We start from the raw sequence: 144179 nt of genomic DNA on the forward strand, positions 1-144179 counted from the left end.
GGACATTCGTAAAGATCCTCCTGTCTTAACACTGCTCCAAATTTTTATAAGAGTGGAAATGTTTTCAACACTACTAATTTTAAGCGCATTTCTCCCCCTCCACCCCCTTCATTTTGTCTTTAAAAAAGGTATGTTTCAAAATGACATAGAATTTTTAAAAATATCAAATTCTTACATGACACATACTATCTGGAATATCTCTTTTTACATATAATGGGTTGGATTTGCGGCTTCTCCGTTTTTGCGGCGAAAATGGAGGCGGGGCGGGAAAATTACCGCCCAATTAGCGTTAGCGATTAATTGCCGAACTTTCGTCATTTCTGCTCTGCACCAGCGGCCCAGCACAAAGGAAGGTGTTGAACTACTTTCGCAGCGCAAAAACGCGATCCTCGCCCACTTTAGTGCAGGGCTGGGAGCGCTCCGAGAGAGGCCTTGAGAGGGGTGAAAAAAAAATTTCAAAAAGCATCGCCAACACCCTTACCTCACAAATCACTGCAAAAATATAAAAAAATAAAAACTTTAACTGACCTTTCTTCCAGTTTATCCACCTCACCATCGCCGACAGAGCTAGGCCGCTGTGTTTTCCCTGGTGGTCAAAGCGGGGCGCATTTCGCAGCGTACGGGTTGGGTAATTCTCAAAACTCGCAGCAGTGTCGCAATGCGAGCCGTTGCACACCCGGCGCAGCTCTCCCTGGCGGTGCTTCTAAGCGCCGCTGCAAAAGCCGAGCTGAGGATCGCGATCCGGCAAAAAACAACTGAGCACCCCATTTTTTGCCGCAGAGGTTCAAAATGCGGAGAAAACCTGGTCGCAAATGACCCGATAATCCAGCCAATTGAATGCAATATCTTCAAGTTGTCTTGATATAAAAATTTAATTTTTCACAAACTAATTCAGCAAGATTCTCCCTAATTAAAATTAATGTTAATATAAAAAACGAATCTGTAGCAAAATAAATTTGAGACCGATTTTAAAATTCCTAAAATGTGTTAAATACAGTGCGAAGGCAAAGTATAGTGGGGTAATTACATAAGTTTTTAAATGTCCATTTATCCTTTCAGACCAATTTTATTGTCCTCCAAATAACCCATGCTCATCTATAAACCGTACTATTACCAACTTTACTGTCCTCCAAATAACCCATGCTCATCTATAAACCGTTCTATCACACTTTATTAATTTCTATCAAATATTGAAAATATCTCCTCTGCATGGATGTAAGAAAACCTATTGCATGGTGCATGATCCTTTTACACTGGACTACATTCTACTCATTCATGCTCCTGCTTGTACACATAAACTGGTTCACTTGTATTGCAGTCATCTCTTCTGTCACACAAACTAACTCACAATCACCTGTTCACAAATACCGATGCTGTCCCAACCATCACTGCTGTCAAAAAGACTTAACAGTTAACTGTAGAGATCAGTAAGTCTTTAACCTGCTTGCAGTTACAACTCACAGGTATGTAGGAAATAGCACATCATGTGCTGTTTTCATGAAGTGTCAACTTTTTAAAGTTTAATTTGTATACTTTTAAATGTTCACTCTTTAATAAAATTATTTACCATTTAAGAGCTAATTGTTTTGGGAAAAAATAGGTTAATCTTCTTAAGGTTCATCTCTTTCTATATACATTACACGCTATTGTCTTGGCAAAACTTTTTTTCTCTCCCTTAATGACGTTTTTCACTCCCACGGACATGTTTAGCACTTGACAGCTTTGTAAGTCTACAAATTAACTTGACACATCATTCCTCTAAATTGAGTTCCACTACTCTTTGTGGCTTTTTAGATTTCAGTGAGTTCTTTACATGGACAAGATCGCCTTCATTTCTGGAGGCAAGACACCTGGCTCAACTGGAGCAGTAATTAATTTTTAGTGTTTGGGGTGTGATCATCATTCAGATAGGACTCCATCTTTGGATGATGGATGGTGAGTAAACTGGAGGCTGATAGGACATAGCCCATGAATCTGTTCTACATCATCAGTTCCTTTGATCACTGGCAGAAGTTCAGAGATGCCTCTGTGCATCTGTCCAAATAAACAAAGTACCAGTTATATCCTCTGGAGCTGCATTCACTAACTCAGAACCCACCTCCGATTCACACTCACCTCCTTCCCTAAAATGCCTCCAGTATAAAATAAATTCCACAGTTCTTTTTTTGGATGAAACTATTTGAAAAGGCCTAAGATAATGACAGATTCTGTAGATAATAGATGACCCATGAAAGATGATAGCTGTGCTGACAGCAGGGGCTGGTTTCGGCATAGCTGCCATGCAACATTAAGGCCTACAGCTGTCATGACAAGAAACTCAAAAGTTACAGCAATGCTATAGCGATTACATCATTTATCTTTTGAAGGCTGTTCCCTGATTAGTGTCTTGCATTCATTCTACTCACTGTCGATGCTCAGCTTGAAGTAACTTGTCGGTTCACTTTCCAAGAATAAATCACAGGGTGTTTACTTCATAGTCAGGTTGGGTTTAGTGTATGTGGTAGTTGATCCTGCTTAGTTGGACTGTTTAACAAATATTGATCATGTTTTATAAAGAACTTCCTCTTTAAATGCCACCTTTTCCTTTGTTTAAAATCTTTGATCTTTCTTTGCTTCATTAAATTTACACATAGCCAAAAAAAAAGTGGAAAAGGTTGAAGAGTCTGTGCCCTTTATATATTACACAATGTACATGACTCTACCTGTCACCAAGCTCCAAATTCCTCTTATTGGGATAATGAGACAACTTTCAAACTTAATATATATCAGGTATTCAAGTGCCTTTTAAATTTAAGATGTACTTTTTTATGCTAATGAAGAACAATTTCCCCTTAGGCTTAAATTATAATTTTTTGCAGAAGTAATATAAAATCACTCAAAGCTATTCAGCAGTAATATAGGACCCCAGACCAATATCAGTCAATTATTAAGTTTATTTCAGAAGCTTAGAAGATGTACAGGTCCACGTAAATTATGAGTTCTTTCTCACAAATGCAATACATCAATTTCTACTGGTATGACATTCTGTTTTTATGGACATATCAATAAAGGTGATATAAAATGAGTATTTTTAAAATATACAAAAACCTTAAATTATGGTTGTGGGAGTGCTGACTCAGTAGTTCCTGGGGATAGTTTGACATTAAAATTTATGCCACTGTTGGCTGATGCTTTTTCTCGTTATGTCACTAGAGCACTGCATATAGTAGTTAGCATTTTCATATGCTTGTAATAATTTTACTTTCATTGGTGAAATATTAAACCAAAGTAGAATAATAACATAATTGGCCCTAAATTCCCTGGATTGCACTTAGCAGAAGTGATGGCAAAATTTACGGTTGTTTCTGTGCCAATTTTGCCAACAAGAATTTATGCTGAAATTTCCTGCGGTGCTCATTTTTCTGTGCCGAAATGTAAAATACATTGTAAAACAAGCGCGAATGCAACACCACCAACAAGGGTAATTGTGAATAGGCTACTGTCTTCTAACATGGTGCCTCACTCTCACAGCTTCTGGCCTCTGTTGCTCCTCTTCCTCCTCCATTATTATGCGGAACAGGGGCACGTCCATTGGCAGGCCATTCCAGCTACTTAATCCTTCTGGTCTTGTGGAGGAGGGGTGGGGTTGCACTGAGGCTGACACCAATTCGGGTAAGTATCGTGCAGGTCTCAGTAAGAAAAATTGTAAGTAAATGCTTAGAAAATCGGCATCAAACTCCAGAAATCTCAGGTATTCCGATATCAAGTGAATTCGGGTTGTGCTGCGTCTAAATTTTGGGGGTGGGTAAATCTACTAAGAATCATATATGCAGAGAGAAGCTGATGCCTGGTTAGTGTATCTCACTAAATCTTACTTTATTAAACAGATGTATCTCTATTTTCTAATATCTTTGTAAAGACCTTTTATTATTTCCCTGACCATTGACTGTAAACGTTTAAAATGTTTAAGAACATATATAATGGATCAGGTACAGACTAAAATTTATGCTGAAGCTATTTCTTTTCTCACAGATTATAAATAAGATAAAATAATAAAGTTACAGAATGTTGAAAAACTTCCTGTTACATTTTTTCAAAATCTATATTTGCATTTAGCCCACTTATGTCCAGGATTGTCTGGGGCGGGGTGGGGCGGGGTGGGGGCGGAATTTTTATTGTGAGAAATACTAACACAGATTAGTCACAATGTATTACCATACAAATTCAGAGTTTTCAGAACCTGAGTTCTGTTTCTCAAAACCAGTGGCAGCTCCTGCAAGTTGACATACTCCTAGAGCACCCATGATGGAGCGAGTGGTACCATACCCGTCTCTGGGTCAGAAGGTGCTAGGCTTGAACCGCGCTCCAGCAGTCCCGGCGAGGGAAGTTCAGAGCTCTGGCTCTGAATTCCGGGCTGACATCCAGTGGGATACTTGCATCCAGTGAGTGTGGTTCCCCCAACCCCCCCCCCCCCCCTCATCATATGGCTGTGGAACGCCATAAAAACCCTCTTGCTACATAGGACTGACCACCCTATAGGCCATGGTAGGAGCGTTCATGTCACGCCCTGTCAAACTGTTAATTAGTCTGCGAATCCTTCCACTACTTCACACTGTTCTCCAAGGGAAGTGTGTGAAGATACAAAAACAACAACCACCCATGATGTAGTACAGGGATTTGTTGGAATATGGCTGAATTTCGGTAAACCTATAACGTATTTGTCAAAAACTGTCATGCTTAGACAGGATTTCTGTGAACTCCACCGAAAACCATCTAATGTTTAAGTCTTTGTACCACAGCCCATTGAATCATTAATTCAGTAATTCAATTTAAACATAAACAATAAATTCTTGGGAAAAAAATGCATATTTTCACCAAAAAGTCATATGACTTTTAATTTGACAGTGAAGTGACTGGATTTGATGTGCTAAGCATTTGAGAAGAAGTTGATGCTTGCAGCAGGACTTTAGTATTGAAGATTTAGGCTTGAATTAGATATTCAATATATTTAGAGTGGATGTGACATGATTTAATACACTGGAATTCTGTGCATAAATTTGAATCATTCTTGGGTTGGGTATGCAGCTATCTGGAGTTGAAAAGGTAGTTGTCATTGATCTAATTGTTTACTGAGGGTTTTTGTCAGCATTTTCAAAAATTTTATTCATTAGAATTGCACATTAAATTAGAAACACGGCAGTGAGCATTGTGTAGATTTGTTCTTATGGTTGACCTTGATAGTATTTGTAATTGACATTTTTTCCTCGGCAACCATCCATATTTATTTTTTAGTCAACCTTGACCCATTCCCTTTGCAAATAGTCCTGATTGGCTCAATGTTACATCTTGATCGACTTAATATGATTTGAAACGTGCAAGTAGACAAAAACGTTAGTGGTCCTTCATTTGTTAAAAATCATTAAAAAAAACAATATTTTACCAAAGTGAAATTTAACCATGTTTTGTATAATTTTTAGTACATATTCTAAAATGTATACTGTCCCAATTGCAGCTTAAATAGTAACACGTGTAAGACTTTTGATACAATGCTTTTGTCTGGGCATATTACGATTCTACTTCTGTAGTCAACTAATTGTGCAATTTGCATTTGCTGCTTTACAATTTGTTGTCTTCTGTTCAAATCCTAGGGCTATACACCGTTGCATATAGCAGCCCTTCATGGCCACCGACGCATCATTCAGCTGCTGATCAACACATACAGTAAGTGACTGGCAACTCTTTTAATACCCTTGTTTCTTTATGAAACACTTTCCTCCCAGACCAGTGAGGTCTGCTATTTCCATAATCTCAATTTAACACATATTTGAAGTGCTAAACAGGGACTGTCTAGGCTTGAAAGTAGTAAAGTATAACAAAATTGCATTGACAGAAAAACAAAACATCTCAGCTGCCCTTATTAGCAGAGATGCTTAAAATGAAAGTGAGCGAGACCAAGGATTTGACGTGGAAGCAGGGGATAAATTGAAAACCAGTTAAAACTAGCTGAGAAACATCAACATGGCAAGCTAACAAAGACAGGGACCCCGAGGGGGAAGAAAGGGACAGAAAGAGCAAGGAGTCTGAGCATCATCAGATAATTGCTTATACTACAGCTAAATATTTGTGATCGAATGTTTTCCTAATTTGTTTCACAAATTTTAGTGGTGCACTTCAGATTGGCTGAGATAGGCGAATACAGCAGAGATGACTGTTCATTAAGATGTTGATTGGCCCAGTCTCTTGAAGCATAGCAGCTTTTCCGAGGATGTAGCCTCCCCTGTAAGCAGAACTAATTTTCCCTTAATTAGCCAGACCTTGCTATTGTTATTTACAGCTCTGCTGTGCATCAGACTAAAAGTTTTTTTCTGCCAAGTTTTCAATGCCCTGAAAGCTCAAGAGGGAGCAAGCAGGAAAGGTCATGCAGAATAAAGCGCGGTAGGCTAGTTGTATGAATGAAATGGCCACTATAAAAACACAGGTTCAAGGTCAACTGCGAGTCAGGAGTCTCACAGATGGTAAAATAAAAAAGAAGTGAAAGGGAAAAATAACAATCGTTGTCTTGTCACATAAAAATTCTGTGAAATATCTGGTGTGAACACCCATCGGCTTCCACCAATTTTGTACAGAGTCTGTTTGCCTTTGGGCGGAGATTACTAGGTTTTTCCTTATGCATCCTCCCATTGAGATTGCAGTAGCTCCCAAGGGAGGAGAAACCACCCAGATTTTTTTCACTGTTAGTGTTTTATTTACGTCATGGACACTGCATAGAAACCTGAAACTGATGTTAACACGACTAAGTTTATAAGGAAAATACAACTGAACTTTAACCTGTAAAGTATAATCAGCGTCAACCACTTTTCGGAACCACTGGGCTCAGCTAGTGCTGGCAAAATTTCAGGAAACAAATTTGCACATCTTTTTTTTTTTACAATGCAGGCGTCAAAGTGATCTTTATCCGCATTTTACATCCAGCATATTTCCCCAGGGATCATCACAAAGCCTGTTCACAAATTGTGTTACTGCTGTTAGTTATAATAATGATTGTGAAATCCATAATAATAAAATACAAGACATATGTAGCTGTGTGTTTTTTGAGAGAAAAAGACAAAATAGAACTGTCCTAACCAAAGACCAGTCATCTGAAATTGAAACAATCTGCATGTGGGCACGGATTTGCAAGGTTTCCATTCCTGTGTCTCCATGGTAGCCTGTTACTTTGGTCCACCCATACCAGGGATCACTCTGAATTCTCCAGCATTTACACCGCAACAGATAACAGTAACTTTATATCCACTTACATAAGTGTAGAAGACGAGTTAGAGGTCGGTGCCATGTGAGTGAGAACACCATTATACAGCAGATGTGATCAAAAGTGCAATCCAGTATTCAACTGGGGCCCAACTTACTCTGCACCATTGTGAACATACATAAACAGTGTATGGGATATAGAATGTATATTAATAAGTAGCTTGTTGTGTAATACTCATTGGGCCCGAACTTGGTAGGAACTAAGGCCCACCCATTTCTCTGCAGTTCCCGGGTGGAACTTCAGTTTTTTCCGCCGCCGCCACTAGGGCTAGTCGGGTGGGAGTTTCGCCACGGTTCTGTCGGTGGCAGGGCGAGCGGGAGTCGGCGGGCATGACCGGGCTGCAGCAGCAGTTGGCGGTAGGTGCAGGCCTCTTGACTTGGCAAACATCGAAGGCCGTGCACCGCGTATGCGCGAGATTTGTTTTGTTTGTCGTTTCTTGTGGGCAATGACATCACTTTTGCCGCGATTGGGAATGATTGCACAGCTGCGCATGCTCAGAAAAGCTGTGTACTCACTTGCACCTGCCAGTTGCAGAGAGGTCATATTTGGCATGGGAGAAACAAAATCATCATCAGCCATCCATCTCAAGAATTTATAATGAGGGCCAAAAAAGCTTCCAAGAAGTCTGATGGAGGGAAGCCCAGAGCTCCCTGGTTTAATGAGGAGGAGCTGGAGTAACTTATATGTGAGGTGGAGCGCCGTTTTTAAACCTCTCACCCAGGATGGTCGTGGCAAGCCTGCACCACCCCAATATTGATGCCTTTGGAGGGAGATTGGGGAGGCCGTGACCTCAGTGGGCAACATTGTGCGAGATAGAGACCAGTGTCGGAAACGATGGAACGATATGATGGCATCAGCAAGAGTGAGTAAACATTTATTGTTGCACTCTCGCACTACTCCAAAAGGTTCTGTGGCAATTGTGTGTGTGTATGTGTGTGTGTGTGTGTGTGAGTGTCTGTGTGTGTGTGTTGTGTGTGAGTGTCTGTGTGTGTGTGTGTGTGTGTGTGAGTGTGTGTGTGTGTGTGTCTGTGTGTGAGTGCCTGTGTGTGTGTGTGAGTGTCTGTGTGTTGTGTGTGTCTGTGTGTGAGTGTCTGTGTGTGTGTGTTGTGTGTGTCTGTGTGTTGTGTATGTGTGTGTGTGTGTGTGTGTGTGTGTGTGTATGTGTGTGCGTTGCACGAGCAAAACGGGTAAAGGCTGCAACTTTTCTTTCTGCAGAAGAAAAGATCAGGCAATGCATCAAACCTGAGTGGCATGGGAGGGGGCCCATCAGATGTCATCGAGTTGACGAGTCTAGAGGAGTGTGCCTTGGCGTTGGTTGGTGACCACACCGTGCCACCACAAAGGGTGTTGCAGATCCCATGCTAGAGCATGGTAAGCTTATACTAATCTCCAGTGAGCATTACGCTCATGTCATGCAAGGTCATGTAATGTCAAGTCAAATGCCTTCTAACGCACTGCATGTCGGCCTTTAATGGTGTGTTCATATAGCGATGGAAGTTCTTGAAGTGAGAATGTAATATGTGACGGATCACATGTCAACTTGAGCAACCCCACCCCCAGCTATACACCTAAATGTTGTCCTCTACCTGCAGATGTCGATTCGGACAGCAGCAAGCAATGCACCCCATCCACCTCTGACACATAAAGGCAGTGTGTGAAACCAACGCCTTCCACCTCTCCGTTGTCAGCAGCCCGACACACCAGCTCCTTCCTCCACTCCACGCCCCACCCACCCCAAAGGTCACCCATATCCACCGCATCCACCTCTGCCACCCAGAGACACAAAGACCAGGAGGAAGAGGAGGGAAAAGTCCCAGTCTTCGAACCACTTGAGTTCGAGGAACTGCAAGAGGAGGACTCCAGCCTCCTGACATGTGTGCCACCTGTTCGGCCAACATCGGTTTCAGGGTCCAACTTGTTAGGATTCGAGTCGGACGACGCAGAAACAAGTGCTGGGAGGCGCAGAGGCCGTGGCGGAAAATCTACCAAGCCGCAACCACCCAGGATGATGCAACAATCCGATGAGGATGCAGGACGGGTGGCAGCAATTCAGGAAATGGTCCCGCTGTCGAGTACGAACGTTGACCTAGCTCGAGAAATGCTGCAGACCATGGCTGGGATAGCTGCCAGCATCCACACCTTTGCTGAGCAGCATACTGTCAGTATGTCACGACTCATTAGTGCGGTAGAACGCAACACCGACTCTGTAGAGGCCATGTGGCAATCAATGTTTTCAGGACATGTCATGCAACCCCCCGAGCCCACACCATCGAGGCCGACAGATCCCGAGGAGCCGTTGATGCCAGCGGCTTCCATCTCACCCCCTACATTCTCTCCAAGACGAACATGGCAGCAGCGCTCTGGCTGCCCTCCTGCACAACACCATGGAGCAGAGGCGGTGAGGGGCTGGGGTGCGACTCGCCGTGATGAAGGCAGAGCCATGAAGAGGATGATGGGCCTCACATCGAGGGGGGGGCGGAAGAGAGGTGCTGGTAGTGGGTTGGGTATTGGTGGTGGGGATGTTGTTAACTCTTCATTAAGTTGTAGCTGTTGTTTCACATGGTTCATTGTCAATGTGACTTGAGTGGTTTCTGAGATAATGTACATATGTTGCATTCAATTGTTTGCATGTTCTGTCACTTAGGCATGCTGCACCTTTCAATACAGTCACATTGTTCACCTACTCTTGGTCAGTGTCTCACTTATATCATCTGAGGTACCTGCTGAGAAACAGACACATCTCCTTCAGGTGTACGGCTGTCTGAGGAATATCTTGCCATCCACATATGATGCAAATCTTTAATGGGTCCTATCATCAGGCGACCAATGCAGGAAGGCTGCCATTGAATGAGAGACAGTTGCACAACTTGGAGGCCACACATTAACGCTTGCACTTCAGTTCACATTTTCTTAGGTCTAACACCGTGGAATCCCACCCCTGATATGACATGTTCCTCAGTGACCTTGCGGTCCATTATGTATCTTTTTCTGTCATATACTTGAGCTCATGCTGTTCTCACTATTACATCCTGCCACCTCACAGAGCATTACATGATTTCATTATTGCCTATATAGTTTGACCATGTGTGCATTCACATTCTGTCAATAACTGTTCTGCCTGCAATGGTCTAAAAACCCTTATAGCACATCCCTATGGAGCCTTTACAGTGTCTCGGAACTCATGGTCACTTCCTATACCACACCTGCCCTTCAACGGAGTACTTTTCATTTACATTTGTGAAGTCTTTCTGTGCAGTTTAAGGTTGATCTGAGAACTCATTCTGAGCCTCTGATAATGGTGCAGCATATGGATGCTCACCGGGATGTGCAGCACTGGAGCACTCTGAGTGATTCTGCCTGACGATCAATTTATAGCCAGCTCAGACCAACATTTTGCCAGCGGTCGTTCTGGTGGGCGGCAACACGATCTTCGAGGATCGTGCACAAGGAAAATCCCATTTTTGGAGCCTCCGGGATGGGCGGGTGGCAGGAAGTTGTGCCGGCGGTACTTCAAGGAGGAAACTCCTGCCGGGCGGGACCTGGGCGACAGATGGGCGGTAAGTCAGGAATCTCTCAGAAAACATTTTTTTCAGGCGGGACCTGGGCGGCTGTGGGTAGTACTCGGACCAAGTTCGGGCCCATAGTATATAATTCAAAATTCTAAATGTACTTGGAGTTCACATTTTCTATGTTGAAATAGTAACAGAAAAATTAATCTTATTTGAGCAATAAGATTCATTTATTTAATATTACCATCTGATATTTTGATGTCCTATTATTTATTTAACCTGCTATTCATATTACATTTTCAGCCAGGCGTCCGACTGCTTATTGTTCCTTCATCCAGTTCTTGAATAAATAGTTAAGTGCAAATAATTACAGAAAATCTGCAAATGTTACACATTGCTTTTATTATAGCTACCATGCATCATACAGGAAAGACACTGAGAAGTTCAATGGGGCTAGAATTTCCAGTGGTTCACCGCCCGGTTTCTGGGCGGTATTGGCCGTTTTGGATGAGAACTGAGTTGGTGAGAAATTGCCCAGCTGAGTTACGCCGGCAGTTGCGAGGTACCACTGGGGAGCGGACCGCCGGCGTGCACCGTCCACAGATCGCCCTGGCGCGATATTTGGCTCAGCGGTGACCCGTAGGTAAGTTTAAAAAAAAACGCCATGAGAATCAGCAGAGCTGGGCGGTAGGTGAGTAGCCCTGCAAGAAAAAGGTAAGTAATTGGTTTTTTACTAGTTATTTAAAAATTCTTTTGTACTGATTTAAGTGAAAAGAGTCCTGAGAATGTTTCTATAATTTTTTATTTTATGTTTTTTGAAAAAATATTTTTTGTGTTTTTCTCCTCCTAGGCCCAACCCACAGCCTCAGTGTAAATTTTTAGTAAATTTATTAATTATCGCCCATTTTCTTTAAGAACTGCCCAATCGACCCAAGATTCCATTTTTTTGACAAAAATTGGGGTGCAACTTTTCGCTGGGAGGATTTTTTTCTTCCTCTGGGTGAATTTTTCGACGACGATAATCTTGGGAATCTTAGCAGTCTTTTGGGCGGCAATCAGGCGTTGGAGGGTTGTTTGGAAATTCTAGCCCATTTTTAAAATTTAAAATGCAAAACATTATCATTGGTAAAGCTATGGGTGCTGCTTCAGTTTTTGTAATATGCAGAAATGCTGATCTCAAGTGTATGGAATAAATCTGGGAATTCACAGCAGTAATGGAGATGTAACATGACTGTTCTTTCAAGAGTATGAAGGGCCATGGCCAATGAGAGCTACTGCTGGCCATTTACATGAGCAAAATCACAATTGAAGCACAATTGAAGAATTGTTCTTCTCGTACAATATATACATGACATAAAATAGTCTTGTGCTAAAGACATTTCTGCCTTTCCCTCTCTTCCTGCCATGTAGTGGTTTTCCATTGCAAGTATTTACAATAACCGCAGGCTATAGATAATCCAGATCCGAATGGTAAACTATGGTGGAAGCTGCAGACGTTCCAAATTTAAGCTACAAAACTTAGTGGCAGCAACAAAAGGAAATAAAATGACCAGCAAAATGGAAAACTGTATATATTAATAAAGGGTAATAGATGGCCGGAAGTAAGTTACATGCTCGTAATTGAATTGAGTGATTCCGATCATATTACAGATCGTCAGCTTGAATTAGTGCCTTAAAATCACTGCTGGTCTTTGTTTAACATTCATTTTTTCTTTCTTATCTCCAATTTTCGCCCCTTTTTTTTGAAAGGCGCCCAATCGTATTTTTGCCTCATCTGTTGGCTTCATTACTAAATGTACTATTTAGTGGGGGGTTGAGCTATACAGTCCAAGAAGTGTCCAGATTCAGACCCAGTGCATGCTGAATTACCCAATTGTAGACAGGCTGGCAATGGGGTCTCAATGTGTCCTTGGCTAGGGAGGAAAAAATAATCAACCAATATACCCACTCCTGATCTCCATTCAGTGGCCACTGCTGGAATGTGTGCAGATGTGCTTATTGGATGAGGAGAAGGTTAGGCATAGTTGTGATGCCCCTATAGTTGAGTAGTTTGCCCAAACTCACAGTCTTGGCTCATATTTGAAAAATGGCCATTTGAATGTGAATCCATACCCTAGAGCAGTAAGAACTTTCAGGATGTAGGGGGAAAAAATAGATGGTAGCCAGCAGAGTGTCTGGGGAAAAAGCAAAGTGCTGGGCATATTTTTACCCCACAGAAGAAAATTCAGAGGATAAGTCATGCTGTGTCACTCTTGAGCATCTCGTCGCAGAAGGCTCTAGAAATGGCATTGGCTGAGCTCCAGGAGCGATTCACCAGAGATTGATTGATTGTATCTGAGCCTGCAGTAAATAATAATAACTGCTGAATGTCAGGCAGTGTCACTGAGAGGTACAGGGTTCCACTCCATCTGCACCTATCCAAGCACACTGATTAAAAATTACTTTTTTCTTCCTTTAATTTTAATACCAAAACGTTTGACTTTTGTCAACACTTAAAGAAAGAAATCTAAGTGGCATTTAACAGAAAATTCTACACAGTGGAACTTAACTATCCAACTAGTAAGCCATTAAAGTAAGGCACAGGTTAAGCAGCCAAGTCATTATACAATACTTTTAATAATCAGCACTTTTATACTCCTGTTTATGTTACTTCTTACAAGACTTTATTCTATATTACATACAAAAATTAACTTTATAACCCCATAATAATTGCCACACTATACCATACAATCAGTCTGCTTTTATCAAAATGTTTGTTCACTTTTGGCTTTCATTATTCTAACATGCTGGTGAAAACTCATATTTAAAAAAATGTATACTTGTGCAATTCCACAAAGTGAAAGTTGCTGCAGTCAAATGGAGAATCTCAGAATTTGATTGTTCCTGAGTAACTTTGAACCATGAAAACAGAAATACAATTCCGAAAATGTGGGGAGACATGACATGCACAGTTACAACAGCACAGCTCCCACAGCACACTGATGTAGCTGAATTGTGCACCACTTATAGAACTCAGATAATAAGGATTATAATTGCATGCAGTAATTAAATCAAACGATCCCTGATAACGCATTACAAGATTGGAACAAAGTTTCAAGCTTCAAATATCTGTATTAATCACTCAAACTTAATTCTCACAATTTATGACATCATGTGAACCCCTCAATTATGTCGCAGCCTTGTAACACGGTGTCAGGTGGTTGTTATTCTACACTGTGAGTAGCACATTAAAGCAGGGCAGATCTTGCATTTCTGATACGCATTTAGTTAAATGAGTTTCCAAATCTTTCACTCGGTGATCTGGTGCCAACAATTTCAGTGACTGGATGTTTGGCATGCAGCTGGAGAGGTTTTTTTCTCCACAGTCTGTTTGCAAACACTGTGTATTAAAGCTAACAAACCAAAATGTACTATGCTTCCTGAGTGATAGGGGGTGGGGAAGATGAATGGTGCAAGGTTCTACTTGTGTTGTGACCACATAAAAAGCATTTCATGACAGGTGGTTATGTGCTATGGAGACCTGCTGTATGCACTTGCGGTTGGCACAGTGAAGCCAGCCATCGCCAGGGTGACATCGTGTTCAACTATTTGTAAACCAGACACTGGCTTTAAAAACTTTTTTTTTAAACTTGTGAAAAAAGGTTGATCTGAAGAGGCCGGGCTTCAGCATCAATGAACACCAGAGAACATTCTTAAACTGACAAAATAAATCAGCTCAGCAGCAGATGACGGCTCTCAGGATTTAACACCTCCTGACAAAGAGAGGCATTCTGGTCTCCTTCAAGGAAACATAGATAAAAATTTTGTTCTTCAACTCTAATGAGGCAAGCTCAGATATGAGTCAATAGAGCAATTCATTAACAAATCTAGTGAAATCCCCCAGGCACCAGGCAAGATGGCAGTGAAAGCGGATGTGTTGTGAAAAGCCCTCCTCCGGAATAGATGCCCATATGCTATGGGTCAGAGAGCCGGACTGCTTTGCTCTGTTTACTATTCACTGAACACATATGGCAGTTAAGGTCACTGTTATCAGACACTTTCTCTGTACACAAAACAAAATTTCCATATGGGCCATGAAAATGGATACGCTGTGCTCCCAAGCAGCTTCCCACGGCTTTCTTATTGTGCAGCAGCGGTTAGAAGTGAAGGGGTGTGAGGGGTTAGCTTGCCAGTCAATTGCACTCATTGCTTTGTGCATCAGGCCAATTTAGGGCAAATCTGCGTCAATTTTTTTCCCCCCTCTTTCAAACCCAAATGCCCATGTCAGTCTATTAGAACGTGATGGAAGTACTGATCACTGCCTCTTCATTTAAAGCCTTTTGAAAATACGATGACCTGCTGAAGAGGATTTTAAGAAGAGAGCCCTTCACCAGACTCTTTCAAATACACATAAATAAAGCCCTTTACTGGCTAGAAATGGCCTCTTAGATTTAGCACTACAGAGCGCTGAAAGCCACAACACGATTGTCATGGATATTACACGATGCTAACAACAACAGACCATGCAGACAAGTGTCGATACTGAACAAAACTAGACTAGACATTTTGAAAACTCGAGATGCGGAAACTTGACAGCCAAATAAATAGCCTGTTTAACCCTTTAAAAGTAAATGAAGAGGGGAGAAAATTGCATCATGATAGATATGCCTTTGAAAAATTCATGGCACAAGAAATACATCAGTTTGCTAAAGGGCGAGGAATGTGGAATTTTGGAATGAAGAATTTGAAGACGCAGCCTTAAGGAGTATATTTCAGTGATTTTTAAAAAGTCTTTCTGAAGGACCTTGATAAGTATAACAGATTGTTTCTGATTAAAAATGGTACTCTGTCACAAAAGCATTGGGATTTGCTGAATATTATTTGTGTGGCTATTAAAATGCCCATTTGGTGAATTCCACTTAGTTTTCTGATAGTCAAAAAATGAGCAAGCCTGACTGTCTCTGTTTAATCTTTATGCAGTATTTACAATTTATATTGCCGGCACTTTTCCAGTAGTAAATCTGTCATTGAAAGATGCAGAGGCACAGTAAGAAGTAAAAGGATTAGTAATGGTACAATAATTGTGACTAAAAGTTTGATCAGCATTGTCACGCTGCAGGCTACATTTCAGAAACAAACACGCACAATTGGTTTGGGCTAATTTTAACGTCATCTAACAAGCACAAATACATCTGGATGGTTTCCAAAAGGCATTGAAGATTTTCTTTTCCGTTATTCTGGTTTTGCAGGAGTTGTATAGTTTTTTTTTTAAAGTGACAGACTGAGATGTTTATGCATAAGCCATTTTTTTTTGGAAAGAAAATATTTTGCACATTGAACTGCAAATAGCAATCAATATACCATGGCTGTTCAATACAGTGTTTCCTGGTCAAACATTTAAGAGACAATTCAGTCTGAATAACAAATGTTGAACACCCTGACAAAAGGAAACATGTCACAGCTTTGAAGGAAAAGTTATGTCCGGTTTTATTATCATGCGCAATTGCCTTGAGTGTTGCGTCATGACATATTTTGCCAGCCACAAAATTGTTATAATTCTAAATACCAATGTTCTGAACCTCTGCCCATGTTTTAACCATGTAGAACTCTATTTAATTAATTTAATTGATTCTAATTGTCTTTCAGGGAAGAGAGCTTGTTTTTTGCCAACTCGACTGGCAGTGAAAGGCTGCCTGCTTCAGCACTCACTGTCATGCAGAGACACTCATGAAAATGCATGCTATTCCTCTAGGATATTTCAGTAATTGTGCTATTTCCTTAACCGTTTATGTCAGGCAGTTGTTACTGGAAAGCTGATACTTTTGACAGCACGGCACATTAAGTTATCCTCAGATAATTTTAGTTAAATATTGTGTTGTGACAGCAAATTTTGTGCAATTATCAGCTCTGCAAATGGTGATGTAAACAAGTCTATATTACTGCATGATTTTTTTTTATGGTCATGTACACCCAGTAAGAACAGCCAATAAGGCAAAAATCTTCCATTGTTAATGTCACAAGACAACTGATTATTGACTGTAATTGGCATGAGTTGCTCCCCTCTTTCACCGGTATCCAGGTACGTGCTAATCAAATTGTTGTTATGAGGGAATGATTCTGTCTATGGCAAGTGATAATGTATGGTCAGAAATTTTTCACTAATTGAACACTCCTTTTATAGAATACATTAAAAAAAATCATGCATTCGCTGAGCAGACATTTCTTGGGATGGAAACCATCCTGATTTACTTTCCGTGCCGGGTAGTAGTGGGAGGTAATGTCACACATTTAATATATTAAGTTGCCTTGATGGCTCATTTGTCAAGCGCACTGCCAGTGTGCAACTGAGCCATGCAGACAAATCCTTGATATGTGTATTGATCTCAGTCAGGACGATAGTTGTCCTCAATATCTCGGGCTAGGAAGGGAAAAATCAGGCAGGATCCCTACTTTTAATTGACATCCAACGAGCGATTATAACCTGGTAGAAACCAGGCAGAGGGACAGTTAACATTGCCCGAGAGACTTGCACACTGTTCTCCCGTTCCTTTCCCGCAGTCTTCCATTTTAACAGCCAGCAGAAACCAACGGGTTCCATCTCTAAATATGCAGATCTGGCTCCGATGACCTCATCAGGGTCCGACTGCTATTTTAACCAGTGACATGAACGGGGAACCGTTGTGGCTTTTCTTCTAGGTGAACTTAATGGGAATAAAAGTAAGGGCCGGAAGAAAATAGGTTATTTTTGAAATTTTTCTTTCCTTTGGGAAACCAGTAAGAGTAGGAATGTTCCTCTGGGAATCACTGGGATAGCTTAGGCCTCCCCTACCCTGGGCCCCAATCTGAGTACCAAGTTCCGTTCCATTGGTTGACCTCCTGCCGCCCAACATTCCACTTCCTGCCAATTTTAGCAGGGCAACTGTCCAGGGTCATGCATGGGCAGCACAGGAGTTAAAATTACCCAGGCCTCATGCTGCCAAGATTAGGACGGGATGCTGCCTGCCTCGGTCCCCTTGCTCGCTGTTACTCCAGTGAATTGTATTGGAAATTACCTATGGGCAAATTGGATGAGGGCTAGATAGTAGAGGTTGGCGTACAGCTGTGGGACTATAAAGCACCATAAATTAACACCTTCAGAGATGAACTGAAAGTTGGGGGGGGGAGGGGGGGGTGGCGGAGGAATACTTAATGCTTAAAGAATTATATGTATGTATTTTAGATTTTGCTCCATTCAGATTCCAAGACATAAGTATGGCTACATTAACTGAAAGACACTACTTTGGCAGTGGCAGTGGAGATGAGGCAGTCTTCTTCACCACTCACAATACAGATCAGAAAAGTGGAAAAGAGGTGGCAGAGTCAGCAGTGCCACCTTCTCAAAAACCACCGGCACTGACAAAACTCAGCAGTAGCTCTGTTCTGTTGCTGATTAGCAATTGAGGAAATTGCAGGTTTGGCAGTATTATCTATTTACCATTTGATAGGCAAATAATCAGATTAAACGCTCGCACTAGTATGATTGCCATCAGTAAGAAAAATGTATCACATATCAGCACTGAATGCCTTTTGGAGCAGATGAATTTTTCTGTTACAGTGTGCTATTATATTACTGATTCCTCACAGTTTTTTTAAAACACTTTAAGAAGTGTACTGAAAAACAAAACTGAATTTATATTGCTGGTTTCGGACTGGTTACAATAGGATATGTACACTGTCTAGACTAGAGGATAGATGAGCAATTAACAGATTAGCATTTGCAGTGGTGAGAAAGAGGATATGGACTGGAAAACGAAACACTTAACAGAAAATTACCCTTATCATGAAGAGGCAGTTGCTTCTCTATATTAAGGATGGTTGAGCAATACATACAAAATTGCTCACATTAACTGCTTATGGCTCGATTATGGAACAACCCCAGAAGATGAGGCTGAACAGTTGGGCCAAGATTTTGCATTGCATTTCACAATCCAGATGCTTTATTCTGTGGCTCAAATTAATGGATCTATTCTGTCTCTTTATAAAATCATCAATTTTGTTGTCTTTCAACAAAAACAGAAGACTCCCTTTCAAGGCCAATAATCTGCTTTATAATGAATCTTGTTCCCAGCACACTAGGTTTCCTTTCTCTACCCCCTCTTACTACTTAAAGGGATAGTTGTCCTATTAAGCCCAACAACACCGTCTGTCCCGATCTTAGCCCTCCTCTGCTGGCCAGCTGCCACTTTCTGCCGGAAACAGCTGATCGGCAGCATTTCAAATCTGCCGGGCCTCTGAGTCACACTCCCATGCGGTTTCCCCATGCAGGATGGCCGTCTGCCCACCACCCCCCCCCCCCCCCCCACCCGCACTTCCCTCCGGGAGTTAAAATCGGCCCAAGAGTGATCAGAGAACCATAGAATCTTACAGCACAGAAGGAAGCCATTCGGCCTGTCGTGCCTATGACAACTCTTTGAAAGAGCTGTCCAATTTAGTCCCATGCCCCAGCTTTTTCCCCATAACCCTGCAAATTAGTCCTCTTCAAATATTCGAGATATCAAGAAAATGAAAACTAGTGAAGATGATGTTGCATTTCTGTTACTAAATCTGCACCTCACTTGATATATGATTTAGACATAAAAATGTATTTGTATATTGCACATTACTAGACGTACTGTTGGTGGCCCAGCAATAAAGTGTAGTTGAAATTCTCCCATTGAAATTGACAAATGCCTTGTATTGGCAAAGCTACAGAGTGGAGAACTGTAGATATTTGCATTGATAAAAGTTCAACCAATATCAAGGGATTCAGTTCCCTTTAAGTACCAGCAGTTGCCTATACAAATTTTTATGAGGACACCAGTGATATCTAATAATAAGTCAGTACTGCTTAAATGTCTATATTACAGTAAAGCAACCTGAGAATGCCTATCAGTTAGTGATATCTGTGAATAATGGTCCTTCTTGTCAATTCTGCTACAAACAGAACCGCCATTGGCTTAACTGTCTTTCTCCCTGTTTTCTTTCCGGATGTTTTCTACTTTAAGCAATTCTTTTTCTCCCTCCACCGTCAACCAGTTATCTCCACTCTCCCCCTTCTCTCCTGATTGCATTAGTTAACCCTTTGCTGGAGGTAAGCTTTCTTCAACATGGAGACACATCATTACTGAGCCCAGACAGTTAGTTTTGCCAGCTATTTGGCCTCACTGGGAATCACAGCAAACCCAATCATGTTCTCACCTGACTTCCACAAACATGCTCTTCCAGCAGGGTTACCTGGACAGCAATCAGCAGCTGGAGGCCTGACTGAATTTTCTCTTCTCTCTAACCCAGGCATATTGTGGCCAATTATAGTGGCCCTACCATTGCCCTGGCTGAGATCATCATCGACTGAAGATCAAAACTGGAGTATCCTGGTCTGTTTGGCTCAGCTGTTCATTCTTAATCAGCTGAGTTCAGCAGTTTTTTTAAGTGTGTCTTAATTATAATGTGCATTCAATGATGCAACAGCCCCAATCTTGAAAGAAAGAACGGATGGTCCACTTAAAAATCGGCATATTAATAAATATGCATAGTCAGTAAAATCTAATCAAATCATTTCAGTGAAAATATTCACAACTTCTGACAATTCTGGTCATCTGCTTAACTGTTATCAAGAGCGACTCTACAAACACATACCTAGAATATACAGATGTGCACCTAACATCCATTTAAGGAGCCTCACTAAAACTGGACTTGTTATGGATCCTTGCCACTGAGCCACTGCCAGTAAATCTGGTGATATATGATATTACAAGCAAGTGAGGAAATCTATTGTTCCTCCACCTTCATTTAATCGTGCTTCAGGTTACATATTCATTTCACAACATGAATAGAACATTTTATAATAGTTTGCAATTCATTGCTTTCTTAAACACTTCTTTACTGTGGCAACTTATACAACTAAAACCACAAACTTAAATATCTCTTTTGCACTTTGCTTAAATTTAGGGTGTAGATTGCAGCTAGCATTGTCATATTCTATCATAGTATGTTTCACATTCTCTATCACCAAAACCTGTGAGCTCCAAAACTATGTTGCTTGATTGTATACTGTAGCACGTTATTTTCGAAGGGTAATTTTACTGCTAAAGGCTATGGATGATGTATTAGATTGTCTGTTTGTAGTGATATTCAAAGCACAAAAAAAAAGAAACCCCACATGGGTATTATTGCAATGCTGTTTATGCAGCCCTCAGTATTGGAACCTTTATTGTTTCTGTGTTTGAGAGAATTACTTTCTGATTTCCAGTAGCCAGTTCACATTGAACTTTAAAATCAGAAGTGATTACCTCCAGCAGCATGGAGCTACCCGCAGAAGTGGCAGCATCCAAAATGGCAAATACAAATGCAATTTATATTATCACAGTCATCTAACATGGCACCTCCTGTAAAAGTTCTCGGAGCTTTCCCTTGTATATTGCATTGAATTTAATAAGTTATTATGGTACATTTTTAGTCAAATAGAATATTTCTGCATGAATGGACTTCTGCAGCCTCCTTAATATAAAGGATACATAATGTTTAATGTGTAATTATTACAAAGTTAGTAATAGAAATTATTAATTAACATTTTTAATACTTTCTTTAAAACATCATGAGATAGAATGTCCACAGGAAATCTCCTGATCTCTCATTGTAACTTTGATGGAAGATTGGTAACACAGTCTGTAAACAGCCATTTACACCATTTCCTCAGCATTTCTACTGATCCTCCACCAAAGTTAGGGCGGGAGATTGGGAGAATCTCTGTGGAAATTTCCTGTGGGGGTCAGAAAGGGGGTCACCGCCGGTCGGTAAGGGGTTGGCGCGTGCCCAACGGGAATGGAGCAGAGAGGCCTTACTGACCGGGGGCAGACGGATGGGTCGACCCTTCCGAAATTGCCCCCGGGCCATTAGCGGCCGGAACGAGTTACCGCACCGCCCGTTTTCTCACCACGTCAGACACTCGCCGACCCCGTACCGACTGATGGTGTCCCCCTTTCCGATCCCCACGGGAAATTGCCCCGTGCGGAATTGTCTCGCGGGAGCGGCCCTGCCGCTGGTTGGTGCCACTGACAGCTTTCCCCTGCGGGAAGCTGTGTGTGGCTGGACGGCACGTCCGCCCTTAAAGGGGAGGTCGCACTGCCAGCGATTCCATATTATTTGTTAGTCAGCCAACTGGCAGATCGGGCCGACAATTATGTCCACGGGTTCGGCCGGGCCGCCAAAAGGCAGCCTGACACCCCCTCTTGGGTGACAGGCTGCTGGCTAGGCCGAAACCCTTCCTGGTGGCCCAATGGACCTAACTAAAAACTTTCTAGAAGTTCACAGCGACTCAAGGGGAGGGACGTTGTGACACGTCAGCGCAACACAGCACGTCTGCTGATGACACCACATCTGCCCCGCTCCAAAAAAAACTCAAAGTGCTGAATTTCCCCGGATTGTCTGCCCCATGCATTGGAGGTCTCCTGATCTACTGCCATAATGTTGATGGAAAAGGCTAAAAGCGGCTGTTTACACCGATTCTCCGAGGCTTCCACCAATCCTCTGATAAAGTTGCACAGGAGAACCCTGCAGAAGTTATCCCCCTACATATTTCATTCAATTTAATTTAATTGTAACAATTTAGAAGACTAATTGAAGAAACGCAAAAACCAGGAGCGTTAGTAAATTTACTCAGAGTTGCTAAGTTTATTCAGTAATTGCACATTATTTCGGTGCATTGTCAGAACAATATTCAATTGTTGAGTAAGCCCTGTTTTTGGGACATGGCACTCCAGTTTCTCCCAGGGTATTTACACATATATTAACACATGTGACCTTGTCACTCAGGAGAGAGGTTTATGAGGTCTTGTAAAACAAACAACACATTCTACTGTTTTCCATTTTGCATCATCTGCTACTTAGTCATATTTAGTCCATGCAGATATTATGTAATATTTGATAGAAGCTGTAAGCAGAAATCTGTTATCACTATTTATACCATAGTTATAACATTTCATGCTGCATTTTGGTCTGTGGCCGCAGCACTGTGAAGCAAAAAGGCTATTCTGTAAGAGTGCACTAATACATCCATCAATGGTGCGAGACATACATCTCACTAAAATGCTTACAAATGGCATGTGGGCATTATAAATCATCAAAGTAAAGACACAACTTCCAACTTCATAAATCATGAGTCTATCAACATATTGGATAATCAGATCCTTGCAAAGTACTAGATGAAGAACAGCTCAGTGTGTCCCACTCAGATATCAGATTCCTTTGAAAAGGAGTTTCTGGATCTGAAAAAGAGACATGTAGGAAGCTGCTATGAACAGTTAGAAGTATGAAAAAATCACGGGAGAGCATGCTGAGTCCATAGGCCCGATCCTCCTTCATCGAGCAGTCAAGTCGAACTTGCTGATGCAGGGAGTAAACCAGAGCTTCCTTCTTACCTCACTGGTAACCAGCGGAAGAGAAGTCTTCGAGTAATGCTAGGCTGTGGCGGTAGCGGGAAATCCTTTAAAAGTTTTTTAAAAATTGCACTGTGACATAATTTGAAGGAACATGAGCAGTTACTTCATTTTATGATTTTTCCATCGTGAGCGTGGGTAACTCTTATGCAACTTTAATTTTGTCTGTAAACATCCTGGATTTCAAGTGATGTTAATTGTTTTTGTAATGGTGCGTTTGTTTCTGCTCATGTTCCAAGTAACAAAACTTTTGTGTGAAAGTTTAGTCCAATGTCTCCTTCATTCATGGTTTCCAATGGGATGCCATTCCTTGCATTCAACAATTGTCCAGAAGTAGACCCACTTTATTTGCCAACACAGGACAACAAATAAATCAGCCTGAATGCAACAACAGTGCCAAATACAATGGCATAGAGAACTCTGTCAGGTCTTTCATAGGGTGTCAAAGAGACAGGAGAATTATATTCTTTCAGACCTACCAAGCAGACTCCCTATTTCTCATGAGCATACATCCTACTCTGTATAATGTGTCCCTTGTGCTGTGTGACCTATAAGAGTCAAATAGAATTCAGAACACAAACCATGATTCTGAATCAATTCCAATACCCAACTATTGCCCAATTCAAATCATGTAGAGCCCAATTTGATCTGCATCTTTAAAGTACCATCACATGTGCACACTATCATCATTGTATGCATTTTGTTATTAGTTTCCTGCCACTATGACCTGTGGTAGATGAATAATTATAATTTGTCAAAACAAAGTAGATTTATGATTTCAGCTGGATCACCTCAAGTTGTCCGGCTGTTCCTTCTCCTTGGCCAAAACTATTTACTACTTCAATATCATCCTGGACAGCAGAACAACTATAACCTCCTTTTTGCCACTGCTAACCAATTTCACAAAACTAGCATCCCCGCCCTGTCCCCGCCCCCCACCCTCCAATCATCACATTCAACTCAAAATGTGATGAATTTGTGGATTTTTTTCTTTTGTCCAAATTAAGATAATCCACATAGTGGCCTCTGCTATCTCTGGCTGCCCTTGAACATCCCCACTCCCTCATTTGTCCGCCACACAATCGTTCCCTCACCCTTCCCATTATTTGTAGTGTCGCCTCCATTTTCCTTATCAGTTAAATCTACTACTTACTCTCGCAATTCCTTCCCAGTCCTGCTCCTAACCAGCCAAATATCACCTCCTCATGCTAACATCATCAGCCTGTCTCTCTCGTCCAACCCCATCCGCACCTCTTTCAAAGCTGCCATTATCACTATCCTCAAGAAACCTACCCTAGATGCCACCACTCTTTCCATGTACTGCCCTATCTTGAACCTTCCCTTCCTCTCTCAAGTCCTGGAATGTGATGTTGCCATGCAACTTTGCTTCCACCTTTCTCTCTGATTTCCATCCGTCTGATTTGCTTCTGTTCAGCTTATATTACCAAGATTATACTGGTCAAATTCGCAAACAATATCCTGCGCATTTGTGACCATGGCTTCCTATCCTAATCCTCTGCTGCCATCGACACCATTGACCACTCAATTCTTCTCCAATGCCGCTCCTGTGCAGTACACCTTCAGGACATTAATTCCTCCTGGTTCCACTTTTATCTGACTCGGTGAAGGAACTGCATTACTGCCAATAGCTTCTCCTTTGCTTGTATTGTTATCTCTAATTTACCCCTTGGTCACCCCTCTTCACCATCAGCATATCTCCTCTTGGCAACATTATCTGGAAGCATAGGTTCAGCTTCCATATGTATGCTGCTGCCATCAAACTCAACTTTGCTGCCTCCTCCATTGTAATGTAGGAAAATGTGGCAAGCACCATTGTGCACAGCAAAATCCCACAAACAGTAATGAGAAAAATGACCAGTTAATCTGTTTTAGTAATGCTGATTGAGGGATAAATATTGACCATGACACCTCCGCTCCATCTCTTCAATGACCATCTCCAACAAGAGAGAGTCTAAACACCTCTCCTTGACATACAATGGCATTACCATCATCTAATCTCCCAGCAATGACCAGAAACTTAACTGGACCAGCTACATAAATACTGTGGATGCAAGAGCAGGTCAGTTCAGAGGCTAGGTATTCTGCGGTGAGTGACTCACTCCTTGGCTCCTCCAAACCTTTCCACCATCTACAATGCAACGGTTCAAGAAGGAGACTCACCACCCCCTTCTCAAGGGCAACTAGGGATGGGCAATAAATGCTGGCTTTGCCAGCATCATCCCACATCCCATGAATGAATAAAAAAATGTAAAGCTCCCTTCCCATCCCAAGCAAAAGATTTTTGTTAGGTAAGGGTATCAAAGAATATGGAGCTAAGACATGTAATTAGAATTGAGATACAGATCAGCCATGATCTTAATTGAATGGCAGAGCAGATTCGAGGGGCTGAATGGCCTCCTCCTGTTCCTATGTTCCTAAACATTACAAGGCATATATGGAAGGTCATTTTTTTTCCAAAATCAGATCCTGAAGCCAGATGGTAAGTATAAAAGTACCACATGATTTGATGCCTATGGTGCCACCAGTTTGACCAAGAAAAGTACCAATGTTATAGGCAAGAGCAGCAACCACTTTCACTAGCAGGGAGGGCATAATTTATAGGAGTCTAACACTACAGATTCTCTTTTAACTCCTCGCAGAGGTCATACAGCATCTGCTTATTGAATCTAAATCTATGGTAACAGCAAGTGTCAGATTAGTCAATAATACAAATTCACTCTCTGAAGATCCTTTGGGACTGTACTGCTCTCCTGAGTCTTCTCTGACTTGTTAGCAAAAAGCCTTCTGCCATTTTGGAACTTTTGCCAGTTAGAGGGATATTTGTTTTTGCACGTAATTCCATGGCACCAGGTTTTAAAACTCACAGAAAACATGGGCCCAGAAAATCATCTTATTCGCTGGCGTAAAACCGGCGATATCGGAACGGCCGCCCATTATACGCAGCACCCGATCTTTAGTTTACGCAGTGTCCGATCTTCAGTTTACGCAGTGCCCGATCTTCAGTTTACGCAGCCTCTGATCTTCAGTTTACATAGCACCTGATTTTCAGTTTACGCAGTCTCTGATATTCAGCTTATACAGCACCTGATCTTCAATTGCAGTCAATGGAACTGTGTAACGGGCAGCCGATCCGATACCACCCGTTTTGCGCCAGTAACTGAGACGAGTTTCTAGGCCATAGTCTTAATAATAAGATTCCAATACTTGGCAGGTTCATGGTGTAGCAGGTCAGTACATGAAGGTGCTGCAGATTGAGTGTAGTAGGTTCACCACTACCACTATCTCACATCACCAAGTTTCCTGATTTCAGACAGCTCATGTGCGGGAGGTGTCATGTTGAAACAATCCACTTCCCCAGAGGGAGAGAGAAAATCAGAATGAATCAAACTGGGATGCATTTTCACACCCTTTCGTAGTTAATTCTAGAGTGGTGTTGCCAAAACCCTGGGAGAAAGACACATTGCTTCTTGGTCACAGAATTATACATTACAAGACCAAATTAAACTCAGAGAGTGGAGAAACAATACAATGATTTTTAAAAATGGCACAAACATTTCACAGTTCCAAGGTAGTAGAATAGGTTGTGCACCTCACTGTCATTACTTAAGTACCAATAAAATATGGCACAACTTGGCACCAAACAAGGACAGCACCACACCATGGCAGTGGAGGGAATTAGCTCAATTGCTGAACATAATAGAAGATTTCCCTTTGTGTGAACTTTAAAATTAAATCAGTTATTAAAACACTGCAGAGATTATAGGTGATTCATTTGCATGAGTGCCTTTGAGGAATGAAAGCATCAGTCAGTGCGAGGTGCGTACTGTGGTTCCTCAAACAACTTAAACTTCTTTTGACATCTAGCTATGTCCAAATGAAACTGATAACCCTGGGGTTCAGTTCCCTGTGAGAAAAGTTCACTGACAGACAGCATACAAATCTGATCTTAAATGAGAATCAAGAGAAACCAGCATTCCAAAAACCTGACAGTCCACAGCTGCTACCTGGGTCAGCGTAACAAAGACAATCCTGCTCTGCTGAACAGTGATATTAGCATCTGCATGTCTCAGTCTCATTATCAGACATCTGCCCACCTTTATTCTAACCCATAACCCACAAAGCTCCTTCTGCATTGACAGCCCTGCTTTTGTCATTGAACTGATATTATTGAATTAGGGTCTGGATTGCTAGGAAGAAAGGTCTCATCACCCTTCGTGATCATTTTTTCTCCTCTAAAGGTGCTGAAGGTTTTTGACTTACATAAGTCTGAAATGTTACACAGACAGGACTTATCTGCCCATAATATATCAAGGTTTTTACTCCCTGTGTGTGTATTTTTTCCTCACTGATTATTGGAGAAAGCCCTGCTATTTTCCAACAGTGGCGATCAAAGTCATAACAGCATACTCTGACAGGTAAGAATAGCTTATTCAGATTGGTTTGGCAGGCACACACTTAGAATTGCAAAGTTGAATTCAAAATGAGATATTCATAAAACTGGTAACATTGTCTTTCATTCCAAAAAGACATTACAGACTGTCAACAGTGTGCTAAAAAATAAGAAATGTTGACCTTTTTACTATAGAATTTTTTTTCTCTACCATCACCTCCTTTCAAATGCACATTCCCCCCACTTCAGCTGTATGTTATCTCAAATAATTACCCTGCGCTTCTGACTGTCCCTTGCGACTTAGCCTGCAAAAAGCTACTCATTGTAGGATAGTGTAGAGGGATTTGAAACCTGCTTCTTGTGGCCCAGCAACAGCTCTTAATTAACCACTCAGGTATTGGGAAGCCTCCCAGCCCAGCTCCTATCCATATGGCAGGAACATGTCCGCAGTGATAATCACTGAAGGAAATGTTGTATCAAAAGAGCTTGCTGAACAGAAAGCTTGTGCAAATTATTTTTAATGATTCCCCTCTGGTGAGTCAGCTTATTTATTATTTCAAACAGAGGTAGCAGGATTTACTTGTCCTTGACCTTTCTTTCTCCAGCACTTGCCCCTGCACAGACCTGCTACTCTGCTTCACCTCCGTTCCTTAACTATAATATGAAGGGAATGCCCCAGGTAGAGAAAAGAAGCAGGCAGCTTACATTAGAACCATTTTGTTTTTTCAAACCATAATGGATATGCTTCATAGTTATTTTGTGTGACTCAATCTTCAGCTATTTCCTGTATTTAGAAAAAAACATTATTTAAAGAAAAAACAGCAATTTGATGTTGAAATGTAAATATAAGAGGTTTAAGGTGACAGACTTCATTTTGGGAGTACAGATATAGACCTTAACTCACAGATTTAACCTATAATAGGTTATTTAATGTGGTTCGTGACCATTTAGAAATGGATTTGCACCTTCAGTGTTGCACAAATATAATAGACGCTTCAGCACAGAGGAACATTTTGAGCCCATCAAACAGTGGCAGCAGAGAACAAGGAAAAAACTATATTTTGTACCAAACTAAATGACAGATTTAACACAAAATAAAATATACTAAGTTCAACATATAGACAAATCTGTTACAAGGAATTAAACATTTCCCCCTCCCGTCATTTCCTAGGTTATCTATTTTGTTTATATACATTATACAAATTTAGCATTATGCAAATAAACAGTCATTCAAGCGTAAGATTTCACAATGCTGAAAGGGTGTGAGACTCATTACTGTTTGCCCAGCTGTACCTGGAACAGTGTCAATCTCCACCTTCTCAAGCACTACCTTGTGTTATCTTGTTAAGCTGCATCTGGAGTGAGGTGCAGATCACTGCGACTTCTGCTTTTGTTGCCTTTCAAATAGAGAAGACATATGAAACCCTAACTAATTTACTTTTTATTCCTCTGTTCTATGCTACATGTACAGTATTGTAATACTGATGTGCTGGTTTAAAAAAGACAGAAGCAATCTTTATAGTGTATCTTGTGCAGAATTTATTTCCCACTGTTGTTTCATGTTGCAATCTGTTATTCTGCTATCTTGCACTCTGTAGTTTATGTAACACAGTAGTAGACTTTCCATACTAGTCAGTATTGATGCAGCCATTTCTTCTTTATTCAATGTTGCAAATAAGCAGCATTATGAGGATCCAGATCTATTCCACATGAAGGAATTTTACTTTTTTTAAATCGTAAATCCATTCCTTAGCCACCGACTCCATCCCTCTCCCTATCCACTGTCCGGGGCTATTTCTCATCTACATGCTGCCCCTCGGCGACATCATCTGAAAACATGGCGTCAGGTTCCACATGTACGCTGGCGACACCCAGCTCTACCTCACCATGACCTCTCTCGACCCCTCCATTGTCTCTAAATTTCAAACTATTTGTCTGATATCCAGTACTGGATGAGCAGAAATTTCCTTCAACTAAATATTGGGAAGACCAAAACCATTGTCTTCGTTCCCCGCCACAAACTCCCTAGCCACAGACTCCATCCCTCCCCCTGGCCACTGTCTGGGGCTGAACCAGACTGTTCACAACCTTTTGTCTTATTTAACCCCAAGATGAGTTTCCGACCACATAGCCACGCCATCACTAAGAACACCTACTTCCAACTCGTAACATGGCCTGACTCCGACCCTGCCTCAGCTCATCTGCTGCTGAAACTCTCAACCATACCTTTGTTACCTCTAGAGTTGACTATTCCAAAGCACTCCTGGCCAGCCTCCCATCTTCCACCCTCCATAAACTTAAGCTCATCCAAAACTCTGCTGTCCGTATGCTAACTCGCACCAAGTCCTGTTCACCCATCATCCTTCTGCTCGCTGACCTACATTGGCTTCCGGTTGAGCAACACCTCGATTTCAAAATTCTCATCCTTGTTTACAAATCCCTCCATATTCTCACCCCTCCCTATCTCAGAAACCTCCTCCATCCCTAAATCTGAGAAATCTGCACTCCTCCAATTCTGGCCTCTTGCGCATCCCTGATTTTAATCCAATTTTAATCGCTCCACAATTGGCAGGCAAGCTTCAGCTGCTGAGGCTGTAAGCTCTAGAATTCCCTCCCTATACCTCTCCACCTCTCTTCCTTTAAGACGCTCCTTAAAACCTACCTTTGGGTTATCTGCCCTAATATCTCCTTATGTGGCTTGGTATCAACTTTTATTTGCTAACTTTCCTGTGAAGTATCTTGGGACATTTTACCACATTAAAGGTGCTATATAAATGCAAGTTGTTGTGGAGGCTGAACAAGACCGTTATCGACCTTGGAACTGTATTTCACCCCAAAGTGAGCTTCCAAACCCATATCCGCTCCATCACCAAGATCGCTTACTTCCACCTCCATAACATCACCATCTCTGCCCCTGCCTCAGCTTATCTGCTGCTGAAACTTTCATCCATGCCTTTGTTACCTCTACACTAGCCTATACCAATGCTTTCCTAGCTGCCCATACCCTAACTCACACCGTCCCATTCACCCATCACCCCTGTACTTGTTGACCTACATTGGCTCCCGGTCTGGCAATGAAAGAAAGATTTGCATTTACAAAGAGCCTTTCACGACCACCAGACATCTCAAAGCACTTTACAGCCAATGAAGTACTTTTGGAGTGTAGTCACTGTTGTAATGTGGGAAACGCGGCAGCCAACTTGCGCACAGCAATCTCCCACAAACAGCAATGTGATAATGACCAGATAATCTATTTCTGTTATGTTGATTGAGGGATAAATATTGGCCAGGGCACCGGGAATAACTCCCCTGCTTTTCTTCGAAATAATATCATGGGATCTTTTACGTCCACCTGAGAGGGCAGATGAGGCCTCGGTTTAATGTCTCATCCAAAAGACACAGCACCTCCAACAGTGCAGCACTCCCTCAGCACTGCACTGGAGTGTCAGCCTAGATGTTTTTAATATGCTCAAGTTCCTTGATATTGAATGCCTTGATATTAAAATTCCCATCGTTGTTTTCAAATCACTCCGTGGTCTCGCCTCTCCCTATCACTGTAAACTCCTCCAGCCCTATAATCGTACAAGATCTCTGCGCTCCTCTAATTCTGACCTCTTGTGCATCCCTGATTTTAATCGCTCCACTATTGGCGGCCGAGCCTTCAGCTGCCTAGGCCCGAAGCTCTGGAATTACCTTCCTAAACCTCTCCGTGTCTCTACCTCTCTCTCCTCCATTAAGATGCACCTTAAAACTGACATGTCCTACGATCTGCTTATGTGGCTCGGTGTCAAATTTTGTTTGATACTGCTCCTGTGCAGTGCCTTGGGACATTTAACTACCTTAAAGGCACTCTATAAATGCAAGCCGTTGTTGTTGTAGATGGCAATAATTCAAAATCGAACCAATGGACCAAATTTTTTGCTAATATTTGACGATATTTGAAGCTGAAAAGCATTTTTTAAAGAATGAAGCAACATAGGGCTGGAATTTCCTTAATCCAACTACAGCCAAAATTATGACAAAATTTACGCTGGTCTCTGCATGGCTCTTGCCGACGGCAATGAAGCATAAGTCCGAATATAAAAACTGCCATTAAACAAGCGGAAATCATGGTAAACAATTAGGGCCTGAGGAAAGCATGGAACACACATCATCTTCCTTCTTCAAGTCCTTCCTTATCTTTATTATGAAAATTACATTTTGGGGCCAGCAAATCATGCACATTAAGCACAGCATATTTAAGCGAATACAATTGTGGCAGATTTTCTCTTTTTACTGTAAAGATTCTGATGCCATAAAAATATTCATCAGATATAGAAAGTACAGTGAAGGCCTCAGTAGGAGAAATAAAGAAGATTACTTTAAAAAGTCATTATTAAACACCAGAAATAGTGATAAAAAACAAAATATTGCAGGTGCTGGAAATCTGAAGCAAAAACAAAATGCTAGAAATACTCAGCAGGTCAGGCAGCATCTGTGGAGAGAGAAACAGAGTTAACATTTCAGGTCGATGACCCTTCGTCAGAACTGGAACAAGTTAGAGATGTAACAGATTTTAAGCAAGTGTAGGGGCAGGGAAAGGGGGGAGGGGAGGAGAGGAAAGAACAAAAGGGAAGGTCTGTGATAGGGTGGAAGGCACAAGAGATTAAGAGACAAAAGTGATGGTGCAAGGCAAAAGGAGAGGGTAATGGGGCAAGTGAAGAAACAAAAGATGAGTCTAGATAGGGTGTAAATGGAAATGGCAGAATCATCAACAGCTGCCATGGGAAAGAAAAAAACAGAAAAAAGAAAAAAAATAGGAACAGGGGTTAAGCTCTGAAATTGTTGAACTCCAGAAGGCTGTAAAGTGCCTAAACAAAAGATGAGGTGCTGTTCCTCGAGCTATATTGAGCTTCATTGGAACAGTGTAAGAGGCTGAGTATGGAGAGAACAGAGTTGTGTTGCAAGCGGTCATCCAATCTGCGTATGGTCTTCTCAGTGTGGAGGAGACCACATCGTGAGCAGCCAATACAGTATACTAATTTGAAAGAAGTACAAGTAAATCGCTGTTTCACCTGGAAGGAGTGTTTGGGGCCCTGGACAATGGGAAGGGAGGAGGTAAAAGGGAAGGTGTTGCATCTCCTGTGCTTGCACAGGAAGGGGGAGGAGGAAGGGGGTGTTGGGGTGATTGAGGAGTGGACCAGGGTGTTGCGGAGGGAGCGGTTCCTTCGGAATGGTGAAAGGGGAGGGGAGGGGAAGATGTGATTGGTGGTGGGATCACGCTGGAGGTGGCGGAAATGGTGGAGGATGATCCGTTGAGCGTGGAGGCTGGTGGGGTGAAAGGTGAGGACAAGGGGAACCCCATCGTGGTTCTGGGAGGGAGGGGAAAGGGTGAGAGCAGAAGTGTGGGAAATAGAATGGACACAGTCGAGAGCCATGTCAACTATGGTAGAGGGGAATCCTCAGTTGAGGAAAAGGGAAGACATATCGGAAGCACTAGTATGGAAGGTGGCATCATCAGAACAAATGCGATGGAGAAACTGGGAGAATGGAATGGCATCCTTACAGGAAGCGGGGTGGGAGAAAGTGTAGTACAGGTAACTGTGGAAGTCCGTAGGCTTATAGTGAATGTTTGTCAATAGCCTATCCCCAGAAATGGGGATGAAGAAGTTGAGGAAGGGAAGGGAAGAGTCAATGATGGACCATGTAAAGGTGAGGAAAGGGTGGAAATTGGACGCAAAGTGAATGAAATTTTCTAGTTCAGGGCGAGAGCAAGAAACTACACCAATGCATTCATCAATGTACCAGAAAAAGAGTCGAGGGAGGGGACCTGAGTAGGACTGGAACAAAGAACCTTTCACGCATAGCTAGGACTGATGCGGGTTCCCATAGTAACAACTTTAATTTGGAGGAAGTTAGTGGAGTCAAAGGAGAAGTTGTTCAATGTGAGAACAAGTTCAGCCAGGCGGAGGAGGGTGATGGTGGATGGGGATTGGTTGGGCCTCTGCTCGGGAAGAAGCGGAGCGCCCTCAGGCCATCCTGGTGGGGGATGGCAGTGTAGAGAGATTGGACATCCACATTGAAAAAGAGACAGTTGGGGCCAGGAAAATGGAAACATTAAAGTGGCGGAGGGCATCGGAAGAGTCGCGGATGTAGGTGGGAAGAGACAGAACAATGGGATAAAAAAATAGAGCCGAGATAGGAAAAAATCAGTTCTGTGGGACAAGAACAAGCTGAAATGATGGGTCTACCGGGGCAGTCCTGTTTGTGGATCTTGGGAAGGAGGTAGAAGCGGGCTGTGCAGGGTTGGGGAACTATGAGGTTGGTGGCTGTGGAGGGAAGATCTCCAGAGGAGATGAGGTCAGTGATGGTCTGGGAAATGATGGCTTGATGTTCAACAGTGGGATCATGGTCCAGGGGGAGGTAGGAGGAGGTGTCAAAGAGTTGGCGATCAGCCTCCGCAAGGTAGAGGTCAGTTCGTCAAACAACAACAGTGCCACCCTTGTCAGTAGGTTTAATGACAATATTGGGGTTGCATCTGAGAGAATTGAGTGCTGCAAGTTCAGAGGGAGGGAGGTAGGTTGAAGTGAGTGAGGGGAGCAGAGAAATTGAGATGGCCGATGTCACGCCAGCAGTTCGCAATGAAAGGATCCAGTAATAGCACTCCACTTAGCCCATTACCATCTCCTTTCACCTTGCACCATCATCCCTTTTGTCTCTTGGGGAGGCGAAATGACCCCTTTTTAAAGCCCCGTAGGTAACGGGGCAGAGGAGACTTTTCGTCGTGGGGAGGGGCCGTTACTGCCTCCCGGGAAATTGCCCGGGAGTTTGAGGAGGGGCTGCCATGGCAGCGCCACGCCCCGCAGTTAGCGCCCCGGGCCGCTGCACAACCGACGATGACGCGGGGCTGGCACGAGCGGATGTCAACGCCAGGTTCGTGGGTCACAAAGCTGGCCGACATCCGCTCTCGGGGCGCTAGTTAAAGGGGAGGGCGTCAGTGCCCCAGCCGACATCTTTTTTGTCTGCCGACTCTTGGGTCAGCTCCACGATGGCAGTCCTAGCGTGGTCCGGGCAGCCATCATACAGCCCGGCACTCTGTTATGGGTGCCGGTCTGCGGGCCTTGTCCAACACTGCCCTGGTAGCCTCTTGGAGGTCATCAGAGGCCTTGTAGCGTGCACAGCGACCCTCCCCTTTAATCGAAGGAGGGGGGTGTTGAAGCGCATCAGCGCTACATTGAGCATCCGCGTGGCACTCCCCTCATCACCCCAGTAGCGCCTCAGTAACCGCCCCCCCAGAGGAAGTGGAGCGGGCGAAATTGCTCTCCGCTTCCTTTGAGGGGCAGTAAGCCCAATTCAGCGCTGCTGGCAGGACTTCGCAGAAAGTCTAGGCCCCAGATGGTTACCGCTACCAATCGGGGCCTATGTGATAAAGGGATTTACTATGCAGTGAATGTTTGTGATATATTAGCAGATTTTTATGAACTTAGTAAGAATACTCTTTACGCAATGAGTAGTATTTGAGGTAGAACTTAAAGAAGGGTAACTTTGAAGGTATGAGGCGTGAATTGGCTAGGATAGATTGGCGAAAGGTACTTAAGGGGTTGACAGTGGATGGGCAATGGCAGACATTTAGAGACCGCATGGATGAACTACAACAACTGTACATCCCTGTCTGGCGTAAAAATAAAAAAGGGAAGGTGGCTCAACCGTGGCTATCAAGGGAAATCAGGGATAGTATTAAAGCCAAGGAAGTGGCATACAAATTGGCCAGAAATAGCAGCGAACCTGAGAACTGGGAGAAATTTAGAACTCAGCAGAGGAGGACAAAGGGTTTGATTAGGGCACGGGAAATAGAGTACGAGAGGAAGCTTGCAGGGAACATTAAGATGGACTGCAAAAGCTTCTATAGATATGTAAAGAGAAAAAGGTTAGTGAAGACAAACGTAGGTCCCCTGCAGTCAGAATCAGGGGAAGTCATAACGGGGCACAAAGAAATGGCGGACCAATTGAACAAGTACTTTGGTTCACTAAGGAGGACACAAACAACCTTCCCGATATAAAAGGGGTCAGAGGGTCTTGTAAGAAGGAAGAACTGAGGGAAATCCTTATTAGTCGGGAAATTGTGTTGGGGAAATTGATGGGATTGAAGGCCGATAAATCCCCAGGGCCTGGTGGACTGCATCCCAGAGTACTTAAGGAGGTGGCCTTGGAAATAGCGGATGCATTGACAATCATTTTCCAACATTCCATTGACTCTGGATCAGTTCCTATCGAGTGGAGGGTAGCCAATGTAACCCCACTTTTTAAAAAAGGAGGGAGAGAAAACAGGGAATTATAGACCAGTCAGCCTGACATCAGTAGTGGGTAAAATGATGGAATCAATTATTAAGGATGTCATAGCAGCGCATTTGGAAAGAGATGACATGATAGGTCCAAGTCAGCATGGATTTGTGAAAGGGAAATCATGCTTGACAAATCTTCTGGAATTTTTTGAGGATGTTTCCAGTCGAGTGAACAAGGGAGAACCAGTTGATGTGGTGTATTTGGACTTTCAGAAGGCTTTCGACAAGGTCCCACACAAGAGATTAATGTGCAAAGTTAAAGCACATGGGATTGGGGGTAGTGTGCTGACGTGGATTGAGAACTGGTTGGCAGACAGGAAGCAAAGAGTAGGAGTAAATGGGTACTTTTCAGAATGGCAGGCAGTGACTAGTGGGGTACCGCAAGGTTCTGTGCTGGGGCCCCAGCTGTTTACATTGTACATTAATGATTTAGACGAGGGGATTAAATGTAATATCTCCAAATTTGCGGATGACACTAAGTTAGGTGGCAGTGTGAGCTGTGAGGAGGATGCTATGAGGCTGCAGAGTGACTTGGATAGGTTAGATGAGTGGGCAAATGCATGGCAGATGAAGTATAATGTGGATAAATGTGAGGTTATCCACTTTGGTGGTAAAAACAGAGAGACAGACTATTATCTGAATGGTGACAGATTAGGGAAAGGGGAGGTGCAACGAGACCTGGGTGTCATGGTACATCAGTCATTGAAGGTTGGCATGCAGGTACAGCAGGCGGTTAAGAAAGCAAATGGCATGTTGGCCTTCATAGCGAGGGGATTTGAGTACAGGGGCAGGGAGGTGTTGCTACAGTTGTACAGCGCCTTGGTGAGGCCACACCTGGAGTATTGTGTACAGTTTTGGTCTCCTAACTTGAGGAAGGACATTCTTGCTATTGAGGGAGTGCAGCGAAGGTTCACCAGACTGATTCCCGGTATGGCGGGACTGACATATCAAGAACGACTGGATCAACTGAGCTTGTATTCACTGGAGTTCAGAAGAATGAGAGGGGATCTCATAGAAACGTTTAAAATTCTGACGGGTTTAGACAGGTTAGATGCAGGAAGAATGTTCCCAATGTTGGGGAAGTCCAGAACCAGGCGTCACAGTCTAAGGATAAGGGGTAAGCCATTTAGGACCGAGATGAGGAGAAACTTCTTCACCCAGAGAGTGGTGAACCTGTGGAATTCTCTACCACAGAAAGTTGTTGAGGCCAATTCACTAAATATATTCAAAAAGGAGTTAGATGTAGTCCTTACTACCAGGAGGATCAAGGGGTATGGCGAGAAAGCAGGAAGGGGATACTGAAGTTGCATGTTCAGCCATGAACTTATTGAATGGCGGTGCAGGCTCGAAGGACCAAATGACCTACTCCTGCACCTATTTTCTATGTTTCTATGGTTACCGCCACCAATCAGGGCCTATGTGATAAAGGGATTTACTACGCAGTGAATGTTGGTGATATTAGCAGATATATTATGAACTTAGTAAGAATACTCTTTACGTAACGAGTAGTATTTGAGGTAGAAATTCACCCCCACCGGAAACCTGGCCCACCCACCATTTTCAAAGTGTTTTTACCGTCGCGTCAGATGAGGTGGACACTTGATCGATTTTCAGCTCTTTGGCAATTTTTTTGGAGCAGACCGAAAGTCAGTCATAATGGGGCGGAAGTGCGGCGGCAAGTACTCTAGAGGGGCGGAAGTGGGAGCGGGATGGAGTCTCCGTCACTGTCAGTGGCGGAGCGGTGGTGATGTCAGTGTGCATGTGCGTTACCACGTTTCTCTCACTTAAAGGGGAGAGAACCAGCGATTATTTAGCTCCAGTTCACTGGGCCACCAGGGAGGGTTTCAGCCAGGCTTTCTATTGGCAGCCCGGCCGAACCCGAGGCCATAATTGCCTGGCCAATCGGGAAGCCGGCTGGCAAAAAAACATGGCGGCTGCGGCAGTGCACCCTCCCCTTGAAGGGCCGCCATGGCTCACACATTGAAGGAAGCTGCACCGACAGAAAAAGTTGTCGGGGGCATTGCGTGGCGGATCTATGATTATTCCAGCTAAATTTTGCGAGGGTTGCCATGAAGGTGCAGAAAATAGGCGGCGCGCCCTTTGATAACGCACTTGGTCAGCAGCAGCGGGGCGGAAGTGAGAACCGCCAGAAAAATCCCCGAGGTAAATTTCGCTGGCGGCAGCCATTGGACCGGAAGTTGGTGGCCGCTCGACTCTGCCACCTGGCCGGCGCTTTGACGGTAAGTGGCCTTTTTGGAGAGCTGAATTTTAGCCCCATTGTTTGTATTTTCATCTTTCTCTCCCCTTTAGTCTCTAATTCTTGTTCCTTTGGTCCCAGAAACTTACAGGTCAAGTAGGCTATAAGTTTATTATTTGCGCTCAGGATGCGGGTAACACTGACAAGGCCGCATGCATTGTCCATCCCTCGTTGTCCTGAGAAGGTAGCGCTGGGCCTTCTCAAACTTCTGGTGATAGTGCTTCTATGATATTATTAGGTAGGGAATTCCAGGATATTGACCCAGGAAAAGAGATATATGTCCAAGTCAGGGTGGTGTATGACTTGGAGGTGAACTCAGAGGTGAACAACATTGCCAATCGACAGCATTACAAGGCTCCATAACTATTCCTAATCTACATGCTGCCTCTTGGTGACATCATCTGCAGATATGGAGTTAGCTACCATATGTATGCTGGCAATCCAATTACTGGCTCAGTATTATCAGACTGTCCAACATCCAATCTTGGAAAAGCCACAGTTTCCTCCAATTAAACATTGGGAAAGACTAAAAGAAAAAAAACTTGCATTTATATGACACCTTTCACGACCTCAGGACCTCCCAAGGCGCTGTACCAACCAATGTATTACTTTTGAAGTGTAGTCACTGTTGTAGAATAGAATGGTGACTTGAGCCATCGTCTCCGGTTCTCACCACAAACTCTTTACCCTTGCCACTGATTCTGTCCCCCTCACCAGGCATTGTCTCAAGCTGAACAGAATTGTTCACAATCTCGGAGACCTATTCACCCCCAAGCTGAGCTTCCGAACCCATATGCTCGCCATCATAAAGACCGCCTATTTCTACCTCTGTTACATCGTCCGCCTTAGCCCTTACCTCAGCCCATCTTTTGCTGAAAATCTCATCCATGCCTTTGTCAATTCCAGACTCAACTATTCCAATACTCTTCTGGTGAACCTCATATCCTACCCCCTCCGTAAACTTCAGCACATCCAAAACTCTGCTGCCCCTATCCTATTGTGCAACAAGTCCAGTTCAGTTAACACCCCTGCCCTTGCTGAATAGGATTGAAACCCAGTCCCCCAATTTAAAATTCTCATCCTCGTATTCCCTCCATAGCCTCGCTCCTCACCATCTCTGTAATCTCCTCAAGTTCTACAACCTCTGCTCTCACCCCCAAACACTAAATTCCTCTGGCTCTGGTTTTACCTAAGGACATAAGAACTAAGAGCAGGAGTAGCCCATACAGCCCCTCGAGCCTGCTCCACCATTCAATAAGACCGTGACTGATCTTTGACCTCAACTCTACTTTCCCGTCCGATCGCCATATCTCTAGATTCCCCTAGAGTCCAAAAATCTATCTGTCACAGCTTTGAATATAAACGATTCAGCATCTACAACCCTTTGGAGTAGAGAATTCCAAAGATTCACAACCCTCTCAGCGCAGAAATTTTTCCTCATCTTAGTCTTAAATGGCCGACCACTTATCCTGAGACTCAGCCCCTTAGTTCTAGACTCCCCAGCCGGGGAAACAACATCCTCGCATCTACCCTGTCAATCGCCCTCAGAATCGCCTCTCATTCTTCTAAACTTCAGAGAGTATAGGCCCAAACTATTCAATCTCTACTCATAGGACACCTTATAGAAGGTGAAGAGGCTTTGAGTGGACAGGAGATGAGCCACTAATGACAGAACCCCAAGCCTCTGTCCTACTCTTATACACATGGTGCTGACACATGATCCAGCTAAGCTTCTGGTCATTGGTGCCCTGAACATGTTGATAACGATGGGGAGGAGGGGCTTGACAATGCTGATGCCACTAAAGGTCACAGAGAGATGGCTGGGCTTTTGTCATTAATGTCGGTTCACTGATTGCACCATCTGAAATTTCATGGCAGCAGTCTATGTATTAAATGCAGTTCACAGAAAGGAAGAGTTTGCTTTGTGTTTCAATTGTTTTCACATAAATATAAAGATAAGCCATTTAGAACTCCATCATACAATTGTATTAAGACATATTATGGATACAGTTCTAGTCTGACCTTATGCTATTGTTTCTGTAGATAAGATCAGTTTTTAAATGTAATAAAATAAAATGAGTTAAAATTACCATTTATAAGTATTAAAGTTTCAAATAATGAACATTAAACTGTGAATCTATATCCTTTTCTAGACGACTGCATGATGACTCATTTTTACGGCTGAGTAATATTTTATCCAAGTTCTTCCAATTAGTAAAAGGGGAAAGCACAATAATCTTTAACTAAAATGGTATTGATGGCCCAGCATTTTTATAAATCACTTCACGCAAGTTTAGTTACTTCAGTTTGCCAAGATTGACTCAATATATTGAAAGTTATTGTCAGAGAAATATAGATTATTTTATGAATTCCAGAGCCTGTGGCTGGAAGAGACAATCTGAATTGTGTGAGATGAAATGAGAGTGCTTGGCAGTGAAAGGCTCTATAAACTAATCCACCATCCATGACTGGGTCAGTACTGATCTCAACACAATAAGAACATTTGAGATTTTCATGTTTTTGGAACAAGGTACGAAAGTTGAGGTGTGAAAATGATGAGTTTCATCTGCAGGACCAAATATATGATACAAGTAGTCAAAAATATAACAACTGCTGCCAAAAATAGAACATTTTCAGATTTGTAGTCCAGTTGTAAATCTAAAGATAAAAATAAGCAGGGTGTTTCATTGCAAAAGGATTTTAGTACAGGAGCAAGGATGTCTTACTATAGTTATATAGGGCCTTGGTGAGACCACACCTGAAGTATTGTGTGCAGTTTTGATCTCCTTACCAAAGAAAGGATATACTTGCCATGGAGGGAGTGCAGCGAAGGTTTACCAGACTGATTCCTGGGATGGCAGGACTGTCATATGAGGAGATATTGGGTCAAGTAGGCCTGTATTCACTAGAGTTCAGAAGATTGAGAGGGGATCTCATTGAAATGTATAAAATTCTGACGGGGTTAGACAGACTGGATGTGGGGAGGATGTTTCCCCTGGCTGGGAAGTCTAGAACAAGGGGTCACAGTCTCAGGATATGGGGTAGGAAATTTAAGACTGAGATGAGGAGAAATGTTTTCATTCAGATGGTGGTGAAGCTGTGGAATTCTCTACCACAGAAGGCTGTGGAGGCCAAGTCACTGAATATATTTAAGAAGGAGATATAGATTTCTAGACTCAAAAGGCACCAATGGATATGGGGAAAAAGCGGGAATATGGTGTTGAGCTAGAGGATCAGCCATGATCATATTGAATGGCGATGCAGACTCGAAGGGCCGAACGGCCTACTACTGCTCCTATTTTCTATGTTTTGGAACTAAACTGATTTTATTCCACCATTTCATTTTTATAATTGCTTTACAGATACAGACGGATGAATTTTAACTAAGATCGGGTGGGTGGAGAGCAGGGTGAGTGCCAAATACCCCAACCTCAGCAGCACAAGGCCTGGGCGATTTTAACTTCCAGGTCTTGAGTGTATGCCACTGAAACGGATGAGAAGTGGCAGCTGGTTGCTGGGTGGGAGCGGTGGTTCGGGCAGCAAGAGGCCACTAGCCGGCACCAAAGGGAGACTCGCCAGCAATAAGGTAAGTCAGGGGAAGTGATTTCGGGGCGGTCTCTTGGGAGTGATGGTTGGGAAACCTTGGGCACACCTGCTCCTCCTGGCCCCACAAGGAAAGTATGGCCTCTTCCGATGCCAGTTCCACTTCGCGTTTCCTCACCTGATGGGAAAGCCACAATTATTTCCGCACTTAGGCCAGAGTTAAAATTGTAGTCGGGCCCTGATGATGTCATTGGACCCCAATCAGCATCTTTAAAGAAGGACTCAGCCGGTTTCAGGGGGTGTGGGTTGCCTCTACTGCCTGCTCAGAAGAGCAGGTTAAAATTGAAGGCAGCAGGGTTCAGGTGGGATGTCAGCAGGTAAGTCACCCAGTCGATCTCAATTGCCCATTTGCTGGTGGGCAAGGTTGAAATCGCCCTTTGTGTCACGATACAGTATTTGGATGAAATACATTATCCTAGTTTTTGATTTACATTGTATAATAAGTCTGACATGTGGAGTATGCTAACGGGTGGATGGTCCAAGCTTGTGCTGGTATTCGGTGTGTTGAGAGAGAGGGATTAGTTGATGATAAAGTTCATCAGCTCGAACTGTTGAATGTCTGCTGGTTTCTTTCAATTGGTTTATACATTGTGCTTTCCAGATTTCATGTTTGTAATTACGTAGGGAGCATAAGCATGGTTCTAATGCAATTATAATACTTGCATTTATACCTCACCTTATTATGTCAATAGTCTCAAAATGCTACAGACAATGAATTACAGTCGCCACTACTTATAGCGATTTACTCGCTTTATGCAGTGGATGGTAAAATTAAAAAGCAAATGAAAGAAAGAAAGACATGCATTTATATTGTGCCTTTCACAACCTCAGGATGTCCCAAAGTGCTTTACAGCTGCTGAAGTACATTTTGAAATGTAGTCACTATTATAATGCAGGGAAGCGTGGCAGCTAATTTTCACACAGCAAGGTCCTGCAAGCAGCAATGAAATAAATGACTAGATAATCTGTTTTGGTGATGTTGGTTGAGGGATAAATGTTAACCTGGACACCAGGGAGAACTCCCCTTCTCTTTTTTGCAATAGTGCCATGGAATCTTTTATGTCCACCTGAGGTTTAATGTTACATCCAAAAGACAGTAGGGGCAAAATTGTTCCTTTTTATAGCCCTGTTAACGCCTCCGGGGGGCACTCATGAGGCGGAGGAGACTTTTTGCCCAAGGAGAGGGGGGGCGCTACCGCCTCCCGGGAAATTGCCCGGGAGTTTGCGGAGGTCCTGCCATGACAGCGCCGTGCCCCAGGTCATCGCACAACCGGCGATGACATCATCATTGTACGCAGCGACCCCTCACCACCCCGAGATTGCGCTCCGCTTCCTTTGAGGGGCGTTAAGGGCAATTCTGTGGCGGGGGCAGGACGCCTGCACCAGGCGCAGAAAGACTCCGCCCCAGATGGTTACCGCGCTCAATTGGGGCGCAGGGCACTTTTGCGCTTGGTATTTCCCACATTACAAAAGTACTTCATTGTAAAGCGCTTTGAGAGGTCCGGTGGTCAAGAAAGGCGCTTGTTAAATGCATGCATGTCTGTCTGTCTGTCTTTCTCTGACAGTGCACCACTCCCTCACTATTGCACTAGAGTATTAGCCTCAAATATATACTCAAGTCTCTGTAGTGGAACTTGAACCCACAACCTTCTGACTCAGAGGCGAGAGTGCTACCACTCAGCCATGATTGACACCTAAGTAACCAAAATACCTTTATTTTAAAAACACAGGAAGTCTCCAGTTAACAACTGTCTCTCTCAATTGTTCCCAGTTGCATCCAGAATCTCATCACTGAAATAATCACACTTTAACAAGGTGCGAAGAGCTGATTGAAACTGCTTGAAGACCCAATTTTGCCAGAAATTAGCAGAGCCTTTTAAACCGGTAGGTACAGGGCAAGCATGTATTAAACTGCCTGAAATAGTTGCTACGCTTAATACGATCTAAGCGGCACCTTTGTAATTGACTCCTGTGGCAAAGGGTTCGTGTTATCTGCCCAATATAGGCGGCTGTTCATAATAAACATGGACGGTGGAGACTGTACTGTTAAATTTGCAGTAACTGTTCAATATATTGCCAAGTGTGGCAGCCATTCTGCACCAACAATGCCCAAAAGCAGCAATAAGATAAATATTGAAAATAAATACCTGTTTATCTGTTGTATTGTCGAGAGGAGAATTTTGGCCAGGATGTGAGGAGAACTCTGCTTTTCTTCAATTTAACAGCTCATCTGAAAGACATCATCATCATCATAGGCAGTCTGTTGGAATCGCGGAAGACTTGCTTCCACTCTTAGCATGAGTTCTTAGGTGGCTGTACAGTCCAATACGAGAACCACAGTCTCTGTCACAGGTGGGACAGATAGTCATTGAGGGAAAGGGTGGGCGTGGAGTCTGGTTTGCCGCATGCTCCTTCCGCTGCCTGCGCTTGATTTCTGCATGCTCTCGGCGACGAGACTCGACATCACCTCCAAGAATACAGCACTCGCTCAGCGCCGCATTGGAGTGTTAGCCCAGATTATGACCTTAAACCCTGACATGGGCTCAAATTTGCAATCTTTGTGACCCAGAGGCAAGAGTGCTACCAACTGAGCTTAGCTGACACACGGCATGTTCGGAGTGCATTGATGCAGAGATTCAACACCGCCTCCAGTGCACCAGTGCAGCCTTCGGCCGCCTGAGGAAAAGAGTTTTCGAAGACCAGTCCCTCAAATCTACCACCAAGCTCATGATCTACAGGGCTGTAGTAATACGCACCCTCCTGTATGGATCAGAGGCATGGATGATATATAGAAGACACCTCAAGTCGCTGGAGATATATCACCAATGATGTCTCTGCAAGATCCTGTAAATCCCCCGGGAGGACAGACGTATCAACATCAGTGTCCTTGCCCAGGCGAACATCCCCAGCATTGAAGCGCTGACCACACTCGATCAGCTTTGCTGGGCAGGCCACATAGTTCGCATGCCAGATACGAGACTCCCAAAGCAATTGCTCTATGCGGAGCTCCTTCATGGCAAATGAACCAAAGTTGGGTAGCGGAAACATTACAAGGACACCCTCAAAGCCTTCCTGATTAAATGCGACATCATCACTGACACCTGGGAGTCCCTGGCCAAAGATGGCCCCAAATGGAGAAAGTGCATCCGGGAGGGCAGCGAGCACTTCAAGTCTCAACGCCGAGAGCATGCAGAGGTCAAGTGCAGGCAGCAGAAGGAGCGTGTGGCAAACCAGTCCCACCCACCCCTTCCCTCAACAACTGTCTGTCCCACCTGTGACAAGGTCTGTGGTTCTCGTATTGGACTGTTCAGCCACCAAATAAGTCAATTCAGGAGTGGAAGCAAGTCTTCCTTGATTCCGACAGACTGCCTATGATGATGAGGGGCATATATGATTATTTCAGACTCTGCTCTGCAATCTTTTCTGACACTTGTTTTAAATTCTATTTGCTTTGTTCAAATTTGCCTGTTGTCAATATTAAGTCCAATTTCATTAGCTCCATTATTCTAATTGATAGAGGAACTGGAAGAAATTTCTTCCAATGGTTGGGTACTCTTGTTCACTAAATCCTGAAGTGAAATACACAAAAAATAAACCTTGTTTTGGCTTTTGTTAAATTGTTAGATGAGTATGTTTGAACTTGAATACCACTTTAATTTCAGGGATAGAAATGATTACTATTTTTTCGATGGTAACTGGGGGAAGCTGGTCACTCAGAAACAGCTCTTACATATTAATGACGATTATCATTGATTTAGAATAGGTTTATTGAAAGTTTGCTTCAACATTGGTGACACAATCAGTCATAGTGTCCACAATCCATAAAGACCACTGGAGGGACGAGGTTGAATGTGAACCATCGGACATTAAATGAAATCATTACTAATTGCATTTAGCCAGCACTGTGTCAGGGTTCATCCATTCTTTGTATGTGAAATTGGTAAATTTGATCAACTATCAAGGGGTACACCTAGATAATACATTTTCCTTTAAATCACCTTGTGCAAATTAATCAGCAAAATTCATTTCCTTTAGGCATATTAACAATTTCCTTGAACAAAAGGCAGCTCAGACTCCAGACAGCACTCAAACTCACATTGTTCCAACTATGCAGGCCTGGTCTGTAAGGAACATCAACTGTGAGACACGGGAGATTCCAAGCACAGCTAAATTTGACAGTTCCAGGTGGATCAGGATCTCGCCAGGTAGAATGTGTGTTTGGATAAATATGCAGGGTCTAATTTAGATGCTAATGATCTAAATCCTAATCTACAGTCCGTTTTTTAAGTTGCTTAGATGGGATTTATATCAGGATCAGGAAATATTTACCTGAAATTTGCTATATTACAGAATAAAATCAGTTGAAGAATAATGCAGCCTGTATAGGCCAACCATGCTCATTGCTTCATAGAAACATTGAAAATAGGTGCAGGAGCAGGCGATTCGGCCCTTCGAGCCTGCACCACCATTCGATAAGATCATGGCTGATCATTCCCTCAGTACCCCTTTCCTGCTTTCTCTCCATACCTCTTGATCCCTTTAGCTGTAAGGGCCATATCTAACTTCCTCTTGAATATATCCAATGAACTGGCATCAACAACTCTCTGCGGCAGGGAATTCCACAGGTTAACAACTCTCTGAGTGAAGAAGTTTCTCCTCATCTCAGTCTAAATGGCCTACCCTTTATCCTAAGACTGTGTCCCCTGGTTCTGGACTTCCCCAACATCGGGAACATTCTTCCCGCATCTAACCTGTCCAGTCCCGTCAGAATCTTGTATGTTTCTATGAGATCCCCTCTCATCCTTCTAAACTCCAATGTATAAAGACCCAGTTGATCCAGTCTCTCCTCATATGTCAGTCTGGCCATCCCGGGAATCAGTCTGGTGAACCTTCGTTGCACTCCGTCAATAGCAAGAATGTCCTTCCTCAGATTAGGAGGCCAAAATTGAACATAATATTCCAGGTGAGGCCTCACCAAGGCCCTGTACAACTGCAGTAAGACCTCCCTGCTCCTATACTCAAATCCCCTAGCTATGAAGGCCAACATACCATTTGCCTTCTTTACCGCCTGCTGTACCTGCATGCCAACTTTCAATGACTGATGAACCATGACACCCAGGTCTCGTTGCATCTCCTCTTTTCCTATTCTGCCACCATTCAGATAATATTCTGTCTTCACGTTTTTGCCCCCAAAGTGGATAACCTCACATTTATCCACATTATACTGCACCTGCCATGCATTTGCCTACTCAGCTAATCTGTCCAAGTCACCCTCACAGCTCACACTGCCACCCAGTTTAGTGTCATCTGCAAACTTGGAGATATTACACTCAAGTCCTTCATCTAAATCATTAATGTATATTGTAAAGAGCTGGGGTCCCAGCACTGAGCCCTGCGGCACTCCACTAGTCACTGCCTGCCATTCTGAAAAGGACCCGTTTATCCCGACTCTCTGCTTCCTGTCTGTCAACCAGTTCTCTATCCACATCAGTATATTACTCCCAATACCATGTGCTTTGATTTTGCACACCAATCTCTTGTGTGGCACCTTGTTAAAAGCCTTTTGAAAGTCCAAATACACCACATCCACTGGTTCTCCCTTGTCCACTAGTTACATCCTCAAAAAATTCCAGAAGATTAGTCAAGCATGATTTCCCCTTCATAAATCCATGCTGACTTGGACTGATCCTGTCACTGCTTCCCAAACCCTACTCTCTGACAGCCTGTCACTCAGTACTAAAGAGGCACCCTGGACACTTGGCTAGTGGTGACTTATGAGCTTGTTTCACCTCAAGTGAATTATTTGCGTGAAGTAAGCTAAGAGCACTGGTTTGGGTTCACTGTTTGAATACCTGAATTTGGACCAGTGTGGACATAAGAAGTTTGAATTAAAAATATATAGTGCACACCCATGGTGCAAAGGATGGAATGTCTTCACACGCACTGCATTTTCCATATCCTGCTGCAAGTATCCCCACAGCCATAGTGAGTGGCAGGCAATTATTCATTTTCCCATATACCTAGGTTATAAATGTAGAGCATTTCCTTTTCTAAATTTAGAAACCTTTTATCCTTTATACTTTATTGGGGGAAAAAAATACACGGCATTATGGTGGGTAAGCCATTGAATGATCCCTAGTACTTAAGTGTATACAGCCTTGTAATGAGTAGTTGTCCATCTGGTCTTTGGAAAGTGGGTGAAAATGGAGAGTTTGCATTTGGGATTTGTCCTAGTAGCTTTCTGGAAGGGAGGGGTTGTGCGGCCTCATGAGGGGTTTGACAGGGTGGATGCTGGGAGGATGTTTCCTTTGGCTTGGGGAGTCTAGAACCAGGGATCACAGTCTCAGAATATGGGGTCGGCCATTTAGGATTGAAATGAGGAGAAATGTCTTCATTCAAAGGGTTGTGAATCTTTGGAATTCTCTACCCCAGAGGGCTGTGGAAGCTCAGTCGTTGATTATATTCAAGATAGAGTTTGATAGATTTTTGGATACTAAGGGAATCAATGGATATTGGGATAGCGCGGGAAGGTGCAGTTGAGGTAGAAGATCAACCATGATCTTATTGAATGGAGGAGCAGGCTCTAAGGGGCGAATGGCCTACTCTTGCTCTTATTTCTTATGTTTTTATGATGTGCATCTATCCATGAAATCTGTAATAGTCTATCATGGAATAGGCTGTGTAACTCATGATATGTATATTTGTCATCATAGGCAGTCCCTCGGAATCGAGGAAGTCTTGTTTCTACTCCTAAAGTGAGTCCTTTGGTGGCTGAACAGTCCAATATGAGAGCCACAGACCCTGTCGCAGGTGGACAGACATCCGTTGGGAGAAGGGGGGGGGGGCTGCTGGTTTGCCGCACGCTCCTTCCGATGCCTAGGCCTGACCTCTTCACGCTCGCGGCATTGAGATTCAAAGAGCTCAACGCCCTCCCGGATGCACTTTCTCCACCTCGGGCGGTCTTTGACCAGGGACTCCCAGGTGTCAGTGGTGATGTCGCACTTTACCAGGGAGGTTTTGAGGGTGTCCTTGTAATGCTTCCGCTGCCCACCTTTGGCTCGTTTGCCAAGAAGGGGTTCTGCATAGAACAATTGCTTAGGGAGTTGCGTGTCTGGAATGCGAACTATGTGGCCTGCCCAGCGAAGCTGATCGACTGTGGTCAGTGCTTCAATGCTGGGGATATTAGCCTGGGCGAGGACACTGATGTTGGTGTGCCTGTACTGCCAGGGGATTTGCGGGATCTTGCGGAGACATCGTTGGTGATATATCTCCAGCGACTTGAGGTGTCTTCTGTACATCGCTCATGCCTCTGATCCATACAGGAGGGCGGGTATTACTACAGCCCTGTAGACCATGAGTTTAGTGGTAGATTTGAGGGCCTGATCTTCGAACACTCTTTTCCTCAGGCGGCCAAAGGCTGCACTGGCGCACTGGAGGCGATGTTGAATCTCCGCATCAATGTCTGCCTTTGTTGATAAAAGGCTCCCGAGATATGGGAAATGGTCCACGTTGTCGAGGGGCGCACCATGAATCTTAATGACTGTGCGGCGAGGACAGGCTGGTGGAGGACCTTTGTCTTGCGAATGTTAAGCGTGAGGGCCATGCTTTCATATGCCTTGATGAATACATCGACTATATCTTGGAGTTCAGCCTCAGAATGTGCGCAGACGCAGGCGTCGTCCGTGTACTGTAGCTCAACGACAGAGGTTGGAGTGATCTTGGACCTGGCGAAGGATGTTCACAAACTTTTGGGGGCATCCAAAACGGAAGAGGATGCTCCATAAGCTCTCACGGTTGACAGTGTCAAAGGCCTTTGTAAGATCGAAAAAGGCCATGTAAAAGGGCTGGCGCTTATATTATCTATTATACATTTACTCAGACATTGGATCCAAAATATATTTGATCTTTCTCAATTCCTTAGCATGGGTAAAACTATTTTGTTAGAACAGGTACTAAGAAGTTCATAGTGCAAAAATCAAATTAACTGCAGTTTTTCCTCATGCTCCTTGGCATAAATGAAACTATTCTAGAGCTGATAAGATAGTTTCATTCCCACCAATGAGAGGGTGACTATGGCCATTTTGATCTATGTGTGTGTTTTATAATTTGAACGTTAGACTTAGGGGACTTAAGACTTGAACTTTCGGAACACAAATACTCATCCATTTTAAGTCCTTTTGCTAGTAGAAATCCGCACTGTATTTTAACTATTGGCTTAATGGGTAAGTGAAGTTGCTGGTGCTGGTTGGTAACAAGCGATACCAATAAGAAAAGTCCCTGGTAAGTGCAAGGCTATCTGTAGCTGTGGTAGGATTCTGCATTTAGTCTCAAAATCAGCCAGGGTTGCCACTCTAGATCATATTCCAATGACTCCTGCTGCAATAACCATAACGCTGAAATGTTTTCACATTTCAAGCTCTACTTTCAAACTTAAAGTACAATAACATCAATAACGTGAAATTTTTAAAGCAGGCTCCAGAAAGAAAGAAATAATTTAATTTATTTAGTACTTTTCACACTTTTGAGGGCAAGAAGAGTAATGCACCATGGTCAAAGTCACAGAAGTTAACTAAGTGGTCTTGGTGAGGTGGGTGAGGCTGAAACAGGTTTGAAGGAATTTGAAGAGGGATGAGCATGAAGTTGGGTAGTGACAACAGGTACAAGGACCTTTTGAAAGGAAAATGAGGTTAGATATCAGGCACTCATTTGAGAGTCTGGAGGAATGATGGCCCAAGTTATCTTTGTATGGCAGGAGAAGCAGTCCTGCTCCTTCTGGCCCACAAGGAACCTTTAACATTTATTTTTTAAAGTCACTTCCCTGGGCCTGGATCCTCACTGCTTTTGCTGGCAGGCCAAAGATCACGCGGACCATAGTTGGGCCGGCAGTTAAAATGGCGTGCGAGTCACCAGTACATCATCGGTATGCGACACCACCATTTAACACAGGAACGTACCGGGAACACAGCATGAACAACTCTCTGCACCCCATCCCACCCCCCCCCCACCCCATCCCCATGTCCGATGATAAAATAGGCCCTCAACGTCCACCACACATATCGTGTAAACCAAATAAAAAACAGCAATTGCTCGTTACACAAAATAAATTGATCATGTTGGAGCCACTCTAAGTCACCGATACTGTGAATCTAAGAGCAACCCAGCCTCCATAGTATTCTCTTTTTTTTAACGAAGATTCACCAGCAAAAAGAGAGTTGGTAAGCCTGACTATAAGCTGGCTGGGACATTGACGTTGATCATCTTTCACAGATAATAAACTGGCATCTTAGTTATTAATTCTAAGCATATCAGATTAATAATTAATATATTTTCTATCAACAAAGGCACACCAGCAAGGAAGTTGCATTTGTAATTGTGTTGTGTAGGAAGTCACACATTCTTACTGATGCAACTTTCTTGATGGAAAGAAAGCAAGTAGGAATTCTCACAAAATTCTAAACACAAGATATTTTTTCTATCAGCAAGGACGTTCCATCGGACAGTTTTTAGTTCTACTGGGCTCAGTGGGATACCTGAAAGCAATCTCAGCAGACCTGCCAAGTGACATAAAATTTATCTTCGATTGAGGTTAATGAGCATGTTGGTGACCATTTTAAGGGTCCACTACTAAATGGTTTCCCAGGCCCTTGACCAGGGCCCTGCATGTTCCTAATTACTGGAGAATACTGTGACATAATTAACAAGGGTGTAAAAATAAGGGCTGTTGATAAAGGACTATTATGATACCTAAGTGCATTGTCCTTATGGATTTTAAAATTATATAATGCATAAATATTTCCATTATTATAGCTTTAATAGAGCAAGTTTCCATGGAAATGAATAGGGAGGAAGAAATGGCTGTTGAACAACAGAACACCTAAACAGAGTAAATATTTTGCCGGTGCACTCAGGGAAAGTGAATTTACTCATGATAAGATATGTTTTGCTCCTGGCACAAAGGAAAGCTTTGTTTACCCTATTTCTTTCATGTTTATACATAACACAGGATATAAACTTATTTTTTTTTCCATATTTACAAATTTAACTTTACCACTTGTTTTCTGTTTCGAAGAGGATACCTTCGCTCTCGAACAGAACCTTCCAAACATGGTGTCGATTTCACGCTCATTCGAAGCTCCTCCGGAGGAACATTTTCCTCCACGGAATTTCCTTGATTTTTATTTGAACTCACTCTAACTTCAGGCTCTTTGTTTTCCTGACTCGGACTCAGACTTTCATTCTGATTCTCTCCTGGATTTGTTTCCAGTACATTAGATTTAGGATTTGCTACTGGTGTATCAAAACTATCTGATGAGTCAGAAATAATTGAATCATTCCCACTTTCAACTCCTTCCATGTCTGTAGGTAAAATATGATCAATATGAACAAACCTAACCTGTCCATTATCAAACATCTTCACCAAATATGGGCGAGGACCACATATCTTCACCACTCTTCCTGGTAACCACTTTACCCATTTATGGTGATGGTTCTTCACTCTCACCTTCTGGTCTAATTTCACACTTCTCTCTTTTACTCACCTTTATCATGATTCTCTTTCTGTCTTAATTGTGTCTCTTCTACGGACTGTGCCAAATTTGGTTTTAACAATGAGAATCTGGTTCGTGGCTGTCGTTTGAGAAACATAAGGAAACGAATGTGTGGATTTATGGGAGGAGGCGATATAGCTAAACAGGTCAGGGAAGAATATAGAAATGCATAATAGGGCAGTTTTTTGCCACTCAATAGCAAATAGCTGTGTGCACATAAAATCACGTGACATTTGCATTATCCGTGTATTTGTCTTTTTTTGTTTTAAAAAGAGACTAATCTCCTTTAGGCAGGAGTCCATAGAATCAGTCATATTTTGCAAAATGGAGACTATTTGTCAAACAAGAGGAATGATGCATTACCTTAAGGGAGCTATTTGCATTAATTACTCCCACAGGCAAAAGTTAAAATAACTACTGCGGGTACAGGACTGCACACTCAATCCTGTTGACCTCATTTTATTGTTAAATTTGCCTCTTTTGGTGTGTAGCATAAGTAAGGAAAATCTCAAATTTCCCTGTAGTGGAAAATTGGGCGCCATTTGTACCTGCTTTTTGCAGCAATTTTTGCCCTTGCATGCTTTAAGGGAAAAACAGAACCTCTTTGTGTATACATTTAATGGAACAGGCTACAGTATTTTCCATACTGAGGTTACCCTGTTCCCTTGACTATGAGAATAAATCCTAAAACCTGCAACCTATTTTGTACTGCAAGCTATGACTGAACCTTGTGAAACATTTTCAGTACTTCTCGACTCTTTCCATTTTCAATGTAGTTGCTTGAGTGCTTGTCAATGGTGCATGTAGTTCACTAAAGTGGCTATTTCCTTATAATCCAGTGAGTCCAGTTACAATGTTTGTTCAGGTATTAAGGAAGAATTGTCATTTGTGCTAGAGCCCCTAATTACCCAATTTGTTATATAAATTGTAACTTTTCCCGTTTTGTGTCGATGACAGAATCATTTAGAGGGCGTTTGAAGTGCAGACGCTAAAAAAAATTGATTCCATACTTTTCCCCTTTGGTTGAGTTTCTTAATAGTCCCTAGAGTGAAAGCAAGACAAGTTCATTGCAGGTTTCCGCAAAAGTTATTTTTTACCATCTGCTTGTATGAGGATGTAGTTGTGTACGTTAAAACAGCACAGTCCAGCACCCTTCAGGGCTGACTCTGCCTTGCTGCTTCCCTCTGCTTGGAGCCAATCACAATATGTCAGGAACCTTGGACATTTCCTATTCCAACACCCCTAATAATTCTTTTGCTTAGCTGTCGAGGGCTGTTTTCTTTAGGAAGTCAACAATGAGTGGGTCGAGGCTGGCCTGGAATCTGTCCTGTTTATGAGAATAAAAAGCCCCTCCCCCATACACCTTTGTAACACTGATATGTGGAGGTCACATCCGCCAAATCACACACTTGTGACCCTACTCTGGAACACAATGATATAACCCTTTTTGTACAGCTCTGTTCTGTTTCGATTCCAATGCTCACCTTGTTGATTTATTCTAGCAGAAGCTATATGCCGTCACTACTTGTTTTGATTTCGGTAATTAACTGTGAACAAGGGAAAGTGTAAACCTGATCACAAAACAGCCTTTATCCTCTGTTGTGCAATAAGAGTTGTTTTGATTTTTCGAAGTGCAAGGCATTTGCTAAAGAACACACATCGCAGCACAGGCTGCTGACAGCTGTATGAAACTAGACCATAAAAGCTCGTTTATGTCTTTAATGACCCACATAATGATGGAGCAAGTAACTTATTCACAGTAACATACCATGGAATAATCTGAATACCCTAATGTATGGTGCCGGTAGATTAAGAAACATCTGTTCTTACCTTGAAAGTAATGTGTTCTTAGTAGCTCTTCAGTTACACTTACTGCAGTTGGGAAGTTTTAATCCAATCAGTAAGAACAATGCTTTGAACTGGTTTTACAAAACTGAATAGTGATGCATTTTAACTCCTAACAAACTGCACATGCAAAACAGCTCGTATTAAAATGTAACTTTAAGACACTGCACATATATTTCTTGCTAATTTAAAAAAAATAATTTCACAGCACTTTCTACACACTTGTTCGTTACTGAATAAAATGGTAGAAATTTTTGTTACTTTATAAGTTTGCTGTCGTGAAGACGTATTCATGAACTTATTGTGTGTGTACACTAGTTCTTCTTCATGATAGCATTTCGCAGATAGCAGGAGCGATTTCTAATTCTGGGATAGATTTTGGCAAAGATGCAATCAGTTTGAATTTTAAGGATTTGAGCTATGCTTTTTTATTTATGGATTTTCTTTGTTCTCATTTTGAAAAAAAACTAGGACTAGGCCATTGTATGACAGCTAACTTGTACCAATTAAGGAATCAGGTCAGGTGAGTGCTCTTGAAAGCGGGTAGAGGGAAGTCTGAGAGTAAAAATCTATAGAGAAGATTGAAAGTGGAAATGTGTAAGGGGAAGGTTTAGAATGGGCAATGTACAGGGGACAGTGGGCTATCTATAGAGAGAAGTGCAGGATATAGAGGGACAGCTAAAAATGAAGATTGAAAGTGGAAATCTAGAGAGAGAGAGAAAATGGAAATGTATCGCGGAATGCTTAAAGTGGGTAATGTATACAGGTTGAGAGCAGGAAATGTACAGAGGTAATTTGAGATTAAGAGCTGTAGAGGGAGGTTGAAAGTGAAAATGCTTAATGAAGTCTGAGGGAAAAATGTATGGAGAAAAGGCTGAGAGTGAGACATGTCTCATGGAAGGCTGAGAGAGGGGCATGTTGAGAGGGAAGCCTAAGAATGAATATATAGAGGAAATCTGAGTGTACATCATGCATAGAGGGAAAGGTGAGTTGAGAGTGGAAAATGTGCAGAAGAAATTTGAGTATGTGACACGTATAGAGGGAAGGCTGAGAGTTGACAATATATAGGCCCCAAGTTTCGTCCCCCGGCGAAAATGGCGGACCTCCGAGCTAGGCGCCTGTTTTTCGCGCCGAAAACTGCGCCTAAAAAAAAGTCCGATATTCTCGAGCTCCTTGGAGCTCGATGTCTGCTTGGCGCGGCGCGCTCTTCGCAGCAGGGGGCAGAGCCTAACACTCGCACCGATTTTCTAAGTAGCAGGGGGCGGGTACAATTTAAATTAGCCTTCGTGGTGCCGGCAACCCTGCGCGTGCGCGTTGGAGTGTGCGCGCATGCGCAGTTTCACAAACATTGGCACTCGGCCATTTTTAAAAATACTGCAGAAAAAGTGAAGATTTGTTTCTTGGACCCCTGCAAAGGCATGTAATTTAATTTTTTTTGATATTTCTGTGTGTGAGGGAGTGCTTTTAGCAGCACTGCTGAATAAATCACCTGCTGAAATCAGTGAGTTCAGCTTTTCACTGTTAAACTTGCAGAACCGGTGCTGCATGGATGCATGCAAATTAAGGACTGTGTGTTTGAAGAAATAAGAGTGCCAATTCAACTTTGCAATGGATCAACGTCCACCAAGAACAAAGAATTTCTTGCATGAGGAAGTGGAGATATTAGTCAACATAATTGAGCAGAGATGGCAGGAGCTAGATACCAGCAACAGAGGTCGCATAAAAGTGCCACCAAAAGAAATGAAGAAACGCTGGAACCAAGTTGCAGAAGATTACTGCGCAGTGGTGCATACCAGGAGATCTGGAAGTCAGTGTAAAAAGAAATGGCACGACCTTGGTCAAGTAGTTAGTGTAAGTAATATTTCCCATTTTTAATTTAATCGACGTGGGTAAGGTCTCCTACCCATCAACCTACGGGCTACGACGTTCCTGGTGCGGTGAGCTCTAATCAATTCTCTCCTATGCAGTGAATTGATGGCAAACCATTGCATAATACGTGGTGTTGACAATGCAGCACCCATTCTGCAAATTTAAATATAAAACTGTCGATGTGGCTGCCTCTCCCTGTCCAAATGGCCTCAGTCCCCCTCACAGCTCGAAGGCTGCTGCTGTATCTTCGGCTGCCGTCGAGCCACTGACGCCGCCCCTAAAGCGTGGCCGAATGGCCTCAAGCACCATAAAGAGCTGCGTGTGTCAGGTGTTAATTCTTCGGCTGCCAGCCAGCCACTGACGCCGCTGATATCTCATGGCTGAATGGCCTCGAGTCCGTCCGGTGCTGCTTCTTCGCGGCCAGCCACGAAGAGAATGAAGGCCTGCCTCAAGCACCGCAGCTCAGCTCGAAGCTTGCTGCCGCTGCCGTCGAGACACCGACGCCACACCCCTGCCTGTCTCCAACATGAAAGGCCTGCCTGAAGCACAGCAGCTCGAAGGCTGATGCTATTTCACACAGGTAGGAACATGGTTTATTTAATCTTATCTTTGCTTATAAATTTTTATTCAGGTTGGATTTATTTGTATAATATTTGTATAAGTATAACTAAGGATTGATTGTAGAATTTAATGACTTCCCTTCCCCCCCCCCCCCCCCCACCTCATTCCCTATGCCTAATTTGTAACCTACGCCTGATTTTCTAAAGTGTAGACAAGGTTTTTTCGAACGTACAAAAATCTTCACTTACTCCATTCTAAGTTAGTTTGGAGTAAGTTTTTACTCACGAAACTTTGAAATCAGGCGTAAGTGGCCGGACACGCCCCCTTTTGAAAAAAAAATTCTGTTCCAAAGTGAAACTGTTCTAACTAACTAGAACTGGAGCAAACTAAATGACGAGAATTCCGATTTCTAAGATACTCTGTTCTACACCAGTTGCTCCTAAAAATCAGGAGCAAATCATGTGGAAACTTGGGGCCATAGATAGTAGAAATGTGTGGCGTGAAGGCTGAAAATGGAAATGTGTAGAAACAAAGCCAAAAGTGGGAAATCTGTAGTGGTAAGTAATGCAGAGGGAAGGCTGAAAGTGGAAAAGGTAGAGAAGAGATGTTGAAAGTGGGCATGTGCAGAACAATGGATGAGAGTGGGAGAGGTATAGATTTAAGATCTTCACCCCTCCTCTCGCCCCCCACCCCCGAACATCAACGGGGTGTGTCTGGAGGAGTTCCTGGCCTTCACCAGAAAATTCAACATGTAAAAACTCTTGAAAGGCTTCAGTGCAACTCCCAAAATCTAAGAGTTGGTATGCATCCCTTTGAGCCCTTCAGAATGGTTGCAAAGCAATACTAATGTAATCAATGCACGAGGGATGGCTGCGAGCTGGGGATGGGGTGGTTCAGGGGACCTCGGGCACAGTGGCTGTGGGTTCCTGCCCCTTACAAAGGTAGATCAGGACAGACACCATTGATGCATCCTTGAAGGGGCTGATGGCCCACTCAGCATCTGTAAATGACCCTATCCCCATGTTTGGAATGGGGTCTATGACCTATGGCTAGGACAATCAGGGGTTTCGCTCCGCTGCATTTGTACCCGCGGAGCGCTGCCCCAGCAATTTTGGTGCCAATGTCTTTAACCTATGGTATGTGTTGGGACATTATCATGCCAATGCCACAAAAACAGAATTTAATTATGAAAGTGCTTTAGTGAAACACTTGTGACATTCTTCACCAAGTATTCATTGGTTACATAATTATCTCAACTAATTAGTTATCTGCAATAAAATGTTTTTTTTGTATGAACTGCTTGTGCTAACAGTCTTTGGCTTTGTTTATAATGTGTGAGTCATGTAATCTCATGCATGGCCTTGTTTAGTTAAATCATCTTTGACTTTTACAATGATAAAATATCATTCATATATAACTCTAAAATTTATCTACAAGCAGATTTTCAGATTTGATCTAATTGAAAAATGATTTGTGATGTGACAATTGCTTGAGAAATGAAGACATGTATCTATTTTTATATCCCATAGTTTATTATATCACATATATCCAAACACTGCAACATACATTGTAAATGCAGTTAATGCCACCTTGTTAATAAGACCTCACTATAACATTAAAATTATTGAAAAAAAATACATCCTAGAGAGATGCCTACATTTTCTTTTTCCATATGTGGATGTGAGTATAGTTTAGAAATGACTGTTTGCAATATTTGTGCAAAATTCTTAACACTTTCATATGACATTTCTCCAACTGCTGTTTTTAATGCAAGCAATAACAATTTTTTTAAACAAGTTAATGCCGCGGCTAAACTGGTAGACAATGGAATGTCATACAGTCGCATTAAGCATTTGTCTGCTAATATCTCCAACAATAATAATTAGGCTTTTACATCCAGTCTTCAACCATATAATGGGAAGAATGTGCCCAGGCAGTCATGATTGGAACTGGTTATCTAGCACTCAAACCTCAGTGACTGCAGAGAAGCAGAAATTCCCACATCCCATTCATTCGTTCACCAATTGTCTCTGGAGCCAATCATTAATTTGAAATGTTTTTCATTTAGAATTTTTAAAATTTCATTAGAGTGAGGGTTGACATTGCTGTCAAAGCACAAGATCCCAAGAGAATTAAAGATGAGGAAAGTCTCCTAAAGATGACCCCTAAAGTCTCCCCATTGCAGCATTTAATTGGTTCTTAAGTGAATTCAGGGTTTTTGCCTTCACTACTCTACCTGGAAACCCATTCCATGTATTGCTCACTCTAGGTTTGACAAACCTCCTGATAACAGTTCAACATTTGTCTTTTTCTAGTTGGAACTTATGTCAGACTCATGCAATTTAATTAAAAGTATTTTTCCAGACTTACCTTTTACATACTGTTTACTATCAGCTACCTCTATCAGGTTACCTCTCAGGCACCTTCTTTCTTGGCCTAAAAGCCTAAGTTTCTCCACTCTTTCCTGATAACTCATACCCCTGACACTAGGGACCAGCCTCATGGTTCTTCTCTGCATTGCTTCCAGTGCTTGATGTCTCCTTTGTGTCTCAGTGGCCATAATTGGATACGGTACTCAAGGTGTGTTGGACGGGAGTATAGTTTGATCATCTTGCTCTAACTTTGGCTATATAATTCAACGTTCTATTGGCTTTGTTGTTTGTTTCTCTCATTGGTTGAACATGATGAGCGTTGAGTTTACTAAGATGCATAGGTCTCATTTATCCTCATCCTTAGCTATTCCAGCATTTTTTAGTTTGTGTGTTGCCTAGTTTTCCTTCCTACGTAAAGTATTTTTCATTTGCCTGCATTAAACTTCACCTGCCTTTCTTCTGCCCACTTACTTATTCTGTAATTAAACTGCCACCGCTGAAATCACTTCCCCTTCTACTTGGTATGCTACAGGGTTATGCAAAATAAGGATTGACTCACTAGTCACAAGTCACAGTTGCTCCACAAAAGTATCTGCAAGGAAAGATCAATAAACCAGCACCATCTTCATTTGTTTGAATGCAAAGGGAAAAGACACTGCTAATGTTGTGGGGTGTAATAATGCTGCATTAAGAAATGAAAGTCATATATTCTGCGGGAGAAGCCAGACCATTGCTACTAAATGAGGATGTGCTGCAGTTCAGAAAGTCACCCCATTTGAGGAAAGAGTGATGGAAAACAACTTGAGAGATGTGGTAGGAGCTGTTGAAGTGGGTTGATATTTCCCCATTGTGGATTCATTGTTTTCTTTCTTTCCTCCCAGTCCTGAATAATGTGTCTTAACGTTTAGGTCCTTCCCATGCAGTGGTGATGAAGTTCATGAGTGCACGTTTACCTAACAAAGATTTGCTTTTATAGTTGTCATTCTTTATACCTTCACAAGGATAGCAGAGCAATCAGAGGCCAAACCATCTACAGAGCTTGCAAGAAGCAACTCATCTGGCACTGCATCACCATTCCGAGACTTGGCACACAGCTGCCCAGTTACATTCATTCAGGGGGTGGGGGAGGTAGAATCATTGAACACTGGAGATCAGGAACAGGAAGAGTAGGTGGAGGAAGAAGAAAAGGAGGACCTTCCTGTCCTCTAGCAGCTGGACAGGAAGTGGACCCAGATCTTTGTGACGGTGCATTAAAAAAAACTGCTTTCAGATAAACTTGCAGTCATCGGATGATGTGCTTAGCAACATCCACACCATGGCAACAAGTGAGGTGCTAATGCATGGTATTTAAAGCAGATAATCATCCCTGGTGCAAATAGCACCTCCTCTTTCTAACAGTAGCTGTCTTGTGCAGCTGAGTTGCAACTTGAAGCTGTTTGGTGTGCATGCGTTCTGCACCCTGACAGCGACACACAGTTACCATTTTCCTGCCCTGTTCCTTCTTCAGGGGAATCACTTAGATGAAGCATCAGACTACTTAGCCTAGCACAAAAGATAGCTACTGTTAGAAAGAGGAGGCACCATTTTGGAAAGAATTAGGTTGGCAATGAAAATTGGACGCGTGTGCAATAAATATGTTGGTTGCAGATCATGCTTTGTGCAAAGACCTTTTGTTGTTTCTGGGAGTTGAGGTATCTGTAGTAGAACAATGGAGATAAGAAATGTGGATGAATTTAGAGTAGATTTTTCACAGATGTCTTTATTCTAGTGGAAGATCAAGAGGAAGGGATGGAGCACGGGTCGTATTGGATGAGATGATTAGAAGACGAATGAGATTTCTCCCAATCTAGAAGCATCCTGATGTTGTCTGGAGTCTCCTCTTTGTCACCTGCAGAATCTTACTACTCTTCCTCTGCCTGTTTCACATCTTGCTTCTCTAGGTGGATGCCCCTATTAATGGCTAGGTGGTGGAGCACACAGAAGCCCACTATAATCCCAGATACCTTCTATTGAGGGAGTGGATCCAGAACTTTGTGACGTTGCATGATCCGGCATTAGAATGTCTGCTTCAGAAGTCCAATGGTGTTCTGAGTGGCCATTCTAGTGGAAGCATTAGTTTCATTATATTGCAGCTCTGCATTATTAGATGGAGTCCGCATTAACCACAGCAACAGAGAGTGTAGTCAAAGTCCCCAGGCAGCCAGCCCTTCTGTTATATATGCAGACTATAGTTATACTCTCTGTGTAGTCACTGTATAGTTGCATAAGATGGAGACTTGTTACCTAAATAAGGTTTACACTGTGTGTATACTATGGTGGCACCACTAGAGGGTGCAACTGGTGGAGACCGGGGTTTCCTGCCCCTGTGGCAGAGGCTGTCCACCAGAGGGCACTGCGGTGGGAGACCTGAGGGTCACCTGTATAGGTGTGCAGGGCCCAGTATAAAAGGCTGCCCAGCATGCTTGTGCCTCACTCTGGAGTTACAAATAAAGGACCAAGGTCACTACAGTTTGAGTACAACACATTGCCCAGTGGAGTCATTCATAAGTACATTACAGACATAACAACTGACAACGAGAATATGAACTTTCACGCGATCATGGCTACCTTTGGCACACTAAAAGACTTCGCAGAGGGTGATGATTAGGATGCCTTCACGAAAAAGCTCGAACAATATTTTGTGGCAAACGACCTGGCAGGGGAGACGGACACATTGGCGGAGAAGCGCAAGGCTATACTGCTGATCAGTTGTGGGCCCGAGGTCTACCACCTCATCAGGGACTTGCTGGCACCCACGAAGGCCAAGGATAAGACATATGATGAGCCTGACTAATTCGCGGCCAACTAAAACCAAAACAGAGCATCCTCACGGCCAGGCACAGATTGTACACTCACCGCAGACCTGAGGGTCAGGAGATTGCAAAATATGCTATCGACCTCAGGAGACTTGTGGCACCGTGTGATTTCGGCACGCTCCTCACTGAAGCATTGCACGACATCTTCGTTGTGGGAATTGGCCACGTGGGCATCCTTCACATGCTATTATCTGCCAACAGCACAGTCAACCTGCAGAAGGCCATCAGCATCAGTCAGGCGTTCATGACCTCGACCTGCAGCACCAAACAAATTATTCGTGTGGACTTAAACCCGGCATGGACTATACACAGAATGGTGCCTTTCACAGGCAAGACTATAGAACATGGCTCTGCCCAGGACAGAGAGCACAGACCACAGGGTTCCAGAACTCAGAGTCTGCCGAGGGGTGCTAATCGGGTAACATCATGCTGGCATTGCGGAGGAAACCATAGGGCTCACCAGTGTCGGTCTGCTGAGTATGTATGCAAAGCCTGTAACACAAAGGGCCACCTCCAGTGTATGTGTAAAAGAAATACGACTCACCACCTAGCTGAGGAGTCGGTACATGATTTTGACTCCAGCGGGGAGTATGATGATTTGGCCAGAGAGGCAGCTCAGCCCCAAGAAGTAGTGTATAGAGTGTATACCTGCACACCGATTGTCCTCCAGTGAAGATAGAAGTCGAGATAAACGATGTTCCAGTCTTCATGGAAGTGGACATGGGAGCGAGCCAGTCAGTGATGAGCCAGGATGCCTTTGAGAGGCTATGGAACAATAAACAACCCGAGCTGGTTCCAGCACGGGAAAAGTTCCGCACCTACACCAAGGAGCTGATCCCAGTCCTTGGTAGTGCGGATGTAATTGTAATCCATAATGGCGTGGTGCACAAGTTACCTCTGTGGATTGTTGCAGGTGATGGTCCAACGCTACTCGGAAGAAGGTGGATGGGAAGATCCAGTGAAAATGGGAAGACCTCTTCACTCCAGCAATCGATGTCCCCCATGCTCAGAGGCAGAGCAAAACCTCACCTTCGCTTGGGCCAGGCACCAGAGAACAGACCAGCGCAGCACCTGAGGCACAGACCATCCATCAAGACTGCGTGGCAATGATCCAACCGGAATGACCTAAAAGTACCTTCCCGGCTCCAGTGGCAGGACTCTTGGGGAGGAAGATCGAATTCACAGGCACTCTTCCAGCTTTTGTGGCAGAATCGCGGGAGAGAAGGATCAAAGCAGTCGACCTCGAGGATAGAGGCAAGATGGCATCCCTGCTGCAGCGAGGTGCAGCGTGGCTGAAAAAAAAGATGGCCGCGGCCATATCACGAGGTGCAACGCTGAGGGACCAACACGTGGTGTCTAACAAAGGATTTGATTGGGGTAAAGCCAACAGGGTTCTCTTAAAAGAGACCTGCAACCAACTGAACTTAAAGAGACATTGTATGCATAGCAATCAATGTAATGAACCGATTAAGATTGTGAACAAAATGTTGTTGCAAGATGTCATATCAGTCCTAATGTAAAGAACAAAATGTTGTTGCGAGATGTCGGGAATAGAGTGTCCCCAAAAGTAGCAATCGAGCGAATTCGGGAGGGTAAATGCGCTAATCCTGATGCCCTGCCCCAGGTGTCCCCACAAGTTATAGGCCAGCGACCTCAGGAGGGTAAAGGTACTGATCCTGATACCCTGCCCCAAGTCTATCCCACGCTGCAGGCACCCGATGGCACTATTTGCCATGGACCTGGAAACGAAAACGGCACCAATACGCGCAGTCGGCCGCCGTTGCCCACCACCCAGCGGAGACACCGCAGCCCCCAGACCCAGTCACTACCTCGGCCATGTCCAGGGGTGAAAGATCAGAACCAACGAGTTCCCCAAACGGGACCTGGAACAGCCAGGTTCCCAACACCATTAGAGAGCAGGCAGAAGATTCTGCAGCCCTCAAAGGAGGACAGGGAGGCCACACACATCTGTGGCTCTGCCCACCACTAGGCAACGACAAAGGCCCTGAGTCCTGGCTAGGTGAGCGAACCAAGCCCACCCCGCTAGCAGGGGACGCAGCGCCGCTATCAGACGACTAGGACACCATCCAGTTGCTCTGGGACCTGCGTTCTCGCATACCTGTACTGCTACCTCAGTATGTACCATGACTGAACCATGAATGCAATCCTGGCGCATGACCGCAAAACGGAATGTAAGTTACTGAACCAAGGTGTCACGATACAAACTGTAACTTCCTTTCTTTGCACTTGCACTGTGTCTGATCTTGTATGTTAATGTAACTGGCCTGCTGCATGATCTCACTGTGGGGGGGAAGGAAAATGGATGTATGTAGCCATGGACACACATAGGTATCACATCCAGAACCCACTGGAACCTCCACCGCATCATCGAACCATCCAAACTGGTAACCACTACGTTGTGGCAAAAGGACTTGGGAGTTAACAGGGAGAGAGCCAAGCCAAAGTACAGCCAAGGTGCAAGGGCTATTGACACTTAAGTCTGGGGAGAGCTAAGCCACAGCACATAGTGCAAAGGTAATCGGCACAAAGGACTTGGGGGAGAGTGATGTTATATATGCAGACTATAGATATACTCTCTGTGTAGTCACTGTATAGTTGCATAAGATGGAGACTTGTTTCCTGATGTACTATCAACAAGGTTTACACTGTATATATTATGCTGGCACCACGAGAGAATGCAACTGGTGGAGACTGGGGTTTCCTGCCCCTGAGGTAGAGGCTGTCCACCAGAGGGCACTGCGGTGGGAGACCTGAGGGTCACCTGCATAGGTGTGCAGGGCCCAGTGTAAAAGGCTGCCCACCATGCTTGTGCCTCACTCTGGAGTTACAAATAAAGGACTAAGGTCACTATTGTTTGAGTAGAACACATTGCTTCGTGGAGTCATTCATAAGTACATTACAGACATAACACCTTCAATACTTGCCCTTCTACAAACAAGGATGGAATGATAGATTGCCTGAGGATGAAGACATCATGCAAGCTACCAGGGAACCTAGTATTACCTTCATAATTCTGTGCTGGTGATCGCATGATAACTGCACATTAATTTAAATCATTTAGTGGCATTGCTTTCCATGGAAGCTTGCAGACTTTAGGTCCTGTCAATGACACCCTGCATGTGCTTGCTGCTCCCTGGCATCCATAGAAAACATGCTGGGGTAGATCTTTTACCTGTTGCCTAGTTATGCATCACCTAGGAACAATGCAGACTGAAAAATTGCATGTCTCCCCGGCACATTTTCCTTTCTGCATTCCGCCCAGGCAATGCTTAATGCCCAAATGTCAAAGATGAAAATTTTCCGATTTGCTCAGGCAACCAAGGCATCTGTGACCTGCTGGATGCACTGCTGACTGGCTAATGCAAGCCATGTCTCCAGTGGCCCTCTGAAACCTTCTAGTGGCATAGGAATTGAATTCCGTGATAAAGTTCACTGGCACAGATGGTGCGGTGGAGGCTGAGGTAAGTGACATAACTCTGTGACCACTACCCTACAAATCTGGACCTTTGAGTGGCAGTGCTCCTGTAAGGGGAAAATGGGAAGACTTCTCCTCCCACGAGCGGGCCCCCTGATATAGAGGGTCGACGCTCGCCCCAACCCGCGTAACAGCCCCCGGAGTTAGCAGAGACGAATGGCAAGGTATAACGATCTTTTATTACGAACGTCCGGGAGCACCTCTTATCACAGCTGCCTGTGAGTGGAGATGCTCCCCAAACAGCACAATCATACAACTTTTATACATTTCAAAAACCCTTCCGTTCCCTGGTAAGTCCTCCCTAGATTTCTAATTGGACTATCTTATTAGTGCTACTTTGGATTGACAGGCCAAGACCCTCGTGACCACCTTAGGCCATGACTAGAATGACTTCATTAGGTCAGAATTTGTTGATTCTCCTTGGTACCCGTGAGTCCGCCTCGAGCCTTTCGCAAGGTCTTATCAATGTCTGTTTAGGTTCTCACATCGTAGCCTGTCGGAATATTATTGAATTGATAACTTCTGGAGCCTTGGTACAAGGCCGAAGAGAGGCCTTTTACCTCCTTATAGGTCGGTGCAGGAACCAGCACTTTAACCCTTGTCCCGCTGGTACCCCTAATGCCAAATTTCTCTTACAGCTCCTCCCTAAAGTCTAGAAATGTCTAGTGGGACAATAAAAGTGCTCAGCGAGGTATCTCAGAGATGGTGCTCGCCTCCTCTGATACTACTTGTTGCAGTTGCATCCAAAAGAGCTTCCTGCTCATTCTGCTCACCCTCCTCCACTTCTCCTCCAGATAACATGTGTACAAATGGATTCCACATGCGACCGCTATTTTACAGCTTTGATGGTTGTCCAACTTGGCTGACCTACATTGGTTCCTGGTTAAGCAATGCTTTGATTTCAAAATTCTCATCCTTGCTTTCAAATCCCTCCATGGCCTTGCCCCTCCCTATCTCTGGAATCTCCTCCAGCCCCACAACCACCCCCCCCCCCCTCCCACCCCCCGAGATATCTGCGCTTCTATAATTCTCTCCTCCTGAGCATCCCTGATTATAATTGCTCAACCATTGGTGGACATTCCTTCTGTTGCCTAGGCCCTAAGCTCTGGAACTTCCTCCCTAAACCTCCCCGCCTCTCTCCCTCTCTTTCCTTCTTTAAGACACTCCTTAAGACCTACCTCTTTGGGTCGCCTGCCCTAATTTCTCCTATTGTGTCTCGGTGTCAAATTATTTTGTCTTGTAATACTCCTGTGAAGCGCCTTGGGACATTTTACTACATTAAAGGCGCTATATAAATACAAGTTGTTGTTGTTCTCACTGCAGCCAAAACTTTTGGAAGACACGATTCCTTTACGGTTTAGTATATCAACAAAACAAATTACATTTTCCAGTAACTAAAGTTCCTATACCTCAGAATTCTTGCGGACTCATGCCTCACAGTCCTCAAAAAGCTCTTTGATTTTTGCTAACCACCCTTCAGCCCTATTTTTATGTAGGCGGCTAGCAGATGACCTGTGGTCTGTGTTTGGATAGGAAATCAGACCACAGGTTGTTTTGATGTCTTAAATGCAACAAAACTGAATCAGTTGAATACCTGCGCTTCCTTGAGCCCAGTGGGAGCAGACCCAGCATTACAGGTCTCAGCCCATATTTCCAGTTGGCTGAACCTCCCGTTCAGATGTTTTAGGGATGCTGCAGCCAGGAAAATCAACCCTCTGGTTCTCTATCATAGTATCCAACTGTCTTTTAAACAATTTCAAGGTTTTAGTTCCCACTACCTACATGGAAGACCATTCGAATTGTTGTCACCCTTGACATGCAGAGGAACTTCCTAGCATCAGTCTTAAATTTGCCTTTTGCCCATTTACATCCATGCCCCCTTGATCTAGCCAAGTAATAGTCCAGAATTACCCTTTCTGTACCATTTTTAGCTTGTATATTTCTATCAGGTCTGTTCGCAGTCTTCTTCTGTCAAGGATGAAGTGGCCAATTTCTTCCAGTCTTTCCTGATTTCAACCTTGTCAACTCCAATTGCAGTGAGAAGGAAAGAAAGAGCTTACATTTTTGTGGCACCATATCAAGTCCTCAGAACTTCCCAAACTGCATTACAGTAAATGGATGACTTCTGAAGTGAATTTAATGATAGTATGTAGCAAATGCAGCTGTTCATTGGCAAACAACAAGGTCTCTCAAACAGCAATTAACGAATGACTAGATCATTTTTTAGCGGTGTTGGTCGCGAGAGGAATGTTGGCGAGGACACTGGAGAACTCCCTACTCATTGCAAATAGTAATGCCAATCTGGAGGGGGACTCAATGCATGATTCACCTCATGCTTTCCTTATTCACCTTCTATTGCAGGCCAGCTCCCCACCTCTCAGCCGAGGAATGGTTCATATTGGTGGTGGGGATCTGGTGAGGAGATAAATAAGTTACGTGTGTATATACCTAGCTGAGTTTGAATGAGGTGCCTCGGTCTGAGGCATTAACCTGTTTTCAGGTGTACCGTGTGATTTCCTATTTTGTGCAGCTTGCTCAATAAACCTGTGAATGAAAAATACATGGAACAAATTATTTCCATGAAGTACATATTAACACATTTTTAAATATGTGTTTCCAAATGCTGTGCGACATGGTTTACCTATGATTCATTAAACCAAATGTCTGAGGAGCCAAACAATTTTCTCTGATAACCACACAGTTTCCACTCTAAATGTAATCCAAAAAACTGTCCAGCAAATCCAACTGAAATCCAACAGATTCAACCTGATACTCAGCAAACCCCCATTGCTCATTACTCATTAAACTGAAACAGTTATCTAGAGTGTGTAAATGTATTTCAGCAAAATATAGGCCTTGACATTATAGTGTGCAAATATTAGAATACAAATATTTAGCACATTCATATTAAATTCTTTTCCTGGCTGTTTTACAGAAGGCACTAACCCAAAATGGGATAATACCTCTGCTAAAATATTGGACAAAGACATTTCATAAGTGTCATGTATGTACATGCTGTTTGTAGCCACCAGATGGTGTCATTGTTGGAGGCCACTGAGCAGCACGCACATGGTGCTGCTCTGGTATAAAAGGCCAGCCATTTTCTGAGTCAGGCACTTTAGGTCGGAATAAAGCAGAAGCAAGGTTATACCTTGCTTAGTTAAACAGTACTCAGTTTGTACCTTTATTGCATACATAACATTTGGCAACGAGAATACCAAAACCTTTGTTTGCAAAATGAGCACGATTGGATTTTTAGAGCGATTCGTGGAGGGAGAAGATTGGGAAGACTTTGTGAGCCGTTTGAACCAGTACGTCGTGGCCAACAAAATGAATGGGGTCGACGATGCAGATCAGCCCTGGGCCATGCTCCTCACTGTGTGCGGGTCAAAGATCTACGATCTGATAAAGAATCTACTCCTGCCTAGTGATCCAACAGAGAAAACGTACGAGGAGTTGTGTACATTGGTACGGGAGCACCTCAAGCCAGATGACGGCACCATCATCTCGAGATACAGGTTTTATACACATGTTCGATCAGAGGGCCAGAGCGCGTCGGAATTCATTGCCGATCTGAGACGTCTAGCAGGACCTTGCAAGTTCGGGACGGTGTTGGCAGACATGCTGCGGGACTTCTTTGTTATTGGTATCAACCATGAGGTGATCCTGCACAAACATCTGGCGGTGGAGGAGTTGGATTTAAAAAGGGCCATCCAGATCGCTCAATCATGTATGAAGACGGACAGGAGTTTAAAGCAAATATCGGTGCAGAACCGACCCTCGGCAAGTACTGTAAATACGATTGATTCGGCATTCGGCAGAGTAGCACATGGCAGGGCCTATCCAGCTCTGTTCGCAAAACCTGTGGCTGTCCAAAATCCGCCAGCGGGAATGTATCTGACTTCTCCGTGTTGGCGTTGTGGGGGAAATCATCGGCACCAGCAACGCCAACTTAAGCAACATAGTTGCAAAGGCTGTCTGAGAGTGGGGCATCTCCAGTGCAAGTGTCCGCAGATGAGCAAGCGAGCTGCGACCTAGCGCGGATCCGGATACGCAATCCGAGATGCCAGAGGAGGAAGTATATGGACTGTACTCTTTCATAACCAAGAGTAAACCAATTTTGATTAATGTGAAGTTTAACAGGATACCAGTATCGATGGAACTGGACACAGGGGTGAGTCAATCGATCATGAACGAGAGGGCATTTAATGAGCTGTGGTATACTAAGACTGTGAGGCCCAGGCTGAGCCCTGTTAATGCCAAGCTGCGCACGTACACCAAAGAACTGATAAAGGTGATTGGCAGTACACAAATGAGTGTGTCGTATAATGGTGCAGTTCACGAGTTACCGCTGTGGATTGTTCTAGGCAATGGCCCCAATGCTGCTCGGCAGGAGCTGGTTGGAGAAAATCAAATGCGACTGGAATGACATAAAGGTGTTGTCGGGAGGAAGATACATGTGCCCAAGTTCGACCTTCACGGGAGCAAAGGTGCAGATCCACGTGGACTCAGGTGCAAGAACCGTCCATCATAAAGCTTGGGCAGTGCCGTATATGATGAGGGAGAAGGTCGAAATTGAACTGGACAGACTCCAGCGTGAAGGGATCATATCACCGGTTGAATTTAATGAATGGGCCAGCCACATTGTGCCATCACTTTTCAGCACAGGAACATTCAGAATCTGTGGAGACTACAAAGCTACGATCAACAGGGTTTCGAAACAAGATCAGTACCCGTTACCGAAGGCTGATGGCTTGTTTGCGATGCTAGCCAGAGGGAAGTCGTTCACAAAACTGGACTTGATGTCGGCCTATATGACACAGAAGTTGGTCGAGACGTCGAAGAGACTTACATGTATTAACGCACACAAAGGACTGTTTATTTACCATAGGTGCCCGTTTGGAATTCGCTCAGCTGCAGCAATATTCCAGAGGAATATGGAAAGTCTACTGAAGTCCATTCCCAGAACCGTCATGTTCCAAGATGACATCCTGATCACCAGTCGTGACTCCAAGGAACATCTGAACAACCTGGAAGAGGTTCTACTGCATTTGGATAGAGTGGGACTCAGACTTAAATGCTTAAAGTGCGTCTTCATGGCACCGGAGGTCGAATTCCTCAGGAGGAAAATCGCCGCTGATGGCATCAGACCTACTGATGTGAAAACCAAAGCCATCAAGAATGCAGCCAAGTTGCAGAATGTGATGGAGCTGCGTTCGTTCCTGGGTCTACTCAACTACTTTGGTAACTCCCTACTTAAATTGAGCACCTTAATTGAACCACTGCACATGCTATTGAGAAAATGCAACAACTGGGTGTGGGACGCATCGCAAGACAGAGCTTTTGAGAAAGCCACCAATCTGCTTTGCTCGAACAAGCTGCTGGTACATTATGACCCATGTAAATGTTTAGTTTTGGCCTGTGACGCATCGTCATATGGAATTGGTTGCGTGTTACAAGCCAATGAGTTGGGGGAACTTCAACCTGTCGCGTATGCATCCAAATGTTTGTCTAAAGCAGAAACAGCCTACAGAAGCTTTAGCGTGTGTGTACGGTGTTAAAAAGAAGCATCAATATCTGTTCGGTCTGAGGTTTGAATTAGAGACCGATCACAAACTGCTAATTTTGTTGTTTTCCGAGAGCAAAGGTATCAATACCAATGCTTCATCCCGCATCCAAAGGTGGGCACTGACATTATCTGCCTATAATTATGTCATTTGCCACAGACCTGGCACAGAGAATTGTGCCGATGCTTTGAGCCGGTTGCCATTGCCCACACTGGAGGTGGAAACGCCACAACCGGCAGATTTAATGTTAATCATGGATGCTTTTGAGAGTGAAGGTACCCCTTTCACAGCTCAACAAGTTAAGACCTGGACCAGCCAGGACCCAATATTATCGGTGGTAAAGGGTTGCATTCTCAAAGGGGATTGGTCTGCCATACCTAAGCAAATGTGCGAGGAGGCCAAACCGTACATTCGTCGCAAGGATGAATTGTCTATTCAAGCAGATTGCATATTGTGAGGCAATCGAGTTGTAATGCCTAAGAAAGGGAGAGAGAAGTTCATGCGTGAGTTACACAGCACACATCCTGATATAGTGATGATGAAGGCCATCGCCAGGTCCCACGTATGGTGACCAGGAATTGATTCTGAGCTGGAAGCATACGTGCATCAGTGCAACACCTGCATGCAGCTCAGCAAAGCACCAGCGGAATCACCGCTGAGTCTGTGGTCATGGCCATCCAAACCTTGGTCCAGGATCCATGTAGATTTTGCAGGCCCCTTCCTGGGCAAGATGTTTTTAGTTGTGGTGGATGCTTATTCGAAATGGATAGAATGCATAATCATGTCATCCAGTACGTCCATGGCAACCACAGAGAATCTCAATGTGATGTACGCGACACATGGTCTGCCTGACACAGTGGTGAGCAACAATGGGTCGTGCTTCACCAGTCAGGAGTTTCAGGAGTTTATAAAACTTAACGGCATAAAACATGTCAAGGTCAGCACCGTTCAAGCTTGTGTCCAACGGGCAAGCAGAACGTGCCAGTACAAATTATCAAGCAAAGCATGAGGAGAGTAACCCAAGGGTTACTGCAGATCTGATTTCTTGCATACTGCTGAGTTACAGGACAAGACCCCACACACTCACAGGGGTCTCGCCTGTTGAACTCATGGTAAAATGAGGTTTTAAGACCAAGTTATCTCTTGTACACCCAGATTTAAGTAATCATGTTGAATACAGGAGACAGAGTCAACAAGGGTACCACGATCGCGCAACTGTGTCACGTGAGATTTTTGTTAATGATCCTGTATATATGTTGAAATATGGTCAGGGTCCCAAATGGATCGCTGGTACGGTCATGGCCAAGGAGGGCAACAGAGTATTTGTTATTAAACTCAAGAATGGGCAAACTTGCAGGAAGCACATGGACCTGACAAAGCTGAGGCACACAGGTGAGCCACAGCAATCGGACGAAGAAACCGTCGACGACCAACCAACCTACCAGCAGCCTTCAGTGGACTCGAGGGTCATCAGTGAACCCGGAATTTCCATCACGGACTTGTTCAATAAAAATGGACTTACAATTCCTGACATGGCCACTGCCACCCGCAACAAGTCAGCCATCCAGCCACCAGCCACAACAGACTCCGTACATTCATCCAAGGCTGGAATCGAACTGAGACAGTCAACCCGGGAGCATAAAGCACCGGACCGTCTCAACCTGTGAAAGACTGTGATAAGATCACATGTATGTACATGCTGTTTGTAGCCACCAGATGGTGTCATTGTTGGAGGCCACTGAGCAGCACGCACATGGTGCTGCTCTGGTATAAAAGACCAGCCATTTTGTGAGTCAGGCACTTTGGGCCGGAATAAACCAGAAGCAAGATTGTACCTTGCTTAGTTAAACAGTACTCAGTTTGTACCTTTATTGCATACATAACAATAAGGACATGTAAAGCATTTGTATGGCAGAATTTTGGGGCTATAGATTGATTGCTTAGCAAATGGCTGTTGAACGCATTGGACAGAAGTCTGCAGAGATGGGTCAGGGTCAGACAGTCGGTTGCAGAATCACATGCGAGGCTATAGAAGTGGGTCAGGATCTTGTAAGATGCTTCAGAGTCACATGTTTCAAATATTTTCTGGATTTCTTTTAAAGCATATGTGCATGCAGTGCTGAGAGAGAAAGCAAAGGAATTGCCAGATCCACTCATCCTATTAGAAGAAAACAATGAAACTACCATTTTATTACATTACTCTGTGACCCAGAGATCGAATGTATCCTCTCTGAGCTGTTCCCTTCCTCCTAAATAATAAAAAGGGCATAATGATCCACTGATGTAAAATTGAAAACAACATTATCCTTAATTATCACAATGTGATCATCCCAAATGGAGGCCTACACCTGGGCTGGTTCCAACAGCAGCTCTCATGGCCCAAAATAATCCTGGACACTAGGAGTTCACTTCCTGTGTTTCCCACCCCCTCCCCTTGCCTCCTCCTCTTCCTTCACTGACTCTTTTGCCGGGACACAGTTCCACATTTGGCTGTGTTTTTATGATTACAAAAATGATAATAAAATACTCTAAACGCATAATTATTCTGAGGCCAGATGAGTACTCTTATTTTAATCTATTAATTTTTATCATGAAAAAGGACAAAAAGTGATTGCAGATTTTACACTTTTTTTAACCTACAATAGATATTTAGGGCCTGAAATTGATGAACTCACCGCCGACTGCCGCCGACATTCCTCTGGAAGATCCGTCCAGTGGGCTGAAGCGGGCGGTAGGGGAGAACCGGCAGGAACCGCCCGCTGACGTCAACGGACGGCCGAGTGACACAACTGAGCTCCCGCCCGTCGAGCTGCCACATTCATGCGGGTGGGAGCCGGCGCCAGAACAGGGGAAGGACCGCTGACTGGAGGCTGGTCTGTCCCCGACAGTAAGTATGAAGATCCTGAAAAAAAGGTTAGTGAACATTTTTTTTTCCCACAGCGACTTACCTGGATGGTCTTCCAATGGTTTTTTTTTTTCCTGATGATTTTTTTTTGCAGGTCTTCAACTCCATCCTCAGCTTTGCCGCCAAGATTGGGAGCTCCTGCCGGCTGCCGCCCAGATTGGTGGCGTAAGTCCCTCATTTGCCACCCCGCTGACCTTCGAGGGATCGTGTTGATGAATATCCCGCCCAAAGAACCGTTGGGTACCTTGGCGGTCATCAGCAGTCTTTTGGGCGGCACTTGGGCGGGCGGAAGCCTTCACCAATTTCGGGCCCTTAGTGTTCAGACAGTTAAACCCACTAAATGCACAGTTACTCTGAGCCTCCCAGATCCATAATCACACCAAACGCTACTACCAATCTTAAAGGTACACACATACCTGTGAGCTCATTTAAACTGATACCTAGATGCTGTTTCAGGGTTTGCTCCACTTGCAAAGATGCCAGTGTCATGATATCATACTTTCTGTCACCAAGCAACAAGGTAACACACCAGGTAAAAATTTAAAGGAGCATCCTTACCTCATTGGGAGTTCTGCACAGCATCACTTCCCAGCTCTAAAGATGCTGTCACTGCTGCATCACTCTTTTAGTGCCTTTGAATTTTCACCGTAGATTTTCAAATTGAAACTCAGATAAACATGTAGTGGCCGAATTTGGTTAAGGCCTCCACCCGCCCAAGTGCCGCCCAAAGTGCTGCCGAGATACTGGATGGTACTTTGGGCAGGATATTCATTGCCAAGGTCCCTCGAAAGTTGGCGGGCGGCAAACCAATGACGTACACCGCCAATCTGGGCATCAGCAGGCGGGAGGTCTCAATCTCGGTGGCAGAGGCACTTGCTGCCCAAGTGGCACCGAGGATGGAGTCGAGCCCATAGAGGGTCGAACAGCTGAAAAAAAAAAAATCATCAGGAAAAAATAAAAAACCTATCGGAATACCTTCAGGGGACCTCTTCCAGGTAAGTCGCTGTGGAAAAAAAATACATAAAATGTTCACTCACCTTTTTTTCAGGATCTTCATACTTACTGTCGGGGACAGACCAGCCTCCAGCCAGCGGTCCACCCCCGATCTGCCGCTGACTTCTGTCCTCATGATATGGGAGCTCGGGAGGTCAGTTGCACCACTCAGCCGTCTGCTGACCTCAGCGGGTGGTTCCCAGCAGCTCTCCCCTCCCGCCCGCTCCAGGCCACCCCGATCTTGGGCAGATCTTGCAGAGGAATGTCAGCGGCAGGGGCGGTGAGGTGATCAATTTCGGCCCCGGAAATTGGTAACATCAGACATAATCAACAATATGATATTTTAATCTTCGTTTCCAAAATGTTCAGAAAGCCCAGGCTATAGAGGTCTTAGTTGATAATCTCATGGTGATGCTGTACTCAACTGAGAAATTAATGACTTTTATGACTGATAAATGACCTTCATCTCTTCTTATGGAAATGAAGGGCATATATGGTGATGAATGTAAGTGTTTTTTGTTAGATTTTTTTCAAAATTCAGTTTTATTTATTAGGTTTAAATAACATTTGAATTGCCAAAGTGTCATTTTAAATACATGAGTAGAGTATTAAAATATCAAAAATAAAACTGATAATGCTTTACCCATGATCGACTCTGATATCCATATATCACACTGTTGTTTATTCATCAGTGTTCATGTAATCCATGTCATTTTATCTAATTAACCAAATGAATTAAGATCCAATATCAAATTACTTTCTGTAACTGTGAGCCAGTGAACATTTCATGGTGAACAAATGCAACATTGCTGGTTTGATTTTAAAAGAAAACACGAGTAATGTAAAGTATCTGGTGTACTGATAACAAACATAAGGTGCAAATATTCCTTATTGACACTGTAGATTGCAATATAGTGCCTACCACGCACACAACCCCCTCCAATTGTCTCACTCCTTCTTCCGAAGATGCCAACCCATGCTGGGGCAGCACTCCAGACGCCCTCTGGCACCTCGTTTTGAAGAATACTCATGCTGAGAAATGAATGAATCAATTTCCATGAGCATGGAAAGATTCTCAGGGATGCCGACAGGAGATAGTTTAGGGCTGCCAGTAGGGAATAGGGCCGGGTCAGGCAGCTGCATCTCCCGCATGCCCTCTCTAAACCCGCCACGGACTATTTTCAATAGTAAGCACTAGCTGTGCTAATCTTGACACTGCTTTATAAAGCTAACCCAATTCAGGAAGCACCTTTAATTTCTGTTCTCCACAAGCAAAACGCTCTGGTTTTATCATGATTAACTTTTCCAGGTTTTTCACAGTCCTTAAGAAGTATGTCACATGTTGTTTGCTATTTCCCTTTTTGTCCATTTTAGGATGTGGCGAAGACTCTAAAAATCCCAGCAATAATAGACGAAAAATCCATCCCTACTGTCTTATCAATCTTCCTCATGTGTTGACTCACAACTACTTTTTTGTGAAAATTAACATCTATATAGCCCAACATGTACATGCAAAGCACACTCAAAATTTTTAACATTCCGAACTAAAACATAGGAAAAGCGCCATTAAATATTTATCTATGTTGGACTGGCTCTTCTTGAACCATATATTGTGCTATGAATGATCCACAGATTTTATATTGGAATAGAGGACATTGGGCTAATTAAAGATCTAAGCCTCCTCCTCATGCTTTAATTAGCTTTCCTGTCTCTTATTCTGGCATCAGCCCAACTGGATCATTCATTCTAGCCACAGTAAGCTTCAGTAACTGTTATGTATTAGCTGTATTATTGCCGTACTTTCAAAATGTAACTGCTACACTCACTGCTATTAAGTTCAGTGCTTATAGTTACTTAAAATTCCTGCAGAATTTCAGATCCTTGCTGAATGTGCAACATAGCGAGGACCTTTCATTGCACTAAAATGTATTGAATGGGATTTTCGAGTCAAATATTTTGGGCAAGAGTTGCCAATTGCTATTACCGTCCATTGGGCCCTTCACCTCAAATTAATGTGGCTTGGAAAGGATGATCCCAACATTCTGATTATTAATGTAGTGGAAAATGACTGGTGTGTCAGTGGAAAAGTTTTTTTTAAGCTCCCAATATGTATTGCTAATTGTAGCTTTTTCCCTCGCACTTTTTTTTCCAGATGCCAAAGCAAACATCAGGGATTACTATGGGAAGATGCCGGTGCACTACTGGAAAGGGAATGAAGATTTATTCGAGCCCACCTTCTCTCAGTCATGTAAGCCTCAAGTTTCTCACTGATTTTTTTTTCCACTCATTAGTTATAGCACGAGGATGGCAAAAAAGCAAAAGTGCAGCAGATCATTAAAAAAAAGGCAGATGGTGAAAATGATACACAATTGACCTTCATGTTACTGATAAGGAACAGGCTTCATAGTTAAGACATTTTTTTCAACTGTCATTTAAGAAACAAAGTATATTGGAAATCTACTGCTCACACTTAGACGGACAATGGGGGATATCTCCAGCGTTTGGTTTAATTAAGCACTTCACTGTTAAAGTAAAAAAAATCGTGGAGTTAATTATTTTTTCAAAAAAATGCCTCCATCTTCTTGACACATGCTTTCGGTCCAAAGTGTACAGTGCTATGCAGCATAACACACTGATGCAGATTAGTGGAATTTCAAATTCACGCTGATTTAATTTACAACGGTTCCATGCATGACTTAGTAATATATATCCCGACATCGTTATTAAATATTTTCTCTGCGTTTCATGATTTGTTCATCTAGAATATTGCATTACATTGCACAATATCATATATGCAGCATATTTAAAATGAGTGTCTTAATATGTGTATAATAAAATTATTATTAAGAAAATAGATTTTTAGCAGTTAAATGGTTAAACCGTACATGATCATTATTTCTTTTTAAATCTCCGTGTTAATTTATCTGCATGAAATGATGCCTGGAGCGTCTTTCCTTGTATATGAATTTGACAAAGAAATATAATGTTATGCAAAAGTAGTTTGTGTAATTTGAAATTAATCAGCATTAAAATTATATATGGTGTAATTTATCAAGATTTGTTAATAGCTTTCCAGATTTGACAGCTTTCATGATGGAGGGAGGGTGGGGAGGAGTCGGGGGAGGGTGAACCCTCCTAGCAGACGTCACCGTGTGACTTCTCATTAATGCACCTATGCCTTATCGACCAGTGCACCTGAGTGCTAATGAGATGGTACAGAATCATATCATACAAAGAATCCCGTAAACCTTTTACACTTACAATATGTTCTCCAGGAACATTAGAATAACCATGGCGCTTTCACTGAATTCCGGTCTTGCATCCAAGTTTTAGTTTTACCTGTCTTTGTGGCTTATTCGAATTTGTTAAATAGTGGGACTGCAGTATATTATAAATCTTAATTTCTTTGCCAGTAATAAATACATTTTCATTATTTAGAAAGCCATATTTCTCCTTCGCAGCATAGAAGGAGTCAGATGTTGAAAATTGCAGTTGATGACATTTCCCCTAAATCTTTCTGTTAATAAAGCATGGTTTCACCACATTATTGTAAAGAACATGTTTTAAAGCAATATTTAGCAGCTCAGCTATTATTCTTGTGTATCCTTCAGTTAATTAAAACTTTAAAAACAATGAAAAATTAGAACTTTTCTCTGCTTGCAGATTCAAATGATTTATTCCTATTTTGAAATTACAGTGCTATCGAATTCTGTGGGGAAAAGAACTCATTACAGATGGAGACTTTATTTCCTTAAAACAAAAGCATGTGTCTTGGCATACTTAATACAGGAACTATATTATGACTCGCTCATTGTAAAATCAATATGCTTCTCTATGCATAGCCCAATTCTCAAGTTAACACTTTAAACAGGCACAGTGAACATTATATTAAAAATAATTCATGGTTACATAAACTTAAATTATACTGCATGGAAATACAGAACTGAAGTATATACCATATCTCAGTGTAACCGAGCTACATGTGTAAGTTAAATCTGTGATGTACTATTTTTCTACAATTGGAACAAAATTAAAGCAGTTTGAATATAACAACACTTCGATGTGCTAGCAAAATAAATGGTTGCATGTGTAAAGTAGAGAAGTAAATAATCTCAGTCCTATTCCTACATTATATGTTATCTGCCACATATTCTTTTAGGCATTATTGTGTTGAATGACTTGTAGCAACCATAGAAATTACATTTTTCTTTGTTTTCTTTTGATATCGGAGGGCTTGGTTGAGAAACAAACATAAAGATGCACTGTTACAAATAAATTAGGAATCCAAATATTCGGCTTTAATGATTTTGGGGCGGTATGGCAGCGTAGCGGTAAAGTTTGTGCACGGGAACAGTGTGCACCCCAGTATGTAAAATTGGGTAGCTGGGCCCTGAGTCAGGGTGTGCAGCGCTAAGGGAGGCTTTGTACAGCTCTCTTGGGCGCTAGCATTGGGATATCCCAAGCTAAAGAATGCTCCTAGAGATGCCTGAGGAGAAAAGAAAACTAAAAAAAACACAAAAGGATTCCCAAAACATTGCCCACGCCATTACAACATAAATCGCAAAAAAAATTAAAAGAAAAAACAATCACATTTATCTTAGGAATCCATTACTTACCTCTCTGCAGTCGATATCGTTGGACCGTCTGATTTCCCAGGCGTTCACTGTGGAGCACGCTTTGGGGCATATGGGTCGGGCTGAAGTCAAAACTCACGGCGGTGTCACAACAAGGGGCGTTGCACACCGGCGAGCTCTTCCGGGTGGTGGCGCTCCACACCGCCACAAAACCGGACCCGAGGCGCTGGAGGCAGACTGCCTGTCCAGAAGACCTCAACACCGCCATTACCGCCACTCCAGGACGAAAAATGGAGTGCAGAAGACCCGAAAATCCGCCCCATATATAGGCTATTCTGAGTTTTATTATCAAGACTGATCACGTAGAAAGACTGCACCCAGACATTGAGTGCAATAAATGTATAGTATTTATAACCCATCCATTGAACATTTCATTATAGTCTTCCTGGCTTTACTTTGTTAATGTTAAAATTTTGCTTACTTCCACAGGGCTAGCTATATTATGTGCCTGCTGGATCAAACATGCAGTACAAGTCAACAAAATGTGTTCAAATCCAGTCATTGTGAAGATTTATGGACTGGTTCCAGGCTATTGATGTTTGGAATGGAAGTTAATACATAGGTGCATTAAAAAACTGCACATAAACTACTCGGAGTCCATTCTCAACCGCCTAGCAGTCATCTGCAATTGAGATTCTATGCTTAATATGTGAGCTTTCAGGTCTAGAGATATTCAAGGAATTATTGATATCTCAGCACAGAAGGAGGCCATTTGGTGATAACTCCACATTAGAACTATATTTAAATCCAGTTCCCTGTTCCTTCCCCATACACTGTAACTTTTCATCTTCAAGGGTTTATTTAATTCCCTCCTCAATTTCTTAATTGACTCACCGTCAATATCCACCTGTGGTGAACCCTTTGTTTGCAAAAACGTATTCTAATCTCTCATTTTATGTTTTTAAAACTAGTCTTTAGTTTATACCTCTTTGTTATCAATTCACTGACCAGTGGAAATAATCCTTCACTATTTACCATCACAAAATCCTATCATAATTTTGAATATTTGGATTTGATTCCATCTGCTCCAGTGAATACAGTTTTGGTTATTCAAGTCTCACGTAACTATATCCTCTCATCCCTGGTATCCTATAGTGAATCTATATTACATCTTTAACCACAGTTGTGATGCTTTGGATAATATTTTCCAATGTTTTATTTTTCTGATTGATTTTAATGAATACATTTTATAAAGTCTCCTTCCTTCCTGTTAGGTTTTTCACTTTCATGTTTAGTCATTCATTTCATTATATTATTCATGCTTCTCTCAATTTAAATACCCCGTATGTTTCTCAAAATATTTTGATTCCCTTTGTCAGAGCAATCTGTAATCATTTATCATCTACATTTCAGTGTCACATGTCATTCTGCTAATAATTATAGGTAACTTATTGTACCCTTTAATTGTAGTTCTGTGTAAATCCTGCATCTATTAAGATAAAACAAAATGATCGTCTTAGAGGATAGCAAGATTTACACAAGAACTAGGAAAACGATGCTATGATTGGCAACCTAAGGGGCCTCAAAAAGTGAGCATGGGATATTCTGACCAAAGGCATAAGCAATATTCACAGGGTGTGAGTAATGTAGTGAAACAAATTAGTTCACCACTGCGATTTAGTTCCAATTTAATTATATTGAATGTCGTTAGTATTATACGTTATGATAACAGGTGATATTGTAACATAATTCAAAATGAGGCACACTTTGACAAAGGTCACGTGACATAAAATTAGGGCATTTAAAGGAATTGATTGTGGTTGCTGAGTTCTGGACCAGCATGTTGCCATTTATCAGACTTGTGTAAAATGTCAGCCCTGACATCACAGAATGTATATAACTTGAACAGTTGACACTGTGCTGTGGACTACCAGATTGATCCAACTTATTTTATCTTCTTAGATCCAGTACGGAGAGCAGTTCAAATTCATCATTTTGAAAACCTAATTGCAAGCTTTGGCTGTCTCAAATGAATGAGTGTATTTCATATGAGTGAGTTACTCTGATTAAGTGCCTGTATGATAACAGAAACTGAATTCAGTCAAACTAACTGCAACTGAGCCTTTGGAAAAACAAAAGCCAAAATCAACCCATTGATTAAAAGTGTGAAAACTTCCCCCCCACTGATCAGAAATGGTACTGGGCTGCACTGAACCGTACGCCAGCCAGCAGAAAACGTGCAGACCTTGGTGTCCAGTACCACAGAATTGTAGACTCCCAGCATGTGTGCTCACTGTAACTAAAACTACTGGCTCATAATGTATCTCCCAGAACAGGGTGGAAACAAACCAGCCTGCGCAAGCCTAGCAACAGGAATTGTGCCAATACAAGTTGAACATCTGTACCATTTAATTGCTAGAAAAACAGAAAAATACACAAAGTGAGAGAGGTGAAAGTTGCCACCTCTAGATTAGAGCCGTTTGAACTTTTTATTCCATAAGCAACAATTTTTTACATCAGTAGTTTAACCGTGCAGATGTTTGTACTTCACATTCCGTGGTGTACTTAAGTTTACACTGAATGTGCTGACCTTGCAGAATCACCTTGTCTGTACTGAGAGATGACTCACATGAGCTGGCTTCCTGTTTCTCTACCAGCAGAACTCATTTTAACTCGGTATGAGTTTATAAAAATGGAACTGAGATTTTTTTTAATAGACTGACTATGTTATGTTAATATCCTAATAATAATCCAAAGGATAGAGATGCTTGGTAGCACTATAGACGCACATGGCAAGTTAGGGACAATCTGAGACATCTCATTTAATGACTAGATAGAAGAAGAAAAAACGTAAATGCTGGAAATCCGAATTAAAAATATAAAATGAAGAGTCCCACCTGAAACATTAGCCTATCTTTCTCTTTCAGGTATTGAGTGACCTGTTATATGCTTCCAGCATTGTCTGTTTTTAAAATTTAGTAACTACATCCTTTAGCCCTTTCTATATATAAATGACCAAACAGGAGGTAATAATTTCCATCATAAATTACAACAAATATCATCATCATAGGCAGTCCCTCAAAATCGAGGAAGACTTGCTTTCCACTCTATGGGGCCAAGTTTCAGCCTGAGTTGCTCCTGTTTTTTTGGAGCAACTGGTTTAGAATGGAGTATCTTAGAAATTTGAATTCTCGGCATTTAGTTTGCTCCAGTTCTAGTTAGTTAGAACAGTTTCAGTTTGGAACAGAATGTCTTTTTCAAAAGGGGGCGTGTCCGGCCACTTACGCCTGTTTTCAAAGTTTAGGCAATGAAAACTTATTCCAAACTAACTTAGAATGGAGTAAGTGAAGATTTTTGTACGTTCGAAAAAACCTTGTCTACACTTTAGAAATTCAGGCGTAGGTTACAAATTAGGCATATGGAATGGGGGGGGGTGTTTAAAGGGAAGTTTACAAACATTAAACACTTCAGTTTTACAAATAAAGAGCCATCATCAATAATAAATGATAAATATATCAATAAATCAACCAATAAATCAATCAAAAAAAATTAATAAAAAATAATTTAAAAAAAAAATCAATAAATAAAACATTTTCTACTTACCGACTGCAGCACCGGGAGTCCTCCAACAGCGTGCTGGGACAGTCCCCCCAGTGTGTCTCTGTCAGTGTCTCTATCTCTCTGTCTGTCTGTGTGTGTGTCTCTCACTCTCTGTCTGTCAGTGTCTGTGTTTCTGACAGCGAGGGGAGGGGGAGAAGGGGGGTGGGAGGGGGAGAAGGGGGTTGGGAGGGGGAGGGGGAGAAGGGGGGGTGGGGAGGGGGAGAAGGGGGGGTGGGGAGGGGGAGAAGGGGGGTTGGGAGGGGGAGGGGGAGAAGGGGAGGGGGAGAAGGTGGGGTGTGGAGGGGGACAAGGGGGTGGTGGGGGGGAGGGGGGGTGGGGAGGGGGAGAAGGGGGGAGGGGGAAAGGGTGGTGGGGAGGGGAGAAGGGGGGTGGGGTCGGGGATGGGCAGAAGGGGGGGTGGGGTCGGGGAGGAGGTGGGGGGGGAGAAGGAGGGTAGGGGGGTGGGGTGGGGGAGGAGCGGGTGGAGGGGGGGAAGGAGGAGAGGAGGGGCGAGGAGAAGGAGAGGGGGGAGAAGGGAGAGGGGGAGAGAAGGAGGGAGGGAAGGAGAGAGGGGGGAGGGAGGGAAGGAGAGAGGGGGAGGGAGGGAAGGAGAGAGGGGGGAGGGAGGGAAGGAGAGAGGAGGGAGGGAGGGAAGGAGAGTGGGGAGGGATGGAAGGAGTGAGGGGGAGGGAGGGAAGGAGAGAGGAGGGAGGGAAGGAGAGAGGAGGGAGGGAAGGAGAGGGGGGGGAAAGAGAGAGGGGGGCGAAGGAGAGGGGGGGGGAAGGAGAGAAGGGGGCTGAACGGCCGGGCCCAAGACTTCGGGCTGGATTTACAGGTAGGGTGGCGTCGGGTTTCGGGGGGGTCGCGGAGGTCCGGGGGGGGGGGGAGAGTCCCGGAGGTCGGCGGGGGGGAGGGGGGAGGAAGAGAGTCGCGGAGGTCCGGGGGGGGAGGGGGTGCGGGAGTCGGGTCGCCGGGGGGGGGGGGAAGCAGAGGTCGAGTCGCCGGGGTGGAGCAGGGGTCGTGTCGGGTCCGGTCGGGTGGGAGGAACCTTATTCACGCAGCCCCAGTGAGGCCATTCGGCCAGGGCTGGGGGCTGCGTGCTTCGGGCCCCTCCCACAGCTTTGGGCACCTGGAGCTACTGCACATGTGCGCCCACTGTAGCGCGCATGTGCAGAGGTCCCGGCACTGTTTTCAGTGCAGGGACCTGGCTCCGCCCCCCACAGCTCGTGCTGTGCCGCGCCCAGCTTCAGAGGACTTGCTGGGAGCCGGAGAATAGGTAAGTTTTTTTTCGGCGCACTTTCTGGCGCGAAAAACGGGTGTCCAGGTCCGGGCTGCGCCGTTTTAGGCGCGGCCCGAAACTTGGGCCCTAAAAGTGAGTTCTCAGGTGACTGTACAGTCCAATACGGGAATTACAGTCTCTGTCACAGATGGGATTGACAATTGTTGAAGGAAAGGGTGGGTGGGGAGTCTGGTTTGCCACACGCTCCTTCCGCTGCCTGCGTTTGTTTTCTGCATGTTCTCGGCGACGAGACTCAAGGTGCTCAGCGCCCTCCCGGATGCTCTTCCTCCACTTAGGGTGGTCTTTGGCCAGGGATTCCCAGGTGTTGGTGGGGATGTTGCACTTTATCAAGGAGGCTTTGAGGGTGTCCTTGAAATGTTTCCTCTGCCCACCTGAGGCTCGCTTGCCGTGTAGAAGTTCCGAGTAGAGCACTTGCTTTGGGAGTCTTGGGTCGGGCATGTGGAAAATGTGGCCTGCCGAATGGAGCTGGTCGAGTGTGGTCAGTGCTTCGAAAGCTGATCCATCTTCTTGTCATCGAACTACTACCAATATAATCGTAGTGGAACTCCAGTTCGAGCCCTGAAAATAGTATTACCTTAAGTATTAAAATAAAGCCTGTTTTAAGTTAAGTATTGCTACCACAGACCAAGAATTATTTTCCTTTGGAATTGCAGAATAAATAATGGGGCCGAAATTGCCCTGCGCCCCGATTGGGGGCGGTAACCTGCTGGGGTCGGGATGTTCTGTGCCTGGTGCAGAAGTCCCGTCCCCGCCGCTGAATTCAGCTTCCCGCCCCTCAAAGGAAGCAGAGCGTAATCTCTCCACTTCCCCTGGGGGTGGCTACTGGGGTGCTGAGGGAAGCACTAATGAGATGCTCCACGTAGCGCTGACGCGCTTCAACTCCCCTCCCCTTCGCTTCTGATGGCCTCCACTAGGCCACCAGGGTAGCCTGCGACCGGGCCTGCAGCCCAGCATCCAAAATGGAGTGCGGGGTTGCACAATGGCGGCCCGGATCACGCTAGGACTGCCATCGTAGAGCTGACCCGAGAGTTGGCAGACAAAATAACGATGGCGGTCCGGGGCGCTGGCGCCTTCCCCTTTAAGAGGGCACCCGAGAGCAGATGTCGACCAGTTTTGCGACCCGCGAAGCTGCGGTTGACATCCGCTTATGCCAGCCTCACGGCCCATAGGGCAAATTCACCCATGGGGCGTTAAGGGGTCGGCGCAGGGCGGGGAGGGGTCGGCGTGCACAGCGATGATGTCATCGCCGCTGGCACGGCAGCCGAGGGCGCTAACCGCAGGCCACTCCGCTGCCATGGCAGCTCCTCCGCAAAATCCCGGGCGATTTTCCGGGAGGCGGTAGCGGTCCCCCTCCCCTGGGTGAAAAGTCTCTTCCGCCCCGTTAACGCTCCCCCGGAGGCGGTAACGGGGCTATAAAAAGGGGCCATTATGCCCCCAATGTTTTTGGAGGATGTGCAGAGCTGCTTTGAGATCTATAGTCAGCTAAAGTCACTTACAAGAGAAAGTAGCTACTGGTATCAGATGACAGTTTAATTGCTGGTGCTTTGAATGGCTTAGCATGAGCCAGTCTAGTCCGCAGTCCTATTAAAACATTTATCGACCAGCTCAAATACCTATTGACGTGAATAGGAAATACTGCATAGGTTTAACTCACTTCAGATAGACGTGCTGATGTTTTAGGAATTTGTTACTTCATCATTTAATTATAGAAATGCCTTAATATCCTGCATGAGACATTATATACAGCCTTATTTACATCTTCTGTTTTCAATGAATCTTTTTCATGTCGGAATTCTGCTGTTCTGAAATAAATAATAAAATGAATTAAGCTTTTAAAATCAGGAAACAAGGCATTGCTAAGTAAAATATGTCACTAATTAAAATATAGGTGCCATCATATCATGGGTTTAAACTCGCTCTGCCATTAATTTGTATTTGTTTTGCAGGTCATTGTTTTTCTTTATTAAAATATACATCTAAATCATGTCCAATGTGGCTTTTCAGGTTTGTTCTTCGGATTGGAAATATTTTATCTAGCACGGAAGTGCTTTTGGTTCATTTTCTTCTGGAAAGAAAAAGTATAGGAAAGTAACTGGTCCAAAATGGTTAATGTAGGTTGTAAAGTTAGAAACATAGAAAATAGGTGCAGGAGTAGGCCATTCGGCCCTTCTAGCCTGCATCGCCATTCAATGAGTTCATGGCTGAACATGCAACTTCAGTACCCCATTCCTGCTTTCTCACCATACCCCTTGACCCCCTTAGTAGTAAGGACTACATCTAACTCCTTTTTGAATATATTTAGTGAATTGGCCTCAACAACTTTCTGTGGTAGAGAATTCCACAGGTTCACCACTCTCTGGGTGAAGAAGTTCCTCCTCATCTCCGTCTTAAATGGCTTACCCTTATCCTTAGACTGTGACCCCTGGTTCTGGACTTCCCCAACATTGGGAACATTCTTCCTGCATCTAACCTGTCTAAACCCATCAGAATTTTAAACGTTTCTATGAGGTCCCCTCTCATTCTTCTGAACTCCAGTGAATACAAGCCTAGTTGATCCAGTCTTTCTTGATAGGTCAGTCCCGCCATCCCGGGAATCAGTCTGGTGAACCTTCAATAGCAAGAATGTCCTTCCTTAGGTTAGGAGACCAAAACTGTACACAATACTCCAGGTGTGGCTTCACCAATGCCCTGTACAACTGTAGCAACACCTCCCTGCCCCTGTACTCAAATCCCCTCGCTATGAAGGCCAACATGCCATTTGCTTTCTTAACCGCCTGCTGTACTTGCATGCCAACCTTCAATGACTGATGTACCATAACACCCAGGTCTCGTTGCACCTCTCCTTTTCCTAATCTGTCACCATTCAGATAATAGTCTGTCTCTCTGTTTTTGCCACCAAAGTGGATAACCTCACATTTATCCACATTATACTTCATCTGCCATGCATTTGCCCACTCACCTAACCTATCCAAGTCGCTCTGTAGCCTCATAGCATCCTCCTCGCAGCTCACACTGCCACCTAACTTAGTGTCATCCGCAAATTTGGAGATACTACATTTAATCCCCTCGTCTAAATCATTAATGTACAGTGTAAACAGCTGGGGCCCCAGCACAGAACCTTGCGGTACCCCACTAGTCACCGCCTGCCATTCTGAAAAGTACCCATTTACTCCTACTCTTTGCTTCCTGTCTGACAACCAGTTCTCAATCCATGTCAGCACACTACCCCCAATTCCATGTGCTTTAACTTTGCACATTAATCTCTTGTGTGGGACCTTGTCGAAAGCCTTCTGAAAGTCCAAATATACCACATCAACTGGTTCTCCCTTGTCCACTCTACTGGAAACATCCTCAAAAAATTCTGGAAGATTTGTCAAGCATGATTTCCCTTTCACAAATCCATGCTGACTTGGACCTATCATGTCACCTCTTTCCAAATGCGCTGCTATGACATCCTTAATAATTGATTCCATCATTTTACCCACTACCGATGTCAGGCTGACCAGTCTATAATTCCCTGTTTTCTCTCTCCCTCCTTTTTTAAAAAGTGGGGTTACATTGGCTACCCTCCACTCGATAGGAACTGATCCAGAGTCAATGGTATGTTGGAAAATGACTGTCAATGCATCCGCTATTTCCAAGGCCACCTCCTTAAGTACTCTGGGATGCAGTCCGTCAGGCCCTGGGGATTTATCGGCCTTCAATCCCATTAATTTCCCCAACACAATTTCCCGACTAATAAGGATTTCCCTCAGTTCCTCCTCCTTACTAGACCCTCTGACCCCTCTTATATCCGGAAGGTTGTTAGTGTCCTCCTTAGTGAATGCCGAACCAAAGTACTTGTTCAATTGGTCCGCCATTTCTTTGTTCCCCGTTATCACTTCCCCTGATTCTGACTGCAGGGGACCTACGTTTGTCTTTACTAACCTTTTTCTCTTTACATATCTATAGAAACTTTTGCAATCCGTCTTAATGTTCCCTGCAAGCTTCTTCTCGGACTCCATTTTCCCTGCCCTAATCAAACCCTTTGTCCTCCTCTGCTGAGTTCTAAATTTCTCCCAGTCTCCAGGTTCACTGCTCTTTCTGGCCAATTTGTATGCCACTTCCTTGGCTTTAATACTATCCCTGATTTCCCTTGATAGCCACGGTTGAGCCACCTTCCCTTTTTTATTTTTACGACAGACAGGAATGTACAATTGTTGTAGTTCATCCATGCGGTCTCTAAATGTCTGCCATTGCCCATCCACAGTCAACCCCTTAAGTATCATTCGCCAATCAATCCTAGCCAATTCACGCCTCATACCTTCAAAATTACCCTTCTTTAAGTTCTGGACCATGGTCTCTGAATTAACTGTTTCATTCTCCATCCTAATGCAGAATTCCACCATATTATGGTCACTCTTCCCCAAGGGGCCTCGCACAACGGGATTGCTAATTAATCCTCTCTCATTACACAACACCCAGTCTAAGATGGCCTCCCCCCTGGTTGGTTCCTCGACATATTGGTCTAGAAAACCATCCTGGTACATATTCTGGAGTTGCATTCAATTATCTGAGAGAGCAGGGACAAACTTTGGAGAATCTTCCGTCTAGACAGCAAATAAGTTGGATAGAGTCCACCACAGGGCACGTTGTACATAAACTAATAGTAAGAACTGGTTGGGTGGGCTTGGCGGCCTTTTCTTGTTCCTAAATCAGGATAACACAATATGGAAAACTAGCTTAAAATACCCAACACACAGTGGGCTGAATTTTCACCTTCACCTTGGGCAGTAACCTAGCAGAGTGGATTATCCGGCAGTTGTAGAACCCGCCCGACTTTCATTCCTTCGCTCATTTAATCTCCAAGTGTTTTCTGGCTGCATTATCAGGGGCAAAACCTCCACCTGCCCCTCACAAAGCAAACAATGGTCGGGTGTGGCAACAGGGGCAAACTAAAAATAATTATTTTATAGGATGCTCCCCCCCCAGTTCAGGGGTTTCACAGAACCATGGTCAGGGTCAGAGGCAAGAGCATCATCGGCATTCTCCCCTTCTCTATGGGCAGGCATTGGAGATTCCAGTAGGCGGAGGCAGGTTCTAGAGATGTGCCCAAACCAACACTTGTGCCAGCCTTCCCCATGCAAATGAGATGCCCTCCCACAGACCTCACAAACTCTACCTGGGTCCGCCCTGGGAAGCACCATCAGACAGCAGCGTAATCTCCAGGGTCAGCAGTCTGAGAAGTGTTGTGACCACTCTTGCACTCGTCTCCGTTACTTGGTAATTGTATACTTTTATTAAGTGTCTACAATGCTGGGTATTCATGCTCAGTTTTATTTTTCAGTTCACAGGTATATTATATTTATACAGAAGTCAAAACAAATCCAATTGCATCAAGCGCCATTTGCCAGAGAGAAACGAACTCACACCAAGGGGGGAATTTTAACTCAAAAGAAAGTGCGGGTTGGGGTCGGGTGGTAGAAACCTGAATCCCAATCCCAACCCACCTCCAACCCGTCCACTTCCGGTTTTAACGGAGGGGGATCGAACCTCGGATGGCCAAACCGCTCCCAGAAGGCGGGTTGGCACTTTAAATATTAAAATTAGTCTGAGTGCCTCATTTTGAATATCAATTTTAAATTTAACTCTGGGTGGCCGGGTTTCCCGGGTCTCGGGGAACCCAACAACTAAAGGGAGGCGACTGCTAAATGCAGGATGTAAGTGTCTTTCATGCTGGACCTAGCTTCCCTGCCTCGCCAGCCCCTCACGATCAGACGTTCCACCACCCCCCCCCCCCCGCAACCCTTCTGATCACCCCTTGACCTCCCAGCCCACCCTCAAGGCCTCCAATCTCCCAACACCCACAGCTACCCCCCCCCCACCCAATCACCGACCCCCTCCGATCCCGGCCTTCCAAGGTCCCAGATTTCTGACCCCATCTTATCCTGGCCCTCCGACCTATTCCCCGCCCAATCTCCGACCTCTATGATCATGGCCTACCAACCTCCCCCTCCGATCCTGGCCTTCCAACATCCCCCCCCTCTCAACCTCAGCCTTCCGACCCTCCCCCCCAACAATCCCCTTTCCCTCTGATCCCAGCCATCCAATGCCCCCCCTCAGATCCCAGCCGCACAACCCCCCCCCCCCCAGGTCTCCAACACCCTCCCTGCACCCCCCCGAGCCCATCCTGCCAACCCCCTTCAACCTCAGCCTTCCTATCCCCACCCCCCCCACCCCGCCCATCCCGATCCTGCTTTCCAACTCCCCCAGATCTCTGACCCCCTACAATCCTGGACTTCCGACCCCCCCTGCCAAATCTGGCCTTCTACCTCCCCTCCAATCACAGCCTTCCAAACCCCCTCCCACCCCCCTATTTCCACATCCCCTCGCCCCATCCCGATCCAACCCCCACCCTCCAGCAGGTCTCAGACCCTCTCCTATCCAACCCTTCTGACCACCCCGTCCTGATCACACCCTTCGATCTCTCCCTCCCTCCTCTCTGCTCCCCGGCTGCGGCCTGGTGCTGCAGGCCTACCTACCTGACAGCCAGCCATCCTCTCAATCTGGACAGCTGTGTGGGGGGGCGGTGGTGGGGGGGGGGGAAACAGAAAAAAAATGTTTCTTAGGCCCTGCCGTTAAATTCCGCAGGGCTGGGTTTCCTGGCCGCAATCCAGTCCCCTGCTCTCTACATGCCTCCAAGTTAAAATCCTGCCCCAAAAGTGTAATAGATGCAATATGTTTGGAGTTTGCTAAATTGATAAGTTCAAACACACATATAATGTTGGCCAATTTGATTATCAACTCACGTTTACATGTAAGAAAATATAAAGAGGTCAAAAATGTAGATGGTGTCATAAAGGGTATTCAATGATCAGAATAACTTCCCTGTTGGAATGTGCTGCCCAGTATCTACCTCAGTGCATTGTAACTTTTTAACAAGCAAATAAGATCTCCTATTCCACACACACAAAACCTATGAAAACTGACTCTTTTTCAACAGTGAAATATTTCTTGTAAGATTTGTCAATCTCTTAGTGGTTTGGCTCAACACAATTGTGGACTGTTCACCAACTAATTATGCAGTAAAAGGGCTGATGTCCACAACAAAATGGCTGGAATGTGTGAAAACAGTGGAATTAAATTTACAGGTGGTTAGCTAGAAAAAAGTTAATTGTGCATCTAAATTAATATTGTTGCCTTCTTTAGGTGGCAAGGCAGCAGGTGAAGACAGGCATGCTCAGAAGCGTGTGCGATTCCGGAACCTTCTGTGCAGTGCTCGATCTTGCAGCCAGACTCGAACCCAGATGGAAATTTCGCCTTGTCCAGATGTGACTGTGCAGGATGAAAAACAAGCAGTGATGGGCAAGGGGTGCTCGCTGTCCTGTGCCAGGAATCGATGAGGCCCTACAGTAACATGGGTTCAGCAAGCATTTGAATACAGAATGTTCAAGGCAGCTTCTAGCAGTGACTGTTTGGGTCAGGCCAACTTGCACTTCTAAGTAATTTATAATGTGCAATACTCTGAGGTATTGCACAATCTCATTATCATTATTTTTTTGCATATTTAACTACAGTTTTTTAATTAGATGTATTTTATTATTCATGCACATAATTTGACTGTTGCTCATGCAGCTCTCCTGTATATTAAAAAAAAGCATTTACAACTTTCCTGCTTGTGGTCCTAAACTGGCAAGTGGTTCGACTCTCCACTACAGTAATGGCTCTCTTTTAATTTAGCTAATAGCTATCATGTTATGTACCTTTATAAATTTGCTAAATTCATAGCACTGGGAGTTGTCTCTCCATGCGGTAACTGTAAGTAGTTTGCTGTGTTTGGCTTTCGCATAGAACTGTTTGCTCAGGGTATGGCTCCTTGATGTATTATTAAAATTGGTAATGGACTCCTGGGACTCTTTCTGGTTATAAGCCTTCATTTTCAGTATAAACCATGCGTTGTTTTCATCTTTGCTCATGATTGTTAATGGCAGTGATGATGAGCAGGGTGTTTTTCCACTACCTTTATGAGAGCTGCTTTATTATGCAGTAGAAATAGCCAAGCTGCTGATTTTGTTTAAGGTTTTCAATTATTTATTTGACTGAACACATCTGTTACTGGCAAAAGCCCAAGCATGGACCAGAGCTATTACTAGTTTACACCTGCTGAACCACAGCCATAGTTGTGCACATGTAACACAAATCTGAATGGGTATTCTGGCTCTGTTCACACATTTCCTTTGTATTAACAGTAAAAGTTACACTAATACTTTTTCCAGCCATATACAGGTCATATTTTACTACTATTATAAGAGGATATACCCATATACCAGAATAGTATCATTTTCTGAAAATATTTATTGGTTTAGAGATTGTTTTCTCAATTTTAATATTTTGAACCCAGGGACATTATTAATCCCTTTTTGTATTAGATTATGTAAGGGAGAGATTGAAACATCAGTGCTGGACCCTTTCATTTATCTGCACAGCAGCCTTGAACGCAATCTTCCCCCCGCCCCCGCCCCCACCCCGCATTAAAAAATTCTACTAACCCTTATCAATGTGACATGTCAAGTTATAAATCTTCTCAGGTATCCTTAAAACTTATGTGGAAACTAGTGGCAATGTTACAGATTCCAGTTATACAGGCAAGTTCTGTGCTGTAGACTGATGCCCACCCGGAGCTGAAGTAAGAATCATCTCACGTACAAGTCCTCTGCTGAATTCCACTGTTGCCAGAATTATTTCAATCTACGTGCAGAGCCCATCAGAAGTTGCTATGACTGGGGTTTAAATATTGGCCCTGATGTTCTGCGGGAGTTCTCCCACTCTCCTGCTGAAACAATCATTGACGCCATTTCTTAGAGGTTCCGATCTCCCACTGGAATTGTAGCCGGACACCAGAAGTATCTCTGTGAAATTTCAGCACCAGTTATAATAATATTTAATTGATGTTAGACATGGATGAAAATAATGAATGGCCACTGCACTTACTGGCAAATGAAGAACAACAAACATCTTTTCATGTAGATAACCATGTCAAGCCGCTTCACAGAGGAGAAAATATGTGGGAGCTAAGCCTTTGTGGGAAGGTTGAAAGATGTGGTGGAGGAGATGTGTTTTGTGACTATGTTTAAAGGTGGTGAGAGTTCGAGGGACTTGGGGATGGTGATCCATTGAGTCAGGTTAAAGTGGCTGGAGGCTCTGCCACTAAATGGAGAGTGGAGATATATACAGCAAAGGCAGAAGAGGATGTGAGGCTAGTGAAGGTTGCAGAGGTCAGATGGGACAAGCCCGTGGTGGGATTTGTAGGCAAGGATGATTTTACAAGTCAATCCATTGGATGTTAACTAGATTGGGTACCATGGGTAACCAGGGAGTAGTGTGGGATAAGATATGGTCAGTGGAGTTAGGGACAGTTTGGAGTTTATGACTGAAGATTGGATGGTTGGGAGGCTGGCAAAGAGAGCCAAAGAAGAAAGGGGGCGGGAGCTCAAATTGCCGAGGAAGGCCTTTGTGCATAGATCAAGGGCAGGGTGTAACATCCACCTCCCCACCAGTTGTGCCTTTTTCCCCATCACACTTTCTGAGGCTGGGGTTTTCGGATGGAATTGGGCAGGCATCTGTACCATCAATTACACAAATAAAGCATCTGCCTCAGGAAACCCAATGTGGAGCCGAGCCACAGTGTAGCAACATTAGCCCAAAGGTACTTCAAGTAAAAATTGTCCTTGTGATTTTTGAGACTGGTTTCTATACAGCAATCGATTGCAGCAGGGAAACTCTGGCCTTTGAAATGCTCCGAGAAGCACTGGACATCTGGGATGTACAGGCGTCCCTTGTGCCCAGAATTACTATGGGTAGAAAGGCAGGAATTAGCGTTTGATGCATTTACCTGAACCTGGCCATTTACAGATGGACGCATTATACATCCAGCCCCAAGTGGGCTTGATATTTTGATGGGAGAGAAAAATATGCAGGGACCCTATGCAATCAGGTCCTTCCCTCAACATACACCAAAATTAAATGGAAATTCAACCCCATTGAATCTAGACTTGCTGAAAGTGTTGATAATGATTTCAGTGGCAATCTGAGTGAGCAGCCAGAGAGAGGGATGCAATAAATGGAAAGGAGTTCTTGGTACAAGCCAAAAATTCTGGTTTCAGTCTTTCTAAAGTCCAATTGTAGAAAATTCTGACTCTTCTACAACTTAATGTAAAAACATTCTGGAGATAGCTGTGCGGGGGCTGGAGGAAAGCCATTGCTGGAGATGGGTTGCTGTGTTGCGATAGGTAGGAATGGACCCCGCAAGGGCTGACCCACTGAGGTAGACCAAAGGTGACAGCTGGTGCAGGAGAATGGCATTGTTGACTGTGTCAAACACTTCAAGAAGGTTATGGAGGAGAGATAAAACATAATGGTCACAATTACAGAGCATATCATTGATAATTTTGACCAAGACAGCCTCTGTGCAGAGTGGAAATCAAATTGAAAGTATTCAAGCAGGGAGCTGTCGAAGAGATGATAACATGTTCGAGGACCTTGAAGACAAAGAGAAGGTTATAGATTAGGTAATAGTTGGAAGAGTCAATGGTAGGCCTTTTGAGGAAGGGCTAATGATGGGCTACTGAAAGCAAAAGGGACAGTGCCTGAACGGAAAGAGCCGCTAGCAATGACAACGAGCATTGAACCAGGAAAGGAAGGTGAGTAGTTCGGAGTTGGGTGGAGAAGCAATCAAGTGGAGAGAATGTTTGAGGTGAGGGGAAGGAGTGTGAAGAGGCAGTTTGTCATAAAAGAGAAGGGAGCTGCACTCCATTTTACTGGACTCAATTCAATGCAAGCTCTTCAAATGTGAAAGAACAGCATCATAATACACTGCAACAGCCAGTCCATGCTCTCAATTACTTAAGTAAATAATGGCAGCCAGGCCCCCACTGCAGTTTAAACTGCAAATACACATTTCATTACCAGTTGATGTTCTTTGGGGAAGGATTTTGTAACAAACTGGTGCTTCCTAGAAATGTTTTGCTGCAAACCTCCACGCTGTTAAGCTGGAAACAGTGTATTTTCCTATAACTGTGCAGTGTATGAATACACTCCTTCATGATTTGCATTTACAAATAGTTACGTTTATGTTTTTGTAAAGCCAAATCTCACAAAAGGAATTCAGAAAGTCCAACAGGTACACATTGTACACGTCGTAATATTGATTATCATACTGTAATTGGAAATGTAATACAGATTGAAACAGTAGCCCCTAAATTTAAAAAAAAGTCTCACAGACATCTGATAAAATGACATCAGTATTAAATGTTTGGCAAAGTTTCATTGGGGTGAGACAAGTGGTTGAGATTGGGGCGATAACAGCCAGGTCATAGCAATAGCAGCCAAGCTTTGCTTTGTCAGGGTCATGGAAGGGACACTTCCCCATGATCCAAAGATCCACTAGGGACAATGCTAAAAACATTTTTCATATTGTGGGAAAGCAGTGACCACCCTGGGAAAATTAAGACTGGACAAGGATGTTGACATGACCTGTGCAACTAAGGTGCTGCAACAGTTGGTCGCGTTAAATTATTCACTCTACATTCTCTACTGGATATTACGCTCTTAGGAAGACTGTTATATAGCTCAGTGATCGCCACTTGAATATTATTTATTATTTACAAAATTCAATGCCTCACTAGAGGCAATGTTTTTGGAAAATTGCAGATTCCAGAGCAAACATGTTGCAGTTTAGGTAAAATATTCATAAGTTCTTTATTTAACAGTACATTATTTAGATTTTTCATTTTAAACTTTATTTTCTGTTTTTTATTTTGTTGCAATTTAGGCAAGAAACCTTTAAACACATCACCATCTAAGTAAGATGTAAATATAATTTGTAAAGTTGAGAAGTCAGGATTTAGCAGTTGCTAAATTATTTTTTTTAATTTGTTTTCATGACGTGAGCAATGCTGGTTTTGCTCATCCTTAGTTACCCTGACAACTAAATGATCTGCATGGCCACTTCAGAGAGCATTAAAAGAGTCAAACACATTGCTTGGGACTGGAATGAAGTGTAGGCCAGACCAGGTTCCCTTCCCTGAAGGACATTAGTAGAAAAAACCTGCAGCTTTCATGGTCAATTTTCTGGTGCAAGCACACAAATTGCTGGATTTGTTGCATTAAATTTCATAACTTGCCCTGGTACAATTTGAACTCGTAACTTGTGAGTCGCTATCCAATACCATTACTGCTACCTTACCGTATTCATCTAGCTTAATTCATTTAAGCACATTTTGATCATCAACTGGAAAAAGCCTGAGTATCTGCCTAAGCATTCCTTCCTTGCTGATGGCATTTTCATAGAGTCACTTTATGTATTAATTCATTACTTGTATATAAGTGCTTTCAGATGTTGCAGCACAATGGAAGCTCCAGCAAACTATGAACCATACAATCCATTGCTCCTATATAGCTTCATGGTATGAATGACAATGTGTCATACATCAGGGCCTTATGGATCAGAAGCAGGTACTACATTGTAGCAGCAACTGATGTGGGTTTCAGAACATGTTCACATCCATATCATCCCATAAAACAAGAAAATGAACTGTCATCATTTCTTCATCTTTCACTTATATGATCATTTTTCTAAAACTCAAATGAAACCAGCATGCGTGCAGACATTTTTTCTGGCTAAATATGGAATGCCCAACAATAGACTAATTCTAAGCCCATCCACCGGTTTAATAGGCAATTTACTACTCAGAAATCCTTTGGACAAAACCTCAGTGCTTTAAAGTCAGAACAGTAGGCTTATTACTCCAGAGACCCATGAAATGATAAATTACCCATTTTAAACTATAATTAATACTTATGGCAGTGTTTCCTGTGATACATGGTGAATAGACTATTGTTCGTAGCTTTTGGAGTTGGTACCTTCCTATAACGTTGTTTGTCTAACTGTGATTTGTCCTGAAATACCCAAGTACTCTACTGGAGTGGATAGAGGCAGTAATTTGTTTGCTAAGCCTGTCTCAGGAACCATACATCATTTGAGAAAACAAAGCCCCTTTTGCAGCTGATGTTATCAGTTTCCTCTATCTGTGCTCCTTCTTTCCCCTCAGTACAAGTCCAGGCTCTCAAAATGTTTTCATTGTGATAATTTGTGATGCTCACGTTCCATAAGTCAGGGCAGAAAGCATCTATCTTAAGCTGAATATTGGACTCTTATTTTCCATAACATAGTGTGCTGTACCAGTTGAGGAAAGTTCTTTGCCAACTTTTTTCTCAGTATTCCTATGTTTGCTTTAATTTTTCATCTTGTCAAAATAAAACATAGTTTGGGAAATTAATCACCCTTGCCATAACTACCAAGGGAACAAGGACCACCACAGAGCCCTTTAGTACCAAAATGCACAAACTCTTCCACATATGGCAGCAAAAGAACACACGGTAATAGGAAAAATAGTAATCCATAACTGACATTGAAAACACGTGCAACCAAACTTCGAAAAGCAATCTGGACTTACGGCTAATAAAGGCATCACTTCAACCTTCACCACTTCACATTATGGATACTTGATATATTCCTCACACCCATACTAACTGTTTATAAATTGTATTGTGGGATTAGGTATAAATTTCTAAATAAAAAAACAAAGCATCTATGATAAAATGCAATAGCAGTAGAAATAATTAATTTTAATTTGTCTCTGATTGCATACATTATCAGCCGTGAAACATATTTTATTTAATGGTTTGGGAAAAATCAATCCAAATGTTTACAGAAAACATTTGACAAGCAAAGAAAAATGGGTCTTCAAAGTGGGGCCTGGAGACATAAGGCACTGAATATCATAGCTAACATATGTATGTTTCAGTCTAAATTCTCGTCTTCTTGATAATTTTGTTTGAAGGTACTATTCGAGATCTATTTTCATGCATGCATTTCATTAAACATTTGCTCTATAATCACTATTGAAACTGATCACTGTTAAGACTTTTTTTTGCAGAATTTAATTGATTTTGTAAATTTTGCAAAGAAAAATACTCCACATTAATAATGGTAGTTGCAGTCATAACATAATGGCATCTCTGCAATAGCTGCTTTTAGTTTTATAATTGATAACATTTTGGGGATTGAAATAGCTCCTGTTGTTATACTTAATTGACTGTAAAAGAAAATGGAGCAACATTTGGAGAAAGTTCTAACCGAGTGTTTCTCCAGATTACTTGGTTTTGGAAATAGTCTTTGCGAATGGTAACTGACAGGTTTTCAGAAAGTTGGTTGTTCTTTATTGTGACCATGTTAAAGAGCAGTTAAGCAGATCTTGCATAAAATTCCGCAGCCTTAGCTTTGTCATGGCAAAGATCTACCTCACCTGCTCAGAGTTGGTATTGAAATAGTGGAAGGGAGAGGAAGGTGTGGAAAGTGAGCTGAACCACACCAAAAGAATATGTGGTGGGTGGGGGGTGGGGTGCATTGGAGAAGCAGACACTAATGTATAGAATACAATGAAACTCATAGAAATTCCCAGGCTGCTGTGATGAGAAAGTGTTCCACATACTACAAAAATCATGCGTGTGCCTAGGGCAGTATTGCCAGGCGCATCAGGTATGTTTGCATAATTGTATATCTTCACATGAGAAGGCAAACTGAAGAGTAGTACAGTACTACATCCTTCAAAACACTTTAGCTTGTGAAAGATCATGTACACAGGATCAGAATATCATTAACAAAATTGCGATAATTTACTAAACAACTCTACCCGCTGTTGGCACAATTGTCTTTTATTCTCACAAAATTCAGGACACACAGAGGCTGAACTCCAGGACATAGTCGACTTATTTACTGAGGCGAATGAAAGCATAAGCCTTACGCTAAACATCAGTAAGACAAGGGCCCTCCACCAGCCTGTCCTTGCCGCACAGCACTGCCCCCAGTCATCAAGATCCATGACGCGACCCTGGACAACGTGGACCACTTCACTTATCTTCTATCAACAAGAGCAGGCATTGACGACGAGATCTAACCAGTGCGCCAGTGCAGCCTTCAGCCACCCGAGGAAAAGAGTGTTTGAAGACCAGGCCCTCAAAACTGTCACCAAGCTCATGGTCTACAGGGCTGTAGTAATACCAGCCCTCCTGTATGGCTCAGAAACAGGGACCATGTACAGCAGACACCTCAAGTCGCTGGAGAAATACCACCAACGATGTCTCCGCAAGATCCTACAAATCCCCTGGGAGGACAGAGCATCCTCGTTCAGGCCAACATCCCCAGCATTGAAGCACTGACCACACTTGATCAGCTCCATTGGGCAGGCCACATAGTTCACATGCCAGACATGAGAGTCCCAAAGCAAGCGCTCTACTTGGAACTCCTTCATGGCAAACGAGCCAAAGGTGGGCAGCAGAAGCACTACAAGGACACCCTCAAAGCCTCCCTGATAAAGTGCAACATCCCCACTGACACCTGGGAGTCCCTGGCCAAAGACCGCCCTAAGTGGAGGAAATGCATCCGGAAGGGCGCTGAGCTCCTCGAGTCTCGTCATCGAGAGCATGCAGAAATCGGAAAGAGCATGCGACAAAGCAGTCCCACCCATCCCTTTCCTCAGCAACTATCTGTCCTACCTGTGGCAGAGACTGTGGTTCTCGTATTGGACTGTACAGCCACCTAAAAACTCATGTTAAGAGTGGAAGTAAGTCTTCCTCGATTCCAAGGGACTGTCTATGATGATGATGATGATATATTTACAGGTTGGTTGCAATGTGTTGAAAAGACTGACATAAAGCACAGGAATTGGCCACTACCTTTGTAATTTACCAAAATTCCCTGGATTCTGGGGAGGTCCCAGCAGATTGGAAAAATGCAAATATAACGCCCCTATTTAAAAAAGGAGGCAGACAAAAAGCAGGAAACTATAGACCAGTTAGCCTAACATCTATGGTTGGTAAAGTTGGAGTCCATTATTAAAGAAGCAGTAACAGGACATTTGGAAAAGCAAAATTCGGTCAGGCAAAGTCAGCATGGATTTATGAAGGGGAAGTCATGTTTGACAAATTTGGTGGAGTTCTTTGAGGATGCAACGAACAGGGTGGATAAAGGGGAATCAGTGGATGTGGTGTATTTGGACTTCCAGAAGGCATTTGACAAGGTGCCACATAAAAGGTTACTGCACAAGATAAAAGTTCACTGGGTTGGGGTTAATATATTAGCATGGATAGAGGATTGGCTAACTAACAGAGAACAGAGAGTCAGGACAAATGGTTCATTCTCTGGTTGGCAACCAGTAACTAGTGGGGTGTCACAGGGATCAGTGCTGGGACCCCAACTATTTACAATCTATAGTAATGACTTGGAAGAAGGGACTGAATGTAACATAGCCAAGTTTGCTGACGATACAAAGATGGGAGGAAAAGTAATGTGTGAGGAGGACACAAAAAATCTGCAAAAAGGACATAGTGAGTGGGCAAAAATTTGGCAGATGGAGTATAATGTCGGAAAGTGTGAGGTCGTGCACTTTGGCAGAAAAAATCAAAGTGCAAGTTATTATTTAAATGGAGAAAGATTGCAAAGTGCCACAGTACAGCGGGACCTGGGGGTACTTGTGCATGAAACACAAAAGGAGAGTATGCAGGTACAGCAAGTGATCAGAAAGGCCAATGGTATCTTGGCCTTTATTGCAAAGGGGATGGAGTATAAAAGCAGAGAATCGTGCGATAGCTATATAAGGTATTGGTGAGGCCACACCTGGAATATTGTGTGCAGTTTTGGTTTCTATATTTACGAAAGGACATACTTGCTTTGGAGGCAGTTCAGAGAAGGTTCACTAGGTTGATTCCGGGGATGAGGGGATTGACTTATGAGGAAAGGTTGAGTAGGTTGGGCCTCTACTCATTGGAATTCAGAAGAATGAGAGGTGATCTTATCAAAATGTATAATATTATGAGGGTGTTTGACAAGGTGGATGCAGAGAGGATGTTTCCACTGATGGAGGAGACTAGAACTAGAGGGCATGATCTTAGAATAAGGGGTCGCCCATTTAAAACAGAGATGAGGGTTGTAAATCTGTGGAATTCGCTGCCTCAGAGAGCTGTGGAAGCTGGGACATTGAATAAATTTAAGACAGAAATAGACAGAAATAAATGATAAGGGGATAAGGGATTATGGGGAGCGGCCAGGAAAGTGGAGCTGAGTCTATGATCAGATCAGCCATGATCTTATTGAATGCCGGAGCAGGCTCGAGGGGCCGTATGGCCTATTCCTGTTCCTATTTCTTATGTTCTTATGTTCTTACTATTTATGGAGCAAAAGGATGAAAAGTTTACAATTACCAATGGATAAGCTTTCAAGACATTCCAAATCTCAGTGGCGCAGCTAAATTTCATTTACTGTCTATGACTGCGTGAAACAGCCCACTTTTACCAATTGACTGATGTTGAGGCATGTGACACGCTATCATCCTCACAGTTTACAAAATTGTAATAATTCTGCATCTTGGAGCTGGTGATAAACGGGATCAAATGGGCATCATGAACCATTGCTACAGCAAATTATTTTAACAGGCTGTTATTTTTGTTGACTAAAAACAGCACTGCCAATACAGGGTTGAGTGAATACAGGTGCCTTCTGGGTACACTAGATTTCCCACACTTTCAGCTCAGCCAATCAAAGAAAAAAAAGCAGAGCAGAGGCATGCACACTACACGGCAGCATTAGCAATGGTTTATAGATTTCAGCTCATTAAGTGCTCCATTAGCAGCTTAACAAATGGCTCAGCAGGATTATTCCTGGCATATTTTCATTGGCTGAGCTGCTATTTCTGATTGCTAATGAATTCAACCTTGTAGAAATCACACTGTTTGAAATAGTGTGTTCCTGTGACTTCATTATCAGGTCAGGGAGATTGTACGACACATTCTCGTCATTTATTTTTTTTAGGTGAACAATTTCACCCTTTGAAGTGAATCACAGAAAGCCAACAAGCCAGCAACACTGGATTCCACAGTGAGGTATGAGCAGCCCAGAGATGCTGTGGCATTATTGTTGAAATGTTATTTTATATAATGCTACATAAATGATGAAGCATACTGGAATGTTATGGGAAGTCAGTGTTAATCTGAGCAGTATCTGACTGAATTCTATATGATCAGACCAAGAAATGTAGATTTTATATTTTCATTAAAAAGATGAAAGACAAGAAAGTGAAAATGGCAGTTTAATTAAACAACATATTTCCATTCCAAGGCTGTGCTGAGTTGGTTGATCTCAGCCAGAGCAGGACATTATAATTGGCCTCAACGCACCTGGAGAATGAAAGTCAGCTAGGATCCCCTTTTCAAAAAATTATCCAGTGAGTCCCTGCTGGAAATGTCAATTAAAGAGAGGATTGGATTTGGCTGTGATTTCCCTCATAGTCGAAGAGCCTACCAACACTTGAGAGTAGATTTTCTGGCTCCTTGCCACTGGTGAGATGCATCACATGCCATGAGCATGAATTGGAAAATCATAAACCCACTGCTGGTGATTTTCCAATGCACACTCATGGCATGTGAGGTACCTGCTCATGGTGAGGACTCAGAACATCCACCATTAACTGTTTTACACATAAAGGATTGGCCATTTAGGTGAGGCTTGCTGATACCTTTGGACGTTTCCAGGATTCAGCATTTTCCAAGATACAAGGGAAGAAAAAAGAGCAAGGAAAAAAGTCACGGATATTTACTTCCACTAGATCCTGTAAAAAAACCTGAATATATATTTAACAATTGGATTGTACTGAGTAATATTGCCAAATTTACAAATTTAATTTGATGCAGTTTCTCAAGGCAACAAATATTAAGAATAAAATCAATGAAATGAAACACTTTGACACAATGATACTTTTGATAAGCAGGAACATCACTTGTCACTGATACTGTGCATCCCTAGGACTGCACGCTCCATTTCATGAGAAAGCAGGCAGTGGGTACTGAAGTTTCATGTTCAGCCATGAACTCATTGAATGGCGGTGCAGGCTAGAAGGGCTGAATGGCCTGCTCCTGCACCTATTTTCTATGTTTCTATGTTTCTATGAAATCCCATTTTGACAGTATCACTTTTGGAAGCATTCTGAGTTATTCAAATCTGGAAATTATATACAAAAGCAAAATACTGCGGATACTGGAATCTGAAATAAAAAACAGAAAATGCTGGAAAACTCAGCAGGCCAGGCAGCACCTGAAACGTTAACTCTGTTTCTCTCCACAGATGCTACTGGCCTGCTGAGATTTTCAGCATTTTCTGTTGGAAATTATATATCTGTCCAGAATGACAGAGGTGGAAAGCGCAGTGCCAATTTAGGCTAGAAACCTATTGCTTAAGTATTTGTTAAAGTTTTTTTTGATGTCAATATTGAAACAATTTAAATCTCATTTGTTAACACAATTTTATAATAAGTACAGCATTCAGTACATTTTCCAATTGCACGCTCTTGGTGCCTGCTGGGAACCCACAATTAGAAAATTTACCCTGTTGGAAATCATATTTTTTAGTTAATTTTCTTAAATCTTAGCCACATTAACAACACTTCACAGTTATAATGCACTGGACAGAGCTCAATTCACAGCCGCCAACAGGTGAATTATATGACGGGCTGCGAATCACACGCTAATGGACTGAAATACACAGACCTTGGCTCAGTTGGTAAATTTTAACTAGGAGCTCTCATTCCTCAATATATATTATAGAAGACAGCAGTTGATTTATAAAGTGCCCAGGAGGTCCTTTTTTGAAAACCTGGCATCACACTGTACTGGAGTTACACCCTACAACTGTGTTCAGCCCAAGTGGTGTGAAATGGCTCCCCTGATGGGGCTGTCATGTGGGAGCTGATTCCAGAGTTAAATTTATCACTCTTACATTGCTTTGCAGCAGAAACCACTTCACAGTAGGAGTATAAGTACATCCTTACTTTATCCAAAAATTGAGTGGTTTGTGTTTGTTAAGCTAATCTGAAAACTGCAGCAGCACATTTGTTTAAAGCATATACAATACTTTGAAAGCTGGCAATTGCATCCCAGTTTGGAAAACCAAGAGACACATCTGACATTGAAGTGAGATTACCGATCATTTTATGCTCACCTCTTAAGAGTAGGCCATCAATGCATTCCACACCTTTTGTTGTCTGAACATGGGTCACTCACTAATAGTGCTAAGGGGCAAAGAGTACAAGTTCACTTTGGATTACTGGGGTGCACTGCAGGTGGGGAGAAAAGTGTTTATTAAATGAAACAGCTTGCTACAGACAGGAATTTAATACCACTGAAATTAATAGGAAATGCCTGTGCAAACTATCAAGCCTGCACACCAGAACTAGTTCAACTAAACTGAGTTGCATAGAATAGGGCATAGTGTTCATTATATTAATAATTACCTTTAAATATGTATAAAGATAACGACAGAGAATGTGGTGGTAAAGTGGATTATTATGCTCTCCTTTCAAATCCAGATCAATGGTTTGAATCTAGCCTGATCTGATTGGGTGGAAAGGTTCTGAAATAAACTGAATTGAATTGTCTTTATTGACTTGCTATTGGGCACAGGTCCACAGCAGAATACTGTTCATAATTCAACTAGTTGGCACTAAATCGGTAATCTTAGAGAGGCTATAAGCATGGTTGCCATTGAGATGGTAATCTCGTCGTAGTGCTGTGTGAAGATGAGGGGCGGGTGGGGAGTGGAGTTGGTCTTCCAAGGTTAAGGTACATTTATTGGATCAGACTAGAATGAAATTAACCTGACGACTAACAAGTGATTCAAGCCAATAAATAGCAAAGTAACTTTAATACTGACAAATGTACAGTATTGCAGATTGGGTAAAAACACACGTGAAGCACGTAACCAATGGGCAGAGACAGATTTAGAAAGGCTCGGGATGTAATAGTAGATCTGTCATTTTCAATGTTTAGACAATGTGGCAAACCAATTGAAAAAGCATACAGAATGTTGGTGTATGTAGCCAGAACAATAGCGTACAAGTCTAAAGAGGTTATGCTAAGGTTTACGAACGTCAGACTACACTTGGAATACTGTGTTCAATTGTGGTAACCATGCTAAGAAAGGATGTATATGTATTGAGGGGACGCAGAGAATAGCGAAAAGAATGATTCCAAGTGGAAAGGGGTCAATCTATCAGGAAAGATTGTAGTGGTTCAATTTCTATATTCTAGAAAGAAGGTTAAGGAGAACATAAAAACATAAGAAATAGGAGGTACTTCATTGTGGCATATTATATATTAAATTATATAAAGTTGAGTCAGATTATTACTTGAAAGTATGTCAGGCTAGTAGAATCAGAGGACTCGCATTTAAATTAGTGAGAAGAAGAAATATTATAAAGAATGTCCTTGCTTAAAGGTTTGGTATGATCTCTGTATAAGGCAATAGAGACAAAGACATTCAAGAGATAGTTAGAAGCTAGGCTGGGGGGGGGGTGTGGGGAGGGTGTTGGAGGGAGAGGGCGGAATTCGGTAAGATACTAGTGGAATGAGCTTCAATGGGCTGAATTTCATTTTTGTATCCTTAACTGTTTTTATGCTAATACTTGGTGCGAATGGTCAAAAATGCTTTATCTCCCAGCATTGAGATGCTTACCTAAATAAACAATAAAAAATGAACTCCCTCAAAAATGGTTACATTTTTAATGATCATGCTGAATAAAATCAGCTGTAACTTTTGAGTTTTTTTAAAATTATGGTTTACAAAAATGGAATTCAATTACCATGTGCGTAATTATGATGCCATCTGATTATTATTAGTTCCATATGCCATCCCTAAGCATCATATAACACTGGAACAAACTGTTTCACAAAAATATTTTCCTCACACCCCTCAACATTCAGTACTTTTATCTTTAAGCAAATGAATATGATTCAACAGTCGATGATTTTCCGCCAACTTCTATTTCAGGCAAACTGTGAACACAATGGTGACAAGATGTCTCCTTAATATCATGTCCAATGTTTCCTTGCAATTTGCTTTGAATTGCCTGAGTAGTACAATATACTGCAGCACAACATGTAGCGTGCAATTGTGTTGGCCTAAGGGCACCCAAACTTAAAAACATATTTTCCTGCAGTTTATGAAACAGCACATAATTTCTCAGGTGTAAATTTGATCTGTATGATCGCGCCATTAAGAAATTAGAAGGAATTTAAAATAATGCATACTCTAGGCTTTTCTACTGCTGCTATCAATAAGCAGCACAGGCAGAGATGTTGGACCTGCACAAATAGAAAGCTATGTTCAGCTACAAGGTCAAACCCTGCTAATGTCATTTTCTACTTTTGCAACAAGAATTAAATGCACATATGTTTTCAATGACCCAAGCAAAGCTTCTTTGTCTTTCTTGTGAACTACGAAAGCAGGGTTCTCAAAGACTTTATAGTAAGGAATGTACATCTTTAATCACTGTTACTCCTTAAAACTGACTTCATGTTACTTTAAGAAGGAACAGGAATAATATAGATAGCTTTTCTTTGTTTTTCAAAGAGGTGGAAAATGAATATGTTATTGGAAAAGTTGTAGCACACAAGATACCAAATATTAGTGTTTATGTGGACTTTCCAAAAGAGTGATAGATATCTAAAATCAGTTGTGCTTATCTAGAAAACAAAACCTGCTTCAGAATTGTTTTTTTTTTTAAATCCTTCCCACCATTTGTCAACTGTCTTGTATGGAACAAAATGCCAGCACCATCTCCCATGGAATTATTCAGGGGTAGTCTGGGACCCGGAATGGTCTTTATATAGACAACTTAAGAAATAGGAGCAGGAGTAAGCCATTTTGGCCCTTGAGCCTGCTCCACCATTCAATAAGATCATGGCTGATCTTCGACCTCAATTCCATTTGCCTGCACTATCCTATAATCCCATGATTCCCTTAATCCAAAAATCTATCGCTATCATCAACAAGTCTATTGAAGCAACATGATTAACTCAAGGTAAAAACCATTTTGGCAAGTTGTTATTGTGAATGGGAATTAAAAATGTTTGGTGCAATTCCCATTTTTGAATTATTTGTCATATGCTAAATACAGAGTAGAACAGACTCAAAAATCAAAGATATAAGCCAAAATCAGATTACCAACTATGTTGCAATTGCAAAGTGTACCATAAAACTAAAGTTTAGGATGCAAGAACTCCCAAGATGTTCAGTGATCCAATACTCGATAGTTGGTGTAAGTAGTGCCACCATGCAGGAGGCTGGCACTTAGTGTTGTATATGAATAAAAGAATCTGACCAGATACTGTGAGCTCAAAATAAAGTGTGACAATCTTTTATTTCAGGTCTCCAGAGTACCTCTCCAACCTGTGAAGCCTCCTTAAGTACAGGTGCTCCCAAGGGATTGTGGGATCCCTTGGGACTCCAGGGGATGAGCCCTCTAGTGGTTACACAAGGTATTTACAATAACAATACTCCCACACGCCCCCCCCCCCCCCACAAAAGTCAGTAGTGTAACTATTTACAAGGTGAGTCGATCTGGGTCCTTTCTTTCCCTGGTTGATCGTCTTGGTGCAAATGCTGGTTTTGGTGAGTCGTTTGTTGGGCCCTCACTGGGCTGCTGTGCAGCTGGCCTTGGGCTGCCTGGTGTGGTGAGTCCTGCTGGGCTGCTGCGGGTGATGGGTTCTGCTTCGTGGTCAACAGCTGTGTCAGTTGCCACTGGTGTGTGTGTTGGGGGGTCAAAAAAGGTAGGGTCTAATGTGAGTTGCTCTGGATAGTCCGTGAATCTGAGTTTGGTTTGGTCCAAGTGTTTCCTGTAGATGAGTCCATTTGAAAGTTTGACCTGAAACACCCTACTCTCCTCTTTGGCCACAACAGTGCTGGGAAGCCATTTGGGACCTTGTCCAAAGTTCAACATAAATACAGGATCATTAATTTCAATTTCGCGTGACACATTTGCGCTATCATGATATGTATATTGTTAAAGCCGCCTGCTCGCTACCTGTTTGTGTAGATCAGGGTGGACTAACGAGAGCCTTGTCTTAAGTGCCCTTTTCATGAGCAGTTCAGCGGCTGGAATCCCAGTGAGCGAGTGGGGTCTCGTGCGGTAACTAAGCAGGACTTGGGATAGGTGAGCCTGCAGTGAGCCTTCAGTTACCCTCTTCAAGCTCTGCTTGATTGTTTGCACTGCTCTCTCTGCCTGACCATTGGATGCTGGTTTGAACGGGACAAATGCAACATGTTTGATCCCATTGTGGATCATGAACTCTTTGAACCTGGCACTGGTGAAACACGGCCCGTTGTCGCTCACAAGGACATCAGGCAGGCCATGAGTGGCAAACATGGCCCGCAGGCTTTCAGTGGTGGCAGCGGACGTGCTTACTGACATTATCTCACATTCAATCCATTTGGAGTACGCATCTACAACCACTAGGAACATTTTACCCAAGAACAGGCCTGCATAGTCGACATGGACCCTAGACCACGGTTTGGAGGGCCAAGACCATAAACCTAGTGGCGCCTCCCTGGGTGCATTGCTTAACTGTGAACATGAATTACATTTTTGCACGCAAGATTCTAAGTCCTCATCGATACCGGGCCACCACATGTGAGGATCTGGCTATCATCATTACAATGCCTGGGTGGGTAGTGTAGAGATCACTAATGAAAGTGTCCCTGCCCTTTTTGGGTACCAATACCCGATTACCCCACAGAAGGTAGTCTGCCCTTATCGACATTTCATCTTTGTGTCGCTGGTACGGCTTTATTTCTTCCTGCATCTCTAATGGGACATTGGACAGCTCCCGTGAAGCACACAGTTTTTTTACTAAGGACAGTAAGGGGTCCTGGCTCGTCCAGGTTCTAATCTGTCGGCGGTAACGGGTGATTATTCACTCTTGAATGCTTCCATTACCATGAGTAAATTTGCGGACTGTGCCATTTCCACCCCCGTGGCGGGCAGTGGCAGTCTACTGAGAGCATCGGCACAGTTTTCTATGCCTGGCCTGCGGCGAATGGCGTAGATGTATGTGGACAACGTGAGCGCCCATCTCTGGATGCGGGTCAATGCATTCGTATTCATCCCCTTACTTTCAGAAAAGAGGGATATCAGTGGCTTATGGTCAGTTTCCAATTCACATTTGAGCCCAAACAGATATTGATGCATTTTCTTTATCCATAAACACATGCTAACGCTTCTTTTTCAATCATGCTGTAGGCCCTCTCCGCCTTAGACAGACTTCTGAATGCATAAGCAACCGGTTGCAATTTCCCAGATTCATTAGCTTGTTACAATACACACCCGACACCATATGACGACGCCTAACATGCTAGTACCAAACGCTTACATGGATCATGCAACATAAGAAATTTGTTTGAGCATAACTGTTTTCTAGCTTTTACAAAGGCATTTTCTTGGCTTTTACCCCATACCCATTCATCTCCTTTATGCAGTAAGGCGTGCAGTGGTTCTAACAGTGTGCTAAGACCCGGTAAGAAGTTACCAAAGTAGTTCAGGAGTCCTAGAAACGACCGCAGCTCTATCACATTCTGTGGCCTCGGTGCGTTCTCGATTGGCTCCGTCTTTGAATCGGTGGGCCTAATGCCGTCTGCCGCAATTCTTCTCCCCAGGAACTCCACTTCAGGCGCCAGGAAATCGCACTTCGAGCGTTTTAACCTGAGCCCCACACGATTAAACCGACTAAGAACATCCTCCAGGTTCTGCAGATGCTCGACTGTGTCCCGACCTGTAACCAAGATGTTGTCTTGGAAGACCACGGTGCGTGGGACCGACTCCAGTAAGCTTTCCATGTTTCTCTGGAATATCGAATTCCAAACGGGCATCTGTTGTAAATGAAGAGACTTTTGTGCATGTTGATGCAGATGAGGCCCTTCGATGATTCCTCCAACTCCTGCGTCATGTAGGCCGAGGTCAAGTCCAGCTTCGTGAATGTCTTTCCTCCCGCTAGCGTCGCAAAAAGGTCATCTGCCTTTGGTAGTGGGTATTGATCCTGCAGGGAGAAACGATTGATAGTTACTTTGTAATCACCACAGATTCTGACGGTGCCGTCTCCCTTGAGGACTGGAACAATCGGACTGGCCCACTCATTGAATTCAATCGGCAAAATGATGCCCACTCGTTGCAGCCGGTCCAGCTCGATCTCCACCCTCTCGTTCATCATGTACGGTACTGCTCTCACCTTGTGATGGATGGGTCGCACCCCTGGAATTAGGTGGATCCGCACTTCTGCTCCTTGGAATGTCCCGATGCCTGGTTTGAACATCGAGGGGAACATGTTTAAGACCTGGGCACACAAAGTGTCATCGACAGATGAGAGCGCTCGGACGTCGTCCCAGTTCCAGCGTATCTTTCACAGCCAGCTCCTGCCGAACAGCATGGGACCATCGCCTGGTACCACCCAGAGTGGTAACTTGTGCACCGCTCCATCGTAGGAGACCTTTACAGTAGCACTGCCGATTACGGAAATCAGTTCCTTTGTGTAAGTTCTCAGTTTAGTGCGAATGGGAGTCAGGATTGGTCTTGAGGCCTTGCTGCACCACAATTTGTCAAAAATCTTTTTTTCGTAATGGACTGGCTCGTGCCTGTGTCCAGCTCCATTGACACCAGGAGTCCATTTAATTCAACCTTCAGCATTATCGGGGGACACTTTGTGGTAAATGTGTGCACCTCATATACCTCTGCCTCCTCGGTCTGAGGCTCTGGTTCATCGTGATCCACTGTGGATCTGTCCTCCTCTGCAATATGGTGGTTTGCAGGATTAACAGGGTTTGCAGCTCACCTGCACATACGTTGGAGATGTCCCATTGTTCCACAGCCCTTGCAAATGTATCCTTTGAAGCGGCATGAATGGAGACAATGATCACCCCGCAGCGCCAACAAGGTGTTAATGGCCTAGCATTCATCACCCTTGATGGTGGACTCTGAGACATCTGCGGACGTGCAGCTGCAGGCATGTGAAGCTTGCCCTGTACGTTGCGATTCGAAAACAACATTACTTTATTCACAGTACTTGCAGCAGCACTTGTGTGCTGAGAGATTTGTTTCGTATTGTCACTGGTGGCAATGAACGCCTGGGCTATCGCTATGGCTTTACTCGAGGTTGTGGTCTCTAAAGTCAAAAGTTTGCAAAGTATCACTTCATAGCCAATGCCAAGTACAAAGAAGTCCCTGAGCATGTGCTCCAAATGTCCTTCAAATTCACAATGTCCTGCAAGGCATCTTAACTCGGCGACATAGCTCGCCACTTCCAGGTCTTCAGACCTTCTGCATGTGTCGAACCGGTACCTCGCCATCAGAATGCTTTCCTTCAGGTTCAGATGCTCCCGGACCAGTGTGCACAAATCATCGTGCAATTTCTCTGTGGGTTTCGCTGGAGCAAGCAGATTTTCCTGAGGCCATACGTTGGTGCCCCGCAAATGGTGAGGAGAATTGCCCTTCATTTGGCAGTGTTCGCTTCTCCTTCCAGCTCATTGGCCACGAGGTATTGGTCGAGTTGCTCCACAAAGGTTTCCCAATCATCTCCCTCCGAAATTTCTCCAGGATGCCCACTGTACTCTGCATCATTGGGGCCGTCATCTGTATCTTGTTGCCAGTTGTTGTGTATGAATAAAAGAATCTGACCAGATACTGTGAGCTCAAAGTAAAGTGTGACCTTAGTCTTTTATTACAGGTCTCCAGAGTGCCTCTCCAGCCTGTGAGGCCTCCTTAAGTACAGGTGCTCCGAAGGGATTGTGGGATCTCTTGGGACTCCAGGGGATGAGCCCTCTGGTGGTTACACAAGGTATTTACAGATTTACATATATAACACTTAGTATGATGGGTATGCCTTGAACAAATCACAAGGGCTTGACTGTAAGGTCATTTAAATTAGTCTCAAGATCATAAACCAGACATCACTATAATTCTTGCACATCGCATTGATCATACCTTAGATGTATACAACACACTTTAGATATGTTCATAACATGAAAAGTTATCTGGTGTGTTCTTTTTACACAGGCTCAAATAATTACTTTCTGTTAAGTTAACCATGCTGAGTGGCTCAAATATACATAGGTAGGAAAAGCTACCAATTATGAACCAGAACCCAACATCAAACCAACCAATAAAATCACACAACAGATTTTTTTTTTTTTTAAAAGGCCACCAATCATGAAACTGCAACTACCAGAAAATCAACTAATCAAATTACAGAAGAAAATTCATCCAAACGCATTGAGGGACCATCTAAATATGTTGGGATGGAGGTGGACGGTAGAAAAAGTGTTTGGCCCTTCCCATTGGAAGTTGTATGCAACTGATGAAGGGACAGATCTTTGGCAGATATCGGTTTCAATGTGCTGTACCTCTTGTTCCCAGGATTGCCCCCCCAAAAAGTAATGGAACTTTCAGTCTAACATTTATAACATAATAACTACTTAAAAAAAAAAAAAAAAATCTGAACTGAAAACCCATAGACTTAGCCATAAAGTTGGCCATTGTTTACAGAGCCTTGCCAGAATAAAGAAGCTCAGTTAAATAATGGACTCCCAGAATTCACAAATCTCACCAATGCCAAATGGGTGGACGATAACTGCCAGAATGCACCTGAAATAAAGTATATGTCACTCTAGAGGTTGTAATTTTTAAACTGATTTATCTGACCAGGACAAGCAGAACCTACACACAGGAAATTATAGCTCACTCTGTATTTGGCCAACCTTGCTGTCAGCCATTAAAAAACTGCTGCTGCTTTAAAGACACATCCTGATTTTCTGTGTGGAAAAACAAAAATATTTTTTCCAAATATAGCCTTCCGATTGGGAATTAGATTCAGGGGAAAGAATTCTGTCAGAACAGCTGCCATCACATCCTTAGCACTTCTCCAATTTTTCTTGAGTGGTTTTAATTTAGAAATGTTGTTCCTTGCTTCTGGTGCCCTGCTCACTGTACTCCAACCCATGATGCTCCCATGCTGCTCTCCGCTTCTTGGACCTGCTGTGCTCCACATCCCTGTCCTTGATGCGCTCTGGAGTTAGATTGCAGATTGGCCATGATATCATTGAATAGCAGAACAGGCTCGGGGGGCTGAATGGCCTACTCCTGTTCCTATGTTCCTACTCTCCAGCCCCCAGTCGTGTTCTTTCTCTCAGTAATGCAATGTGCTCCACTCCCTGTCCGCCATGCCCCTCCCCCACTGTCCCCTAGTCCCTGGTACGGAATGAAACTGTACTAAACATCTCAACTGCACTCATGAGAAATGCCAATGAAGGGTGGGTAGTGGTACTAAAGTATTATTGACCAAAATCATAACCAGTGCATACTATCCAAATGGGCTAGAACCCCTAATCATTGTGTAAATGTAAACAATATACGGCTAGTTGAAATAGGTTTTGTATGACATTGATAGAGGGAAACCATAACATTCCTGCCACAACTTAAACACTAATATACTGACTAACACATGTGCTACTTCAAACCGTACTCTGCTTTTTATTTAAGCTTTCATGGAGAAATGCAGAAGCGCACGCAATAGAAGCATGTTTTAATGTTACAAAAGCTGTGTGTGGTTAAATTAAATTACATTGTGACATTAGGGGCCTACCTGATCATAAATAGAATTGGAAACACAATTTAGAAAAAACAAAGTTCGCACAGCCAAAATTGTGAGACACTTTTCTCCATTTTAATGTACGAGCTTTGCTATTTCAGTTCTCAGTAAAGAAAAACACAATTCAATGTTATTCAATTAATTTTGAATTTCCCTGCACATCTAACACAACATTCTGTATTCCTATGAGATCACCCTCTCTTAACATACAGTTTTTAGATCTCCCAGTCTGCTCACAAAACAATCCCTCCCTCCAATATGATCATGCTAAGATCAACCTTTCCTTTGCAAGCAGTGGACCAGATTTTATCGGATCATGTCTGAAATTAAACTCTCCCTTGATGGAAGAGTTCAAATGAGGGAATTCATCTCAAACTCTACTCTCATGTCTAAAGGAGCAGTATCCTTTTTGCTTGGCTTACTTGAGTTACTTTTCAAACATACAAAAATCTTCACTGGCCCATGAATTCTGCGCCTTTAAAATTCTCCATTGACCCAAAAAGGATGCATCTAACTGAATTTAAAAATATTTATCAGTCTTTAAATAATCTCTGAGCACTTTTCTCTGGCACTATTTTTTCTTTTGACTAATGTATCTAAGAGCGATTCATATAGATTTTTTGACAGCTCATAGTTTAAAAGCAAATTCTCCAGGCCAGTAAAAGGAATACTTCCTTTTCTTTAACTCTCTGATGTTTAGATTTTTCACTCCAGAATACATAATACATTAGCAGTTGGTTTTATGAATTTTGTAATCTTAACTTTCAATACTGGCCCTGAGCTTTTTCAAAGTTAAGCCTTTGCATTCCCTTGAACTGATGGGACTTCTGTATTACTTCAGCACACAGGCTGTAAATGTTTTACTTTGATTTAAGGTACATGACAATAAATTAGGGGTATTTATCAAAGGTGCTTTGTTGGAACAGTACAAACCTGCCTAACGCAAGCCACTTTTGCATAAATTACTGCATTATCCAAATACACTTAGTGAGATCCTGCTGCTTTGATGTTGGCAGCATAGATTTATGGAATATAGGCTTTTTATTTATCTGCCCCGTTCACCTCAGAAAGAGCTCTACAGATCCATCAATTAGCGCCATACTTTAAAGATGACATGTACATATCGCTGTTGAACTGTTATCAAGAGGAGAGTAAAGGTTTAAATCTGAATTTTTCAAAAATGCATTTTTGACTTGAAAGCCAAAGCTACTGTGCATTTTCAAGGTTATTAAATGCATTTGATCAAAAGCAAATGTTTCAATACTTTATATTCCGTTAAAGTTAATGTCCTTTGGCAGATAGATTGACTCAATTCGGAGTAATATTCCAAACAAGAAAACGACATTTTGGGAATTGGAGTTTTTCGTTTTGGTAACACTGCATATTTGATGGGTTAAATAGCCTTTTCTTTTTTCTTATGTTTTTATGACTCAAGGTGAGCTCCCTCAATGTCTTAGTGAATAATGTTTCATGCTTTCTGGTATCAGGCCATACAGATAGAACGTCTTCAGGTTATATCCCCGGTCTGTCTTGAGTTAGCTAATCTCCACCAGAGTATCCTCAGCAATCCTAGACTTAGGAGGGGACACAAAGGTCAGTTGGCTATGTACAGTGATTCCAACTGGAAATCCATATGCGTATCAGGTGGGAACAGGATTCGGTTTACCTGTGATGTTCTCCAGCTTGCCATTAGACGCCTATGTGAAGAATGGCCACTTGGGTGAGCTACAGTTGGGACAAGGACACCAATGGAACCTTACCCCAGCAAGAGTCCGTGACTTCAGGAGAGGAGAAAAACAGTCAAAAATAAAGAACAAGATGAGTTGAAACATCTTGAAATAATTCCCACATAGCACTGAGATAAGAATAAAATAGAAATCCAACTCCATATTATCTTCATAATGCAGAGAAGCTTTTTCGCTACATTTATATTTGTGAACGCTAATCTTATTGTATCCCATATTTCTGGTGCAAAGTCTACCTTTGCAGGCTGCAGTTTCTTGTGCCAGATTGTTCAGATTAAATCCCTGTCATTTTACATCTCGCATGTTTACAGATAAGGGGGGCTAAATTGGATTGCGATGTGCGATTAACCCGCACCTGTTTAATGCAATGCAGGCAGCACGTCAACTTTGTGCTGCCTGCTCATTTCAATGTCAGCCTGCAGCCAGTGCCAACCGGGCTGTTGGTTGGCTACACGCATCAGCAAAGGACCCAAAATTGTTACTTGCCAGCACTACTGAAAGCTCGTCAGCAATGCTTAAAGCTAGTCTACACCTCTTAAAAGGGAGGTGGCTGGAGCAGGTGCTGGAAGTTGTTCAGGAAGTGAATCTGACCTGGGAAACAGTGAAAATGGCACAACATGGGAGAGCGCGGGCTCCAAGGTTTTCAGACGTTGCACTAGAGAGCTTGCTGGAGGAGAGGGAAAGGACAAGAGATGTCCTGTATCTGCAGAGGCCCAGAAGGCCCACCAGATACACGCTCAGAAGACAATGGGAGCAGAAAGCCATGGAGTTAAGCCCCAAAGAGATGAATGCAGTGCTGCACAAAGTTCAATCACTTCACACGAGTAGTCAAGGTGAGTGAATGCATCTTCAAATGCCGTATTCTTCCAACTCCAACACTAGCGTGAGACACTGATCAATGCACCCTACCCCCATCATTCACCTTCCAACTCATACCTAATATTCATAGCTTCACCTCACCCTCACACACCTAGCACTGCTGAACGCCTCACACCCACATCTCACAGCTTGCGCACACTGCCAGCTATTCAACCATGACAGCTACATCACCCAAACAGATTTCACAACACTCACTGACACATTTCCCTCCCTTTTGCAGGCCAAGGTGGTGCACAACAGGAGGCAGCAAAGGCTAACTGGCAGGAGACAGGCACGCCTGCATGTCCTAACGCCCATGGAGTAGACAGTGCTGGCCATTATTGGGATTGCCATTGCTGAGGCTGTGGCCAGTGGCGGGGCTGAAACCATGAAGGTAATGATGTCCTCATGCTTCTCACATCCCACTTCCCCCTCATCCCACAATCTCTTCTGCTTTGCAAGCTGCAGACCGTGTAACCATGCACTACTTACTTTCCGCCCTTCTCCTCGCCACAACCCTGCCCTTGTGTCTTTCTCCTTATCAGATATCCAAGTGCAAAAAGACAGTGATGATGAAGACAAACTGTCATTCAATTTAACATTCACAGCCACTGGTTCAGATATTGACACTGCGCATAATTTAGAGGATAGCATAGAGGCAGGATCTGCAGGTGGAGAAATATCGGGTACAAGTGGTCTGCAGGGCAGGGGACAAGGATAGCGCAGGTGCCAGCTCCCTGAAGGGCGAGGTCGCACATGAGTTCTGCTGCAGAGGACTCAGATGAGGACTTTGATGGGGCGGCCTATAGAAGAAGGCTGATGATTATGCACAATGAAATGCTTGGTATATTGGGAAGTCTGCTAGAAAGCCTATGCACAATGTGAGGGATCAGGGAGGAGTCATAAGAACATAAGAATTAAGAACAGGTTTTAGGCCATCTAGCCCCTTGAGCCTGCTCCGCCTATCAACAAGGTCATGGCTGATCTGGCCGTGGACTCAGTTCCACTTACCCGCCCGCTCCCCGTAACCCTTAATTCCCTTATTGTTTAAAAATCTATCCATCTGTGATTTGAATACATTCAATGAGCTAGCCTCAACTGCTTCCTTGGGCAGAGAATTCCACAGATTCACAACCCTCTGGGAGAAGAAATTCCTTCTCAACTCGGTTTTAAATTGGCTCCCCCGTATTTGGAGGCTGTGCCCCCTAGTTCTAGTCTCCCCGGCCAGTGGAAACAACCTCTCTGCCTCGATCTTGTCTATCCCTTTCATTATTTTAAATGTTTCTATAAGATCACCCCTCATCCTTCTGAACTCCGAGTAAAGACCCAGTCTACTCAATCTATCATCATAAGGTAACCCCCCTCATCTCCAGAATCAGCCAAGTGAATCGTCTCTGTATCCCCTCCAAAGCTAGTATATCCTTCCATAAGTAAGGTGACAAAAACTGCATGCAGTACTCCAGGTGCGGCCTCACCAATACCCTGTACAGCTGCAGCAGGACCTCCCTGCTTTTGTACTCCATCCCTCTCGCAATGAAGGCCAACATTCCATTTGCCTTCCTGATTACCTGCTAAAACGAACTTTTTGGGATTCATGCACAAGGACCCCCAGGTCCCTTTGCACTGCAGCATGTTGTAATTTCTCCCCATTCAAATAATATTCCCTTTTACTGTTTTTTTTTCCAAGGAGGATGACCTCACATTTTCCGACATTGTATTCCATCTGCCAAACCTTAGCCCATTCGCTTAACCTATCTAAATCTCTTTGCAGCCTCTCTGTGTCCTCTACACAATCTGCTTTCCCACTAATCTTTGTGTCATCTGCAAATTTTGTTACACTACACTCTGTCCCCTCTTCCAGGTCATCTATGTATATTGTAAACAGTTGTGGTCCCAGCACCGATCCCTGTGGCACACCACTAACCACCGATTGCCAACCCAAAAAGGACCCATTTATCCCGACTCTCTGCTTTCTGTTAGCCAGCCAATTTTCTATCCATGCTAATACATTTCTTCTGACTCCGCGTACCTTTATCTTCTGCAGTAACCTTTTGTGTGGCACCTTATTGAATGCCTTTTGGAAATCTAAATACAGCACATCCATCGGTACACCTCTATCCACCATGCTCGTTATATCCTCAAAGAATTCCAGTAAATTAGTTAAACATGATTTCCCCTTCATGAATCCATGTTGCGTCTGCTTGATTGCACTATTCCTATCTAGATGTCCCGCTATTTCTTCCTTAATGATAGCTTCAAGCATTTTCCCCACTACAGATGTTAAACTAACCGGCCTATAGTTACCTGCCTTTTGTCTGCCCCCTTTTTTAAACAGAGGCGTTACATTAGCTGCTTTCCAATCCAATGGTACCTCCCCAAGAGTCCAGAGAATTTTGGTAGATTATAACGAATGCATCTGCTATAACTTCCGCCATCTCTTTTAATACCCTGGGATGCATTTCATCCGGACCAAGGGACTTGTCTACCTTGAGTCCCATTAGCCTGTCCAGCACTACCCCCCTAGTGATAGTGATTATCTCAATGTCCTCCCTTCCCACATTCCCGTGACCAGCAATTTTTGGCATGGTTTTTGTGTCTTCCACTGTGAAGACCGAAGCAAAATAATTGTTTAAGGTCTCAGCCATTTCCACATTTCCCATTATTAAATCCCCCTTCTCATCTTCTAAGGGACCAACATTTACTTTATTCACTCTTTTCCGTTTTATATATCTGTAAAAGCTTTTACTGTCTGTTTTTATGTTGTGCGCAAGTTTACTTTCATAATCTATCTTTCCTTTCTTTATTGCTTTCTTAGTCATTCTTTGCTGTTGTTTAAAATTTTCCCAATCTTCTAGTTTCCCACTAACCTTGGCCACCTTATACGCATTGGTTTTTAATTTGATATTCTCCTTTATTTCCTTGGTTATCCACAGCTGGTTATCCCTTCTCTTACCACCCTTCTTTTTCACTGGAATATATTTTTGTTGAGCACTATGAAAGAGCTCCTTCAAAGTCCTCCACTGTTCCTCAATTGTGCCACTGTTTAGTCTGTGTTTCCAGTCTACTTTAGCCAACTCTGCCCTCATCCCACTGTAGTCCCCTTTGTTTAAGCATAGTATGTTCGTTTGAGACACTACTTCCTCACCCTCAATCTGTATTACAAATTCAACCATACTGTGATCACTCATTCCGAGGGGATCTTTTACGAGGAGATCGTTTATTAGTCCTGTCTCATTACACAGGACCAGATCTAAGATAGCTTGCTCCCTTGTAGGTTCTGTAACATACTGTTCTAAGAAACAATCCCGTATGCATTCTATGACTTCCTCCTCAAGGCTACTCTGTGCGATTTGATTTGACCAATCGATACGTAGGTTAAAATCCCCCATGATTACTGCCGTTCCTTTTTCACATGCCTCCATTATTCCCTTGATTATTGCCCGCCCCACTGTGAAGTTATTATTTGGGGGCCTATAAACTGCGCCCACCAGTGACTTTTCCCCTTACTATCTCTAATCTCCACCCACAATGATTCAACATTTTGTTCATTAGAGCCAATATCGTCTCTCACAACTGCCCTGATATCATCCTTTATTAATGGAGCTCCCCCACCTCCTTTCCCTTCTTGTCTATCTTTCCGAATTGTCAGATACCCCTGTATGTTTAATTCTGGCACAAACTTGACACAGAGCTTTGTGCAGAGCTTGGAGCACATCCTTTCCAGCACGGAAGTTGTGGCTATAATGTATTTGCTTCATGGGTTCTTTGCTTATGAATTCATAGCAATACATTGCTGTTAAGAACTCGTTGGTTTATTAACAAAGGTTTAACAATCACACTACACATTACCAGTTCATCCACTAGGCCCACAACTACATACCTCATCGTGGATGATCTAGACTCAAAAGAAAGGGGTTTTATTGAGTCTTATGAACATCACGTGATTGGCTAAGCCACTCACAATGCAACAGCTCTACAGCTATTTTGGTGGAAAACAATAAATCAAGTGCCCCCTTATTAAAGGGGCACTAGAACCGACAAATTAACCAATAAAACTTTTTAAACAATAAATGGTCAAATTAAAATTTGGTTGCCGGGGGTGGTGATGCACTGCAGTCCTTCTGGTGCCCACCTCTCGTGGAAGGCTGCAAGCGTACCGGTGGACACCGCGTGCTCCATCTCCAGGGACACGCTGGCGCGAATGGAACCACAGAAGAGAGGCAGGCAGTCGGGCTGAACAACCCCCTCAACCAGTTACTGACCACTTTGGCCAGGCCCAGGAGTAGTCCTCGGAGGAGGCCCTCCGACCTGCCCACTCCCCTCCACACCGGGTGCCCAAAGATCAGGAGTGTGGGGTTGAAGTGCAGCCAAAATTTGAGGAGCAGCTCCTTCAAATAATGGAATAGGGGCTGCAACCTCACGTACTGAACATAATCATGGAACACGGACTCCTCCAGACCGCAGAAATTAAACCGCTCTACACACCTGCGAGCATACTCACAGGTGCATACATTACAGTGGCCAACTCCAGTATCACACTTGTGGACCCAATGATGATTCAGTGTCTAATGGCCGAGGTCCCACCTTCCATTACAGCACAAGCAGTAGCCACCCAATGTCTGAGTACTGCAATAGAAGCTCAGACTGCTGCCATCATGGCTGTTGATTACAGTGTTCAAAGGGGCTTGCAGGGTTTCACAGCAGTCCAGCGATCTGTCCTCCAACAGAATACTGGGATTGCTGAGGCACCATCCTGGGGGAGTGGTATTGGCTCCACAGAGCACGAACCTGCTGTCATCTCTTAGGATGGCACCATTTGTCCCTCCCACCACTATTCTTCATCAGTGCGCTTGCTTTTCTCTGTCAGCCAGCCAGCTGCCTCCCATATCGAGGCAGTGCAGTCCATAGCTGGGCCTTCCAGGGCTTGAGGTCATCCCCCAAGGCCATCTGCAGTCTCCTTCACTGAATGTAAGCAGCCTTCCACTAGCCATGCTGCAGCCACTGGGGTAGCACCTCATAGGAGCACTAGGACAGGCAAAGGCTTTTATTTTTGCATTTTGGCCATGTGGACATTGTGATGGTCAGTGATAGAGGGAAGGGAAGGTGTGGCACCGTTGGTGAATGGGAAATTGGGATTTTGGTTCCCGATATCATACTCAGATGAGTTCTTCACGGACAGCCTGGGCAGAAAGGGGCTGTCTAGGTTGCCTCCTTCCTTCCTGTTCTTCCTCCTCTTCTTCCTTGTTCTCCTCCTCAGCTGCTTGCGTATAGTTGCTGGCAAGGGATGTGCCTTCATGATGGAGAGGTTGTGCAGCATGGAGCAGACCACGATGGCACCCACTTTGCCAAGTACTGCAGGGCTCCTCCGGAGCGGTCCAGGCAACGGAAGCATTGTTTCAGCCCGTCAATGTTCTGCTCTATCACATTTCGTGTGGCAGCATGGCTTATATTGTATGCATGCTGCCTACGTGTGCTTGGGTTACGCATCAGAGTCCTCAGCCATGTTGTCAGCAGATAGCCCAGGAGCCACCCTTTGGTTCAGTGTGGCAGCTCACATGCAGATGGCACAGCAGACTGCTGCAGACTGAAGGCATCATGGCTGCTGCCAGGGTACTGGGCATTGACCTGCACGATGCACAGCCTATGGTCGCACACCAGCTGGACCTGAGGGAGTGGAATCCCTTTCGGTTCTGGTATAGGGCAGAGTTGATATGCAGCTCCCGCAAAGAGACATGCGTGCAGTCAATGACACCATGGGGAAGCCTGCAATCCTCGCCAAGCCGTGTGCTCACTCCACCTGCTGCTCTCTAGCAAGAACAAATTAAATGTAGTCAGCTCTCCTGGAATAGAGAGCATCAGTGACCTCCCTCATGCAACAGTGGATGGCAATCTGCGAAATGTTGCAAATATCTCTAGCTCCAGCCTGGCAGGAGCCAGACGCATTAAAGTTCACAGCCAATGGCTATGCGGCCCTTGCCCTGCTCGGAGGTTGCAGTTGTGGCTGCAGCAGGTGGCAGATTTCAGTGAGAACGTCCTTACTGAAGCACTGACATCTCACACATTATTCCTCGCTGTAGGAGAATTGCTCCCTGAACACTCTGGGTGGATATGTCCTGCTCTGCGTCCCCTCTGTTCATTCTCCATCATGCTGTATTCCAAGGTGAATGCATTCTTGCGCACCCATGTCTGGCAGCAAGTGGTTTGTGCAGAAGCCTTGAAGTCAAGAAAAGGTCCTTCAGCATCTGCCACACCACTCCCTGTAGACTTTTGCAACTTGAAACAACTAAAAAAAACACCAAACACTTGTAGAATCTCACCAACAGCCACAAGAAATCAACCAACAACTAACCTATTAGTAGCTAATGATCCCATTAAATAGCACTATTGGGGTGGAGGGGTCCACGTTTCAGCTGGAGCATTGAGCTCGAAAATGGCAGCACTGGCGTCCAATTAGCATTGATGTCATGATCTGCCTGTTCTGCATACTTCCAGTGGACGTTCATTGCGGCACATGAAACCCCCTCGCCAATATGGCGTCCAGCGCAATTCACCCTACAAGTGTGCGCACGCACCGCGGACACCATTTTGAACCTCTAAAGGCACTCGTAGTGCCCAAAAAATGGCGCCATCTATCAGATAACAGACTGAAACATCCTGAAGTAATCAGGCTTGAACAACACTATAGATAAGAAAAATATTGAAATTATGGAGAATAGTCAATGTACAAAGAAATGTTCTTATATACCTTTTATTTATATGTATATCAGACACATTATACATCATAACCAATGGATTCCTCAACCACTAATGGAGACTCGAAGCGGCCATTTTCCTTGAATGGAAACAAGGATATAAAGTGCCTTGTGTATGTTTTACAACCTAACCGCTCTGTCATTGGTTTGGGACTTACATGTCCTTTAGTGGCTTCAACTTTCATCCACATGAATAAAGCAACTCGGAGGCATCGATATACTCCGGCACCTGTTAATCTATATAAAAGTGCTGGAAAAATTATTTTTGAAGTCTACTAAATTAACATTTTACCTACCGAATACTGTTACTTCAACATTCACCAAAGGAAATAAATCCTAAAATGGAATAAAACACATCATAGGTACTGATGAGGAATTAGTCAGCAGGCTCGGCAAGAGTTCCAAGAGACGGCAGATCACTGGATGAAGCAAGAATGTTGAGAAAGAAATCATGGAGATGGAGCTAGAAGCTAGTGAGTTGATTTTATTTCCAGCTTGCCAAAGCTCAGAAGTAACATGCCTCTGGCCAGTTGGTAAGTGGAATTTTCCAGGCCTGATATACATATAAATAAAGGTATATAAGAAAGTTTCTTTGTACACCGACTATTCTCCATGATTTCAATATTTTTCTTATCTATAGTGTTGTTCAAGCCTGATTACTTCAGGATGTTTCAGTCTGTTATCTGATGGAGGTTCAAGATACCAGCCTTAAGCATCCTGAAGTAATTTAATCACACTTCAATAACACTGAGGACAAGAAAACCTTTGAAATCATATAAATTTGGCGAAAGAGAAATTTAGGACACGAAACTGCAACCTTGAATTGTTAAGCATTCATTGTAAATGATAATAGGAAAACTATTTGAGATGGCAAGTGTCTAACTCTAAGCTGCCTTGGGCCGAGCAGTGCCTCATGGCAATGGCATGTGTCTGAGGTTATTTGGGGCCTAGCAGTATATTGCAGCCTCACAGCAGCAATCATCCCATCACCTGGCACTGTTGAGAGTTATTTATTCTGGGAGTCCCTGGCCAAAGACACCCTAAGTGGAAGAAGTGCATCCGGGAGGGTGCTGAGCATCTCGCGTCTCATCACCGAAAGCATGCAGAAATCAAACGCAGGCAGTGGAAAGAGCATGCGGCAAACCAGTCCCACCTGTGACAGAGTCTGTGGCTCTCGTATTGGACTGTTCAGCCACTTAAGAACTCATTTTAAGAGTGGAAACACGTCGTCCTCGATTCCAAGGGACTGCCTATGATTTATACAAACAAGGACTCAATAGTTTTATACATCCTTCACATAAATAGAATACATGTCCACCAACCATCTAAGTGGAAACTATTTCATGATTGACCATATCACAGTATAACTCATTTGTACATTTTTCAATCATGAATTAAGCAATGGCCTCATCATGAAATGTATGCTGTACTTCACGATTGCCCATTGCATTCTTTTACATGACCTGTTCACTACTCAGCTGAATTACAATATTTAAACTGCTAAATCAGTATTGAAGTTGTAGGACGCACATCATCGTACCATCTCTAACTCTTTCAAAAGCAAATTATACTCTCCCTGAATCTGTTCATAGAGAAGTATGAACAGAGCTTTCATCATAACTGCTTGCAGTTATGGCAGGGCTGCCACATGACACAGAGTAGCTCACACACAATCCCCTTATTCAGGCTTTTAAAAAAAGAAAAATTCTCAACCTGGCTTGTGGGTGACAGCACAAGAACTTGCAGTCAAGAAAGTTAGCGCCAATATGCCCTGTCAGACCATTAAAAAGTTAGCCTGGTATTCCCAGATATTGGAACCATGTGTGCTAAGGAATTTTTCTTCTGGTAAGACATTCCAAATATTGTACCACTGCCAAACACGGCGGTGTTAGACTAATTTAAGCAGTATGTTGGAACCATCTCTTAGAACTTTGATCATCTGGAGATCGTTTGTTACAAATTGAACTAACCCAGTCTCTATTTCTCGTGGATCAGATCTCTGGATTTGTTGAATTAAATGCCTCATTTAATACAGTTTGCACATGAAAGAAAGCTACACTCAGGAATCCACCGACAAATATTTCACGTAACCAACTGCTCTCATTTTTATTACTTTTAAACATAATCCATATTACACTCACACTGCTTCTAATAACCTCTGCCCTGTTTAGAGCTTGTGTCTACAGAGTTTCGTGTGTTTGGGGGGAAAATATCACACAATTATGAGTATATCCTAACCAGAAACACATTTGCATCATTTTCACAAAATAACTTTTCTGCAGAAAGATATAAAGCTGGATTAGTCGAGGATAACATTTGCATCTCAATTCCCTGTTGTTGAACATGTATCACTTCAATGTGATCGCTGTAGCGTACAGGGTTTTGTGATGTGTTTTCACATTAACTTCTACTGAAAGAAAAACACATCTCAAGCAGAAGAGTTAAAGATCCCTGTTTCAGAATTTTACTTTGTGATCCTTTGCCTGCCATTTCAGGGTGTCTTGGGAGCAGGAGTTTAATGAGGTTTTTAAATATTATTAGTTGTTCTCCCATGGCATTCCTCACTGACAAAAGTTTAAAAAAATGTGTCTCTCACTTCCTGCAACTGCCTTGCTGCTTGCCTCCCACTCCTTAATTCTTTCTGTCTTGCTTTCTGTTTGTCTTCCATTCCTCCATCTTTCCCTTCCTTTCTTTATTCCTCTCACACTTTCTCTTGTCTCTGTATTTCTATTCATCTACAACTCTTGTGCTGATGCTCTCTACCTTTATGTAAGTTCATCCTTGTTTCTATCTTCTTTGACTGTAGGTCTTTGTATGCCGCCTTTCTCACTGTATGCGGTGATTTTTAACCCCCAAGACAGGTGAGAGAGGGTCAGGGGGAGTTAAATTTGGAAATATATGAAACCCAACCCCAACCCACCACAAAATGTTAATGAGGTCCTGACATGAAATTCAGCAGGAGCTCCACGTTCCTGTTTTTTTTCTGGACTTCCCTGCTGTAAACAGTTGTTCCTGTTCCCTCCCTGTCTCCCTGTAAATATTCAGGACTATCTCTTTCTCCCTCTCTCTACATCTTTGTGTATATCTGGCTCTCTGTAAGCCTCTCACACACTTGCTGTATGCCTGTCTCTCTTTATTCTTTGCCTCACACACTATCTTTTCCTTCTCACCTGTCAAGGAAACATGGAGGCAGAGTCAGTGCTACAAAACTCTCAGCGCCACAGCAATGATCTTATCACCCTCTGGTATTAAGTTTGTAGAAACATAGGGCCCAAGTTTCCACATGATTTGCGCCTGATTTTTAGGAGCAACTGGTGGAGAACGGACTATCTTAGAAATCGCAATTCTCCACATTTTTTTTTCTGCAGTTCTAGTCAGGTAGAACAGTTCTACTTTGGAACAGAATTTTTTCTTCAAAAGGGGGCGCGTCCGGCCACTAACGCCTGATTTCAAAGTTTCCACAGTGAAAACATACTCCAAACTAACTTAGAATGGAGCAAGTGAAGATTTTTGTAGAACTGAAAAAACCTGTTCTACACATTAAAAAATCAGGCACAGGTTACAAATTAGGCGTCCAGAACGAGGTGGAGGGGAGTGGGGGGGGGAGGGAAGTCATTAAATTCTACAATAAATCCTTATTTATACTTCTATAAATATTATACAAATAAATCCACCCTGAATAAACATTTATAAGCAAAGAAAAGATTAAATAAACCATCTTCCTACCTGTGTGAAAGTGCTTCAGGCACAGAGAATGCTGCAGTCAGCCTGAGGCGCCCGTTCTTCCCGCGGGGGGGGGGGGAGGAGGAGGCGCCGTTCTTTCCCGCGGGGGGGGGGGGGGAGGCGCCCGTTCTTTCCAGCGGGGTGGGGGAGGAGGCGCCCGTTCTTCCCGCGGGGGGGGGAGGAGGCACCCGTTCTTCCCACGGGGGGGGGGGAGGAGGCGCCCGTTCTTCCCGCGGGGGGGGGAAGCACCCGTTCTTCCCGCGGGGGGGGGAGGAGGCACCCGTTCTTCCAACGGGGGGGGGGAGGAGGCACCCGTTCTTCCCGCGGGGGGGGGAGGAGGCACCCGTTCTTCCCACGGGGGGGGGGGAGGAGGCGCCCGTTCTTCCCGCGGGGGGGGGGAGGAGGCACCCGTTCTTCCCACAGGGGGGGGGGAGGAGGCGCCCGTTCTTCCCGCGGGGGGGGGAAGCACCCGTTCTTCCCGCGGGGGGGGAGGAGGCGCCCGTTGTTCCCACGGGGGGGGGGGAGGAGGCGCCCGTTCTTCCCGCGGGGGGGGGAAGCACCCGTTCTTCCCGCGGGGGGGGAGGAGGCACCCGTTCTTCCCACAGGGGGGGGGGAGGAGGCGCCCGTTCTTCCCGCGGGGGGGGGGGAGGAGGCACCCGTTCTTCCCGCGGTGGGGGGAGGAGGCGCCCGTTCTTCCCGCGGTGGGGGGAGGAGGCACCCGTTCTTCCCGCGGGGTGGGGGGAGGAGGCACCCGTTCTTCCCACGGGGGGGGGGGAAGGAAACACCCGTTCTTCCCGCGGGGGGGGGGGAGGAGGCACCCGTTCTTCCCACGGGGGGGGGGGAAGGAAACACCCGTTCTTCCCGCGGGGGGGGGGGAGGAGGCACCCGTTCTTCCCACGGGGGGGGGGGAAGGAAACACCCGTTCTTCCCGCGGGGGGGGGGGAGGAGGCACCCGTTCTTCCCGCGGGGGGGGGGGGAGGAGGCGCCCGTTCTTCCCACGGGGGGGGAAGGAAACACCCGTTCTTCCCGCGGGGGGGGGGAGGAGGCACCCGTTCTTCCCACGGTGGGGGGGGGGAGGCGCCCGTTCTTCCCACGGTGGGGGGGGGAGGCGCCCGTTCTTCCCACGGTGGGGGGGGGAGGCGCCCGTTCTTCCCACGGTGGGGGGGGGAGGCGCCCGTTCTTCCCACGGTGGGGGGAGGGAGGCGCCCGTTCTTCCCGCGGTGGGGGGAGGAGGCGCCCGTTCTTCCCGCGGGGGGGTGGGTGGAAGGAGGCAGTGAGAAGGCTGCAAGTGCTGATGTGCTGATGGCAATGTGCTTTTATTTTTAAAAATTTCAAAAATTAAACAGCTACAAAGAACTACAAAAATGGCTGAGTGCCAATGTTTTTTTCACACTGCGCGTGCGCGAACGCTCCAACACGCACGCGCAGCGTTGCCGGCAGGAAAAAAACTAATTTAAATAGTACCCGCACCCTCCCACTTACAAAATCGGCGCGAGTGTAGGCTCCGCCCCACTGAGCGCTGCGCCAGGCAGACAAGGAGCTGCAGAACGCTCCAGAATTGTGAGTTTTTTTTTAGGCGCTGTTTTAGGCGCGAAAAACGGGCGCCCAGCTTGGAGGAGCGCCCGTTTTTTATTGTGTGGAAACTTGGGCCCATTGAAACATAGAAAATAGGTGCAGGAGTAGGCCATTCGGCCCCTCGAGCCTGCACCGCCATTCAATTAGGTCATAGCTGAACATGCAACTTCAGTACCCCATTCCTGCTTTCTCGCCATACCCGTTGATCCCCCTAGTAGTAAGGACTACATCTAACTCCTTTTTGAATATATTTAGTGAATTGGCCTCAACAACTTTCTGTGGTAGAGAATTCCACAGGTTCACCACTCTCTGGGTGAAGAAGTTTCTCCTCATCTCGGTCCTAAATGGCTTACCCCTTATCCTTAGACTGTGACCCCTGGTTCTGGACTTCCCCAACATTGGGAACATTCTTCCTGCATCTAACCTGTCTAAACCCGTCAGAATTTTAAACGTTTCTATGAGATCCCCTCTCATTCTTCTGAACTCCAGTGACTACAAGCCCAGTTGATCCAGTCATTCTTGATATGTCAGTCCCGCCATCCCGGGAATCAGTCTGGTGAACCTTCGCTGCACTCCCTCAATAGCAAGAATGTCCTTCCTCAAGTTAGGAGACCAAAACTGTACACAATACTCCAGGTGTGGCCTCACCAAGGCCCTGTACAACTGTAGCAACACCTCCCTGCCCCTGTACTCAAATCCCCTCGCTATGAAGGCCAACATGCCATTTGCTTTCTTAACCGCCTGCTGTAACTGCATGCCAACCTTCAATGACTGATGTACCATGACACCCAGGTCTCGTTGCACCTCCCCTTTTCCTAATCTGTCACCAATCAGATAATAGTCTGTCTCTCTGTTTTTACCACCAAAGTGGATAACCTCACATTTATCCACATTATACTTCATCTGCCATGCATTTGCCCACTCACCTAATCTATCCAAGTCACCCTGCAGCCTCATAGCATCCTCCTCGCAGCTCACACTGCCACCCAACTTAGTGTCATCCGCAAATTTGGAGATACTACATTTAATCCCCTCGTCTAAATCATTAATGTACAATGTAAACAGCTGGGGCCCCAGCACAGAACCTTGCGGTACCCACTAGTCACTGCCTGCCATTCTGAAAAGTACCCATTTACTCCTACTCTTTGCTTCCTGTCTGACAACCAGTTCTCAATCCATGTCAGCACACTACCCCCAATCCCATGTGCTTTAACTTTGCACATTAATCTCTTGTGTGGGACCTTGTCGAAAGCCTTCTGAAAGTCCAAATATACCACATCAACTGGTTCTCTCTTGTCCACTCAACTGGAAACATCCTCAAAAAATTCCAGAAGATTTGTCAAGCATGATTTCCCTTTCACAAATCCATGCTGACTTGGACCTATCATGTCACCTCTTTCCAAATGTGTTGCTATGACATCCTTAATAATTGATTCCATCATTTTACCCACTACTGATGTCAGGCTGACCGGTCTATAATTCCCTGTTTTCTCTCTCCCTCCTTTTTTAAAAAGTGAGGTTACATTGGCTACCCTCCACTCGATAGGAACTGATCCAGAGTCTATGGAATGTTGGAAAATGACTGTCAATGCATCCGCTATTTCCAAGGCCACCTCCTTAAGTACTCTGGGATGCAGTCCATCAGGCCCTGGGGATTTATCGGCCTTCAATCCCATCAATTTCCCCAACACAATTTCCCGACTAATAAGGATTTCCCTCAGTTCCTCCTTCTTACTAGACCCTCTGACTACTTTTATATCCGGATGGTTGTTAGTGTCCTCCTTAGTGAATACCGAACCAAAGTACTTGTTCAATTGGTCTGCCATTTCTTTGTTTCCCGTTATGACTTCCCCTGATTCTGACTGCAGGGGACTTACGTTTGTCTTTACTAACCTTTTTCTCTTTACATATCTGTAGAAACTTTTGCAGTCCGTCTTAATGTTCCCTGCAAGCTTCCTCTCGTACTCTATTTTCCCTGCCCTAATCAAACCCTTTGTCCTCCTCTGCTGAGTTCTAAATTTCTCCCAGTCCCCAGGTTCACTGCTATTTCTGGCCAATTTGTATGCCTTTGTACAAGTAAATGGGAGGGAGCAGGAATTGGGCTTGAGAGGAGGAAATGTGGCTTAGCGAGAGAGTGAAAGGTCTGGGATTTGGGGTCCAGATTGGAGCTTGGATGAAGAGAGGTGACCATGTGCATTGTGGGAGGGAATAGGGGCTTGACTGCAGACTGATAATTGCTAGAAAATGAGATGATTTGTCCCTGGTGATCACATAAACAATAATGTTTTGACAATCATATGGTTAACACAGACTAATTAGAACTGTGAAACGCAAGATTTTTAAAAAATCTATGTACTGAATTAACAGGTCATTCTGATATATATATATATATATATTATATATATAATACAAGCAACTGAAATAAATTCAACATTTAAATTGATCACCCAATATTTACTCTCCATCTACACTCAGGGTCAGGTGGGAATGGGAGGCTGGCTGCACTCTTTTGACCTCTGCGCTTTTCCTGTCTCGATTTTAAATGGGGAAAGAGTGTTCTCACAAAAATGTGAACATTGACTGCCAAATTTATGCAAGGTAATGCTACTAATGTCAGCTATGATACTCCAGAGTGTTATTGTGCCGAATTGACTGACTGCTTTGTAATCCATATGAAAAGGCCACTGCTTTTTTTTGGTGTAGTAAAGAAGTAAGCAACTGTTGCTGAAACTATGGGCTCAAATTTGGCCCACCCCTTTTTTCGGCGCACTTACCGGAGATGCGCCGCTTTCCTCCGTTGATAAGTGTGTCGAAAAAAATCGCTCCCCACTTTGGCCGCTGTCCGGCCTCTCCTCGGTCTTCGCGCAGCGTGGCCAGTTGGGTCGGGGGCAGAGCCAATGTCTTGCACTGAAAACAGTGCCGGGACATCTGCACATGCGCAGTGGAGTGTCCGTACATGCGCAGTAGCTCCTCGCCCCCAGCTTCTCTGTGTGCCTGCTGCAGCCGCTGTGTGTGTGGGACCCAATGCCCGCCCCTAGTCCTAGCTGAGTGGCCTCCCGGTGCGATCGACCTCAGGTTTGAAATTTTATGCACAGTAGCTATTTTTGAACTTCCTTCATGGATTGTCATTTTCGTGGACTTTTGGATATTTTGAAAAAATTATGTAAATATGTTTTGTCTCTTGTGAATAGTGGTGACCATTTGTCAAGCCTATTCACCTGGTGCTATTGTGAAAGAAGAACATAAGTGACAGAGGAACACTGAAAGAATCTCTTATTTATTGAAGTAGACTTTATTTAGATAATATGGGCTCAATTTTGGCCCAGTATAATCATTGCAAACAAATAATTGTTTAAATTAGTTGTGAGGTTAGGGCAATTTAATTCAACTATCTTTTACTTCTTTTATTTTTGTAGTTTAAGCTTCCATGAATGCTTCTGTTGTATAGTAAGTTAACTTTGCAAAATTTGTCATATGATGTCCTGTATAACTGTTTGATCCTATTCACATTCTTTAGTCAAGTCATTAAGTTCTGCTGGCCTCCAATGTACCTACCTGCATTGATTTCTTAACTCTCCGCAAGGGTTTTCTGGAGTGGCCACATACGTTGACCTAAGTAGATTTGGAGTAACTGTTAGCTGGCCAAAGTGGCCTAAATGGCCAACACTGGCGTAGGTGGCTGGTAACGCCCCCTTTTGAGAAAAACTAAACTAAACTAAAAAAAATTGTAACTAATTCACTTACACTGGCGCAAATTGAATATGTAAAATGGAGATTTTTAAGATACTCCTGAAAAATCAAGTTGCTCCAAAAAGAACGGAGCAACTCCTGGCCAATTTTGAGCCCTATGTACCTCCAACCAATGGAACTACCGTTCCTTGAGCCATGGGGGCCAAAATACACCATCCCCGAATGGACAGCTACCGCAGGGTTTGGGCGGCCGATCGGAAAAAATCGATCGGCTGCTGCGGCCGGGTGTTTTACCCTCCCTGAGTCATATTCAGCCCTGGGGGGAGTTGAGCGGTGTGCACTTCCGATGGAAACGGTGGGGTGAAGCTGCTGTAAAGGATGGTTTTCAGCGGTGACCTCAGCAGCGTGCAGGCCACTGAAAAGTGGCCAGGCCAGCGAAATTGAGCATCCAAAAGGTAGGATTTTTCCCAGCAGTGCCCCCACGAGGTTTTCCAGTCGGTGCATGAACGCGACACTGCTGAAGTTTGGCCGCGATCGGGTCCGTTTGGTAGGGAAATTATTTTATTAATTATTAGTGCTTTTATTTCAGATTCCAGCATCCACAGTATTTTGCTTTGGAAATAGTTTTATTAATTGTTTTGGCTCCATTAAACCTGCTGAGTGCTGCTCAGAGGTTTTCATAGACTTTTGTCATCATCATAGGCAGTCCCTCGGGATCGAGGAAGACTTGCTTCCATTCTTAGCATGAGTTCTTAGGTGACTGTACAGTCCAATACAAGAAGCACAGTCTCTGTCACAGGTGGGACAGATAGTCATTGAGGGAAAGGGTGGGCTAGCAGCCTGGTTTGCCGCACGCTCTTTCCGCTGCCTGCACTTGATTTCTGCATGCTCTCGCCGACGATACTCTCGAGGAGCTCAGCGCCCTCCCGAATGCACTTCCTCCACTCAGGGCGGTCTATGGCCAGGGACTCCCAGGTGTCAGTGGGGATGTCACACTTTATCAGGGAGGCTTTGCGGGTGTCCTTGTAACGTTTCCTCTGCCCGCCTTTGGCTCGTTTGCCGTGGACGAGTTCCGAATACAGCGCTTGCTTTGGGAGTCCCGTGTCTGGCATGCGAACTATGTGGCCTGCCCAGCGGAGCTAATCAAGTGTGGTCAGTGCTTCAATGCTGGGGATGTTGGCCTGGACGAGGACGCGAATGTTGGTGTGTCTGTCCTCCCAGGGGATTTGCAGGATCTTGCGGAGATATCGCTGATGGTATTTCTCCAGCGACTTGAGGTGTCTACTGTACATGGTCCACGTCTCTGAGCCATACAGGAGGGCGGGTATTACTACGGCCCTGTAGACCGTGAGCTTGGTGACAGTTTTGAGGGACTGATCTTCAAACACTCTTTTCCTCAGGAAGCAGTGTTGGATCTCATTATCAATGCCTGCTCTTGTTGATAGGAGGCTTCTGATATAGGGGAAGTGGTCCACGTTGTCCAGGGCCATGCCTTGGATCTTGATGTTTGGGGGGCAGTGCTGTGCAGCGAGGACAGGCTGGTGTAGGACCTTTGTCCTACTAATGTTTAGCGTAAGGCCCATGCTTTCATACACCTCGGTAAATACGTCGACTATGTCCTGGAGTTCAGCCTATGTGTGTGCACAGACGCAGGCGTCGTCCGCGTACTGTTGCTCGATGACAGAGGTTGGCATGGTCTTGGACCTGGCCTGGAGACGGCGAAGGTTGAACAGCTTCCAACTGGTTCTGTAGTTTAGCTCCACTCCAGCGGGGAGCTTATCAAATGTGAGGTGGAGCATGGCAGTGAGGAAGATTGAGAAGAGGGTTGGGGCGATGACGCAGCCCTGCTTGACTCCGGTCCGAACATGAATTGGGTCTTTTATGGATCAGTTGGTAAGGATCACGGGTTGCATGTCGTCATGGAGCAGGCGGAGTAGGGTGACGTACTTTTGGGGGCATCTGAAACGGAGGAGGACACTTCATAGACTCTCGCGGTTGACAGTGTCAAAGGCCTTTGTAAGGTCGAAGAAGGCCATGTATAAGGGCTGGCGCTGTTCCCTGCATTTTTCCTGCAGCTGTCGCGCTACAAAAATCATGTCCGTTGTGCCCCAGAGGGGACGAAATCCGCACTGTGACTCTGGGAGGAGCTCCTCGGCCATGAAGAGAAGACGATTGAGGAGGACTCTAGTGACGACTTTCGCAGTGGTTGATAGCGTGGAGATTCCTCTGTAGTTGCCGCAGTCGGACTTACCCCCTTTTTTAAAGATGGTCACGATCATTGCATCTCTAAAATCTCCCGGCATGCTCTCCTCTCTCCATAGACTTTTGTACAGCTTTCAGGTCTGACTCTTTAGTGGAGGCCTGTGAGCTGCAGAGACCTGCTTGGCAGGGTTCACCTTGAGGATGGGAGGAGTGTTGGGAGGGCGACACCTGGTACACCTGCTCAGAAACAGGACGGCACGCAGGAGAAGGCGTCGCCGTCAGCATCGTGCAGACAGGTAGCGGGCAAGGGAGGCAGCAGCTATGATTTGTTCATTCTGCGCCAGACCAGTGTGCCTGCCATCTTCACTGGCCCGAATCAGGATTGTGGTTGGCTGCTTGGAGACAAGGGATATCCCCTGTCCACTTGGCTGTTCACTCCACTGCGGAACCCCAAGACAGCGCCAGGGCATGCAGACAGTGACACTCATTGTGCCATCTGGTGCACCATTGAGCAGTGCATAGGCATCCTTAAGGGCCGGGTGCAGACTGGCCAGCACCTCCTGGGTGCGTCCTCACATATATGGAGGTGCCTGACACCTCCCTTGCAATCTCCCTCCATGTATTATTTACTGGCGGTCTGCCAGGTCTCCCCATGTCAAGAAACAGTATTCTTCTTCCGTCCTCCACACCGTCCATTAGTGTCTCCAGCTCCATTTCAGTGAACCTTTTGGCTCTCCTTGAACCTCTTACACCAGCCATCCTTCCAAAATCTTTCCACACTCCTTCCCCCCCATCAGGGCCTTGCTGCAAACCCTGGCTTTTAAAAAGGCTTGGGAGCAGCTGGCTCATTAGAAACCCTTACCTGCATGCTGAATTTCTCAGTGGTGATAACGCTCAACTTAAGACAGCCACACTGCTGAAAAATCCACTTTGGAAGGATTCATTACTACTGGAACTCATTTTTTCACTTTTGGAGTTGAATATGGGGTGGCCCAGCCATGAAACAATTTCAGCGCTAATAGTCCCAAATCATCATTATCATCATCATCATCATCAAAAAGGTTAGGGGAGCATCAGCTTTCCAGCGGTACTGAATTTTGGGCCCCTGGTCTTTGTACAACGTACTCACATGTTGTAGTGAGTTGTTTCATCCACAATGCCAGTAGTGATTGACTCCTGGTACCTGCTGTCTATGTAGTGAGGGCCCAAATCTACACTTTCCAGCTGTCTATTGACCAACTTTTTGGGGGAAGGTTAGTGAGATCTCTTTGGAGTTGAAGTGGTTCTAAGATGGCGTGTTTGGTGATGGAAGTAAATCAACCCACTATGGCAGACTCAGTAACCCAATATCTGAACTAGGTCTCTTGGTGAATGACCAGCCAGTCTGTCTCACTCATGGGACCTGAAGGGGTAGACCGGTCACTGGGCTCAGAGTTTTCCCACTTGACTCCGGATAGCACTCAAGTCAATATCCCAACAGAGAGCATGGTCCTAGCAATGGGAAGCTTGCTTGTGCTTTGCTTTTTTTTAAAAGTGAGACAAGCCAGCACATGGTGCAATCCAGTATCACTGTATTTGTGCCAAAATGGCAATAGCAGCTCCAAGATTCTTAATAATATAGGTTTGAGGGCCATGTGCTACATGAGCATTAAATGTTAGTTGAGGAAATCTGATCATTTGAACTGAACCTGTGCTGTCTGTGTGCTTGTCTTTACAAAGCCTGTAATGTGGACTTGTTTCATGTGGTTTGGGTTTTATTTGGTTTACATTGGTTTAATTGCTTAGTGAGTTAAAAATGCAAACATTAAACAGTGCCATTCTGTGTTACACATAAAAAACGAGTTTATTTAAATCCAAACAGCCTTGACCGTTAGCAGCAGAACAGAAATTATAAAACTGCAAAGCATGAGTATACATAACTGAAGCAATAATATTATTTTTCATTAATAATATAACTTAATAAAATTACATTACCATTAATATTAACAATATTGGTCAATATCCATATCCCTGATATACAGTATACATAATATATTAATTAGTAAATGCAAATTATACAAATGTGATACATAATGAATAAGTATTGCCTCAGGATAATTATACTGTATTTTCATGAGAATTGATCTTTACATCACTGCTTGGCCCTTTGCTTGGTGTTTTAAACCTATCTCCCACAGATGTGAAATGATATTGAACAGAGAAAGGAGGAAAGTTACAATATAAGCCTTACCTCATCCACCACTGTAACCCTCTCTGATATACCACAACTTCTTCTATGGCATGCATTATTCATGGTTCCCCCATTCTTAGACACCTTACCGCACACTCGGGGCTCAAGGCTCCTCTCCTGGCTCAGTGTGAAACTAAGACAGGAACTTCTCAGATTTGGTCCTTGATCTCCACCAAATGACTTGATCTCAGTTGTTGCAGATGTCTCGAGTGGCCTCTGCCAGGGTTCCTGCTTATGGTCACCATCAAATGACTTTTATTGGAAAGGATGGTTATATGGGCGACAAATGAGGACGGGTTCACGCTTGGCACCAATGACCTTCACTATTGCTTAACCTGCCGACATTCACTGCCTAAGCTTCCACATGAATTGGTAGGAGGTTTAGAGGGGATTTGAGAGGATTTTTTTTCATCCAGAGGGTGGTAGGGGTCTGGAACTCACTGCTTGAAAGGGTGGTAGTGTCAGAAACCCTCACCATATTTAAAAAGTACTTGGATGTGCACTTAAAGTGCCATAACATACAGGGCTACGGATCAAGAGCTGGAAAGTCCGAATAGGCTGGATAGCTCTTTGTTGGCCGATGCGGACACGATGGGCCGAAATGGCCTCCTTCCATGCTGTAAATTTGTATGATTTCTATGAAGTGGGAGCCATTCGATTGACATATCAGGGGGTGGCCAGCATCCATGGAATTGTACCCTATTATATGAGTGAGTGCCTTCAAGAAAGGAGGGGGTGACTGAGGAGGAAAAATAAAACAAGGCTGTATGTTAAATTCTTTCTACCACTACACCTTGGTCTGTCGGCTACCTGGAAGATTTGGTACACAAATTCTTATTAGTGGTAGCACAAATGTATTTCTCACTTTAATTTGTTTGTGTCAGGTGGAAAGTTTTGCACTGGCATTCTTTCAAGGAGGAGATTATCAATACATGACGAACTATTTTCTCAATTGTAAATACTTTCTGGACTCTCTGGCAAACGTTTAATCACATTAATTATAGTGTGGATATGGCTCTATGCTACCAAATATCTGAGACTTTAAAAGTAAAGAAATGATTCTGCTCTCTGACAGCACATAGCGTGCATCTCTTTACGCCTCATTTTCCCTTTCCTTTCTGAAAGAAAAACTTGCATTTATATAGCGCCTTTTACGACCACAGGACATCCCAAAGCAATTTACAGCCAATGAAGTACAGTTTTGAACACACTGTTGTAGGAAATGCAGCAGCCAATTTGTGCACAGCAAGCTCCCGCAAACAGCAATGAGATAATAGCCAGATAATCTATTTTGTGATATTGGTTGAGGGATAAATATTGGTCAAGGCAACAGGGAGAACTCCCCTGCTTTTCTTCAAACTAATGCCATGGGATCTTTTACATCCAACTCAGATGGACTCTCGGTTTATTGCCTCATCTGAAAGACGCCACCTCTGACAGTGCAGCACTCCCTTAGAACTGCACTAACATGTCAACTTAGATTATGAGCTCAAATCCCTGGAATGAGATGTGATCCCACAACCTTATGACTCAGAGGTGAGAGTGCTACCCACCGAGCCACGGTTGATACTGAAAGTGCTGACTCTTACTGGGTTCCAAATTCCGGAAGAACCACTCGGCTCCAGACCTCATTACAGCCTTGGTCCAAACATGGACAAAAGAGCTGAATTCCAGAGGTGAGGTGAGCGTGACTGCCCTTGATATCAAGGCAACATTTGACCGAGTGTGACATCAAGAAGCCCTTGTAAAATTGAAGTCAATGGGATCAGGGGAAAACTCTCCACTGGCTGGAGGCATACCTAGCACAAAGGAAGATGGTTGTGGTTGTTGGAGGTCAATCATCACAGCCCCAGGACATCACTGCAGGATTACCTCAGGGCAATGTCCTCGACCCAAACATCTTAGCTGCTTCATCAATGACATTCTCTTCATCATAAGGTCAGAAGTGGGGATGTTCACTGATGACTGCACAGTGTTCAGCTCCATTCGCAACTCCTCAGATAATGAATCAGTCCATGCCCGCATGCAGCAAGACTTCAACAGCATTTAGGCTTGGGTTGCTGAGTGGCAAGTAACTTTCATGCCACACAATTTCCAGCCAATGGCTATCTCCAACAAGCGAGAGTCTAACCATTGCCCCTTGTCATTCAACATCATTACCATCGCCGAATCCCCCACCAGCAACATCCTGGGGGTCACCATTGACCAGAAACATAACTAGACCAGCCACATAAATAATGTGACCATAGAGCAGATCATAGGCTGGATATTCTGCAGCAAGTGTCTCACTTTCTCACTCCCCAAAGCCTTTCCACCATCTACAAGGCAAAAGTTAGGAGTGTGATGGAATACTCTCCATTTGCCTGGATGAGTGCAGTTCCAACAGCACGAAAGAAGCTCAACGCCATCTAGGACAAAGCAGACCACTTGATTGGCACCCCATCCAAATCCTAGGACCTCCTAGTCTATGTGACGTGCATCAAACCAGCTAGTCCACCAGGGAAACACAATCCTGCACCTTTTGTAAGTCCGACAAGACCCCACGTGCAGTCATTGTGCTCTCTCACCCATGCTTGGTGTCATATTTGGCCCTGAGATAAGCTTCCGACCACATATCCGTGCCATCACTAGGAAGGTCTATTTCCATCTCCATAACCTCACCTGACTCCACCCCTGACTCAGCTCATCTGTTGCTGAAACCCTCATCCATGGCTTTGTTACCTCTAGACTTGATTATTCCAATGCACTCCTGGCCAGCCTCCTATTTTCTATCCTTTGTAAACTTGAGGTTATCCAAAACTCTGCTGCCCGTGTCCTAACTAGCACCATCCCATTCACCTATCACCCATGTGCTCGCTGACCCACATTGGCTCCCGATTAAGAAATGCCTCGATTTCAAAGTTCTCATCCTTGTTTTTAAATCCCTCCATGGTCTCGCCCCTCCCTACCTCTGTAATCTCCTCCAGCACTACAACCCTCCAAGATATCTGCGCTCCTCCAATTCTGCCCTCTTGAGCATCCCTGATTTTAATCACTCCACCACTGGTGGCGTGCCTTCAGCTGCCAAGGCCCCGAGCTCTGGAATTCCCACCATAAACCTCTCCGCCCCTCTACCTCTCTTTCTTCCTTTAAGATGCTCCTTAAAATCTACCTCTTGTCACCTGCCCTAATATCTCCTTTTGTGGCTCTCGGTGTCAAATTTAGTTTGATAATGCTCCTCTGAAGCGCCTTGGAACATTTTATTACGTTAAAGGCACTATGTTGTACTGTACGATAACGTGATTCAGCACTATAAAATATTTAAAGATGAATTATATCGACAAGTTAACTTTAGATTGTGTAACACAGCACAATTGAATGTTTTGTGTTGCAGTGCAGTTTTAGAATAATTTCACTATGCACATTCATTCCATACTCCTGATCCACCAGGCACATGGATCTCTTCATGGTGGCTTCTACTTAAAGCATAGTATGGTATAATTGCTGCTCAGGGCTACCATCTATATATCCATAGCAATACTGCCAAGTTGAAATCTGTGAAAATGGCAGAAAAAATTGAATATATTGACCCTGTCACTGCCATTTCCTGACTGTGGAGCACTAATATTCCGTGTCCTCAATAATCGGAGGGAATAGAAGTGGATAGTTCTTTCAATGCATCGTGGCACTAATGGACGTAATTCCACACTCCCAGTGGGGAGCCACGCTTGTATGGAGCATGGGGCAGAGATAGATCAACATTGCAGCTATGCTTTTTTGGCTAGTACTCCTTGCAATAGTGGCTTCCTTCTAGAGGCAGAGGATCGTGAAAATACCCCTTATATATATTTAGCACCATTTCTCTCTGGGGCAAACTTTTACATGCTCCCAAAGGCACCCTCACAGAGAGGGCTTATTGTACTGCACTATAATCCCTGGTCTCCACATAAGATGCCAGGTTGTGGGTATTATTGCAGCTGTCCAGAGTGGAAGCAAGCTGCAGTGAGTGACTTGCAGTCAGGGTGGCAGTGTGTATTGAATCAGTTAATACTGTGAAATACCAACTTGAAAGGATTTTCTTCAAAGCTCCAGAAAAGGTTATGCTGATGAAGGGAGTTGATTGCGGTAGTTTTGAATCAAAATCTAGGTAGATGGATATGAAACGTTACTGTCTCTTTAAGATTCTACCCTCCGTCTCCATCAGGTTTGATAATCATTCATGTATTTTATGTCCCCTTTACACCAGAGTGCAGTCTGTCCAAATGCTTTGTTCTGTTCTTTGAAAGCTAACAAACACTGCTTCCTGAAGGTGCGATCTGCCAGAGAGCAACTAACAGAATGTTGTCAGAATGTACGGTATTTTTTTAAACTTTGCATCCTTTTTTACGACGTGATCTGGTTTTTATTTCTGAAATGAGACCAAGCCTCATCCCTGAATACTTAAAAGTAACCTGAGATACTGTTTAAAGCTTGGACCCGCAATTGCTGAACTCTGATGTTTAAATTGGATTAGAAAGATTGGTGTGAACAGTATTGGCAAATGCAAGTCCCACTAATATTACTATTACCCCAGTAGTATTATTTTCTTTTCTTTATAGTTAAAATAGTTAAAACTGATCTGATTAGATAAATCTTCTAGGACTTATATGGGACTTTGAAATGGATACTGTTGTATTTTATATTGTACATAGAATGCTGAAAGAACTAATTGCAAGCATTTGATTTATACTTCATTCAACACCCCAGGCTAAGAAAGGGGAAACTGTCCAGGAGTCCCTCTGCTGATCGCTATCCACTGATCCTTGCTGGAATAGTGTGAATGTGGATCTGTAGTAAGGACAAGTTTGGGCTTGGCTGAGGGGGGCCCTGTAATCAACTAGGCTTCCAATATTCACTGTTACAGCTCACTTTTGAAAATGGCCACTTGGCCACCATGTCAGGCTGGTGTCACCCGTGAAACCATATTCCAGCATGAGTCACAGCCTTCAGGGAAGCAGGGGCGAAGGGAGAAAATAAAACAAAATAAAGGCCCCAAAAATGCATGGCAATTCTGGCAGATTCTCACCGGAGCTTCAGCAGGAATGGTCGGAGACTAGACCAAGACCCGTTAATGCCAGGTCTCTGCCTTGCACTGAGCTTTCTGGGATGGCCTTGTGAGAGCAGGTATCCATCCTGTCTCTTCGAAAGCCATCAATGTAAGAAGAGGCAAAGCCCAGGGCCATGGGCGACTATGCCAAACGTCAGAGTTCTTTTACCCCACGCCTCCTTAAGGACCCGACATATAGTCGGTACATGTATGGATGGTGAAACCAGGTATACCAGCTGACAAACTAGCAGTTGTGGGGTCCACCAGGGGCTGGGACTGTGTCCTCCACCCTGAAGATTTGACCAAGCAATTTTTTAATGACATTTTGCAGCAGTCTCTTTTGTACAGGAGCCATGGGGGCTGCTTAACTTTACTTCAGGGAGGGGTACCCAGCATCACAATGCCCCCCCCCCCCCATCTCCTCAGCCAGCCTTGTAGACTTCCTGCAGCCTTTCCGACCACTTCGCTGGAGAGGTACTTCAGGTGCGACCCCCCCAAGGCACTGAGGGCATGCCAATCGCACTACCTCCTTTTGAACCGGTCAACTTTGGTGGGGTCAGAGGTGAAGGGCAGGCCCGGGCGCACCTTGATACTTGTGCCATGATATGTTGAGCTGCAGATTTTCAGGACCAATTTGTTTTCAAATTCTCAGTTGAAAGAGCTGTGTTAAATATTCTTCAGAAAAACATATGATCCAAGCAAACACATTTTCTTCAGTATAAAGGGTATAAAATATTTATATGAATGGTCTCCACACTCTTTTGATGGCTTTTATGACTGACTAGATTTTACCTCCAGGTGGATTCCTTACTCAGGCCTGAGTTAAAATTACAGTCGGGTCTCAATGATGTCATCGGGCCCCAAAATGCATATGTAAAGATGGACCCTGTTGGCTCCGGGCACGTACCCTTGAGGCCTGCTCAGGAGAGCAGGTTAAAATTACAGATGTTGCGATCATGGGGGCTTTCGAACAGGTAAGAGCCAGGGCGATTTTTAACTGCCCGCCCGCCAGGTTTCTACTGAGCAAGTAGGGTTAAAATCACCCCCATATAGACTAGGGAGATTCTAGGCTCAATCCCTAGCCTGTTAGCAGACAATGTGGCAATAAAGGTGCTTCATCTCTTCTGAGCTAGAATGGGAAGAAAATCAACTGCTCCTGATTGCTATTCAATAATCCCTGCTGAAAGGTGTGCATCTGGACATTTGATTGTGATGCCCTTAAGGTTGAATATTCTGATAACACTTTCTCATGGATGCCACTTAGAACCTTTTCCCTGTACCCTCAAGAATGGAGGGTAGAAAATTGGAGGAAAAACGATCTCTACAAACTTACATATGTACAAAATCTTAAGAGAGAACCACATTGAAAAGCCAGTTAATAAGCAGAAACATTACCAGAAACATCTAAAATAACCTCCATACTACTGTTTTTCATTATATGCAGTACGACGACCCTTGAAACAGAATGAATCTTCTAACAGATAGTTCTTAATAATCTAATGACAAGTTTCAGCTTTGAGAAGGGACACAATGATGAAGCCAGTTTCTAAGAAGCAATATCCCTTTGGTCTCCCTGAGATAAATACAATTTAATAACTAGCCCCCAAAAACCTACCCTTTTTATATCTTTACTTATCAATTTAGTGTTCTAGTTTTATGTTCAGTAATAGTTCTTTCTACGTTTCTTTCTACTTAGCTCAATAGTAAATCCTATAGAGCAAATTATACAATTCTTCAAAAGTTTCTCCAAGCAATGATATACTAAGCTCATTTCCTGTTATTATTACTTAGCAAAAGATAATTATACACTATTCAAAAGATGAGAGTTTGCATTTTTAGTTTCTTTGTGACTGGGGATTAATATCTGGCCCATGATGCTAAAGGTGGGGTTGATCATATGAATTCAAGCTTGCATAATAATTCAAAAAAAGAAATGTTGTCTATTGAGTTAAATTTATTCCATATGTTTTTTGTTAGTAATGAATGAAGCATTCTTTGTCTGCCTCATTCATTACCAATAAAGCAACCATTGAATAAAAATGCTTTTCAATGGGTGGTGAACAGACATAGACTGACACAAGGTCATGTACTTCCATTGTATGAGTCTTGACCCATGTAGAGTATAAGCCTGTACCTTGCATATTGTGAGTTTTCCAGTGAATTTAGCTATTCTGCAAGGATAGGGAATAAATATTCTTGTGTTAGCTTATGAGTTGGAGTAAAGAAGGATTGAGAAGCATTTTAAGGCTCCTGATGCACTCACAGTTTCATGTGGTCTTGGGGGGTATGGATTGTTCTGCATCAGAACTGCTGCTGTGAAGTCAACATGAGTGACTGACAACAACAGGAATCAAATTGGACACTATTATTAAAAAAAGGAACAAAAATACTTGTGCCCATAACCTAAAGATATTATTAATCTCAAAGTATGAGTACATCAGGGCTTTCATCGCCCATAGTTTATAAACCTTGTACCAAA

The 144179-nt window shown here is 43.8% G+C and overlaps 1 long non-coding RNA gene across 1 annotated transcript; it reads left to right on the plus strand.

The window, feature by feature from the left end:
* The first annotated feature begins 5618 nt into the window (after positions 1-5618).
* Positions 5619-92101, plus strand: LOC139278281 (uncharacterized). The gene is made up of 3 exons (XR_011596232.1): positions 5619-5700; positions 76983-77078; positions 91493-92101. It is a non-coding gene; the product is annotated as an uncharacterized lncRNA (long non-coding RNA).
* Positions 92102-144179: the final 52078 nt, after the last annotated feature.

Source organism: Pristiophorus japonicus, chromosome 13 (assembly GCF_044704955.1).
Source record: "Pristiophorus japonicus isolate sPriJap1 chromosome 13, sPriJap1.hap1, whole genome shotgun sequence".
Taxonomy (NCBI): Eukaryota; Metazoa; Chordata; class Chondrichthyes; family Pristiophoridae; genus Pristiophorus; species Pristiophorus japonicus.